Here is a 140235-nt window from a genome sequence, read left to right on the forward strand (position 1 = left end):
TTTTAGCTGAAGCCACTATACATCTGATACGTTCCACCTAGGATGTACGAAGTTATCTGAAGAGATACTATGGGTGGCTTGGGAATGAAGAGAGACATGGCGGGTTTCGTAAGACGATGCTGCTAGCAGGTTAAAGCATCGAAATAGCGCCCAACAAGATTGTTACAGTCCTTAAATGGGAAGTAGTGAGTGTGGGTTTTGTCTCGGGTTTGCCAAAGACTAAACAGACTCGTAACGTAATTTGGATAGTTGGAGTAGACCAACCAAGACAACTCACCTCATCCCAGGTAAGACCACTTATCGAGTAGATCAATGAGATAAGTTATATGTCAAAGAGGTAGTACACCTATACGGGTACCAGTCCCTATTGGGTCAGACCAAGACGCGAAGTGTTGGTATGAAAGAGCGACCACCTTAGTAAAAGTCCCGTGGGAGTAACCAGCTTAATGAAGAGGCAACCCGTGAATGTAAAGAAGACGTGAGAGGGGCCTGTCTCAAACTCTTCCAAGACACGCCAACTTTCGGGAACGAAAGTTTCTAAGGGGGGGAGAGTTTGTAATACCCGAAGAAAGAGAAATAGAAATAGAAAAAGAAAAAAAAAATAGGAAAAGTCGAGAGGGGCAAATAGGTAAATTTGCCCCTCCAACCACCTAAGGGGTCCAAACGAAACCCCATCCATAATCCTGCAAAAGAGAGATAGTGAGAGAAAGGGGCAGAGAGAACCTAGAGAGAGGAGAAAGGATGAACCGCCGGAAGACTCACCGAAAACTACCGTCGGAGTCTATTCCGGTGAAGATCATCATGCAAGGAGGTGAAGATCATCATGCAAGGAGGTGAAGATCATGCAGAGAGACTTTCTTGGANTTACTCCTTATCTTCCATTTTTTCCCTATGTTCTGTATTTTTTTATGGACAGATATTAGCCTCGGTCATGGTTAATTGTCTTGTATTAGGGTGCGTGCTTATGCAGAATGGTAAGGCGTTAGCTTACGCTTCAAGAAAGTAGAAAGAGCACGAACAAAATTACCCTACTCATGACCTTTAACTAGCAGCAGCCGTGCTTGCCATGGAGACATGGCAACATTACGAGCATGGAGAAAAGTGNAGATCTTGAACGTTTTCTCAGATCTACGATTTTCCTTTGTGAAAATCAAGATCTGAAATCTTGATATATTCATCTAGGAACAACTNGAAGGAATGCTAGAAACTGGGGTTGCAGTTAATGGTGATATCGCTAAGATAGCATAGATGACCATGCAACCCACTTTATGAAAACGTGTCGTTGATGCCTAGAGATCTGNATTAAGCGAAAATTACGAAAAAAATACGAGGACGTAACCCGTAACACGATCTAAAACTTTGCCGAATGAATCATGTCGATCCGATCTACGGATCGAAAGATATGAANTCTTTTAGCTGAAGCCACTATACATCTGATACGTTCCACCTAGGATGTACGAAGTTATCTGAAGAGNAAAAGCAGACGATGTGCCGCATTGGTTGGAGAGGAGAACAAATCACCCTTTATAAGGGTGTGGAAACCTTCCCCTAGNAGCATCGAAATAGCGCCCAACAAGATTGTTACAGTCCTTAAATGGGAAGTAGTGAGTGTGGGTTTTGTCTCGGGTTTGCCAAAGACTAAACAGACTCGTAACGTGATTTGGATACTTGGGGTAGACCAACCAAGACAACTCACCTCATCCCAGATGAGACCACTTATCGAGTAGATCGATGAGATAAGTTATATGTCAAAGAGATGNCGAGTAGATCAATGAGATAAGTTATATGTCAAAGAGGTAGTACACCTATACGGGTACCAGTCCCTATTGGGTCAGACCAAGACGCGAAGTGTTGGTATGAAAGAGCGACCACCTTAGTAAAAGTCCCGTGGGAGTAACCAGCTTAATGAAGAGGCAACCCGTGAACGTAAAGAAGACGTGAGAGGGGCCTGTCTCAAACTCTTCCAAGACACGCCAACTTTCGGGAACGAAAGTTTCTAAGGGGGGGAGAGTTTGTAATACCCGAAGAANTTTGTGGGGTGGATTGTGATGTCCCACATTGGTTGGGGAGGAGAACAAATCACCCTTTATAAGGGTGTGGAAACCTTCCCCTAGCAAACGCGTTTTAAAGCCTTGAGGGGAAGCCCGAAATGAAAAGCCCAAAGAGGACAATATCTGCTAGCGGTGGATCTGGGTCGTTACAACATAGCTTACTCGTCCATATTGCACAACTCATATTCTAGTCAAGCATATTCTCTCTAGCCTTGCATAAAACATAAAAGAGCATGCTTCTCGGAAATATCATTATAAGGATATAATGGTAATTTTTCATTTTCATAACATGCATACTGTACCTACTCTTCCAAAAATGTCTTTCTGAAGTCCTAAACATGCAATTTTTAACCATCTAAGGTTAAGAATGTCTGCATGCTAGCATGCCCTAGCAATCCCTATAAGCATGTCCGTAGCATGCCCTAGCAATCCCATAGTAGGTACTTAATTCAAGTCATATTATGGTCAACATTGAAATTGGAGCAAAAAAAAATTCAAGCGAAGAAGTCCAACACGCGTAGCCACGCGCGAGTATAGACTTGCCGGAGGGAAGGATACGCTCGCCCACATTGTGATACGTGTGGCAACCTCTGATTCACACATCCGGCTCTCAAGGACTAGGTTTGATCCTTAAGGCATGAAATTCCTTTGATTATTCTTGGAGTAACATGTGACACGCTCAGGAGAGAGACGGGTCACGGGTTGAGCCAGGTGGACGGATTAACTTAAATTAACTTGTTTTATTCTTTGGATTTTTGTAACTTTCTCTACATAACTTAAATTAACTTGTTTCATTCATGAAAGTTTTGGAGTTTTAATTCATCTTTACAAATGTATTTTTTTTCATAATTTATAACCAAACACACGAAGAAATAAGCAAGTCCAAATATAGTCCAAAATCGTAATTTTACCATTTTTGACACACGCCAAAACATCGACTTTTGATTCGAATCAACTCCGTTTTCCTTCATACTCATATCGGTTTTTCTCAATTCATTGAACATTTTTTCAGAAGAATCTCGTGCAAAATTATTTCAGTTTTCTCGCTCTACCCTCTACTTCAAAACCCTAATCTCATATATTCTTCTCATTTTCTTCCGTTTTTTTCTCCGTCCTCCATAATACTGAACATGGAACGAGGGGTCAAATGACCATTTTACCCCCTCGGTTGTCTTTGATCGACTTATTTTCAATTTTTCTCTATTTTATGTTATACTTTTCTTGAGCTCCTTAGATTTTTGTAAACATTTTCTTTTATCTCATCTTGAAACTCAACCTTGAAAACTCTAAAAAAAATCCTAGAAATTCAAACTTCAAAGGAAAGATCGTTTACTTACATCCGGGACTCGGATTTTACAAATTCACTCCACCTGAATATATTTTTTTCAAACAAGATTTGAAATAACAATCCACTAAATCAAATTAGATCGAAATTGATCTATAAAAGAAGAAAAGTTAACCGATATGAAAATATGGGATATTACAATTCATTCCTGATGTGTTCATAATCGAATATGAAAATCAAATAATTTATTGTTTGAAGATAAATAATTTCATCAAAATCAAATAAAGAAAAGAACAATGGAAAAACTTTTTCTTCGTCCAATTATAGAACCAAACACTTGAAATAGAAAACAAACAAAGACCAGTTCTTGTGGGAATGTAAAAATCCAATTTTCTAAATTTAACAAATAACATTCCTATAAAGAGGCTTTCTCTTTTTTTCCAACAATCATCACACAGATTAAGAAAACAAAAAGGAACAAAAAAAGGTGAAGAATTTTCTTTAAGGTAAAAAAATAATTTTAAAAATGGCGAAGAAGATGATGGCAGTGCTTCTAACGTGCGTTGTATTGGTATCCGCACTGCAATTCTCCACTGCTGATAGCCCAGCCGAAATGGAGGCCAGATTCAAGTCGTTCTTCGGTGACTTGAGCGGCGTGGAGGCAAAATTTAAGTCATGTGCTGCAACCTGCGAGAAGGAATGTGTGGCCAAAGGCGAGACGAGTGAATCATGCAAACCAAAGTGTGAGACAGATTGCGGCAAAAAGGAAGTTTCAGGTATATCTTTTTTTTGTCTCCTAAGAGAACGGTAAAATAATTTTTCTAAAAAATTTTACACTTTGTGTATTAATGTTAATTTTTGTTGTGCTTATTTTGCAGAGAAGTTTAACATCCATCTAACCTGATAAGATGGAAAGGGAAGGAACAGCTCTTTAGTGATCAATTTGGTTTAGAACATCGTTATAATTTCTTTAAATAATTCTTGTGAAAGGAATTTTTAAAATTCTCTTTCATTTTTGTAATGTATTTATTTTTTTATTATAAAACGTTGGGTTTCTTTCATTATTTTTATCGATCAACAAAAATTTATTGTTTTCATGGCACTCGTCTAGGGATGAGACCCATTTGAGGGCCTTTACTTCTCCTGTCGAGAGTCACAACCTACTCTGTGATGTCCCACATTGGTTGGGGAGGAGAACAAATCACCCTTTATAAGGGTGTAGAAACCTTCCCCTAGCAGACGCGTTTAAAAGCCTTGAGGGGAAGCCCGAAAGGGAAAGCCCAGAGGGGAAGCCCGAAAGGGAAAGCCCAAAGAGGACAATATCTGCTAGCGGTGGATCTGGGTCGTTACAAATGGTATCAGAGCCAGTCACCGGACGATGTGCCGGCCTTCTCGCTCTTCCCCGAAGGGGGGTAGACACGAGGCGGTGTGCCAGTAAAGACGCTGGGCCCCAAAGGGGGGTGGATTTGGGGGCAGTCCCACATCGATTGGATAAAGGAACGAGTGCCAGCGAGGACGCTGGGCCCCGAAGGGGGGTGGATTGTGATGTCCCACATTGGTTGGGGAGGAGAACAAATCACCCTTTATAAGGGTGTGGAAACCTTCCCCTAGCAGACGCGTTTTAAAGCCTTGAGGGGAAGCCCGAAAGGGAAAGCCCAAAGAGGACAATATCTGCTAGCGGTGGATCTGGGTCGTTACATACTCTCTCATAGTTATCATCTCGATTGACTTAGTTTGGGGCATAACCATGGTTAGGTGGTGACATTCTCTCCGTCATTCACCTAAATAACATTGAACTTGGTAAAATGAACTATAACTAACATTGAACTTGGTAAAAACATTGAACTTGGTAAAATGAACTATAACTAACATTGAACTTGGTAAAAGGAACAAATATTGTCAGAGGTCTATCCAATGCTAGATGCAGAGGTGCATAATAGATCGATATGAACATCATGAGTTCTAATAAAACCTGTTGTTGTTGATACTTCTCGGTTCCTTCTTCCATAACCCGAGCTCGAAGGAAGAGACAACGACCGAATTGATTATCTTCGTGTAAGGATAATAGATTACCTAGTATAAAAGATTTTAAAATTCAAACCTCCCTTTTTCTAGGCAAAGACCAAAAGCAAATAAAATAGAGTATTCATCACATCCCTATGGAAAGATAACATCAACGGTGCATATAAACACCCTGTGGGAGATTAACAAGAAAATCGATAAGATATTCCTTGAGATATTACTACAGATGAAAACAATATCGAGAGCACTGATTCAAAATTATCTTAATAAAATTATCGTAATTCATCCCGCTTCAGAAATTGCCAAAACATTTATTCATCACAAATCTTATATCATAGGGACATTTTAGTAGTTTCACATTAGGCAATCAGGTTGAAGTCTAGGGGCTACAGATTCAAGTCAGATTGAACCACAAGGTGTGTGCTCGTTACCACCAATTTCAACATGTGGCATCACCACAGTCGAACATGTTCCTCTATTGATCGTCCAATATGTGTCTTCCACTTTCAGTTCCTTTTTATTTTCTTGGAAGGATTTTCGTATCTTTCTCTATGTAGAATGAACTTGATTTCTTCACCGAACTTGTTTTAATCTATCTTCACTATTGTGAGTCTAATATCCAATTTTATAATAAATTTTACATTATAATTATGAATTTAATATAAAAATTAAATAATATTGTAAATAAAAACAATAAATCAATGGAATTTTATTGGTTCGTTGATCAAAGAAACCAACAATATTAAAGAAACGTTTTATAATAAAAAAAAATAAATACATTACAAAAATGAAAGAGAATTTTAAAAATTCCTTTCACAAGAATTATTTAAATAAATTATAACGATGTTCTAAACCAAATCGATCACTATGCTGAGCTCTTCCTTCCCTTTCCATCTCATCAGGTTAGATGGATGTTAAACTTCTCTGCAAAATAAGCACAACAAAAATTAACATTAATACACAAAGTGTAAAATTTTTGAGAAAAATTATTTTACCGTTCTCTTAAGAGNGAGAAAAATTATTTTACCGTTTTCTTAAGAGACAAAAAAAAGATATACCTGAAACTTCCTTTTTGCCGCAATCTGTCTCACACTTTGGTTTGCATGATTCACTGGTCTCGCCTTTGGCCACACATTCCTTCTCGCAGGTTGCAGCACACGACTTAAATTTTGCCTCCACGCCGCTCAAGTCACCGAAGAACGACTTGAATCTGGCCTCCATTTCAGCTGGGCTATCAGCAGTGGAGAATTGCAATGCGGATACCAACACAACGCACGTTAGAAGCACTGCCGTCATCTTCTTCGCCATTTTTTAAAATATTTTTTTACCTTAAAAGAAAAATTCCTCCCCTTTTTGTTCCTTTCTTGGTTTCTTAATGTGTGGATGATTGTTTGAATAAAGAGAAAGCCTCTTTATAGGAATGTTATTCGTTAAATTTAGAAAATTGGGGTATTATATTCCCACAAGAACTTGTCTTTGTTTGACTATGAACACATCACGATAATAGGATGAATTATAACACCCCATATTTTGATACAAGTTTTTTTTTTTTCTTCGATTTTATTTAGAGTTTTCAAGGTTGAATTTCAAGATGAAATAGAAGAAGAAAAAATGCTCACAAAAATCAATCTCGAGAGAGCGGAAGAAAAGTATAACATAAAATAGAGAAAATTTGAAAATAGGTCGATCAAAGACGATCGAGGGGTAAAATGGTCATTTGACCCATTTTTCGACCCATTTTTCCTAATTAGATGTCGGCTAGTTCCACAATCAGTATTATGTTCTGAATTGTTAGTATGTTGTTCTTGAAATTATTTCGCTCAAGTTTTATGAAGAAAACCAGAGTTGATTCGGATTGAAAATCAACTTTTCGTTATGTGTCAAGAATGGTAAAATTTACAATTTTGGATTATATTTAGACTTGCTTATTTCTTCGTGTGTGTGATGAATGAAATTCCCACAACTTTGATGAAGGAACCGAGTTGATTTGAGTTATGTAAAGAAAGTTACAAAAAAAAAAAAAAAAAAACCAAAGAAAATGGTCATTGTAGGAACGCTACCGGCTACTGTGATGCCACATGTTGAAAAGAGAATGGAGTAGCATGTCCCGCATCTAATGACCACAAGCATCTTGCAGTTCCACTCGACCTGAATCCGTTTCCGACTCGTCAACCCATACATGACCTTGTTTAAAGCTCACAACTCGATTTGTCTACCTGACTCGACCCGTGACCCACGTCTCGCTTGGCATGCCACGTGCTGCAACAAGAGTAATCAAAAGAATTTCATGCTTGTGATGGATCAATCACAATCCATTGGAGCGGAATGTGCGAATCAAAGGCTGGCATGTGTCACAATGTCGACACGCATATCCTTCCCTTAGGCACGTCTATACTCGTGTGTGGCTGCGCGTGTTGGACTTCTTCCTTGTGTTGATCCCTGCTTGCCTATTTTTTGCTCCGATTTCAATGCTAACCATTTTATGACTTGAATTAGTACCAACTATGAAATTTAAAAAACTTTGGAGCCTCCAACATGTGGAAAAGCTAGTTTGGGAAGACACATCATTTAAATAAGTAACCACGTGGACTTTAGGCAACCTAGATGGCTTAACATGGACGTTCGACTCCAAGGTACTCTACTCTAACTCCGTGAGTCTTTCTTAATCTGGAAGCACCTGTATCTAGACCTTTTGACCACTGCTCACGATCCTAAAGTTCTCAGTCTACTAGAGGCGTTCTCACCTAGGTCATCGTCTAGCCAACCCAACTCTGACGTCCTAGCTCTAGTTCAATGCATATAAACACATTCTACAAGGTGAACAGACAATCAATCATCCAGAGATAACACATACAACATACAAGCTCAACCGAGAGATAACACCCATCAATTGCACGATGCATAGATCACAATATATCATCCTCCATTCTAGCACAATAGAAAGCATATAAAACAACATGCGTCTCAAAATCTCGACCTCGAGACATTTTGGTAGTTATCCACATCATACATAACTTACTCGACTAAATTACCCTACTTGAGTTATCATGCATAATCCTTTCCTAGCTCGACAAAAAACATAAAATCCAGCATGCAACTCAAAATCTCATTTTAGGGGCATTTTAGTAATTTTTCTTAACATTCAGAACATACTTAAAGGAATGCTTGCATGTTAGCACGTCCCAGCCATCCCTACAAGTATCCCTACAAGTATTATTTGAAAAAAGTTCGAGTGGTTACTTACATAAATGACATGTGCCTTGTAACTTTTCCATGTGCTAGGAGCTCCAAAGTTTCTTAAAATTCTCAGGCAAGGAGTGAAAAACTAACAAATAGAGGTCCAACGAGTCAAAAAGTGACACTCACGTGTCTAGAGGGCTTCCCACTCGAGTATAGACGTGCCTATAGGAGAGATACTTGTGCTCTCTGTTTGACACATGACACATTCTCGTTGGCACGACCAGAACCAGGTCGGGTCGTCTAAAAGTGAGTTGCGATTCGAGAAGAGGCGAGTCATGGATTGTGGATCGCGGATTGGGTCACCCTTTACAGGAGCAATGTGTGTCCTTGCTAGGCACCGACGCTCGTCTACTCTCCTTGCACGATACATGTCTCGCTGTTTGCCTGACATGTGTCCTCCTTTTATTGCATGCACAAGCATTTCTTTAGATTTCGATTAGATTTTTAATTTCCTTTTATTTTATATGGATTTTCGTAACTTTTCCTAACCTAACTTGAATCAACATAAAATTTGTTCTCACCTTGGTAGAATTACTCAATAGTCAACTTCGAAGTTTAGTTAATGCCAAACTTCACTTTTTTTTATTCAAGTCGGTGAAATTATCCTCGTTGGCATACCGCCCAGTGTCAGGCTTTGGATACTATTTGTAATAGTCTAAGTCCACCGTTAACAAATATTGTCCGTTTTGGCTCATTACATATCGTTGTCAGCCTCACAGTTTTAAAACGCGTCTGTACGGGAAACGATTCCACACCCTTATAAGGAATGCTTTGTTCCTCTCTCTACCCGATGTGGGATCTCAGAATCTACCCCTTGGGAGCCTAGTATCTTCGTCGGCACACCGCCGAGTGTTTGGCTTTAATACCATTTGTAACAGCCCAAGCCCACCACTAGCAGATAGTGTCTGCTTTGCCCCGTTACGTATCGTCGTTAGTCTCACAGTTTTAAAACGCATCTACTCGGAAAAGGTTTCCACATACTTATAAGAAATGTTTCGTTCCCCTCTTCAACCAACATGGAATCTCACGTCCCATTTTGACTTTATTTGGATTAAGTTTTTTTTTAGATTATTGTAGNTGACTAAATTTATAATTTAATAAATCCACGTGTGCAGAAAGTATAGATCCATCCACAGGCAATTCCAACCCCTCTTCTGGCGGGTTTATTCATCTCTCACAGGATCTGCCATTTCCACAAACCTCTGTGCGCTTCACTCTCTCTCTCTCTCTGTCCATCGCCATGGCCGAACCCACTGACCAACCTCCCTCTCCTTCTTCTTCCTCCGCCACAATGCCACCAAATGATCCAATCTCTCTGATCCGTCCCCGCCGCGAGCCCTTCGAATATGGCCTCCTCCCCATTCCCAAGCTCGTCTTCTCCGACCCCGTCCAAACCCTAATCCCGCTCAAGGACAAGCTCCTCCTCCACTCATCCCCTTCCCACCGTATCAACTCCGCTGCCATTTCCGAATCGCTGCAGATCTCCCTTGACCATGCTCGCCTTGTCCTCGACACCATCGCTTCCGTTCTCCACTCCCCCTCCGACCCCCTCCTCAATGCTTCCCCTGATGAGATTGACTCTGTTGGCGTTGATGTTCATGATCTCATCCTCTTCTTGTATATTCATTCCTACAAGAGGCTGCTCCCGAGATCGCATAAGGATGCTGCTGCTGTTGCCGATGTCTGGCCTTCTACTTCTGCTTTTGATGGCTACTTGTCTGCCCTTTCGCCCTTGCAGGTCGATTTTTCTTTTTTCTTGGATTTTTTTTTCTTTCTACGTTTTTTCACATCTGCTNCAATTATGCTGCTCTCGGGTTTTGGTGTTTATGTGGATCTTGGGGTGAAGTGGCTTGTTTTGGTTTGCTCGTTGGTGTGTTTTTCTTGGGGTTGCTGATTGTTGAATGGGTGTTGATGAATTCGTTGGTGAGTTTCAATTGTTTATTCAATATGAGGATTTGTTCTTTCGTTTTTTGTAGTTTCTGCATTTGTATTGCCGAGTTTTGTGAATGAGGGTAACTANTGCTTTGCCCCGTTACGTATCGTCGTTAGTCTCACAGTTTTAAAACGCATCTACTCGGAAAAGGTTTCCACATACTTATAAGAAATGTTTCGTTCCCCTCTTCAACCAACATGGAATCTCACGTCCCATTTTGACTTTATTTGGATTAAGTTTTTTTTTAGATTATTGTAGAATTATTAAATAAATAGACAAAAAAAAAAAAAAAAAAAAAAANACTAATTCCATATAATGCGAAACTAAATTGTTATGTGGTGAGAATTAAGAGCTTCAGTTTAGTGGATGAACATTCTATTTTATAATCTCGGAGTACGTAGGACTGTCAATTATGAATTACCTGGTTTGTTTGATGCTCAGTAACAATGATTTGGGAAATAACAGATAAGAATTGTTTTCTTACTGGACCTCATTTTTTCAGTCGGCTTAGGTCTCATGTTTAACTAGTTGGCTGGACAAAGAATTCATCGCTTGCTTTCAACCATTGATGGTCCATCAAGTAGACCTTGTTTTGGCTTTCATGATCCATGGGCTTTAATTTTTCGACAATGACACTGATGTTTTCTTGTGATTAATGTTTCTCTGGACAGGGCTCTGTTAGTATCATTTGTTTGTCTTAGTTCTGCAGAGTTTTTCTTGTTGACATTAGTACTTCTGCATTGTAGAAATATTGCTTCCTCTCTCTTTCTATGCATACGAGCAGGTGTTTAGATATGGAAGTAACAGAGGAAGTTGATTGTTCACTTTTATATGCTTTACCATTCAGGTTCATCGTACCTGCACGTTGTTGTGAATTATCTCTTTATTTCTGTATGGCAGTAATGTTTACATCAATCACTTTATTATCAGCTTACTGCTGAAGTTAGCTCAAATTTCTTCTTCCATCACACTGCAGCTTGTGCGCAGCAATAGCCGTCGGCTCATGCCATCGCAGGCTGATGAAGAGGCTCACCAATTATCATATTTACAAAAGCACATTAGCAACATTCTCTCTCTATTGGCAGAGACTGTGGAGGGGGAAGGCGAGGAACTTTTGGTTAGTAATTTTTGCCTACTACTCTATTTAGCTTTTATCTACTTCTTCTTTCAATGTTTTTCCTTTGTTGTTCTTTAAAAGGAGAAATCAACTATGATGAAGCAGGAGAAATTAGAAAAATAAATACTGGTGTTTGATAATGAAAAATTCATTGTAACGCTTCGCATGCAATGTAGTTTACTGTATGTCTTGGTTTTCATCCAATTTCCTCTAATGAGCACAGAACTGTATTGTAATATGTAAGCTGTCTCTAAATTGAAGGAGTATGGTAATCTAATTGTTTCACAATGCAGTTTTTTTTTTTTTTACTGCTATGGCATTATGATAAAAAAATATAATCTTTTGTTCCCTCTGCAGACATGCATGTAATATGCCGCTCTTTCTTGAGTGGCCTCATCAATACAGTAACTTGGTCTTAGCTCACGCACTTGTGAGCCGGAAAGACTGCTGTAATTTTTAGTTGGGTTATCCTAGGATTTCTCAATTCTCAGCAAAATTCTGAAGTGTATACTTTGGGGGAAATACGGTGTTGAAACTATGCTGAAGCTTAACTATATCAAGTATTAATTGGATTTTTGGTTGTACTGTGACTATCAATATTTTTGTACTTGTCCTCCTGTGTATTATTTGCAGTTTGCTTCCTTATAGGTTCTAAGGTACTTTAGAGCTGATTCCAACTGATTTAGACGATGATATATACACTAGAATTCATACCAAATAAGCTTCACTATTTGCAGGCTTGTCCAGTTGTGATGCATTCTTGTTTACTAGTCGTTTTCTCACTACTAATCTTAGAAGATCTGTACCGTGGTGAAGATTTCTTTTTTTTTTTTTTTTTTTTTTTTTTTTTTNCTGTTCATTATGGTTGGTTTGACTTGAAAATAATCTACCATAATGAACTTCTGCTTTTATTTACAAGATTCAGAATATCTTGTTCTTTGCTAACTGCATGCAATGTCATAGGTTTTATCTGTGGACAGATTTGAGCACCTTGGATTTTTGGTTCAATTTGGTGATAAGGGTTCTGATGGAATTCAACTGAGCCAACATGCTCCATTTTTTGCTAACTCAGATCCTGATATGCCTGCCGCTCCTGTGCCAGCAGCTCAAGTGTTGGACTGGATTCTGCAGAACATTGCTTCTGCCTTGGAACAAATTTCTGAGAGAGCTTCTCTTAAAGAAAATGGACCATCTGACCCAGATATTGCTATGGCTGATGCATCCACGAGTTCAGTCAATAAGACTAGCTTCACCAGGGGTCCTAGTTATATTGAGGGAATTTCTAAGTCCTCGCTTGTGAAGCAAGCATCTGATCTCAAAGGTTCTTCTGTGAAGGTTTGTCATCATTTTGTTGCTACTGTATAGTAATAATCTGCTGTGATTCTAAATAGAAGCTTAGTTTCTGCATTGCAAGGTTATCATTTTATTTTTCTTAAGTATTGATCCTGAATCTGTTGTGTCTTTTGCTTTTGAGCGTATGGATTATGATTTGTTCAACAAGTGAATTCAGAATCTGGCCAAAATTTGCCCAATTTACATTTAATTGAAATCAAGGTATTTATGATGTTGGAAATGATTGAAGCAAAATTTATTTCTGACCCTAACCTCATGGAGGCAATGAAAGATAGAGTAGAAGGAAAAGATCTTGAAGTTGGTCATGTTAATATTTTGTTTTTACCTAGGAGTTGTCTCCGGATTTGATATCAGTTGTAAGTTTTAGCTATATGTTAAGTGCTTTTTCTTTCATCTATTTCTTTATGGTCATAAAAAATCCAACTACCATGGGGTTATCCCAATGGTCAATTAGAGTCATGAGAATAATAAATGGCTTAAAGGGTATGAGTTTAAACCAAAGTGGTCACTTATGATTTAATATGCTATGAGCTTTTTTTAGTAACGCAATATGGTGGGGTCGATGTTTTTCTTGTGAGAATAGTCAAATTGTGCGCAAGGGGGCCTGGACACCCTCAAATATATATATAAAACATCAAACACCCTTGGGGTTTCTTCACAAGTTCTTGTGACTAATTTGTAGCTTACCTGAATGAGCTAGTCTCTATCTTTGTTGTTTTGAAGTAATATGCCAATCATCTTTATTTGTTTTACACATGATTGAGAATGATTGTTTGACATCATTTGGTCCTGCCTATTTGAGTATGAAGTTCAGTTTGATCCAATAGAGTTGTGCATCTTCTTATCTGTCAAGTGCTTTGTGAAATTGGACATTATTTCTTAAGTTTGATTCAATAGAGTTATGCTTCTTCTTAATTGTTGAGTGCTTTGTGAAATTGGACATTATGTTTTAATATTTTATTTGTGGCTGCAGGTGCTTAACTGTCACGAATCTGTCATTTACATATTAGCACCTCTGAGATATGCCACAATATACGGGTGTTCTGATACTACCATTGTTCTTGGAGCGGTTGGAAAGGTAATAATTAATAATAATAATTGCATTTTGCTAATGGCTGCTGTTTGTTGATTGTGTATGCAATATTTTAGGTGGAGAGCTATACATTGTTTTCATTAATGGAACAGGAACCAAATATATTTTGTTGGTTTGAATTTGCTTATGTTCTTGGTGAGTAGTGTGCGTATGACATTTAGCTTCTATTTAGGGTGAATTTGACCTAACTTCTGTGCAAAGAAGGGAACTTACTTTTTCTCTACAATGGTATGATATTGTTCACTTTGTGCGTAAGCCCTCGTCATTTTGTTTTTGGTTTCACTCAAAAGGTCTAATTATATTCACTTATATTCCATGAATCTCTCATTTCTCTAGTTAATGTGAGGTTTTATTTGCGCTCTTTACAATCCTCCCTTTGATCAAAGTACCACTTGAGTGTCCTCTTGAGTAGTCAGTCATCTGTTTACTTTTATCTTGTAACAAGAGCTTTATCTTATCAAGGCCAATGCCACATCCAGATAGAGCACAACCATGGATTTCATTATGGGATATACTTTGGTGTTGATCACTATTGAACTCTTGATCTTGTTCGACTAACAAAGATATACCCCTCTATCAGTTAACCAAACTTGATAAGGCTACTTTTCATCTTTCTATCATCAAGGAAACCTTTAGTTGATATTAATCATAAAGGACATAATGATGCACACTTGGAAGAGTAATTAAAAGATTAAGGAATGTGGATGGGATATTTTATGAGAGGATCGGGATTTGAAGTGTTCAAAATAGTATTATCCATCATTCTTATGTTATCTTTTGGTTCACTTTTCCATGACGGGATCTTTCGGCACTATTTTTATTGTTCATCTCCATGAACCACGACAAAAAAATCCAACCTTGTGTTGTAGTTTACACTATTTATTTCATTTATTAATAAAATTGTTTCCCTTATATTAAAAAAACCCAGTCTCTTAAACATGTTATGTTTCTTTTTCAGGCTGTAAGAGTGGAACATTGTGAGCGAGTTCATTTAGTTACAGTTTCGAAAAGAGTCTGCATTGCAAACTGTCGAGAGTGTTTGTTCTTTTTGGGGGTAAATCAACGACCGCTGATAGTTGGTGATAATCATAAGTTGCAGGCGAGTTGTTATTTAATCTTGTTCATTAGAAATTAGGATTGCCTTATATTTTCATTAAATTGGAAATTTGAAATCCCATTGCAGGTGGCACCGTATAATACATTTTACCCTCAATTGGGAGACCACATGAGTGAAGTTGGCCTTGAAGCAGCTTTGAACAGATGGGATGAACCACTTGCCCTTGGAGTGGTAGATCCACATGATTCATTATCTCATCCTGCAGGTGTCTCTGATGTACAAACTGAGTCTGCTACGTGTCTGGATCCTGATCAGTTCACAAATTTTTTGGTAGGCTTTTCTGCAAGTATTTTTTTTTAATTTTTTATGCAATCGTTTATTGGAATTGTCTTATATATATATATATATATATATATATATATATATATATATAAAGAACCAAACTTACATTAAAAAAGAAATGGAAAGAAAATACATGAGCATCCATAAAAAACCAAATCCACAAAAAGGACCGTACTAAAGAAAGGGATTCCAATCATGTAAAATATGACCTACAAAATAATTGTAAAACAACTTCATCAACGGTATCTAAAGAGAAGAGACTAGACAACACTAGTGTTCCTCTCATCCTCTAAAAGTACTGTATATCAATGGATTGGATATAATTAAGTGATGGCTCTTTTATGGATATTTTGGTATGAAAGAAACATGGCATGCTTCATTGAAGTGGCTCGTCTTTAGGATTTTTAGGATCAATTTTTGGTGCTCTCTTCATCATGTTGACTTTTGTAATTTATTGTTTGATGCAAATATATACCAATTGGGAGTCCTTTTTGTTGTCCCCTTGGCTGACTGTGGATATCTCATCTCCTTTTTTGTATTTCCTCTTTCTTTTGATTAATTAAATCATGTGTTTCCTATCATTAAAAAACAGCCAGAATACAAAGATTTTGTTTTCACCTTATGACGCAGCCACTAGAGTTAGTAAGTTAAGATTCAAATTTGTATTGCCTAGTTTACGGGTTTTAATTTCATTTCTGGCACGTGGATTTCTGCACTCTTTTGTATGGATGGAAAAGATTGTTTACATTTTGTTTTGTGGTGCTCTATCATCTATTGCAGATTCCGAACTGGGTTTCTGGTGAATTTCTTGGATCTACTCACTGCAATCCATTCCCATTACCAGAAGCCTATTCTGCATCTCTCGAGAGGAATGTATGTCCCAACAAATCTTGTTGATTAGGTTTAAGCTTGCGTTGGCATGTGCATGTTTGTTGGTTTCATTTACCTCATGTAATGGACTGATTATATGTTTTTTTTTTACTCTCAGCAAAAGACTTTGGAAGAAGTAAATCAAATACTGAGAGAAACCCCACTTGAAGAGAACCGCAAACGAGAATTGTCATCTGCACTTCATGTATACTTCAAAGACTGGCTATATGGTAACGATCTTCTCTTTTCTTTGCACGTACTCTATCAATACATCAAAGACGTGATTGATAATGGTCCATTTGACTTCTTTTTTACAGCAAAGAATGACTACTGATCAATGCCTAAGTTGGCTTGAATGTTCATAGACATAAAATGATGAATAGCCTGTTTCAGGGAGTGTTTTTGTAGGACAGACACATCCAGACACATATTCGACACGTAGTCAGTTGTTTACTACTTTTTAAATTTTGGACATGTTGGACACGTGAAGGATACATGAAACTTTAAAAACATACAAAACTAAAAACCCTAACTATTTTTCAGCTTCTGCATTTCACGAAGAAGCAAGAACCACTACACCACCACCCTCGTTTTGTTCATGCTCACCCACTGCAATTTTTTTTTTTTTTTTTTTTTTATGNAGTTGGTGATAATCATAAGTTGCAGGCGAGTTGTTATTTAATCTTGTTCATTAGAAATTAGGATTGCCTTATATTTTCATTAAATTGGAAATTTGAAATCCCATTGCAGGTGGCACCGTATAATACATTTTACCCTCAATTGGGAGACCACATGAGTGAAGTTGGCCTTGAAGCAGCTTTGAACAGATGGGATGAACCACTTGCCCTTGGAGTGGTAGATCCACATGATTCATTATCTCATCCTGCAGGTGTCTCTGATGTACAAACTGAGTCTGCTACGTGTCTGGATCCTGATCAGTTCACAAATTTTTTGGTAGGCTTTTCTGCAAGTATTTTTTTTTAATTTTTTATGCAATCGTTTATTGGAATTGTCTTATATATATATATATATATATATATATATATATATATATATAAAGAACCAAACTTACATTAAAAAAGAAATGGAAAGAAAATACATGAGCATCCATAAAAAACCAAATCCACAAAAAGGACCGTACTAAAGAAAGGGATTCCAATCATGTAAAATATGACCTACAAAATAATTGTAAAACAACTTCATCAACGGTATCTAAAGAGAAGAGACTAGACAACACTAGTGTTCCTCTCATCCTCTAAAAGTACTGTATATCAATGGATTGGATATAATTAAGTGATGGCTCTTTTATGGATATTTTGGTATGAAAGAAACATGGCATGCTTCATTGAAGTGGCTCGTCTTTAGGATTTTTAGGATCAATTTTTGGTGCTCTCTTCATCATGTTGACTTTTGTAATTTATTGTTTGATGCAAATATATACCAATTGGGAGTCCTTTTTGTTGTCCCCTTGGCTGACTGTGGATATCTCATCTCCTTTTTTGTATTTCCTCTTTCTTTTGATTAATTAAATCATGTGTTTCCTATCATTAAAAAACAGCCAGAATACAAAGATTTTGTTTTCACCTTATGACGCAGCCACTAGAGTTAGTAAGTTAAGATTCAAATTTGTATTGCCTAGTTTACGGGTTTTAATTTCATTTCTGGCACGTGGATTTCTGCACTCTTTTGTATGGATGGAAAAGATTGTTTACATTTTGTTTTGTGGTGCTCTATCATCTATTGCAGATTCCGAACTGGGTTTCTGGTGAATTTCTTGGATCTACTCACTGCAATCCATTCCCATTACCAGAAGCCTATTCTGCATCTCTCGAGAGGAATGTATGTCCCAACAAATCTTGTTGATTAGGTTTAAGCTTGCGTTGGCATGTGCATGTTTGTTGGTTTCATTTACCTCATGTAATGGACTGATTATATGTTTTTTTTTTACTCTCAGCAAAAGACTTTGGAAGAAGTAAATCAAATACTGAGAGAAACCCCACTTGAAGAGAACCGCAAACGAGAATTGTCATCTGCACTTCATGTATACTTCAAAGACTGGCTATATGGTAACGATCTTCTCTTTTCTTTGCACGTACTCTATCAATACATCAAAGACGTGATTGATAATGGTCCATTTGACTTCTTTTTTACAGCAAAGAATGACTACTGATCAATGCCTAAGTTGGCTTGAATGTTCATAGACATAAAATGATGAATAGCCTGTTTCAGGGAGTGTTTTTGTAGGACAGACACATCCAGACACATATTCGACACGTAGTCAGTTGTTTACTACTTTTTAAATTTTGGACATGTTGGACACGTGAAGGATACATGAAACTTTAAAAACATACAAAACTAAAAACCCTAACTATTTTTCAGCTTCTGCATTTCACGAAGAAGCAAGAACCACTACACCACCACCCTCGTTTTGTTCATGCTCACCCACTGCAATTTTTTTTTTTTTTTTTTTTTTATGTTTTTTTAGTGGATTTACCTTTTTGTATTTTTTATTTTGAGTTCACATATTTCATAAAAGCAAAAATGTATCTCGAACGTGTGAAAGGTGTTGGGAATGTTACATAGCGCTGGCCTTTGAAGGATTTACCCACACACCCTCCTTCGAAACGATGTCTCAAATATTCAATTGACCTTTGCCCAATTAATGATAGTAATTGAAAACTAGTCTGGAATAGTCACAAATCATCCAATGATGAACCATTCCAAATCTCCAGTTTCCAACCTTGTCTTTCACCAACTAGGCTAGAAAAATACCGTTGTCTAGATTGAACAATTTAATTGACCAACATTTCTCTATATGGATCCTGAATCTCATTCTTCCAATCTAGGGGGGATACCCCTACGGTTGGGACATTCACATGCATTGATCCTTCTTTGGCATGTTACCCGTAATGACTTTGCTCCTTGTGGTCCTCTAGAATCAGTAATATCTTCATTTCTTTGATGGTCCGTGGTGCCATGTACAAAAGCGTAGTTTCCATTTCCCTTTTAGTTGGAACTCAGTATCAAACAGATCTTATCGAATCCAAGGTTTCTTGTATAGCTTAGCTTACTAGCACTACAGACGTTTATCGAATCCAAGGTTCTTTTGTATAGATTTAGATATGAATCAGGCTTCTCTCCTTAACCTGTAATGTGTTTTGCATGTTTTTTAGTTCAACATGATGTTTAAATGGCTTATTTTGGTTGCAGCTTCAGGAAACATCCGTCAGCTTTACTGCTTGCAAGGTNCCACAAAAAGGACCGTACTAAAGAAAGGGATTCCAATCATGTAAAATATGACCTACAAAATAATTGTAAAACAACTTCATCAACGGTATCTAAAGAGAAGAGACTAGACAACACTAGTGTTCCTCTCATCCTCTAAAAGTACTGTATATCAATGGATTGGATATAATTAAGTGATGGCTCTTTTATGGATATTTTGGTATGAAAGAAACATGGCATGCTTCATTGAAGTGGCTCGTCTTTAGGATTTTTAGGATCAATTTTTGGTGCTCTCTTCATCATGTTGACTTTTGTAATTTATTGTTTGATGCAAATATATACCAATTGGGAGTCCTTTTTGTTGTCCCCTTGGCTGACTGTGGATATCTCATCTCCTTTTTTGTATTTCCTCTTTCTTTTGATTAATTAAATCATGTGTTTCCTATCATTAAAAAACAGCCAGAATACAAAGATTTTGTTTTCACCTTATGACGCAGCCACTAGAGTTAGTAAGTTAAGATTCAAATTTGTATTGCCTAGTTTACGGGTTTTAATTTCATTTCTGGCACGTGGATTTCTGCACTCTTTTGTATGGATGGAAAAGATTGTTTACATTTTGTTTTGTGGTGCTCTATCATCTATTGCAGATTCCGAACTGGGTTTCTGGTGAATTTCTTGGATCTACTCACTGCAATCCATTCCCATTACCAGAAGCCTATTCTGCATCTCTCGAGAGGAATGTATGTCCCAACAAATCTTGTTGATTAGGTTTAAGCTTGCGTTGGCATGTGCATGTTTGTTGGTTTCATTTACCTCATGTAATGGACTGATTATATGTTTTTTTTTTACTCTCAGCAAAAGACTTTGGAAGAAGTAAATCAAATACTGAGAGAAACCCCACTTGAAGAGAACCGCAAACGAGAATTGTCATCTGCACTTCATGTATACTTCAAAGACTGGCTATATGGTAACGATCTTCTCTTTTCTTTGCACGTACTCTATCAATACATCAAAGACGTGATTGATAATGGTCCATTTGACTTCTTTTTTACAGCAAAGAATGACTACTGATCAATGCCTAAGTTGGCTTGAATGTTCATAGACATAAAATGATGAATAGCCTGTTTCAGGGAGTGTTTTTGTAGGACAGACACATCCAGACACATATTCGACACGTAGTCAGTTGTTTACTACTTTTTAAATTTTGGACATGTTGGACACGTGAAGGATACATGAAACTTTAAAAACATACAAAACTAAAAACCCTAACTATTTTTCAGCTTCTGCATTTCACGAAGAAGCAAGAACCACTACACCACCACCCTCGTTTTGTTCATGCTCACCCACTGCAATTTTTTTTTTTTTTTTTTTTTTATGTTTTTTTAGTGGATTTACCTTTTTGTATTTTTTATTTTGAGTTCACATATTTCATAAAAGCAAAAATGTATCTCGAACGTGTGAAAGGTGTTGGGAATGTTACATAGCGCTGGCCTTTGAAGGATTTACCCACACACCCTCCTTCGAAACGATGTCTCAAATATTCAATTGACCTTTGCCCAATTAATGATAGTAATTGAAAACTAGTCTGGAATAGTCACAAATCATCCAATGATGAACCATTCCAAATCTCCAGTTTCCAACCTTGTCTTTCACCAACTAGGCTAGAAAAATACCGTTGTCTAGATTGAACAATTTAATTGACCAACATTTCTCTATATGGATCCTGAATCTCATTCTTCCAATCTAGGGGGGATACCCCTACGGTTGGGACATTCACATGCATTGATCCTTCTTTGGCATGTTACCCGTAATGACTTTGCTCCTTGTGGTCCTCTAGAATCAGTAATATCTTCATTTCTTTGATGGTCCGTGGTGCCATGTACAAAAGCGTAGTTTCCATTTCCCTTTTAGTTGGAACTCAGTATCAAACAGATCTTATCGAATCCAAGGTTTCTTGTATAGCTTAGCTTACTAGCACTACAGACGTTTATCGAATCCAAGGTTCTTTTGTATAGATTTAGATATGAATCAGGCTTCTCTCCTTAACCTGTAATGTGTTTTGCATGTTTTTTAGTTCAACATGATGTTTAAATGGCTTATTTTGGTTGCAGCTTCAGGAAACATCCGTCAGCTTTACTGCTTGCAAGGTGAATGATTAATTAAGACCAAAAGAGGTGGTGGGTCTTACAGTCAAATATGACGGTAAAGCAGGAAAACCTTTTTTTTTTCTTGTTTCTTAATTCAATTGTCAACTAGTAGTTTTCGCCAATTCCTTTTTGGAACTCTACTTGCTACGAGTAGCTGAGAGGTAACCCTCTGCACGTTGCGGTAGAATCAGAAAAGAAAAACAAAAAAAAAAGAGTATTAGTAATCTCAATTGTAATTCTTGTGGCGGAAAAGAAACGAATAATGTCTCTGTATTATTTTTATTTATCCCATGCTTCCATGCTTCCTTCAGGGCCTTGTGAATTCCACCTTTCCCTTGATTTTTAAAGCTAACAGCTGAGTTTTGTTTTGTGGAATCATTGAGTCCTCCTTCCATGGTCAGTTTTTCCCCCTCTCAAAATCCAATGAAATTTTGAGCTGTAATGTAGGTTTTGATGAAACCAAAAGTTTAATGTAGAAAGCATTTAGCTAATCTCAAATGTAAGGTAGTGTTTGTTCTCTCTTTCTAATGCCTTAGTTTAATTCTTAATAAAATTAGATTTGTTACTAATATTTCTTGTCTGAGAATGCATCATTCCCTTAATCATGCATTAAATGATTCATTCAACCAAGTATTTAGGCATTCCAGCAGTAAGTTTACTTGTCTAGATGAACTCAAGTCATCAGTTTCGATTGCCTAAGTTCAACCTTAACAAAGTCTAATTTCACCTGTAGTAACCTTCAAAGTACTCGGAAATCAAAGTTTTTCTCTTTTCTCATTTATAATATTAAGGGTAAGTGTGCAAGATTTTAAGGGGATTGGGTGAACCAAGAGAAAAAGTACAATACTACTGAAGACACTAAGAAATTAAGATTTTGAATACTAAGCGACAAGATGCTTATGAAAGATTTATGCATATGAAGAAATATTTATGCATATGAAGAAAGGAGTGATTGTACTTATGAAAGATTTATGCATACGAAGAAATGATTGGCTCATGAAAGATTTATGCATGTGAAGAAATAATTGGCTCATGAAAGATTTATGCATGTGAAGAAATGATTGGCTCATAAAAGATTTATGCATGTGAAGAAATGATTGAAAGATTTATGCATGTAAAGAAATGATTGACTCATGAAAGATTTATGCATGTGAAGAAATGATTGACTCGTGAAAGATTTATGCATGTAAAGAAATGATTGACTCAGGGATCGCGACAAGATGCTTATGAAAGATTTATGCATGTGAAGAAATGATTGACTCAGGGATCAGAGCGCAAACCTTTTAAGAATTTTTCTTAGTTGTGCTTCACGACTTAACAAAGCAGTTTTAGAACAAGAATTCGAGATAACAGTTTTAGAACAAGAATTCGAGATAATGACCTCCCGATTAACTGTGAGTGCAATATGGTCTTAAGACAGGTGTCAATGGGTTTGGGTGACTAGAATTCAACATTCTATCATGAGAGTGTTAAGGCTACGACTCTCCATAAATAGTCTTTTATAGTCGGATATGGCACGAGAGGATATATATATTTTAAGAGAGTTATGAGGAAATGTTTTGAGTTTCGAATACAATCTAAATATTTAATGGCCAACATAAGCAAAACACTAACCTAATCAGATAATGCAAACATTCAATGGCCATTGAAAATGGGTAAGAATCATAAAAATTAATAACTTAATTATCTTCAGTTATCTTCTAATCAAGGAATAACAAGAGATGCTCATAAAGCTACAACATAAAGAACAAGAACCCTACCCGACTTCAATATCGCACTCGTGTCGATCACATGCTTTGAAACAAAAACTTTCTTTTAATTTAAAACTACACAAAATCAGGCACATGATCATACTCCAGACTTGCGTAACTCGGCCGCCCCGTGTGCAAAATGGCATCTCTCACCAAAAGTACAAGAACCTTTTGCAAAATTATCACACATCTTTGTTTTATAGTTGCTACCTGAAGGAGCGGGACCTCCTCCCATCGCGCCGGGGGCTTTGCCGGGTCCTGCCATTGATACCGTAATAATAAGCTCTCTCACCATTGCACTTGCTTCGTTAATTTGCTCAAAAGTACCCTCCAGTTCTATGTTTCTGAGATTTGTGTCTGATTCGTGGTCCCTGATGGAGAGTTTGGCACCCGTTTGGCGACAAATCTGTTTCGAGTTGATCCCACCCTTGCCGATGATTGCTCCTGCAAGGGAGGCATCTATACTGATTTTCGCTGTAGCTGAAGCACCAAAGCTTGCAGCAGGACCTGGTTGTGGCAGGTCCATTCGGCCACCCATTCGACCAACCATATGTCCTCCCATAGCACGGGGATTATCGTGAGATGGAGGCCTCCCAAGTTCCCACTCTCCATGAGCAAAGTTGCATTTATCGCCAAACTTGCAGCCTTCGGCAGTGTTGAATTTGTTGCACATGCGAGTTTTGACTTGGGACGGAGCAGAGGACCCGCCATTGGTGACCGAAGGCGGGGCAGCCATATTTCTGGACGGTTGAGAACCAACAGGTGGGAGATTCATCATTTGAGCCACAACATTATAACCACCAGGAACGTGATGCAAGAAATGGCAGCTTTCACCAAAAGGACACCCAGCAGTACTGAAATCCAGGAAGATAAACACACCTATAAGATCATCCAAACCAAGACACAAAACACGAGCAAAACACAAGCAAAACAAGAACAAATACAGTCCTTCCTCGGAAAATCATAAATCTAAACACAGACTATTCTGTAGACAGTACATACAGCATACAAAACAAAGAAGGAAACTATAAAAACAGCAGCCCCACAAGAACGAACTTGCAAATATATCAATCCCCTCCCCAATCAATCTCCCCCTCCAAGCCATGCACCAAGATATACTCATACGATGACTAATGATCATACAAACAGTAACAAAACATGAAAACAATAAAAGACAATTTCTATTTTCTCCCCTTTTCTATTCTGTTGAAAAGTTACCCTGCCAAACAAGTGAACTAACCCATCAAAGAATTCAAACCTTTAGGCACTTAAAATATCGTCATGAACAATTAGAAAATAATTTTACTGAGACAAGATAAAATTGTGGTTGATCACCTTTTTAGAAGTATAAAGATGCATGGTTACAATAATTTATAGAGGCGAAACGAAGGATTGAAGGAAATGAATTGCAACAAACAAATACCAAGACAAGAAATTGAGATCTACGTGATCCATAGAATGACTCAACATCAATAGGATACAACGTAGCCAAATTGAACTCAGATCATAAAATGGATCAAACTAACTAAGTTTTAACCAATGAGAATGAGATTGTTTTTCACGTGCAGTGCAAAATAACAGAGAGAGAGACTCTGAGTTCGGTAGCAATTGAGCAAAGTTTAAATTTCTAAACTTCTAAACTCATAAATATGTTCAGTTTTTAAATCAATTATTTACTTCGTTGAAGGCTTAGAGTAATGATTTATACCTGTATTCCCAGTTTTCAGAAGCGCAATTACTCGGCTTTATTTTGTAATTCACGATCAATTAAATTCTTACAGAAGGTTTAAATCATTAGGAGAGATAATATGCAGTTCAAATATTTATTTAGGTAGGTAAGATATGAACCTGAAAAACTTGGTGCATGGCTTCGATTTGCTCCCTACAGTTGATAAGGGCTCCAGTTCTGTTGCAAAACATTAATTATTCTTTCTCAGTTACAAATTGTTAAGATTTTTTACTCTAATACTTTAATATATCTTCACACTAGAATTATTTAGGCAACTAAAATATTACTAAATAGTTTGTAGCTTTCTGTTACTGTAGAGTAACTTCTTAATATATGAATTTGGTAACTTCAAGAGTTTCTCGTTGAATCGTGATGAAATCTCAAGACCCAAAAAAGTAATTTAAAAATAGAACCCTTACTAGAACCGAATCTCATCAATGGAAGGATAATATTTTAGCCTCCAAGCCTTCATTATAGCCTTGATTACTGACCTAAGGATACAATAAACCTATTGCCAGAACAATTTTAACTTTTCTTTTGATCTAATGTGTACCTTGCACATAGATATATTAATATAAATAAATAATTGTTTCCATCACTCACTGCTTAAAGAAAGAAAAACTCAAGATATTGAGGAGTTGTTATTTAAGTCATAATTCTTCAAACAGATATTCAGTTCATATTCCAAAGAAGTGTATACCACTCAAATATGCCGGAAGGCTGAGGAGCTAGTCACCAAATGACAAAGTAACTAACGATCGACCTTGATGAATGGCAACAGGTATTTCTAAGTTACAACAAGCCCAGAGCTTTAAAAACTACGTGTTATTTCATAATAAATGGCTTGAATGTTGAACTCAAGAATAAAGGATAAAATAACGTATCACTGAACTTAAAAGCCCAAAATAGAGAATATGAATTTCAGCAGAACATAAAATAAAACTACAGGAGTTAAATTGATTGGACATTTTTTATAACGCTTTCAAATTCACAATTAATGGAGAAATTGGATTCAAGGCTACATTAGCAATTCTAAATTCTAGTCCAAGGAGGAGAATAGTTGCATCAAGAGGTGTTTGGCAAGGGTTTCCCTTTCTAATTCTTTGTTTATCATCAACATTCTCAACAAACTACTGGATAATTCAGTGAAGGTCAATTATGAGGTATTAAAAGTGGAGAGAGATCAAACCGCTGATAGAAACTTACAATTACGTTAATGTCATTACCATTTCTTGCCCAAAAAGGGGAAATCTAAACAAAATAGTTGCCATTACTGAGAAAGATTAGTTAGTTTTGGACCTAAATGTTGTTAACGTGAGATCCCACATTGGTTGGAGAGGGAAATGAAACATTCTTTACAAGGATGTGGAAATCTCTCTCTAGCAGACGCGTTTTAAAGCCTTGAGGGGAAGCCTGGAAGGGAAAACCCAAAGAGGACAATATCTACTGGCAGTGGGTTTGGGCTGTTACAAATGGTATCATAGCCAGACACCTGGCGGTGTGCTAGCAAGGACGCTGGCCCCAAAAGGGGTGGATTGTGAGATCCCACATCGGTTGGAGAGGGGAACAAATCATTCTTTATAAGGGTGTGGAAACCTGTCCCTAGCAGACGCATTTTAAAACCTTGAGAGAAAAGTCCAAAGAGGACAATATCTGCTAGGGGTGGATTTATGCTATTACAATTAACCACATCAGCATAGCTTAAATTAGAAGTGATGGAGAACCACAGCATGGTCAAGCTACTCAACTTTAGGCTGTGCAGCTAAATCTCGACATAGTTACTTGTCCTTACCCCTTCACGAGTATCTAAAGCAAAGAATTCTAAAACAATGTTTTTGAGAGAGTTGAAGGTTATAAACTAAAAAGGCTGTGAATAGTCCAAAAGGGTTCAGTTAACTTCAGTATAATTAGTTCCCATCAAGATGTCAGCTAGATGGCCAAATTCCTTGAGTTGAACTCAGACTTGAAAACTTCCATGGGGGTACAATCAGAGGTACTAATCCTCCAAAGCACAAAACGAAAGATAAACTGACATTCTTCCGGAATTCAGGAACATTTAAAAAAGACAAAGAGAGAGTGATCTAATATTAAATGGCTTCATTGGTTGCTTGATTCCCATTGAAGAACATGCATTGTAGAACTACCTAATCGCCAGAAAAGATGAGCATAAAAAGATTAATTTTGGAACAATTGAGAATAGTTTCTTCCAGTTACCCAAATTAAAGTTTTCCCTTGGGGGCATGTCTCACATAGTTCCAGCAATACTTCATTAATTCCATTTGGTTTCTTTTTCGTGAACTTCTGTAGCTTTAGACTAAGGATATTGTTTTCGATTTTTTTTATAAAAGAAAAGGATTGTTCGTTTAATATGCACAAGATGAAACAGAAAAGAGGATGGCTGATGATCATCCCAAGCCCGTTCAGGAGATCAAGAAAAGGGCTCTACAGTTAGCCATAATAATACAATTCAATACTGAACCCTACGGACACTTTGCAAGGATGACAACGGAAACCAAGCCCCTCACATGGTCCCAACTCACACCACCAACAGCCACCGTTCTACAGGCCCTCCAATTACCCCTTTCCAATTTCACTTGAATTCAGATCTAACCATCTTCAAAGAGCAGATTGCAGTTATTAAAAGAGTATTCCAGCCATCAGATCAGGGGGCTCGAACACATGGTCACTAACTCTTCTGAATCAACTCAAAAATCCAAAGAAAAACAACAAAGACAGCAAAAGCGACATTTCTAGCTTCAGAAAAGAAACGAATTAAATCAGGAAAGTGAAATTCCTTCCACTCCCTCTACATTGAATAAAATAAACCACTGACTAAGCACATAATTTTCCCTTCAATTCCTCCCTCTCATAAGCAACCAGACGAAGATTCAAACTAGTTGTACAAAGGAAAGAGGCAGAGCATCGAACACCCACTTCAAAAAACAGAACAATAACCCGGAAAAAAGAGAGAAAAAAAAAAAAAAAAAAAAAAAAAAAAAAAAAAAAAAAAAAAAAAAAAAAAAANAAAAAAAAAAAAAAAAAAAAAAAAAAAACGAACCTTGCTTATGCTTCTTGAAGGTGCCATTAGAATTGAAGGCAGACTCAGGCCTCCGCTTACGCATGTCCATTGAAGAGAAACAGAGATCGAGATCCAGAAATTAAATCGAAAAATAAAGCAACGAAGTGGAACAGCAGTTGCAGTAATTAGAGAGAGAAGCGTGAAATGGAGAAAAGAAATTGAAAAGGGAAAAAGGTAAAGTAGAAGAAGAAGAAGAAGAAGAAGAAGAACTGAAAACCCTAACCCTAGAAGCCAAGGGTTACACTTCTGGTGGTGAAGGAATATTTGGTGTTTGTCCTAAAAAACAATAACCCTAATTTTTTTTTTTTTCTTTTCTTTTAATGCCGTTAAAATTATCAAAAGATGTTTCAGTTCATGCCACCTGATAAAAATCGAGCTCTCATTGTTATAAATTTTAGGTGGATCGTAATTTCAATAATGCATCTTAAAATTAGCTAGAGCAGCGAGTGTCGTAGCGAAACTGATGGCAAAAGAGGGGAAATCGGCCATATTAAAATTAACTACTAGGGAGGTCCGTTTGATACCCAAAAATTGCTCAGCAACAGTCGAACAAGTGGGGAATGCTGGAGTAAACTAGAAAAGTTTGGGTAGAGCCGGATCTAAATGTTGGCTAGGTAAGCGTCCTGTAGTAAGAGGAGTAGTTATGAACCCTGTAGGACCATCTCCATGGACGTGGTGAAGGGAGGTAAGCGTCCTGTAATGTCAAGAGTTTCGTTTTGAGACTATATAAAGTCATGTATGTTGTATTTGTAAAAGAGACTTGAAAAATACAGTAAAAAAAGCATTTATGGTTTCTTCTAGTTAATTGCTAAGTTTCTTTGCAATTCTATGTAGTTTGGATTGCATGTCTAGAATCATTCGAGCTTGACATGATCCATCTTGGTTGTGGAATCGAGAGGTCCTTCTGCCCTTTGTCCTGATCTGTTGTCGGGAAAAGGGACCTATCGTCATTCTCAAGTCACCTACCCCTCTATGATGAAAGGAGGATCGCTTCATATTCGCCTGGAGTTCGCTCCCGGAAATAAGGGGGACCCTCGATCCAGAATCTAGAAATAACCCTACTGGCAAATTTGAAAATAAATTACTGACCCTGATATTGATTCTGTTGCTGTGAAACCTGAGAGGAATAATAAGAACCCTAATTCAGTCGTTGTTGACATCAGAAGGAAAAGAAGACAAAAAATTATAGATTAAAGCAAGAATGTCGATGTGAGATCTCAAAGGAAGGGAACTTACACGGAAGAATAACAAATCTCGAGAACTCTCTAATCTCTTACTCTTTTTCGTATTCTATCAATTTTACATGATTGAGATGTGAGTTCCTTTGTTTAATTCAGTTCAGTCGTGATTGAAAGCTTGTTACCCTCAAAGTAGTAACGAAGAATGACGACAAAAATAAATAGGTCAAAGTCGTTAATATCGAGATAGAGTCTGTGTACTCCATCTTATATGGACCCGTAGATCCTCTCGATGCGGTCAAACTCATAGAGTAATATCGATCTTCAAAGTAAAATGAGTGACAAAGGGTTAAATTTAATAGGAGAAAGTCGACTCTACGAGCATTCCTTTTCACTTGCTTGTCATTCTACAGTCTATAAGTATTATCGAGATATGTCCAATGAGTACTTAGAATTATTTTTATTTATAATTCGAGGCTATTAGTGTAATTTTGAACAACGTGTGGTTGACATACGAGAGAATCATGTTTAAGAATATAACCAAAAGGGTCTATAGTGTATGAATACGATCGAGTGTGTTACACTGATACACTCTTTATAAACTCATTTGGTAATTGTTACAAATGATTTGATCCAATCGTTTATGTAGAGACATGTGAGTGAGGTTATCATATACCACGAGTTTGTTTAACGCTATATCACGAAAAAATTAATCTCTTTATAAATTCGTTAAATGAGCAGACTAATAACACCGATGATTATAAACGACTCGATATTAACCCTGAGTGAGTTAAAAACTGCTACTTACGAGGATTTGTCTTTTCATTTGTACGAGTGAAAATGACTTTTGTAGTAAATTCAATAAGTCTACGATTCTGAAAACTTGACGAATAGGGGGCTGGAAACGTAATTTCACGAGCTGGAATTCACTTTTTCTCGTATAGGGTTTAGGGTTGATTTTGGGACTTGAATAATTGAATCTCATCTTCTCATTGGCCCGAGAAGGAAATTAGATCATAAACAAACTATTAATTAGATAATTAGTGATAGTGTATAAATATAAGGGGTAAAATGGACTTTTGACCTAACTAAAATTACGAGCAACTCGTAAAGGGATAAAATAGAGTGAGGTTATCATATACCATGAGTTTGTTTAAGGCTATATCACGAAAAAGTTAAATCTCTGTATAAATTCGTTAAATGAGCAGATTAATAACACCGATGATTATAAACGACTCGATCTTAACCCGGAATGAGTTAAAAACTGCTACTTACAAAGATTTATCTTTTCATTTGTACGAGTGAAAATGACTTTTGTAGTCAATTCAATAAGTCTACTAATCTGAAAACTTGACCAAATAGAGGGCTGGAAACGTAATTTCACAAGCTGGAATTCATTTTTTCTCGTATAAGGTTTAGGGTTGATTTTGGGCCCGAGAAGGAAATTAGATCATAAACGAACTATTAATTAGATAATTAGTGAATGTACAAATATAAGGGGTAAAATGGACTTTTGACTTAACTAAAATTACAAACAACTCGTAAAGGGATAAAATAGACTTTTGACCCAAATGAAATTAGGAGCTAACCGATGAATATATATATATATATATATATCGGTCAATTGGCTTATTGTTCTCGCCACAAAATCGAAATGATTGGAAGTTCTAAATAGCAAATCCAGAAAAAGGATTCAAAGCCCTAAATTTGAAATGGTTGCACAGCCGCCCTTCTCAAATCATCTCGGACTCTCAATCGACTCCTTCACAACGGCTAATCATTATTAGCAAACAAAATTTCAGAGAAGATCTCTACTTCAAATTTCTCTGAAACCATCGGACTTTTCAATCCAACAGTTGGAAGAGGTACCTTTTGAAATTTCAGTTTTGATATATGTAATGAGATTGAACTGCGTACACTGTGTATTCTGTCATGTCCTACTTGCAAAAGTTCAAAACATTTTCGTTGGTTGCTTCTCCGATTATTGCTGATAACAAGTTTAACTTAGTTCGAGTATTGTATTGGCGAATTGGATTTTCCCCTGTTTTCTCGAACCCTAGATTTTATGGAACTAAAAAGGCTCCCCAATCGGGAGAATGTGGAAATTCGACTACGGGTAGTGGAAACGGGCATCGGATTTCTCGAGCCATTAGAAAGGAGGCTCAGGATGCTTTGTTGGAGTATTTGCATTCTACTAGAGGGATTCAGTTTATGGATGCTGAGAATATAAGTAAAAATTCGCCAATCTTTCTTGCAAAACTTCTGGGAAGAGTTGAAAATGAGGGCGAGATTGGGCGGTCGATTACTCGGTTTTTGCGGTACCATCCTATTAATGAATTCGAACCTTTCTTTGAGAGTGTGGGGTTGCAACCTGCAGAGTATAATGAATTTCTTCCGCGCGAGGTGATGTTCTTGAGTGATAATGATTTGTTGCTTGAGAACTATCATGTGTTGTGTAACTATGGTATTGAACGAAATAAGATAGGGAAGATTTATAAGGAGGCAACTCAGATATTTCGCTACGACTACGGTGTTTTGCTATCGAAGTTAAAAGCGTATGAAGAGCTCGGTCTTGACCAACCTACTGTTGTCCAATTTGTTGTTTGTAGCCCCTATCTATTGGTTGGGGGTGTTAAAAATGGGTTTGTCAAGGTATTAGACAAATTGAAGAACATTGGATTTGAACCAAGCTGGGTTGAAGAACAACTATTGGATGGTCATTCCTATAACTGGAAGCAAATTCTTGGGCTTCTTTTCTGGTTTAAACACATGGGTTGCAGTGATGAGAAGTTGGCTGATTTAATCAGATTACGTCCAGATTTTTTATTTGAGGATTCAGGAAGTAAATCACTTTCCTTAATTGGATTGTTACTAAAAATGGGATCCTCGATGATGCAGATATATTCCGTGTTCCTGCAATTCCCTCAAATGCGAGTTGGTAAGTTCGTTTCAAATATAAGGCAATGCCTTTTGTTCTTCAATGAAATCGACATGGGTGTGCAACAGATAGGATACCTTTTCCGCTCTCATCCCTTGTTATTAGGATCGTGTACTCTGAAAAAGACTAACAGCTTGCTCTCTATCTTGAATGTTGGAAAGAAACGGCTTCGTCAAATTATCTTTCAGAATCCAGCAAAATTGAAGAACTGGAGGCTTGGGACAAGAGTTCTGCCACTTCCAGACAATGGGGAAGTTGAAAGATCAAAGCAACAGAAAACTCAGTTCTTGTTGAAATTAGGACTAGAAGAAAACTCCAGTAAGATGAAAGAAGTGTTCAAGGTGTTTCGAGGGAAGGGAGAAGAGCTCCAAGAGCGGTTCGATTGTATTGTGGAAGCTGGCATCGACGAGAAGGATGTTCGCAGAATTATCAAAGTTTCTCCGCAAATCCTTAACCAATCAAAGGATATAATAGAACTAAAGATTGATCTCCTTGTGAATACTTTTGGGTATCCTGTTTCGGCTCTAGTAAATTTCTCTTCATATCTTTCGTATTCCGCTCAGAGGGTCACTCTTAGGTTGTCAATGTATAGTTGGCTTAAGGAACAAGGAGCAGCCGACCCAACGTTAGCATTGAGAACTGTTGTCGCGTGTTCGGAAAATAGATTCCTAAAACTGTATGTGCATCATCATCCCGAAGGCATGGATGTTTGGGAGAATTTGAAGAGAGAAATATATTCAGATTCTTTGGCTTCTCCTGCTCAGTAGAGTAATATTATTTGAACATATTCTTTGTACCAATTGATGACCAATTGCTTCATAGCTGTTTTGCTACAGTTCTTTCCACAATTCATGGAATTGAGGGCTAATGTTCTGTAAGGATGAGCAAAATTGGTACTTCTATCATGGAAAAGTTTGATATCATCCATTTTACTCGAGCTACTTGTCCTCGATCAGAGAAACGAGGTCGAACTTTGAAGAACTGTATCATTTTCACAAAGTAAGTTAACATATACTAAAGTATGTTAACATTTGCAGATTTTGGTGGTCTCTTGGGGCTTTGTAACACGACATTGTTTTGTCGTTACTCGGGATTCCAGCTTCGTTTAACACAGTACTTACCAATCAAGCAATTCGAGACATTCTTTACTCGTTCAGAAATCCTTTAAAGGTATACCTTGTACGCTTTTGTGGCAAAGCATTCGTATCTCTCATTCTATCGACAATCAATTCTATGATCAAATCATTAGTATTTATGGTCATTTTTCTGTTGTTACATATCGATCATAGTATCGGACCTATTGGTATCCAGTGCCTAGCTTGTGTTTGAGGTGAACCATTTCTAAATACATGTCTAAATTTTCGCAAACACCTCAGGTTGTGTTAGAGGATCTATCTTCTCTCTTCATGTGCAACTCTGTGACTGTTTTCTTTATTTAACATAAGAAGAATTTGGAGTTTTTAGCCAATTCTATGACCAAATCATTAGTATTTATGGTTGTTTTTTCTGTTGTTACATATTCAGCGTAGTATCAGACATATCGGTATCTAGTGACTAGCTTGTGTTTAAGATGAACCATTTCTAAATACATGTCTAAATTTCCGCAAACACGCTCTGTCGTGTTAGAGCGTCTCTCTTCTCTTCTCTCTAACATGACAGAGTAACTTTGTGACGTAACTTTGTGACGATTCTGTTTATCTAACCTAAGAAAAATTTGGAGTTTTCAGAATATACTATTATAGCTTGTGATCCTATAGCTAACTCAATATGAGACACAGAGTAGAATTTACGTCTCGAAATCTGCATATCTCTGATCACGGGTGGATATATATTCAAAATATCATGTAGTTTCTCTCGTATACCTAAGAGGTAAAATTGCTAGTTTTTCTGTTTAATACAAGGGTAAGGGTAACTTTCTCGTAAAATTTACTTTTATGTTGTTTCATCATGAATCTGGCTGTATATAAATTTTCAAAAACTTGTATTTTATTTAAACAATACACTCTTTACAATTTGTTTTAGATAAAAACGGTTAATACGCAGTTTCAAAGATAACTCTTGAACTTTACAAAAGTGTTTTAAAAACAATTCTAAATTTTTAAAAGTTTTCATATAATTATTGTTACTATATGGATGAAATCATTAGTACCATATTTAAAAGTGTCATCGATTTAAACGTGACCTGAGACTCGATTTTACATCAAGGTATTCTAACTTAGGTTTGACGGGATGAACGCAAAAGCAAGAAATTTTAAAACACGATAAAATTTTACGCAATTTAAAAACAAACAACTCCGTAATTAAGAGACGAAATCAAGTACAAACTTATTTACAAAACGAGAACTAGGAATCAAGATACTAATATAAACCATACAAAATGTCCAAAATTATAAGGACGAGTCACAGTGACCGCGTTGTTATCCCTCTCTTGCTTGCTTATATAACGTCTCTTTCTAAAATCTCTCTCTCCTCGTTTTCTAAAACCTTCTTTTAAAACGAGGCTAGAGGCTCGATCATACGTCGCTTGGCCGTAGGCGACGCAAGAACAAATTGGCTTAGCTCACTTATCGTTGGAAAGTGAGTGCCGCACAATCGCTAGTCTGCTGCCTTCAAAAGTGCAATTGTGTACTAAATGTTATTGGATGTATTACGAATATAATATTTTACATTCTTTTAATAGAAATTATATTAAAAAATGAAAATTATCCAATAACTTTTGAGCTATTGGCTAGTCCAATCAGGTTAGCTCGTTCAAATCTCCACAAAAATAAATGGATGGATAGTTGAAGTGGTCAATCCCGAGTAGGTGGTTCAAATCTCCACAAAAATAAATGGATGGATAATTGAATTCGTTGAATTTTTTAAGGAACAAAATGCACAAAAATAGAAAACAAATTTATATATAAACACAAGAAGTGGACTCAATGATCCATCCATTTGTTGCAAACTATTAAAGTTGTTTGGATCAATGGGTCCACGAGGTGGTGCTTTCCTTGCCATCATCTTCTTCCTTCTCATTGCCATCTCTTCTCCCTCCACCATCATCGCAACTTCAAGACACATTCTTGCTTTGGATACTAAGGAATCACCACCTCAACCCTCCATGGATAAGCCTCCAACCTCTAATGATTTCGACACTCTTTTATTTCCTAAGGGAACGAACGCAATGCCACCCATGCCCGAATCCGCCATTCGAAGTTGCAAGCCCAAAGGACCCGTTAGATGGTCTTCTCCGAGTCCGATCCGAAATAATTTGCCTATTTGTTAAGAAAATACTTCTTTGAGTGAAAAAAAACTCAAAACATTTTGTACTCATATCATTCAATTTTTCAATACATTTCTATCGTTTCATACTATTTGAGTTCTATTCTCGTGCTCCATATATTGTTAAACTAAATATATATATATATATATATATATATATTATAGAGAGGGGTAGTAGATAAATTACGAGAGGGGACGAGGTATGATTGTTTTATGAATTTTATGTTTGAACTACTTTGAAGTATGATAAAGTAGGGAACGTGAGCACTCCCTGTGTAGCTGTAGATCTTTCGGGTTGACACCCCTTTGTAGCTGTAGAGCTCCCGAGCACTCCCTTGCCTCAACTAGCAACATTAAAATTATACACAGGCTCTCATTGCATACTAGGTATCCACTGACTTTTCTCGGCTCGAGGCTCAACATAGTCTACTTAGCTTCATTAACTACTTGAATGATTGGGTATGTTTTAGCAATATATGTGCATATATGTATGGCATTATGCATATGTTATATGTAACACCATGAATATGATTATCTATAAGTAAAGTATTATAGTCGTGATGAACTATATAACTAACTGATAATTTAAAATGTGGTATCTCATGCATGTTCTATTTCTCTGATAGTCATCGACTACTTTTCTAGTTATATTCACGATATTATATATTTTACTTTTTTATTTTATTGGCTTCGAGAGCGTGAGCATGTGGTAGCTCGTAGTTAGGTCTAGAGAGTATAGGTCTAGAGAGGATATTGAAAAGCTCGCCTAGGGCACCCTTGCATGTTCGTGGATCATATGTAGAGAAATACTATACCTTGAAGTTTGATTGTGTTCTTGCTTGAGTTGGTTTAAAAACGTCAATGGCATGCATATAGAAATAATCTGGTCATACAGAAGGATGTGGCCATCACGTCCTTTTTGTCTCAAGCATATTTTGATGTTATACTCTAATTTTATAAGTAATGACTTTGTTGGTATAAGTATGAATTCTCGAGTCTTTTAAATCATATATTTAGGATCTCTCTCATCTGGATATGGTTTCATTTTATTTATATACCTCTCCTTCACTCAAGTATTACAAGGAGATTCAACAATTGAGTATCAATTGGAATGAGCGGCAACGAAATCACTTGCAGGCTAGAGCTATAAAGTCGGGAACGACAATGAAAGCAATGGACCACCTAGCAATATGTATAGAAGAGTTACTATGACCTAGATTTGGTATGTCTCCCTCTTTTGTAGTATCCAATGGATATCCATTTAAAAGCACGGTGGAGCTTCTAACTAGACCATCTTTTGGAGTTAAATGATATTCCTCTCTTGAAGCTGTTCTCTTTCGTCTATGCTTTAAACGAGAACCCTTTGTTCGAGAATTCCTTTTATGCAAACTCATGTTCATGGGGTTTTTAATGTCGATTATAAAGTGAGTTGTATTGCTCAAATTGATGAAAAGCAACGTCACACCGGGCTACAAGAAAATGACGAATTAGGACCGGTTAATGGTATCAGATAAAATTTTAGTTATTTAAATATAAAATGGACTTCTTACCCTTCCTCTCGAACAATGAGCATAGCTACGAAACGAATGATATAAAGTCGGTGAAATAGAAGTGCACTAATGATATAAAAAAACGAAACGAAGTGAGATTTGTATAAATATGGTAATTAAAATATATAAGAAGAAGAGATATGGTTACCCATAGTAATCTGGTGTAGGAAGTAAAGTTGAGGATTTGAGGACGGCATAGAACCCACCAATCAAAGTCTGCCTATTGTATTGTACGAAGAAGCCATCTCGAGCTGATCTAGATACCTAATGCATTCAATTCATTTTGTAAGTACTTGAGTATTGTTCTTTTCTTTATATTTAAATGGAGACAAATCAAATCACGACGGAAAAAAGTTGAAATAGATTTGATTACCAAAAACTATTGATAAATTTGTCAGAAATATGAGGACTGCCACCTTGATACGCTCCACCGGCTTCTCCAACCCAAGCAGCAGCCCAAGGAGCATTATTTTGAATTACATTCTGAGTTGTTTAAATGTGTTTGATACTTGAGAAAGATACATAGAATTAATGAATCTGTATATCAATTTGGGGTCGTCACCTACAAACTAAAGACACTTTCTCAATACTCACGCTACAATTTAGATATATATATAATGAGAATGGTAGCAAGAACAGTCGAACCTGCATCCATGTTTTTGTTGGGAGTTGTCGTACAAACGATCTATGATTTCTCGAACCTTAATAAGGTCTTCTGCGTATTGTGCTGTAGTAACACTTGCACCAATACTATTAACTCCAGCCAATTCATTGCCTTTGTAGTAGCAATGATGTATGCCTCAGTGAGCATGAATTATAGTCATTAAATCACCCAGAATAATCGACTCCCGAGTATTATTTAGCTTACCAAACTCCCATGAATTTATTTGATAATTCTTCTTTACGGTGTATTTAATAAGAGCCTCGGCATTGCTATAATTCCATTTTCCTTTTGTCTTGTACTTACCCAAGAGAGCGTTTAAGCCAAAAATCACAATCGCCCTATTGGGTTACAAGACGACAAGAAGTTTCGGTATTCGAAACGAAAAAAAAAAAAAAAAAAAAAAAAAAAAAAAAAAAAAAAAAAAAAAAAAAAAAANCAAACATCCCACTGAGAAGTCAAATAACGAATCTTCGACTGCTTGAAATGGGTGACATGTTCCCTTGAAACCGGCCCCAACGTTATAAATCAATTTGTCTTGCAAAGTACCTCCTACTCAAATCCTTACCGACTTGAAAGCTAATGATAGAGAGTAAATTAGGGTAGATTTTTACGAAGAAACAGTATGCTACAAAAAGATAAGCAGTTAAGGATCGGAAGAGTTAAATCCTGAAACAAAAAAAAAAAGAAGAATCGATTAATAAAATACTAGTTGTATTTTTTTCTTCATTTTCTTTTGATTTCATATGTTCTCACCAAATTGTGCATAGATGCATGACCGTCCCAAACGCAAAGCTTGGGCCAACGACATTCATCATGAGGCCAAATGTCCAGAGTTAAAAGCATATGAAATTCTCATCCGTTTCCGCTATTGTTGTGGTTCCATCGACCACAATTCTACCCGTTACAGCATCATGACCCAAAATGGTTAGGACGAAAGTAAGAACCGAAATTAAAAGGATTCGGTATCCCATTTTTTAATCGAACTCCTGTTCAACAATTGAAATGAGATCAAATGAGGAATTTTGTTGATAAATTGTAAATATATCAAAAGATCTTCATCAAATTTTTGATGGGTTGTCTCTCCCGATCGAGATAATTGAGTTCTACGATTAATTTAAGGGGAAGAAGATAGAAATATGGAAATTGTGTTACCTAGTTTCGAGACTCGAAACTTTCAGATATAACCGAACAAGAAAAGGATTTCCCGACCCTAAAACCGAACAAGAAAAGCTAAGAGTGATGAAAACAAATGGAAGGAACACTTTTATATACTTCAACTTGGTAACAGTTAAAATGCAACTCTACCAACATTAATAGCTTTCAATTAAGAATGGAAACTTGAAATATTGCATTAAAATAGAAGGAGTTTTGTTCTTAAATGTTAGTTTCAATGGGTTGATTTTCATAGCTTTGATAGTTAATTGTTTTTCTTGATTGGGTCATGAAACTTTTTTGGACAATTTCTTATTGAAAAACATTTCAAATTCAATAAACTTTAACCTTCCACACTAAAATTAAAAAAGGTTGATCGTAACTATGAGACCTCACGGAGAGAAAAACGAAATGTTTTTTTTATAAGGATGTGGAAACCTATCCCTAACAGATACGTTATACAAACGTGAGGCTAAGCGATAGGTAACAAACCAAAGCAGATAGTATCTACTTACCGTAGACTTAGTTGTTAGAGTAACTCAATTTAAGAAAAATGGTCAATGGTTTTTTTTTTTTTTTTTTTTTTTTTTTTTTTTTTTTTTTTTTTTTTTTTTTTTNTTTATAAAATCTACTTTCAAAATTGAAATTTATTTTCTTTTGAAGTGAAAATGGGAATGAAAATAAAAAGAAACCAATATAAATCGAAAAGAGAAAAGTGGGTTGATAAATTGGTATTAAAGCACTTAGGTTTTAGGCCCCATAGATTATTCTTAGGATAGAGAGTCATACACCTCTATGATTCAGCTTGACGATATGTCTAGTCGCGATCAAGTGTCATCTAACCCTGTTTAGTAGTATATGATATGTTGTAAGACCTCTATGAACTTGTATGTTCTGGGTTTCGTGATAGATATGATAACACCCTAAGACATTAAGAAGTTAACGTTAACCCTATGAGAGAATGTTTGATCTGAGTTATAGTGTCCAGAGACGATTAGGAGCCCGAGAGGGGTCATGTGATAGCAGACTGGGTCGAAGACAAAGAGCCGATGCCGCAAAGTGCGTGGCGTTCAACCCATGGATTTGGGTACAAGATACCTTAAGGCCCAATACACGATTAGGTACCTTTGACCCCGCCTCACGTAACCATAACTCTAGATGTCAAGTACCTTTGGCCCATACAAATCATGTGGTAGGCTTAGACAGTAGAGTTCACCCAGGTAATGGCGACTACTAGAGGAATTAAAAGATCTCTCAAGCAAACCATTACCCCAAGGGAGTTTTGAAAAAGTTGGCATTAACTTTACGAGAGAAGCTATGGAATTCACGGCGGCATGATTTTGGTTGGAGTCTTCAAAGATTAAGTTCAAATTTATGGATTTCCAAGAGTGCAAAGTGCACGTTATGCCATTCATAAGTTATGAGGTAAAGGATATTCCCTATGAAGGATTGCCAAAGAGATGACAATTTGCTTTGGATTTCAAAGGGGAGGTCCTAAGTCAAGTAGCAACACGTGGTATCAGAATTATGTGACCACGTCCTAAGTCATCCTTAGGAATGGACAAGCATGGCTAAGTCATCCTTAGGAATGGACAAGCATGGCTAAGTCATCCTTAGGAACGGACAAGCATGGCTACCAGAATAGGTTGTGGAACTGTCAAGGTAGACCAGTGAACCTTGAAATCGAGGGCAACAGAAAAAGGTTAAGCTATGGTCACACCTTCATTGGCTAGGAAGAGGAAAAACTAGATGTAGTGACAATAGGATATTTGTGAAACATACTCAGATAGACTAGAATACAAAGAATACAAACTAGATTGTAACGAGTGTATAACGCACTAGGAATGAATCTTGATTTTTAGTGCTGGAAAATATTCAACTCTTCATAATGGGTTGACGTCTTAGCTAAGAGGTGATAATTTATTGCTTTTTGTAATATTTTAGCTTTAATAATTGGACTTGTCGCATAATGATTATCTCAAGATCGAGTTGCATTATAGCATGGGTTACTTCAGTGTCGTAACACCTGGTACTCAAACATTGGCTAGGGGTACCTTGCATCTTTAAACCAATGACCATCTTTCGGCTAATCTAACCTCCTCCGTCCCTCGGGACCAACAAGGGGTAATACAGGAATATTCACCTGTTGTCCATCGACTATGCCTTTCAGCCTATTCTTAGGCCCTGACTCACCCTCCATGAACGAGCCTTGCAGGGGAGAATTATACAAATACCAAATAAATATTGGGTAGGTTTTAATTATACCTCTACATTTTAAAAAGAAGAACGAAGAAGACTTCGAACGCTTCGATATTCGGTGAGAGTTCGATATCAACTATATGTATATAGATAATTACTGTAACAACAAGCAACCATTTAGTTTCCTCAATCAGCTGTGTCAAATTTAACTAACGAAAATACAACTTCAAGGAACATTTCCATTCATTTTCAAATTCCTACAACAAAAAGTGTCCTTTTTTCCTTGTAAGAACATACATAAATCATCATTATAACCTCAACTACGTCTCTGCTCAAAATTTCAATGTTATTAAACAAAATTTTGGGACATTCAATCCTAAATAAACTGGAAATTTAGAACTCTTCAGGGATAAAAACTTGCCAGCAAGCAACTGTACCTGTTATGATTTTGTATACTGTTGAGAGTTGACTATCTCGTATCCATTAAGCGGGCTTTAAGCTCTTCGACAAAATCTCGTAAAAATGTTTTTGCTGTTACAAAAAGAGAAAAAAAAAAGACATTCAGAAACTGATACATCACAGTATTTTGTTTTGAAAATGATAAGGTAAGTAAATAAGACCTTTTCTGACACAGAAGGAGAAATCTTAGTTAGCCCACTCTCAAAATGGGTCATCTTGATGGTACATGATGCTGATTCCATATTATTCCTGACTGATGTCAATTTTTCTTCCAAGGCAGCCATTGCAGCTTCGTTCATCTGTCATGATAAAAATCACATGAACTTGACCATAGAAAAACGATTCAATTATAAATTAGGTCCCATGGTTTGAAGCTAAAATTTGTTTCCATAAGAATCTCGTCCTTATGGGTCTCATAAAACTCACAACTAGTTGCTACCATTAGAAGCCACTAATAAATAGATTGAGTACGTGATTAGTTAGCTATCCATGTGTGAGGTTGGTGTTTAGTATTAGCAAATTGTGTGGGTTAAATAGTTGATAAGATATAAACGAATTGTCAAAGTTCCAAAGAAGCTGTGAGATCCCATGTTGATTAGAGAGAGGAATGAAACATTCCTTATAAGAGTGTGAAAACCTCTCCTAGTAGATGCGTTTTAAAACCATGAGACTGACGGTGATACGTAACGTGCCAAAGCAGACAGTATCTACTAGCAGTGGGCTTGGGTTGTTACAAATGATATCAGAGCCAGACACCGGACGGTGTGCCAGCGAAGACTGATCCCACGTTGGTTGGTGAGGGGAACAAAGCATTCCTTATAAGGGTGTGGAAATCTGTCCCTAGTAGATGCGTTTTAAAACCGTGAGACTAACGGCGACACATAACGGGCCAAAACAGACAATATCTACTAGTGATGGGCTTGGACAGTTACAAATGGTATCGAGAAGAGACTATAATTAATCCCATTATATAAATATTGCAAACACAAGAAGATAGAAAACTAACCAATGCAGAAAGATCAGCACCACTGAAATTTTCACAAGCATCCATTTGTCCCACCGCCAGTAGATCTACACTGATATCAATAGGCTTCTTCCTTCCAAGAGCTTTTAAGACTAACCCTCGCTCAGTTGGACCAGGAAGAGGAACATAAAGAAGTTTGCCAAATCTACCTGGTCGTAGTACAGCAGGATCCATGACTTCAGGTCTATCAGAATAAACTTATTATGAGTATCAAGATTACAACAACGAACTCGAAAGCATATAAAAAAACAACATCTACCTATTTGTAGCACCAATAACAAAGACGCCTCGTCGTTGTTCCGCTCCATCCAACTCTATGAGTAACTGCAGAAACGAAAAGTCGATCCATTTAACCTCAGTGATCAATAAAAACGACAAGGAAAGAAAGGGTACAGCACAAGAAAATCATCTCATTTCATGGCACTTTATCGAACCTGGTTCAATAGTCGCTCCACGACCCATCCTCCTTCTTTACCACGTTTTGTTGTTAAAGCATCCACCTACAAACAATTCAAAACAAAATGTACATATAATATCAAATCAACCTTCTTCTATCAACCAGCCACTCATTCATCACCATTCAAGAGAAAGAGAATGATCCGGGAGATAATCCGTTTATGAGATTCTATGTTTCGGGGTTGTTTTTGTAAATTTCAGTGTCGAGTCGAGAAAAACTTATAATCCCCACGGTTTATGAGGTTTATTATTTGTTACCTATTTTGTACTTGATGCTTTACATTTGATAAGATCTTTCTGTTTTCCCTAAAGTAATTACTACCATAGATTATATAATCCTTGTACAAACTCTCATGTCATAAATACAAAAATGATCATCATTCATCCACAACAATAACTAGCAAATAGTAATGCATGAGTCACATACTTCATCAAAGAAAAGAATGCAGGGCGAGCACGTCCTTGCCCGACTAAATAGTGTCCGAACTGCAAGTTCACTTTCACCAACATATTTATTTAGTAACTCAGGCCCCTGTGCAACAAATAAATCCAGGGTAAGTTTAAAAAAGCAATGAAATTATCAAAAATTATGTTATAGTATAAGCTACTTTTTTAAGCATTAAGCCACTTAAATACCGAACCTTAATGTGAATGAAATTGGCTCAGATTCAGGCCATAGCACACGGTTTAATAAAACCGTACGATTTTTCCCGATCATATGTTATAGGATAAGCTACTTTTTAAGCTTTAGGTCACTTAAATACCGAACCTTAATGTGAATGAAATTGGCTCGGATTCGAGCCATAGCACACGGTTTCATAAAACCGTACGATTTTCCGATCATATGATATAGGATAAGCTACTTTTTAAGCTTTAAGTCACTTAAATACCGAACCTTAATGTGAGTGAAATTGACTCAGATCCGAGCCATAACACACGGTTTCATAAAACCGTACGATTTTCCTGACCATATGCTATAGGATAAGCTACTTTTAAGCTTTAAGTCACTTAAATACCGAACCTTAATGTGAATGAAATTGGCACCAGCCTCATTTGCAACAGCTTTAGCAATTAGTGTTTTACCACAGCCTGGAGGACCATATAACAAAAATCCAGTCTCTAGATCCACACCAAAGCCCTAGAATCAAGAACAATGATAAAATGATAAAATGATAAAATGATAAAATGATAAAATGCTGTAAGAACAAACCATGGAAATTCTCAACCATGAAGCTTACAAAACTATGAACATGAAGCTTGAAAAACCTAAACCAAAGTGATACCTCATAATCATCTGGATATTTTATACGCCTAACTACATAGCGATCGAACTCTGCTCTTAGTTGTTCTAAGCCTCCAACATCTTCCCACTTCACACTGGGAATTGCAGAAAACCCTTCTCTTCTCAGTGAAGGTTGTATCATTTGAATTGCTTCCTTTAGAATATCACAAGAAAGAAGAGTAAATAACAAAACTAGCCAATATCATTCATCTGAAAGAATCAATAAGAATACATGCTATTAATCACCTCAAAGTCGGTCATAGTTATAGCCAATTTTTCCATCTCTTCAGGCAACCAAGGTTGCTTCCACCAATCTTCTATATGTTCCTTATCAACAAAATCAGTAGACAACTCAAATTTTCTTTGATCAATTATTCTCTTCATGGCAAGATTACCAGCCTTATTGGCCAATGCTGTCAAATCAGCGCCAACGAAACCCGGAGTTGCCCTAGCTATTTTCAGAAGATCGAAAGAACCTTCGAGTCTCAAGGTGCTGGTTAGAACAGAGAGAATTTCAGCCCTCGCATTTTCATCTGGAACACCTAATACAATCTCACGATCAAAACGACCCGGCCTCCTTAATGCAGGATCAACTGCATCTGGCCTATTGGTTGCACCAATTACAAGAACATAACCTGGTCTATCATTGGAACTATCTTTCTTTGAACTTGCATCAGTAGAATCTACAAGCTTGTGGAACCCATCCATGCAAGTCATTAATTGTGTTACAATCCTTCTCTCCATCTCCCTTTGTAGATTTTCTCTCTTTGATGCAATTGCATCAATTTCATCAATAAAAACAATTGATGGTGCTGTTCTATAGGCTTTCGAAAATAGCTCTCTAATATTTTCTTCAGACGCACCTAAAAGTTCCACACGAAAGTTTCGAAATAATCGAATATAAGAATAGCTTCTTCCTAGGAGCATTGAAAAATAGGAAAAGACGTATAGATTTCAATTCTATCAATTCACCAACAACTATTATATTGATAATACCATACGAAAAGCTCAGCCAACTCTAACAGTAACCATAGCATGACATATTGCTATTGCAAACATACATATACAATCTCATAACCAAAATTCAAATCCTTATTTCTATATAGCCATATGGTATAAACACTCAACACACGGTTTCGAGTATTCTACAATATGAACATGTACCTGATACGCCCGAAACAATCTCGGGAGCCGAAATCTTATAGAAAGGCACACCAGTTTCATTAGCAATGGCATGAGCCAATTTAGTCTTCCCACAACCAGGGGGGCCATGAAGTAAAATTCCGGCCATCGGCCGAACGCCCAACCACATTGGTAGCTGCGGATGGTAGAGCGGAACAATCACCTCCATCTTCAATTCCTCTAGCACACCCTTCATCCCTCCCAAATCCTTAAACCTAGGCCCTTCCTCCTTCCCTTCCCCTGTTTCCATTTCTGCCCCACCATGAGAACCCTGCCCCTCCTTTCTCAATATCCCCTTGCTTGCATTCCCTTCATTCTCCACACCAATTTTTTCAGCAACCTTATTCTCTATGGCAGCTTCCAACTCTACACTCTTCTCCAAATGCTCATTCTTCGACTTATTCGACTCCGCATAAGATGTTTGGAGCATCGACTTCATCAAATCTAACGCCGGCTCTACTTTTTCCCCATATATAGCATCCTCCGACGTCGCCACTGCTCCATCGCCACTATTACCAGAATCAGAAGAAGTCGAAGACGAAGGCGATTCATTCTGCAACCTCTGTTCGCCGAGGTCAACTCTCTTGTACCGCTTCTTTTCGATGGTACTGCAATCGGCATCTTCGTCTTCAGAATCTTGAAATTGGCGTTTGATTTTGCTGGGCGTAGAAGTAGAAGGAGTGGATTTAGGATTCTTTTTGAGCTGCGAATCGAGGGTTTGTTGGACGATTGAAGTGAAAGGTGACTTCTTGAGTCCTCGGTAGTCCCTGTAAGTGGACTGGAGATGGTCGACGATGTCGTCGACGGTGGGACACTTGTGGCGGCAAGACTTAATTCGTTGAAGAAGGAAACCACGGTTCACAACGGACGGCGACCTGCCACCCGCCATCACCGCGGCTTCGCTTGGTTATGGAAGAGAGGTTTTAACTAAAACCGTAAGAATGAAGGATTGGGGAGGTGCCTGTAAACAACGAGCGGCGGCGACGTTGGTATAAGTACGTGATTCACCGTTCTTTTAATTTTTTCTTAGTCATCATATTATCGTGATTTCTCATTTAGACGTGGTCTCAATTCATTCATATACCTCTCCTTTACTCAAATGTCACATAAATAGTCGAGCATCATCCCACCAATTAGAATTATCGACTTTCTGGGTGAATTAGGATTGAACCCAATCTTTTTATAAGTTAAGTCTTGATTTAAATCGAGTTGGAAAACTGATGTGATTGTTAAGTGAATTTTTTAAGGTAAGAGACATTCCCGCTAGATATATAAATTCTTTCGTTTCTAAATTGTTGGATATGCATACACTTGTACGACTTTTTGATTTCGTTATGATGTCTCATTGAACAAAGATTATCCTGTTATTGAAAATTATTTTGTAGGCCGGTTATATATTGTGTACCTGAGAAGCCGATCATCGGGTAATAGTATGAATAGACTCTTTAAACTTTAAATAATTCGTTGAAGTATTCCAAGTATCAATCTGAGAATAAGAGAATATGAATGGTAATGTGACTAAAACAATAATGAAACCATTAAAATTCGACTTAGCCTAGAATCTAGTTCACCGCTTAATGAGCCTAGATTTCATAAAGGTTAGGTTGGAATAGATATCTTCTCGTTAGCTAAACGAAGCAGGCACAGGAATTACATTCTCAATCTCCAACCTCGAATTGCCTCACTTTTGTGTATAAGTATAAATATATCTATATATATCAAAACTAAAACACACAACTCACTTATGTTTCGTATAGAAGTCTGGTGTTATATTTATAACAATTCACTCACGTATAAAATGAAAATCAACCCCAATATGCTTCAAACATCCGTGGAAGACGAGCTTTTAGCATATCGGGGTTGATTTTCATTTTATACCCGAGTGAATTGTCACAGATGGGACTTAAAATTAGAGTTTTCTTTTAACTTCTAAAGGTGGGATGGGACTTCTAAATACTTTTTAGTAATTATCTATTCAACCGTGAACCAAACCGAACCGCTTTAAAAAAAAGATTAACCATGAAAAGAAACAGAATGGTCGAAAATAATCGAACAGAACGACCCAGAGTTAGAATCAGTTCTGCAGTTTTATCGAAAACTATCAAGTAAAAATTTAAAGAAAGATTTCAGCATCTAAGAACAGCACAATTGACAGTGATGCATTTCAAACTTGATCATTGAACAGACCTCTGACTCTCTCTCTTTCTCTCTAAACAAAGAGAATCAAAGAAGTTCTGAAAGGAAAGATGGATATGGAAAACTTTATTTGGATTCAATGCATCAGCCTTTTCCCAAGTATAAGAAGAAAAGAAAAAAGCATAGCAATCCATACATGAATACACAATATTTTTCATTTTCTTGTTTTAACCAGAAATAAGATGCCACAAGCAAGATTTCAGAATCAAAGTTCTGTAAAATTGGCATAGTAATAGTAGTACAATATCATACCTCCTCCCCTAAGTTGAAGGATCGCTGAAGTTGTAAGCATCGTGAACCGCTCCCGATGCAACAAATACGGAGCTCGAACCTTCATTTGCAACAACCATAAAAATATTCTTCTACAAATGTTTTACCCCATGAATTTCCTATGAACACGTTTCTCTGTGCAATACAAACAAGAAGCTTTAGTTTTACAACAAATATATAATTGATACGGCAAGAGTTTCAACAATCAACAATGATGAGATCATCCTCCATGCCCTCTCCTAAGTAAAGATTCCGAACGCAATTGACATAAAATTTGGTTGAGCTTGTCTGGCTGTGCTATAGTTGAACCAATAGAGCAACTATTGTACTCGAGTTTGAAAGAAATTTCGGTAGCAAACAGGAGTCATAATATAACAAGACATTTGCTAGCATCGCATCAAGTATATTCTGAAATATTAACTTGACATTTTCCTATTCATGTCCAAGGTAAAACTTTGATATGCGGCTGTGAGATCCCACAACGGTTGGGGAGGAAAACGAAACACCCTTTATAAGGGAGTGGAAATCTCTCTCTATCATACGTATTTTAAAAACCTTGAGGGGAAGCCCGAAAGGGAAAGCCCAAAGAGGACAATATCTGCTAGCGGTGGACTTGAGCAGTTACAAATGATATCAGAGCCAGACACCAAGCGATGTGCCAGCGAGAAGGCTGAGTCCCGAAGGGGGGTGGACACGAGGCAGTGTGCCAGCAAGGACACTGGTCCCCGAAGGGGAGTGGATTGGGGGATCCCACATCGATTGGAGAAGGGAACGAGTGCCGGTGAGAGGACGCTGGGCCTCAAAGGGGGTAGATTATGATATCCCACAATTGGAAATGAGAACGAAACACTATTTATAAGTGTATGGAAACCTCTCCCTAGCAGACACATTTTAAAAACCTTGAGGGGAAGCCTAAAATGTCAGTGTCTCATCGCAAGGCTCCAAAGAGGGCAATATTTGCTAGTGGTGGACTTGAGCCGTTACAGCACCAGCACTAAAACTGAACTAGAACATGTTTGTCCTCAAACTTCAATTTCCTTCATATTTGTCGAACTAACCCAGCAAGTGGTTTCAGCTTACTCAACTTATAAACTACCAGTTTAACAAGTGGCTGATACGAAAATCTGGAGAACAGAGAAGCAAGTTTTTGCCCCTATGAACTACATGCAGTTAAAATGTAAAAAAAAAAATGTTTATAACATCAGGCTATTAGTAGGGTAACTGGGTTGCAGATGGAAAGAATGAAACAAATTAAATGAAGCCATAACAATGCAAACCTTGGCAAGGAGAAACTAGTCGAAGTGTTTGGGAAGCCATTGAAGACATTCGAGTATGACTTGGTTAGATAGGAGAAGTTGTCAGTTGGTTGTAGAGGAGGTACTCTTTCACCTTTTTTCAGAAGCTCTTGTAAGTTCAATCTCTGTAAGGTTAGGACAGATTTGGACTCCTTCCAAATGAAGGCCAGTTGACCATTCTGAAATACATAGAGAGAACCGGGCTTCGAACCAGGGTATCTAAAGCCATACCCATTGGCAATTCCCTCTCCCGAAAATGTATGCTGAATATTCACAGGAAATAGATCCCCATCGGACTCCCAAGGAAACGGATCTACCGAAGGTTCATTAATATTCACTCTGAACATTGCAGAACCATTAGGATGTAAAACATAGTGAGTGCCTTCCAGTATTTTTGTTGCAATGAGAAATACTTGTCCCTGGGATTTCTCGTACGAAAGCAAAAGGAAAAAAAGGGCTTTTCCAGGTTTGTCTTCTGTAGGCTTCCCCGGGGGCCAGCCGAATGTCCCTCCCCATAAACCAGCATACTCTTGCTCAGCAGTTGGCACTCGCATCGGCAATTTATACAGTGCAAACCGATTCTCATGCATATTAGGCCATCCCCGGTAAGAAGATAGCTTCTTGGTTGATGCATGCAATGCCAACCCAATCGTATCGCTCGATTGAAGAAACTCTTCGAGTTTCACATATTTATTCATCACACTACATGAACAGTTATTTTTCAACATTCCCTTGCTATCATTGATAAAGCCAGACTTCTCCAGTATTTGATTTAGGCTTTGCCTCAAATACCTGCCAAGAGTTTTCTTCTTCCCACATTTTACCTGATGATCATCGTCCCTATTAATCGACTTTTGAAGACCACTTGAACCATCAACAGACTTTTTGAGCTTACTTAGTTCCAACTGAGTAGGATCTGGTAACAGTTCAGAACTACCTGTCTCAGACAATTGACTTCCACCAACTTTACAATACTGCATAAGTACTGATCTCCTTTCTGACAACACCGCCATATCTTCGTCGAAGTTCACTTCATCCCTTAACCTAGGAAATAGTGGCCCAGCAACTCGACTGGACACCTTGACACGAACTTGATTCATTACGGTTTCAAGCAACTGTCTTCTATCACAAAAAGCCAACTGGTCAAATGACACTTTCGCCTCAGGCTCTCCAAAAACCTTCCGGGATCTAGAAAGGTCACTGTTAGACCTACAAACGTTTCTAGCCTCCTGATCTGAATGGTTGACGAAGCTCTTACTATGCGACAAATTATTATACCCATTCCTATGCGATTTAGTCTCAACCTCGAGAAGAAGCACATTGCAACTCTTGTCAACAGCCTTCACCAAACCCGGATAAAAATAGTCAATTCCCTCCTTCTTTCCATGTAGAAAAAACGATGGGATGCCATCAGCATCACCCAGGATTTCAAAAACGGGTGCCCAAAGAATTGGCCCATCTTCAATGCCTAATGGACCAAGTTCTTGAGGGATAATTCGACAACCAACAACCGAAACAAAACCTGGCATCACATAGACTACATTACCAAGCTCTGGATTCTGATGAACCCATATTCCCATCAATGGCTCAACGCTGCTGAGAAAGCGGCAAAGCGCCTTATAGGACGCCATACCTGTTCGCCAATCCATAAGGTCTTTGGCAGCCAAAATTCCGACCATCTCACATTGCGTGAGCCAGATCTTTTCAGATGCTACTGAATCATGCAGATCCCGACAGCATAGGCTTAAATTACACAAGTCCCTTGGAGAAAGGGACCGCGACACAGTAGAAAGTACATCATCTGGCAGAGAAAGGAGCAAGCTCGATCCACAAACTTCAGTCGACATATGAACTCTATCAAAATTTAAACCACAAATGCGTAGTAGCAAAAATTGAGAAAATTCTGAAGCCGCCCTGCTTCTCTATCAAACGATGATCGTTACAACACAGGCACACAGTTCAAACTAAACAGAGAATTCTAAGTCCAGCAGAAAACACCACAAGTTGAGCAAATTGATAGTAGCCAACGAATGCTGAAGCCGGTTCGTTTCTCTATCAAGATGATGCTCTTTCTCAAATCAAAACCAACGAACAGATCAGCCCAATCTTCAAACTGTACAATATTAACTTACGACATCTCAATTTCCTGAATCCGTACAGAAATGAAACACAAAATCCAAAAATGTTCGAACAAACATCCAAAGAAAAAAAAGAAAAAAAACCCCAACTGATTTGCCCTAAATTCCCAAAACGAAAATGGGGTTTATCGCTGATTCGCAATTAATCACACCCAGTTCATTTGGTGAAGAAATAATCGGAAACAAAATGAAAAGAATCAGTACAAACCTAACCTGATTTGCATGTATAGTGGTCGAAGAGGGCATGCCGAAGGAGGAAAAACATGGAATTCAAGTCTCCAAGCTTGGGATCGGCGATTTCAATGGTCGTGCTTTGCGATTTCGTGAATTGCATCATCTAGCAACCAAAATTGAAGGAGAAGCGCTGGAAGAACGGCATAAAATCGAGAGAGAGAGAGAGAGAGAGAGTAGAGCTAAAGAGAGGAAGAAAAGTCCAAATCCATTTTGACTGCTGGTAGTCTAATGATTCTTCCCGTCTGCTACATGTATGATATGACCTTTGTTCGAACAAAAGTAGATCATTTTTAAAATGATTTTATCTATAGAAAAAATACGGTCATTATTTCATTCAAATATTTGATTCTAGATCTCGAGAAAAACGACACTTACAATGGTCAACAAACACGTTGTTGACCCAAAAAAAGTATATAATGGAGAGAAGAATCGATGATAGCTAAACATAATCGAATCCTACGACTTCACGACTAACGCTGCTAACAGTCTTGTCTGCTTTTATTCTTAAAAATTGTTGATTACTGTAAAATAGTGAGTGACCCTACTGTTATAGTTGAAAAATACAAACACAGATAATAATGTTATTTGTTGAGACTTTCAAGGGTCATTTTGTCATTTCCTTAGGGCTATATTGCCAAGTCTACAAAATTATAATCGTGACCATATCGCCACGAAAACATCAAAGGGTGCCTAAAAGACGCTCCAAATATAGAGCCAAAAAGGTTTGTCAGAGAGGTTTCCACACTCTTATAAAGAACGGTTCGTTCCCCTCTCTAGCCGATGTGGTATCTCACAGACTATCTTCCACGTCTACTGAGGAGAGATTTCTACACCCATATAGGGAATGTTTCGTTCTCCTCTCAACCGATGTGTCTCGCAATCCACCCCCTTTGGGGGGCTAGCGTCCTGACTGGCACATTGCCCGGTGTTCTGCTTTGATACCATTTGTAATAGCCCAAAACCACGCTAATAGATATTGTCATCTTTGGGCTTTCTCTCAAGCTTTTAAAACGTGTCTATTAGGGAGAGGTTTCCACACCGTTATAACGAATACTTCATTCCTCTCTCCAACTGATGTAGGATCTCACAATACATATTGTCACTCTCCCTCGTGGTCGTATAGCCAAGTTTTCAAAATTATAGTTGTGACCATATTCCATGGAAACACCGAGAAGCCATATCGCTACTCTCCCTCGTGACCATACATCCAGTTTTCTAAAAAATATTTCTCATGAACATAATGCATGAGGTTTTTATCTGATAACGATGTGCAGTATAACTCATGATGTAATCGTTTTAACCATTTCCTTCACAAAAAAATATTATCGTTACTCTTATTAGTAGCATACAATCAATATCGATTATTTGACTAGGATCTCGTCATCATATTATGACATGGTTTACATACATACATGCATCATAAACATCACAGTTCTAATATATAATCTCATGATCATAACGTGCATCATACTCACTTCCAGTTATTTTAGTAATCCATATACTATGACATGTAACAACAAATCTTTTGACCAAAACTAAGTTCTGTAGCAGGTCGACAAATGGGTCAAACCCGACCTATTGACTTTTTTTTGTTACATTTTCAATTTCATAAAATTGCATTTTAAAACATTGATAAACATCGCAATCACGGGATTATGTAAAAATATCTACAAAACTTTAAAAATAATATTAACATACTTTTTTTTAATTTTTTTTTTTTTACTGTCAACTGACTGACTGTCTTATCTCTCATAGATCCTTTCTAAACTTTTGAAAATTCATGGGTATATTTTAAAATCGGTAATAACTATTTCATCCATATAATCACGAGTTTATCAGAATTTTTTTAGAATTTTTTAGATAAATTTAATTATAATTCTCAAGATATTTTATTTATACTGGTGTTATTATAAAAGAAAAAAAAAAATATATATATATATATATATATATTACAATTTGCATTATCTTCAAATAATATAAATAAAATAAATAAAAAACTAAAACCAGAAAAAAGTCTTTATTTCTATTTTAATTTTTTTTTTTTTTAATACGCTTCTAGAAATATTGAGCGACACCTTGCGGCGGCTATATATCTTCCTCGCGACACCGCCTGCGGCAGCCAGCACCGCTCGACGGCGACACACTCACGACGACAACTTCTGGGTTGCGACTTCGCTGCATCGGCAAGATCTGTAACTGCAAGACCTTTATGCGGTGATTGAGACCTACAGTGACTACCTGGTGCGCTAGCTCCCCTTGTGTGATGAACCACCAAGATCCCAAGTTGGTGGCAATGTTTTTGGTAAGAATCTAAGCGATTCAGGTGGTATAGATTCGTGATTAAACTATTATCAATGAGTTTTAATCTTGGAATATCATGTTTGTGATATGTTTTTATATGATTTATTGACCCCTTCTACTAATTTGAATATAGACTTGATGCGTTAGCATGCTAAAGATTTGTGAGATTGAGTTAAAATCATGGTGCTTCGAATGTTTGTAAAAGTTCATGCCATGTACGCTCATGCTTCATTTGTGTTTATGAGAAAACTGTGATAGTGTTGTTAATTTATTAAAGGCTAAGGAAGTAAAACTTGTTAAGGTAGGTAGTAGGGCACCTGGTAAACAGGATTGGGAATTGACATGTTTGAATCTATAAGGGTGAGTATTAGGGTTTTGAGTATAAATGGTCAAGGGTCAGTGCGCTGTGAGGTAATGAGCTAAATGTCATGGTTTTTGGTAGAAGGGGGTAAGGGCTAATTTGGCGAGGTTTGAATTGTGAGATCCCATATCGGTTGCGGAGGAGAACGAAACATTCTTTATAAGGGTGTGGAAACCTCTCCTTAGCATACGTGTTTTAAAAACCTTGAGGGGAAGTCCGAAAGGGAAAGCTCAAAGAGGATAATATATGCTAGCGGTGGGCTTGGGCCGTTACACTTGGTATAAGTAATTAAGGGCCAATGTGTTGGGAGGTGAAGAGCTATGTATTGGAACATAACACATAAGAGATAACTGTTGGGGCCTTAGGTAGAAATGGTTGGCAAATGGGATAGAGAGAACGTGTGATTATGAAGCCAAATAAGGTGTTGATGTAATCGGATGTGTAATTATGTGAATTTTATTACTAGTGTTAGAACTAAAGGTAGATGGGGAAGGAAGGAAAGGTTAAGAAATCATTGGAAATGGTAGTCTTTTATAGAGAGACATGAAGTCTTGAAAAATTTGTACTCGTTCTTTTCGATGTTAGATGTTAAACATAATATTGTGGAGATACTATGTGAGATCTCACGTCGGTTGGAGAGGGGAACAAAACATTCTTTATAAGGGTGTGGAAACCTCTTCCTAACAGACGTTTTTTAAAACCATGAGGCCGATGACGATAGATAACGAGCCAAAGCAGAAAATATCTGCTAGCGGTGAGCTTGGGCTGTTACAAAATGGTATCAGAGCTAGACACCGGGCGGTGTGCTAGCGAGGACACTAGGCCCCGAAGGGGGGTGGATTGTGAGATCCCACATCGGTTGGAGAGGGGAATAAAATATTCTTTATAAGGGTGTGAAACCTCTCCCTAGCAGACACGTTTTAAAACTGTGAGGCTAACGGCGATACGTAACGGGCCAAAGCGGATAATATCTACTAGCGTGGGCTTGGGCTGTTACATACTATGATCATTGCCAAATAAAAGTAATTCAATTTTCGAGTTTTCTTTTAGAATATTACATTACATGTGAAAATGGAGATTCAAACTTACAACTTCATATATCGAAGCGAAGATGCCTTTAACTGTTGTTCTATAAAAGAAATCTAGTGTTGGGGAGAAAAGAATGTAGATAAGTGGATAAGTGAAGTAACATTGGGCCATTAATTATTGATGAACATAAAACTGGAATGAAAATTAATGCATAGTAGATGAGAAGTAAGAATTTGACCTTGACTATACTTCGTTATTTTCGATTTCCTGAATAGATACATAATACCTTAACCAAATGAGATAAGCTCAGGTTAACTTCTTTCTCGTAATATATAATATGAAATAACTGTGTTATCAGGGAGATAGTGAAAGCGAGCAACAAGGAAAAGGCGATAGCAACCTCATTAGCAAGAGTAATATGAGATGTCAACACTGTGCGGGTCCTCTCTCGAAGGATATGGTCTTGTGCCTTCATTCTAAATTTTCTTATATTTTCTTGAACTGCACCCGAGTCTCGCTTTAATCTGTATTTCCGTATGCATATTGCAGGAAACCAGTGCTTGGACAATTCCTCCTCTTATTAGGGATAGTTTCTCTATGGTATTATTCTTTTTTCAAACATCACCACGAGCTCATCGTTTTCTATCATCTAGAAAATTGTAACTTGTCGTAATCTTGTTCGCTTTCCTGTTGGAATGTTTTGTACATCTCTTAGATTGGCTCTGCTGTTGGTGGTACTGCCAGTGCTTTTTATGGATTTAATCATGGTAATATACCCCTCGCCTTTCGATAAATCCAACAAATACAATACGAGTTGTTATGTTCGTCGTTTTCTTGTATCAAGTAATATCTCATATTTTTTAATGTCATTGCAGTGATGCCGGTTGTCCAGAGATCAGTGAAAGGGCCTATGTGGTTGCATTTTCTTATTGGTGTAAGTACCTTATTGCTTTCCCTTGTTATAATTATGAACTGTTCCAAAATCTATTTCCAGGTATTTTTGATTCTCTGATTTCTAGTCTTTCTTTTGATGTGATAGAAGATTTAGTAGTTTGTACAATATTAGTTAATAGCAACATTGCTGAGGTGTCTTCCAAATTTCTGAAAGGTCTTAGGAACACATTCTGAAAATTAAGGTTGTCAATCATGCTATTCACCAAAAATCTTATACTTTTGTTGTCCATTAGCATAAACCTATTTGTGTGATCCCCACGTCGGTTGGAGAGGGGAACGAAACATTTCTTATAAGGGTGTGAAACCTTTCCCTAGTAGACGCGTTAAAAAACTTTGAGGGGAAGCCTGGAAGGGAAAGCCCAAAGAGGACAATATCTGCTAGCGGTGGGCTTGGGATGTTACAAATGGTATAAGAGCCAGGCACTGGGCGCTGTGCTAGCGAGGACGCTAGGCCCTCAAGGGGGTGGATTGTGAGATCTCATATTGGTTGGAGAGGGAACGAAACATTTCTTTACAAGGGTGTGAAACCTCTCCCTAGTAGACGCGTTAAAAAAACCTTGAGGGGAAGCCTAGAAGGGAAAGCCCAAATAGGACAATATCTGCTAGTAGTGGGCTTGGGCTGTTACAAATGGTATCAGAGCCAGGCATCGGGCGCTGTGTCAGCGAGGACGTTGGGCCCTCAATGGGGGGTGGCTTGTGAGATTTCATATTGGTTGGAGAGGGAACGAAACATTTCTTACAAGGGTGTGAAACCTCTCCCTAGTAGATGCATTTTAAAATTGTGAGGCTGACGGCGATACGTAACAGGCTAAAACGGACAATATCTGCTGTGGAAAATAAATACCTTAAAAACATCTAAAGGGAACGTGTAACTGCTTCTACAAACCATGGTGGTCACTAGAGACTACAACATTGTTAGGTTCTTGAGTGAAATCTTGGTCGAATATAATTGTTTGGGATGGTTTTGCAAAATTTTGATAGGCCACCGATCAAGTTTACACGCACTAAAGAAAGAAAGGACTGAAAGTGGCCCAAAACATGGAGGCCTAATTATAGTCAGAAAAGGGAGTTGCTTGACCATTCCTTTTGATGGGAGTTGCTTTGGCTTGGTTTTAGTGGGAGATTGATGGACATCATTGAAGGGCTTGGTCTATATATGAAGTTGGAAGATTGTAATAGTCGAAGCCCATTGCTAGCAAATATTATTCTCTTTGAGTTTTTCCTTCTAGACTTTCTCTCAAGGTTTTGAAACGCGTCCACTAGGGAGAGGCTTCTATACTCTTATGAGGAATGCTTCGTTCCCCTCTTCAACTGATGTGGGATTTCACAATCCACCCCCCTCTGGAGACCCAACGTCCTTGTTGGCACACCACTTGGTGTCTGACTCTGATATCATTTGTAATAGCCCAAGCCCACCACTAGCGGATATTGTCTTGTAATAGTCCAAGCTCATCGCTAGCCGATATTGTCCTCTTTGAGTTTTTCCTTCTGGGCTTCCCCTCACGGTTTTGAAACGCGTCCACTAGGGAGAGGTTTCTATACTCTTATGAGGAATGCTTTGTTCCCCTCTCCAACTGATGTGGGATTTCACAATCCACCCCCCTCTGGAGACCCAACGTCCTTGCTGGCACACCGCTTGATGTTTGACTCTTATACCATTTGTAACAGCTCAAGCCCACCGCTAGCAGATATTGTCCTCTTTGGGCTTTCCCTTCTGGGCTTTCCCTCACGGTTTTAAAATGCGTCCACTAGGGAGAAGTTTCTACACCCTTATAAGGAATGTTTCGTTCCCCTCTCCAACCGGTGTGGGATCTCACAAAAATGTTCTTCGTGAAAAGGAGGGTCTTTTGGTGGGGATCCATGGCCTTCCTGACCCTTCTCTTGTTAATTAGTTTCCTGATGTCCTAATGGCTCCTTAGCCAAGGTAGAAAAGCATCTAACAAACTCTATTAAGATTCATGAAGGAATGTGCGCATTTTTCCAGTAGCTGTTATGATGTGAAGCCTATTCTTGGAGGAGTGTTTTAAATAGAATGTTCATATTTCTCTATCATTGGGTTGCCTGTTAGGAAGCATATTTTCTATCCTGAACATGATTGTCACTTTTCATCTAGGAGGAAAATACATGATGTTCAAAGAAACCTTCGAACTCTCTTGCATTGTACCCATACGCGTATTTGCCAGCTATGTTTTTTCGCCTCACGAGTTCATGATCTTTGAAAACTCTCCAAAGCCATCTAGGAAAGAAAGCCAATTCGAAGAAGACTAACACTTCTAAATGGTATTGTGAGATCCCACAATGGTTGGAGAGGGGAACGAAGTATTCCTTCTAAGGGTGTGGAAACCTCTCCCTACCAGACGCGTTTTAAATTCGTGAGGTTGATGGTGATACGTAACAGGCCAAAACAGACAATATCTATTAGCGGTGGGCTTTGACTGTTACAATTCTAGAAAGAGTCAATCCATTGCAGCTTGATATAGAATAATGCTCTCACTAGATAGCTAATTACAAAACCAAATTTGCTCGCGAAAATTAAACAGTGATGAATGGGTCTTAAGACGAAAATTTAATGTTCTAGTTCTCTCTCGAGTGGAAACATTACACCTCATTAGAGTTAATGATTACTGCAAATTTTGTCTCACTTGCAGGCTCCTCCCGTGATTGTGTTTTCTTCAGCTTGTGCAGGAATGGCAGGTTAGTTCTTTTATCGTTGTTTAATAACTGGAGCTGTTCTGTTCTTCTTTCTGCAAAAATGCTTCATAGAAATGCAAACACAATTGCTTTACCTTGTTAGGATGAGTAGCAATGATCTGCAATGTCATTTTGTTAGCTTTGGAAACATGAACACATTTTGATTATCAACTACTGCACTGAAATTGGGTTAAAATACCATATTCATCTTTGTTCTTCGAGCATCGAACGCATCGATCGAACTTGTCTAAATTTAGTCGTAAAACGGGTCTGTGAAAGATGGTTTTAGGTACAAAAGTTGAGTTGATATTAAATGAATGCTTTACAGGTGGGGCTGTTCCAGCTTTGGCCCAACTTTTTTCATCATCTTATCATTCAGCCATGTCTCCTTCAAAAGATGACAAGACTCACGATTCAAGATCATCTTCTACCATGTAATTCAATATCAACTTTTTTCTTCATCTTATCATTCAGCCATGTCTTTTCAATCTTACCCTTCTAGAATATATCAATATCATATCAAGCAAGTATATTAGTGATATATCGTTCATATATTAACAATTAAAGTATATAGAAGACGAGCACTTATCTTATAAGAGATGAAACTTCAGGTATATCAACGATATTTGAAGTTCGGTATATCACTGTATTAATCTAAGGTAAAGCACAAGAGTATTGTGAGATCTCACCTCGGTTGGAGAGGGAAACGAAAGATTACTTATAAGTCTGTGGAAACCTTTCCTTAGCAGACACGCTCTAAAACATTGAGGGGAAGCCCATAAAGGAGAACTCGCAGAGGACAATATTTGTTAGCGGTGGGTTTGGGTCGTTACATGTATCATTTTAGCATTATATCATGTTAATCAATGTTCATTTTATGTAAAACGTGGAATATTTCAAGTATAGCTATCAGGGTTTGGGTCGATTTTTTTTTAGCACTAATCAACAGAGATGTTACTTAAAAACAATGAATAAAACCCATTCAATTTAATTAAAAACATCTCTTTGAGTTCAGCTATCAGGGAAATGATACAACTCCGACCTAAGGAGTTTAGTTATGAGTTGTCTCCCAACTTTTCGAGTACAAAATAGTAATTTATTAGTTCATACTAAAACTTAGGTATTCCTAACTCGAGATTATATTTTCTTCAAATATGCTTCTTCCTTTTTACCCAAATCCCATTACGAAGATCATGAGTTGTCTCCTCATTCTCCCGATACAAAATAGCCTCTTATTAGGTCATACCTAAAACTCAAGTATCCCCAGCTCGAGATTCTGTGTTCGTCAAATATGATTCTTCGATTTTACTCAAACCCCATTATGAAGATCATAAGTTATCTCCTAATTCTCCCAATACAAAATAGTCTTTTACTAGGTCATACCTAAAACTCAAGTATCCCTAGCTCGAGCTCCCGTCTTTTTCAAATATGCTTCTTCGATTTTACCCAAACCCCATTATGAAGATCATCATCAGTTGTCTCCCAACTCTCCGAGTACAGGATAGTCTTTTATTAGGACATACCAAAACTCAGGTATCCCTAGCTCGAGATTATATTTTCTTCAAATATGCTTCTTCGCTTTTACCCAAATCCCATTACGAAGATCATGAATTGTCTCCGCATTCTCCCGATACAAAATAGCCTCTTATTAGGTCATACCTAAAACTCAAGTATCTCTAGCTCGAGATTCTGCCTTCTTCAAACTCCTATAGCAAGTCCTCCAAATTATATATATAACATTTTCTATCATGCTTCCAAAATTAAATCTAAGTAAAATTTAGTTCAAACTCCAACCAAGAACAAAACAAGTTTATATATTTGAGAGATTAAAAAAGAAAATATATTAAATGCAAACTAAGTCTTTCTAAATTAGTCATATTTTAAAAAATAATAATAAATAAAATAAGAATAATAATTTAAATGGGTTGACAAAAAAAAATAAAAACAATATTTTTTAATTACAAATTTCCATGAAAGTGGTATGAAGCAACATGAAAATAGCTTCCGTATCGAAGCGACGATTCATTCCAATTTGTTCTTCAATTCTGTGTTCTAGCTCTCTTTCGTTTTTTGTTTGTGCGGATTTATCGATTCCTCCTTCTTCGTTCCCATCTCAAATTCCTCGAATAGTCTCTGTTCTCATTCGCTGTTATTCATCATATCTTACGCATCAAGTCTTCGCGAATAAGGAATTGTATGCCATGCGTTGATGTTGTTTATGCTCTTTATCTGTATCTCCTTTTTTTCCCCTCTTAATTCTCTGTTTGGAAGCCCGGATTGTTGAGCGGAAACGGAGATTTTGAGGTTGTTTCATCGGAAATATTGTAAATGAACGATTTCGGAATCGATTCGATGCAAGAAATTCAACAAAACCATGGAATGGTTGCTGATTGTTTTCAGAATTTCAGGGCACAGCAGCCATGGAGGATGGGAACTTGTGTTCCGTTACCAGCCATGGAGGAAGTTGAATCGTTAGAACAGCAAGATTTTGGTTCGTCTAAATCGAGTTCGACTATCATCAATCTGTTCGAATCTCCTGCTTCGGCGTTCTTCGCGACGGAGCAATGCATGGGGATACCTCCGATTGAGTTTCGGACTGGTTCGTCGTCTTTCGATCGGGCTTCCGATTCGATTTCAGCCATTTTTCAATCCTCCGGCGAGAATCTATCTCTCGACTTGACGGAGAAGAGTGGCGCAGATTCTGAATTCAGAAACACCTTGCAATCGGTTGTGAAATCTCAACTCTGTAAGAGGAGATTCGATGGCTTTCCGAAGAGTTTTTCCAGTGACCACAAGGTGTTTGATGATTGTTCTCACTCAATTGAGAAGCACTATTCAGTTCCTTTCAAAGATCAAGGAGTACGCAATTTCTACTCTCCATCTGATGATCATTTTCCATTCTCTTTGTCATATTTTATGAATCTATTTCTCTTGTTTGATAATTCAGGAATGTTATAATCCAAGTTTCTGTTCTTCACAAGAGAAGATCTCTCCAAGATTCTCCGGCTTGGGTGCTTCTGTGGGCTATGGAAGCTCTTCTTCTTCCTTCAATGGAAATGGATTCACCACCAAAACAAGAATCAGATGGACGCAAGATCTCCATGAGAAGTTTGTTGACTGCGTTAATCGTCTTGGTGGTGCTGAGAGTAAGTAACAACATTAAAGCTGATTTTCATGGAGCTTTCTTGAATTGTCATTTTCAGAGCTGATTTGTGGTTAGTGTTACAGAGGCAACGCCAAAAGCAATTTTGAAGCTGATGGATTCAGAGGGATTGACCATATTCCATGTGAAGAGCCATTTGCAGGTACCAAAATGAAGAAATCTGTAGAACAGTTTTGAATGATTTGAACTTGGTTTTTGCCCCATAAGTACTGATTTCTGTGCTCATATTTTTGCTTTGTAGAAATATCGGATAGCAAAATACATGCCAGAATCTGCAGAAAGTATAGATTTCCATAGTGAAAAACCATTAATTTCAATACCCTGTTCTGTTTGTTCTTGCTAGCTTTGAATCTGGACTCATCAACAATGAGTTCTTTCCTGGAAAAACTCCCATTTTGTGTTGTTGACATGTCCAGAAGAAGCCAATTTCTTTAGTTTTTCTTAAAAAAAAGGTAGCCAGTTCTTGAATGAAGATCACTTCAACAATAATGTTTTGAAATGCAGGGAAATCTGATAGAAGGAACAGCATGATTGAAGTTGCCCAACTGGATATGAAAACGTTAGCTTCTTGTAACCCATATGGAAATTATATTAAGATGTTGAAATGTATGTTGGAAAGTGCTAATGGAAGTGAATGATTTTGTGTAACAGTGCCTTGCAAATTAAAGATGCTCTCCAACTGCAGCTAGATGTTCAGAGGCGTCTTCATGATCAACTCGAGGTAATATACACTTTTTTTCCTCCTTCGAGTGCACGTTGAAAGATTCAAATAAAATGGCTAAATTTACAAGTTTAGTCTCTGAACTTTTAAATTCGTGTCCGATAAACTATGAACTATAGACATTGTCTTAGGTCTTTAAATTCTTTATTATTGTCGGATGATTCGAAACTCTCAATTTTGTGTTCCATGATCAACTTGAGGTAATATATATACATTTGCACCTCCAGCGAGTGCACGTGGAAAGAATCAAATAAAATGGATGAATTACAAGTTTAGTCTCTAAACTTTTAAACGATAAGCTTTGAGCTATAGACCTTGTCTTAGGTCTGTAAATCTTCGATTATTGTCTAATGATTCATAACTTTCAATTTAGATTAAGAATTTTTTAGTTAATCATTTGATCGAAATTTGAATTCGCTTTGAAATCGACAGGACACACGAAAACAAGAATTCCTGGCTGTAAATTTTCTGTGAGCCTTATTTTGTTGTTCTTACAGATTCAGAGGAAGCTACAGCTGCAAATTGAAGAACAAGGGAAGCAGCTCAAGATGATGTTTGACCAGCAACAGGAAACAAACAAATGCTTCTTCAGAACCAATGGCTTCAACAACTCCGACGACCCGCCGTTCCCGACACCCGAAAGCATCCGAAACGCTCAGTTCCCATCGAAGATAAGTTAGCTCCTAAGAGCCAGCCACCAACACTTCCAGTATATAACCACTCATTTTGGGTTCACCATCTTCTTTCTTTCGAACATCATACGATGAACACTGCAGATTGAGTCCTGTTGAAACCAGAACATAAAAGGGTAAAGAAATTACAGAGTAGTGTGGGATATAGAAAGCTTTTGAGAAGTTGAATTCAAGAAACCAGCAATGGTTTTTGTTTATGTTAATTGTCAGTTCCAAGTTGTGAAAAGTATTGTACCAACAGAAATGATGTGATTTCATGCTTGAAATTTCTTCTTCTTTTATTGTTTTGTCTAAGATTTTAAAAGTTGACTATGTGACGCGAAAACCAAGTCGATGACTCTCGACAATGAGTAGGTTGGAGTCGAGAACATATTTAAAAGAGAGTGATTCTGAAGATGTTAATTTAAGGAAAAAGACGAGATGGTCCTCCATATTTTAGTGGCATCATGGTCACAACTATGTATTTGAAAATTTGGTGATATGGTCATAAAGGACAATGATGACACCGCTCCCTATGTTTATCTGGTAATATGGTCCCATTTGGCGATAGGCCAACGAATGAGATCCCACGAAAATGTCAACAGAGGACGCTGGATGGTAAGATCTCACATCGGTGGGAGAAGAGAATGGAACATTCTATTATTTATAAGAGCGTGGAAACCTCTCCCCATAGAGAAAGTCCAAAGAGGACAATATCGGCTCGGCTAGCGGTGGGTTTGAGCTGTTACATTTCTCTTGAACCTAAATAAAAATTCAAAATAACTGAATCTTTAACGAGCAAGTTCATAGCATACCCATAGTAACAACCATCAACCTGAACACATACAAATCTTAAAAATCGATCGACGAAAATCGTTTAAATTATAGCACGGAGCCAAACGAATTGGCAAACACTTGGTCTTTTGAAGAATCGAAGAGCCAAGAACAACAAAACGGCAACATACAGCCAGCAAATATATGGATCAAAAGAAACAAAGAAAGTGATATAGAACCCAAAATTCCAAATAGAATATGCATTTTAAAAAGAGGTGTGTTATGCTATGTTCTTGGGAAGTTGATATTAAATCAATAAATAAATGTCAACTTTTATAACCAAATCTTTGCCATCTATCTCTTATCAACAATTTTAATTTAAATTTGTCCCAAAGGGATAAGAGTTGGAAGCCAACAAACACTTAAGATTCTTGACCTTTACCTCCTTGGCTTTTCTAATTTGGTATAGATTCCATTCCATCTTGATTTGAGGAATATTAACTAATTAAAGTATTAATGTACGATTAATTTGGAATGTTTCTTGGTTCGTTGGCTCTTCGCGTCTCCTCCGTCAAAGTTTCTCCTACATCTTTTGCTTCGTGATTCTTCTTCTTTGTGCGAGGTCGTGTCACCTCTTTGTGCTTGACGTCTTTTACTTCAGAAGAGTAGTATTTCATGTTATTGACGTGGACAACAAGGCTAGTCTGCACCCATAGGAGCGAGCAAATGGATCCTATACGACGCCTTTCTGATCTTGTGAATAACTTCAACTGGTCCATAGTATTTTCTCACCAGTCTTCGACTCTTGTTGTTTTGATCTCGAAGTTGATCTGACCTTGAGTTTTTTTTTTAAACCTATTTGAGGAGTATGACTTTCATCATCCAACACCTCCCTTCGAACAAAGTACGCCTCCCCTTAATCAAGGCTCGACTCCTTTTCTTTTGGAGTCCTTTGTTCGACATTTGAGGATTTACCAATCTATTGGCACAACTAAGTTTAGGGCATGACTCTGATACCACGTTAGATGAGCACTACTCTCATGGCTTTGCTTTGGGCTTCCCCAAAAGGCTTCACACCAATGTAGAAAGTATTTTTTGATTATAAGCCCATGATTATTCCCTAAATTAGCGGACTTTCATCGTCCAACACATCTTATTATATGTCAGCCACATACATTTCAAACCACACAAATAACATACCGTGAATAGTTAAACTTTAAATGAAAGAATCAAAATATTATTAAAGGATTAAACCATGAATTACAAGACCATGCCTTTCGTATTAACCTGTCTACACATCATTAATACACATCTTGAAGCCATTACTCATGATCGTTTAGAGCCCATTTTCCATCTATAGATATTACCAACGTGTCGACCACACGTCGGAGCATAGCGTTTAACAAAATTTGATAGCAAGCTAACAATTATATGGATAATTAAGGATAATAAGAACAAATATAGAACCAAAACTTGAATATTTAATTATAGTAGAGCTTTGGAACATTGAAGAACTAAATTGGAAAATTATAAACAAAATGAGACGAATTTGGTAAGGATCTAGGTTCTTCTCTAGATTGTTTATATCATTTTGGCCGCCTCGATTCATCTTTTTCTTGGATCATGTTCTTAAACAATGTATCATTTTATAAACTAGATTAAAAAAAAGTTTAGATAAGACCAACTTTCTTTGTATATATATATATTTCAAATTACTAAAAAAAGAAATCATTTTAATATTCGAGATACTAAAGATAGCTACAAAATTCCACGTTTTACCCACGGGACTAGGGTTTCGTGGGGATCTGTCTCGAACAGAGAGAGAGAATTCCTCATTTAGACGGGGAATGAAGAGTGAGTGAAGATATTTTTCCCCGTCAAGTAATTGGGGTTGGGGACGGAATTATATTCCCCGTCTCCGTCCCTGCCAAATTCTCCATCCCATTTCATATAAATATATTTTCAATACATATTAAAAATACATACGTGCTTTTTGGCTATATTAAAAAAATGAGTTAATTAATTTTGAGGCTCGGGTGATAATGTTTAAACTAAATATTACGTTGTAGATTTTTTTAATTGGTAGGCTATCTTATAATATTAAAATTTGAATTTTTAGAAATTAGGTTAAACGTTAATTTGTACAATTTTTTAATAAAAATTATATTGAAAAATAAAAACTTTAAAATAACTATTTTTTTTTTTTAAGATTGAACCGATAAAAATTACTTATGAAGAAGAATCTCCTCTATGATCCCGTAAAAATAAATGAAAAGTTTCACAGAAATGGAGAATAAATAGGTGGCAGGGACGAGGACAAAGAAGACTTCCCGTTCCTATCCCGGGCCGTGTATATCTGTAGCAAGGGGTAACGCAAACAGACAAGTGAAAAGACAAAGCTTAGGTATGTCGACAAAAGTGGAGGAAGACATGGAACATGGTTCTTATCCCAATTTCCAAGTGAGTTTACACAACAAAAGTCAATAGATTGGTAGCATTGTCCCTATCATCCAAACCACACCAATTACCAATTTAGGCTCACCAAACTTCTCAATTTTTTTCTTAATTTGGGGGTAATTTTGTCTTTGTATGTAAGGAGAAAACGATATGTTTATATGGGTCGATGATGATTTTTGGGTAGGAAGTTGCCTTATTCTTTCTCGAGCACGAGTCCACGACGGGTGAGAAAAAGGAAGTGGAGAAAATACATGTAGGAGACGTGTTGCTTACTTGTAACACTCTTCAACATTTAAGTCTGATTAGAGATTCGAGTATAGAGTTGAGCTAATAAATTTTTTGTACGTTGCAATAATGAAAAAATGGTGCATGTTGGATTTCTTGAATCTACTATTCACCTAAGATTACAGTTCAAATTGGGCAGGATATATCAGCAGCGAATTTTTCATACATCTCGAGCCGCGTATCAAAAAGATACTTTGAAGGCTTCAGGATCGAGGTATCATTAGCCGAAGAAAATCCTTGCCAACATTACGGAGACATTGTAAATTGGTCTGTGGGTATTGCAATCAGTCTTATGTCCTACTATCGATGCTACGACAACACTAGCCTTAGATATACATATTTAATTGAACCTTCAAGTGTGCTTTAATATAAAGGTCGACTATATATGTTATCGGGGAGATTTTGTCTTTCAATTTGAATTCTTATTACTAGTCTTCCGAGCTTCGACACTTCAAATTTTCTGTATTAATGTCGGTTGAGAGTGTGCTTTCACTAAACAAAACTTCATTTCAAAATGGGGTTTCTTGCATAGCATACACACATTTCAATGAATCATATCGAGTTTGGTGCTCAATGAGCCATCGATACTCATTCATTCTCATCGACGTGACTGCAACACACATCACTGGTGACATCCATTTGTTGTATTCGACGAGTAACAGTTTGACTGTTCAGGATTCTATACCAACCTGAGCAGATACATGTTAGTTCATTAGGAATCACGAACCTCCGCAATGAATATCTATACATAGACCCACACATGATGTCTCTATCCTGATGAATGCATCTCGACAATATACCAGGAACTCGGTTCTAAAGACGGGGGCAAGCCACGGGCCTTAGTGGCGGCGACGACATTTTTTCCCATAAGCAACACCCATGTTTTGATCGCAAAGTGGATTGTGAAGTTTCACATCAGTTAGAGGGAAACGAAGCATCCCTTATACGGATGTGGAAACCTCTCTCACTAGCATACACATTTTAAAACTTTAAGGGGACGCTCGAAAGGGAAAGCCCAACGCGGACAATATCTGTTAGCGGTGGACTAACACCACAACTCGAAAAACTCCTCATCTAGACAAAAGAGAAAGTTCAATAAAGTTATCAAAAGCTCATGGCGGCTCAGCATAACAATATAACTTTTATCATACTCGTGCTTCGAAAGATGTCAGCAGGTGTGCAGAACAAGAGCCCAGAGTTGAATTGGGATATACCTTTTGATTCAGATATAAACGAGATGAGTTGTAGGATGATCGTTGAGGTTGTGTGGGCTCTCAACGACATGAATAGTTCAATGTGCTTATCAACGCATATACGTCTCTATGCTCTATGGCTTAGTTTATTTAACCAAAAAGACTTGAAACTATTGAGAATTGTTGGGACGGAATCCCACATTGGCTAATTTAGGGAATGGTCATGGGTTTATAACTAAGGAACACAATCTCTGTTGGTACGATGTCTTTTGGGGAAGCCCAAAACAAAGTGATGAGAGTTCATGCTCAAAGTCGACAATATCATACCATTGTGGAGAGTCGTGATTCTTAACATGGTAACCGAGTCATGCCCTTAACTTAGTCATGTCAATGTTGAACAAAGAAGTTTGAGCCTCAAAAGTGTAGTAAAAAATGACTCAAGTGTCGAATAAAGGGTGTACCGATTAAGGAGAGGCTGACCGAGGGCTCCATAGGCGAAGGGAGTCCCACATTGGCACCAACTCAAACTAATTTCTACTACGGATTGCTCCCATTTGAATATTGCATTAGTTCATTCAGGTACCCTCCTTACTCGAGTATCATATAGTTTCAAGTCAAACATACTTAAACTTTTAGCTCTTATGATTGAGCGACAAACTATTTATCGTTTAAGTTCATATAACCTATCAAACGTGGTGTCGATTCATTCATGTATCTCTCTTATATTCAACCGAAGAATCCAAAGACTACTTTTTCCATGTTTAATGGAAAAGAAAATTCCCTACAAGAAAAGGCCAAATTTAAACCATAACCATTCTTTATTTTGTTCTTCTATGTTCCTTCATTAATAAAATGGGTTTATTTTGGATTGAAAAGAATAAAGAGACCTCCCCTATTCTAAGGTTAGAAAATAATCCAACAACAAATCTTTCTCAATAAGATTGGAATATGTCTTTATCTTTTACTCTCTTTTTTTTTTTTTTTCTTTTCTAATGATTTAAAGGGTAATAGTTGATGTTACGTTCGATACGAGCTACCTTCATTTTCATTGAAAAAAGTGTTTATAAAACTCGTTCGATACGAGCTACCTTCATTTTCATTGAAAAAAGTGTTTATAAGATAACTATTAGATTTTCAGTATTATGTTCATTTATGGTAATAATTGATTTTCCTCCTCTAACTTGTAAAAATAATGAAACCAGGTTGAATGGTAGAGTCAAAATAAATTGATACTCTCGCTCTAATTTGTAAAAACAGGGGAACCAAGTCGAATCGTAGAACCAAAGAATGAGCTTCTTTATTACACTATCTCGTCTTGTCCTTAATAAGGACATCGTCTCCCTTACTAAAGAAAGTGTCGAGACACCCTTAATAAGGTCATTGTCTACCTCGAGACGCCCTTGATGAGGACATCATGTCCCTTAGTAAGGAGTGTCGAGACACCCTTAATAAGGTCATTGTCTACCTCAAGACGCCCTTGATAAGGACAGCGTCTTTCTTAATATATTACCACGAGACGCCCTTTGTAAGGACATCGTCTTCCTTAGTAAGGAATGTCGGAATGCCCAAATAAGGATATTGTCTACCTGGTGACCCCCTTGGACATCGTCTACCTTAGTAAAGAATGTCGAAATGCCCTTAATAAAGATATTGTCTACCTGGTGACGCCCTTAATAAAGAAATCGTCACCCTATCGACAGACACTTAATAAAGACACTGTCTCTCTTAATGAGAAAAATGCCGAGACGACCTTAATAAAAATGTTCTCTTTTAGTGAGACGAGAGTCGAGACACCCTTGATAAGGACATCATTTCCCTTAATAAAGAGTGTCAAAAGTGTCAAGACGCCCTTAATAAAAACAATGTCGGTGTCACAAAACTCAACATTTCAAATATTGCGAATAGAGAAGGTGGGCACGTGTTTTGAGCGGGCAACGAGACACTATTCTTTCGGGCTTATTCGTGACTTTGTTGCTCAAATTGGATCAACCAAGCTCAAATGATTATAGGAAGAATGAACCAAGCATCCAAACCATACCTTAATTGCATACATATCAAGTTTATTCATCACTCTACAAATCACCTAAAGAGTGGACACCATAAAACCATACAAATTACAAACAAAACAAAACAAAACAAAACAATCCAAACCATAAACAACCATACATAACATAAAACCCTAAAACCAAACACGAACTCTTTGGACTTCAACCTTAAAACAACAAGAAGCCCACTTATTATTGTACTAAACCCAACAAACTTCCCATCTTAACTATACCCGCCGCCGGTGCTGTAGCGAGTTGCATCGCCGCCGCCGCCGACATTGGGGTTGTGGGCTGTCGTTGTCCTCCCAGTGCCAGTCTGGTGTCCGATCGGATGTGTCCCCACGACACCCTCCGTAACTTGGCCGGTCGGTTGCCCAGTTCCGTGTCCAGGCACGGCTGACATCTGCTGGGTCCCGGTGGTGTAGCCCTGAGCTCCGGTGGTTGAGTACGTCGCTGTACCATGAGTTGTCGGGTGCATCCCGTGAGTGGCCGTCGCGGTTGTAGCCTGTTTCATGGCGGCGTTGTGTTCACGCGCCTCCTGTTTGTGGAGCTCCGCCTCATGAATTTTCGCCTGTTTCTTCTCTTCTGCGATCTCTTTGGCTAAAGGGTCACGCGCCGTCACCTTCTCCATCTATATAATCATCAAAAAAAGCATTATTCAATCAGTTTTATGTATTAAAAAAAAAAAAAAAAAATTGGTTAGGAATAACGACTAATAATATTTCGAGTAAATTCTCATAGCTTTAATTTGGAGTTTCCCACGAGACCTCGTACCAATAATGATAGCATTTCTCACTTATAAATTTATGATCTTCCACAAATACAAGGGGAAGGAAGTACACATAGAGCCTCCCTTGAGGTCTACGTAGCCCTCAAACAGCCTCCCTTAATTGAGGGTCGACACGTTTTTTTAGAGCCTTCGAACAAAATACATCATTTGTTCGACACGAGTCACTTTTAGCTATATGTTTGAGACTAAGAATTTCTTTATTCGACACTTAGAATTCTATTGACATGACTAAATTAAGGGCATAACTCCAATAAACATGGATAAACATGAATAACGATTCTCCACCGTCAAAGATATTGTCCACTTTAAGTATAATCTCTAGTGGGTTTGCTTTGAATTTTACCTCATACCAATAAAGATAATATTCCAGACTTATAAATGAGCCTCCCTTAATTGAGGGTCGACACGTTTTTTTAGAGCCCTCGAACAAAATACACCATTTGTTCGACACGGACACTTGAAGGTTCTATTGACATGACTAAATTAAGGGCATAACTCCAATAAACATGGATAAACATGAATAACGACTCTCCACAGTCGAAGATATTGTCCACTTTGAGTATAATCTCTAGTGGGTTTGCTTTGAATTTTACCTGGTACCAATAGAGATAATATTCCGGACTTATAAACTCATTTAGATGGGAGTAGCTCAAAATATACCTTCTCTTGCACGGTGGCTTTGGTCTTATCCATGCCAGCCTTCGCCGAGGCTGCAACATTGGCGGCCGATTCCTTCATGGATTCCATTGCGTTCTTTCCTGATTGCATTTTTGAAGTTCTTTCTTTGAATGTTCAAAGCTGCTCAATCTCGTATCTTATAATGCATTTTTATGTGAAGTATGGGAGCGACACGTGGAAGTGAGATTACACGTGGCAGTGGATTGGAGGCTGTTGGGTTACTGTGTGACACGTGGTGCTACGTGTCAGGATGTGAGGGATGTGATGAGGCAGTTTTGGAAGGTTTAAGAAGCGTACCTGTCTTTGCCTACCATTGGATTCTTTTGTCTCAAACATTTATTAAAATATTGATGTCGGTGCAGATATGAGTCACCATTTTAGTAAATATGTGCACAAATTTGCTCCAAACTTGTCTTTCTTTCAGGTTTTGAAATTCGGCCTAATTATAAGCTTTAGAGAGGTAGAAATTTATCCTCGAGCAAGATCTCGAGGATGCTTGGAGCAACGTACTCATCAGATTTGAAAGTTAAAAACTCAAAGTTCGTTTTCTGCACGATATATTGGACCAAATTTGTCTCTATTTATGGCTTCAAGGGTCGTTCTTGAGTATTTGTCATGATGTTTGGACCATATCGAACCCTGCAGATTGTCCTTGAGTATTTGTCATAATGTTTGGACCATAACTCAAACTTTAGAGAGGTAGAAATCAAAAGTTCGTCCCTTGTTCATGACATTTGGACCAAAATTGGATCAACTAGTTTTCGTTCAAGGTTTAAAAAGTCCAAAGCATAAAGTTTTTCTCTTGAAGAGTTTGTTACAATGTTTTGACGAAACCCCGAATAATTTGTTCCTTGTTTGAGTTTCGGGGAGGTAGAACTCACAAACTCGTCCTTCAAAAGTCTTGAGTGTATAAGATTTGGAAGTAGACACTCAGACCTGAGATTTTAACCAAACTCGGACCAAACTCGTCTCAAATCAATGTTTGGAAAGGTCATAACACAATGTTTGTGGGTTCTATATTTCAATGATAATGACGTAACTTTGGCTCATGCATTGAAATGAAATAACATGCAAAATAGTTACTGTAACGGCCTAGATCCACCACCGCTAGCCGATATTGTCCTCTTTGAGTTTTCCCTTTTGGACTTGGACTTCTCCTCTAGACTTTAAAACGTGTCTGCTAAGGGAAGGTTTCCACACCCTTACAAATGACGATTTGTTCTCCACCCCAACCAATGTGGTACATCACAATCCACCCCCCTTTGGGGCCTAACGTCCTCGCTGGCACTCTTTCCTTCCTCCAATCGACGTGAGACCGCCCCCAAATCCACCCCTTTGGGGCCCAATGTCCTTACTGGCACACCGCCTCGTGTCTACCCCCTTCGGTGAAGGGCGAGAAAGCTGGCACATGTGCTTGGCTCTGATACCATTTGTAACGGCCCAGATCCACCGCTAGCAGATATTGTCCTCTTTGGGCTTTCGAGCTTCCCCTCAAGGCTTTAAAACGTCTACTAGGAGAAGGTTTCCACACCCTTATAAATGGTGGTTTCTTCTCCTCCCCAACCAATGTGGTACATCACAGTTACCCTCTCTACCTACTCAAATATCAACAAAAAGGTCGAGATCTAAATATCGTGAAAATATCGATGTTGAACCCCATTAACATATAAAAATGTCGATTGAAGCATAATTCACCTGCAGGATGAAACTTTTTTAAGTGCTTACAAAACAAACACTTCAACTTATCACCCTTAAACAAGATATCAATGAATAATCTAGCGGTATTCCTAGCAAGCCCACCAACAAGATCATAGCAAGAGCTGTATGCATTAAAATCTTCCCATGATCATGATTCATAACCACAAGTCAATCCAGATAATAATCGATAAAGTACGAAGTGTTTGCAATACCAAGTTCTTATATGTCTCGGCACATAAAAGTTGAGAAGTTCTAAGACATACTACAGATGCAGCTCATAGTAGACATTTAGAAAGTGGAGCCATTCCATCCGAAGTTAGACCCCTGCAGCAGCAAAAAGAAAGAGGCAAATATCAGGACAATTCCCGGGTTTTAGCATAAGACATTAGACGAAGCCACCGTGAAAATAGTGTCTATGAGTGATACGAATGCCTGCTAAAAAACCAATGGGAGTTGTGCTTTATTTGTTTCAAATAGTAAAAGATAATAGTTACATGATCTCTAGTTCTGGTGTAAAGCATGTAAACACTGTGCATATTCTTGACTCTGATGGGCCTAAACAAAAATAAGAAATGCAATGAGAAGTGACTACATGCATGCAAATAACCCATCCATTTTTTGGACAGCTTAAAAAGTTGGAATAGCTTGCCTTGGTGTCGTAAAATTTGAGGAAGAATCTCGACTTGGGCACGGATAACTTTGTCTCGAGAATTGCAGAAACTGCAGCACTCAGTTTTTTGTTGACATCAGGATTCAGACCCCCGATGGACACCAACTCGCCATATGCTGCTGGCTGCTCGCTACCACCAAATGACATGGGTACTGATCCCTTCAGCACAACCATCACATACTGCTTCCAGCAAGATGATCAAGTTAACACATAGGAAAGAACTTGACAAAATCCAATTTATTGGCAAATAAGCACACAAATTCCGTAAACATCGGCAACGAATCTCATAACTAGACTCACACGGAGAACTTAATAACAGGCTGAATTGGCTAAGAATACAATGTCTGGGATGAATAAAGAGAAGAAAGTACTCTAATGTACTAACTTAAGATTTACTGTCACAGAAAAAGCTGAGACCTTCACTGCAATCAAAGGGGAAAAAAACACTATTTCATTCCTCGATTCAGGGACTAAAAAGAAATGGTGTTTCTTAAGACAAGGAAATCAAAGGGGAAAAAACACTAGGTGTTTCTTCAGACAAGGAAATCAAACTCCAATGGATCTAAGAGAAGGTTGCTTGTTTCTGCAGCCCTGGATTCCCTCCTTTCTCCTCTCCTTGTTATACAAGGCAAACATTTAAAAGAAGGTCAAAGTCTTTACTTGGCAGGTGCTTCATAGGGTGTTAATACTCTGGATTGGGTTCGAAGACCTACATCCTTTGCGCCAAGACCACAGTGCCATATCCCCTGCAACTAGACATCTAAGGACCTAGGTCATCTGTTGTGGCAATGCTAATTTTCTAGTCTAATTTGAAATTGAGGATTTTAGGGATCAGCTTGGCTCATAACGGAGACTATTGTCATATGATGGAGGGAGGTGCTGGTCCATTCACCCTTTAGGAAGGAGGGGAGCACCCTTTGGAGGGCTGCTTTTACGGGGTATCCAGCTACAAAGGAAATAACAGGATCCGACAGAGAGATTCAGGTAGGGGATTTGATCCAAAACTAGGTTTAATATTGCAATTGTTCATTAGGTCTTATCTTAGTAGATTATTGCCCTTTCTCAGTTTAGTCTGCGTTCTTTGAAGGCTAAGTTTTTTTTTTTACTATGCTATTTGAATGTCTATCTATTTAAATGAAATGGAAATATTACGATATTTCATTACATAATTTTGATTTTCTCTTTTTATATAGTGATATTGAAATTTCTTATATTTATTTTTATATTATATATATATATATTATATAATGGGTTATGGNTCTTCCATTGTTATCTCAATGTGCTTGAATTAGTCAGACCAGGATTTGCGTCAGTAAGGTTTCATTATCAGCGTCATGCAGGAGTTATACAACTAAAAAGATAAATAACCGATTTGATAAGCTGCATGATTCAATAAGATCAACATTAAACTGCAAAGCTATAGATCACACTATAAGTAATAGCAACATTCTAAGATCCATCATACAAAATATTGCGGAACACTAAAAGTACCATCTTAAAACAAAAAAAAAAAAAAAAAATCAAAATGCCTCACTCCATTCCATGACCAATCTAAAATGCCAGTGAAATCAAGAAGTTGATCAAAACTTCATCGATCGGCATCAAACAGAAAAGTAAAGGCTAAACCGATAAGTAAATAAATCAATCAGCCTTACTCAGTACACATGCATTCAGCAGAGAGAAATGAAGAATCTGAAATCAGAGAAATTAAGCAAAAATAAAGAAATCAAGGAAAAGAACCGATCGCAAAGCTAACGACAACACGATAACAACAAATACATTATCTGAAGAGAGATGAGAGTTAGAACCCTACGGCCTCTGGTTTGCCGATGATCTTGGCAACGGTGGATGAAGCCTCAGAGAGAACAGAGGAGGTATCGATACCTTCCAGATTGACATTCGTAGAAAGGTTGAGGCAAGGCATCTTCTTCTTCTTCTTCTTCTTCTTCTTCTTCTTCTTCTTCTTCTTCTTCTTCTTCTTCTTCTTCTTCTTCTGATCCAAGATTCTTATCTGCAACATCATTTGCCCTCATTTTCCATCTTTTATCTCTGCTACTCGATGACTCTTTGGGCCTCCATTCATCATTGGGCCCAAACGTGAAGCTTTCTGTTATGGGCCATCATTTCGTACAATCAATTGGGCCACGTTCATTTCTATATGGGCCTAACCCGGAAAATTTCAAGATGCGATCCACATACTAAAAAATTTTAATTAAAAGATTTTTCTTCTATCAGCAAAATTTTAATTAAAAGATTTTTCTTCTATCAGCCAAATTTTTCGGGTGTTTATATGACTCGATAATGTGACTAACTCGGAGGACCTAACCTAATTATAAAAGTTAAATTGGGCTAAGTCAAATCGACCTTCCCAATTCTTTTTCCCCACCGCACACTTTTTATTCAAAAACCTCGTCCGAGCAATTGGTGGCTTCTCTTAAACTTGAGGGAGGAGAACAAATGGCTCAGGAATCGACGGGTTCTCAGTAGACATTTATGTCTCCTTCTCCCATGCTGAGTCACAGGTAGCTCCTCCAAAAGCACGGGACGAGCCTAGTAAATTATAATTTAAGAAATACTCAGTAAGTGACCCATTATTGAGGTCAGGAAATACAAACACATACAACTCATGATGCAGGGATCTATCATTTAAAAACCATTATAGGAGTGACCTCTATCTCGACAAATATTTGGATGTGTAGTACTTCCCTACACACGACCCACACGTGCGAGTGTGGATCCTAGGCGGTTCGCACCCCCTGGACCCATCATAGTTAAGCTAGTTGTCCGTAGCGAAGTCCGGAGGTCAACTAACCCCTAGGTGTCATGCGAGGCATGATCATCATCATCATCATAAGGTACGCGTCCATAGTCATCATCATAAATGGAGAAGTATCCCGATGTATAAAATAATCAAATATACGTCTTTAAATATAATTATCAAAATCTTAATTCTTAAATATTCGAATAGACAAATTTTTTGGACCTACTCGAAATTTTGGATTGGTTCAGATGGTAATCCGAACAATTCAAATATAAATTCCTAACTCAACCCTCTGTTTTCGGGTTGGAATGAGTTATCAATTTATTTTTCTAATTATTTTTTTAAAAAAATTATTTATTCACGATACATGTTATATTAATAACTAAAATCACATAATGTTGAAATTTAAAATATTCACAAGTCACAGCACACTGTAACATTAGTTACAATTATTAAATATTCTTATCCAAAGTAAGGTAGGATAGAGTTGCGTTGGATTGTAATCTTATTTATAATTCAATAAAAAATATAATTTTTTATTTTTTAAAATTTTTATGATTTAAATGGGAGTATTAAACTCTATATAAATTCCATATAAGGAAAGATAATAAATGGAATATTAAAGACTTGGTTACAAATAATATATTATAATACATCTTAATTATTTTTTTAATTTCAATAATTTGATAAATGTAAAAATTTCACGAGAATGTAAAGTAAAATAAGAGGCGGAGACGGGAACTGAAAAGACTTCTCATCTTTATCGCTTTATTACACGATAATATAACATAAAAATTATTAATTGATTTTTATTTTCAAATTTAAATAAAATAAAATTAAAAGCTGATTCGGCATGTGTCGTTATACATCAAACGAATCGTCTAATTTATTCGATAGTGAGACCACTTACTTGGTTGACTCGTGCCCTTCGTTTAGCGTTTCTACACAATTAGGGTGTCCAAGAATACTGATATTCTTCAATTAGGTAATGTTTCACCTTTTAAAAAATGGTTAGAATTGGAATTAGGATGAAAATGGAGGAAATAGAAGACGAACGGGCCAGAATCTGACTTACACGCGCCTCCACGTGCCGGGAAGGAGGCTAGTCGTAAGTCCCATGTGCAGGTCGTTTATCTGCAGTCGTGGGTCAAGCACTCTAGTTCGAGTCGGTTCGATTCTCGGTCAACTAGTTCAATTCACTTAGGTTAGATTGCGGGTTGGTTGAGTGGACGGGTCGTAGGTAGGTACGTGGGTTTGCGAGTTGGATCAAGCGTAGAGGCAGCATGTCGTAGATCGAGTGGAGTCGTAATGCTCCATGCGGTGTTCGACGCTTGGCTCCACTCAATGCCTATCGTGTGTCCACAGTACTACTCGTTGGAGCCATTTCTCTCTCCTCTTAAAGATGAATAACGATTTCCAATCAGATTTCTTTCCATTTTCTCTTTTTCATATCTTTAAATTTTAGCTCCGATCAAATCGTTCTCTTCAGCAAAGTTTTAGATCATAGTTCAAACTAAGCAACATTAAACCCTAAGCAATATTAATATTAAAGAGGAGACAAGGAAATTAATGGAATTTTTGGAGCCTGTGGGAGAGGGTAGTGGAGATTCCATTTATAAATGTGTAACATAATAATATTATCTATTTAATTTTCTAGAATTTCAAATTTATTAAAAATATATTTATTTCATTAAAAAAAAACCGAAAATATCCACACAAAAAAGGGTTTTTAAGGAGATTAATTTTAAATCTTTAAAATATTTAATAAAAAATTATAATTAATAAAAGAGCCAAATTAATAAAAATGAGCTAATGCTTTTAAATTTTCTAAAAAAAAAAAACATTAATAATTTATTTAAAAAATAGGGTAAAAAGAATTAATATTCTTTAATTTTTTTTAAAAAAAAACTTTTAATTTTTTAAAAAATTAAAAAATATTTATACCATTAACGTATGAACAAAATGTTAGTAACTCATTTAAATAATACGCAATAATTTTTTTAAAATAATATTAAAAAGTTCGGAGATAATCTATAAAATGTAAATAGATGATTTTCGTTCATATATCAAAACATTTTAATTTAGAAAAATATTAATGAAATTTTTACCAGGATATTTTTAAATTTTTTTTAAAAATATTTTTTTTAGATAAAATATAAAGACGGTGGATATTTTTATTAATTTAATTTCAATAAAATAGCAAAACCCACACATTTTCTATTTTAAAATAATTTTGAAAAAAAAAAAGTAAAATATAAAAATATTATTTTTTAAAAAAGTTGTCATGTTTTTCTTTCTTTTCCTCCTCGTTACATATCCAATTTTTCGGACATGTCTAGAGACAACTAATATTAGGCTAAATTACTTTATTTATTTTCTACAACATTATTATTACTTCACAAACCCGAGTAATCTAAATATAAATTCATAACTTAACCCTCTATTTTCAGGTTAGATTGAGTTGTCGGGTTGTTTTTTTAATTATCTTTAAAAAAATATTTATCTACGATACATGTTACCTTAATAACTAAAATCTTATAAAGTTCAAATTTTAAGTATTTAGAAGTCGATCTAAGTTACAAATATTAAATATTATTATTAATTTTTTATTTTTTAAAATTTTAATTCAACCCAAATCAGATATAAATTAGTTTAATTTTTATGATTTAAATTGGAAGATTGAGTTAATTTAATGTATTAAATTTTATATAAATTCCATATAAGGAAAGATAATAAATGGAATATTAAAGACTTCGTTGCCAATAATATATTATAATCCATCTTAATTACTTTTTTTAATTTTAATAATTTGATAAATAAAAAAGATTGGAAAACTATACTATAATATTAAATTTTATATTTTATATTTTATATTGACGTTATTTTTAATAAAATTTATATTACAAAAAGAAAATTATTGATTAAAAAAATAAATGGAGAATTTCACGAGAGTAAAATAAGATTATGAGTCTTCACCGGCCAAATTCGTCAAATTATTAATTGATTATTATATTTCTGTGAACAGACACAAAATCAGACCACTTAAGAAACAATGAAATTGGGAGCGGTAAAGAAGGCAGCCGCCATGGACTGGCCGCCGCCGAGCCGGAGAGTCATAGTTTTGATGAAACGGGGCGGCCGGCCGTCGTGTCGTGGACTATAAGAAAGAATCTCGCGGGCGGAACCGAAAGCTTTTCATTTAAAATGCTTCCAATGGAGTGGATTAGCTTCTTCTTCACTGCGGAGTTTATTCCTCCCATCGACACCACCTCCGCGAACGCCGCCGGTTCTCCGCTGCCTCCAAACGATATCGCCACCGACCCTTTTAGCAACACCATCACAAACTGCCCAAATAATAATAAATAAATAAATAAATATTCGAATTTCTTTTTCCTGATTTATCTAGAAAAATTAAAAGATTTACGTTTTCGGGTTTGCCAATGATGGTGGAGACGGCGGTGGTGGCGGCGGCGAAGATGGCGGCGGTGTCGACTCCGGCCAAGTTGACATTGGTAGTGATGTAAAGGCAAGGCATGGCGGAGAGTTTAAAGGGAGGAAGAAGGTTTAATTTGAAAATGAAAATCAATTGAGAAAGTGGGCTTTTTTTATAGGTGAAAATTACATTTTTTTAATTATTATTTTTTTGTTAAATTTTAAATACACGTTTTCGTTGCTACAATTTATTGAAAGGAAATAAAATGTGAAAAGTAAATTATGGTTCTGACCGTGCTCGTTCATTGAGTTGGGACATTTTGTATATTTTGTTTCAACATATTCGTTGGGAATTTACCTTTGTGCCCATCATCTCATCGGGACATTCCGAACATCCATCGATCCGGATTCTCTCAAGCATCGGACTCTCCCGTGTCCATACTAAACCATTTACGACGTATGTTTTAGATAGCAAGTACATAATCTAACCTCCGAGCTGAGGTACAATACCGGCACACCCGTGTTGTCTAATACTATCCTTCTGAGATACTCGCCACGCTGTGACGCATGTATATGCCACAAGTAAAATGTTAGTTCCTAAAAGTTTCTAAAACATTTATTTGTTTATTTTTAAATATTTAGTTAAAAAAATTTAACTTAATTTGAAAATATATATTAAAAAAAAAAGTTACAACTTACATAGTTAAAAACTATTTTTAAAAGTTGCTGTAAAATAAATAATAATTATTAAATTTAACCTAATAAAATAAATATATGTATATACTAACATAATTATAATAATAATAATAACAAAAAAATAAATATATGCATGTAGTAACATAATTATAATAATAATAATAACAAAATATATTTTTTTATTTATTTATTTTTTTTTTTTTAAAAAAAAGAGAGAAACGGGGTGGGGATGAAGAACGGGGATCACTGCTAACAGTGTTGGATTTACCAAGTTAGAGATTTTTCTACGATCTTTGTAAACTTTCTCAAATAAAGCTAACGTAACAAATAATTTTGAATCTATAATGATCACTCTTAGATCTTAGAACGGCTCTCTCCAAAATTAGCTTGATCGAGACTAATCTAATAAATCAATTAAACTTCAAATCTAAAGCAAAACTTGAAAAAGAAGAACAACCCGAGAGGGATTTCAAGAAATGCATGCTGTGATATTCAACAATTTACCAGTTCTACAGATTTTATAACTGCCAAAATGGACATTTAAGATATACGAAACAAAAAAGTTATTCAATGATCAACAGTTCAGAAACATAAATGTGGAACAAAAAGACGGTGTTATGCTCTAAATTATATTAAATATCAGAACTTGCTTGAATTGATGATAACGATTGACAAGCTTTAACATCTCAAACTCTTAAGAGGTGCGATCCCGACAGCTACGACTAGCCATTGAAGATGTAATATAAAAGCCCACTGATACCCGATATTATTTTCTTTGAGCTTTCTCTCAGCTTGGTGAAGAAACCTTACTTCCGTTCTTTAAGGTTTTAATGCTACAAACACTGAACTCTCTTTTCTCTCTTCAAACACTAGAAAAGCTCCACTTCAACGATTTTCCAGCTGAAGGGAATGAACTCTTCATCCATGTAGCGAAAGCATTGGGAACCGTTTTGAAATTTATTAAGAATTAAAACAAAGCAATAAATAGAAGAGTAAGAACTCTAACGTTGTAGAAACCCTAGCTTGCAAGACTCGTCGAAGTATTCCAACTATGCAGAAGATCTTCTTTACTATGACTCGAATATTTGTCAAACACTGAACTCTCAAAGAATATTTGTCAAATAATATATTTACATATTTAATATATTAGGATATTATACCTCATATAAATTATATTTAGATATTATAAAATATCCTAATATATATTTAATAGATTTGAATCTCATTCCAATTTCAAATATATTTTTATTTAATGTATTAAATACATTGTTTAATATTTAATGTATCAAATACAATAAATATATATATTTTTAATATATCTAATATATTAAATATTAATTTAAATCCTTTAAATTAATATATTTTTCTCCATTTATATTTAACATATCTAATATATTAAATATTAATTTGAACTTTCAAATTAAATATATTTTCTCTATTTATTTAATATATTAAATATTAAATTTACATTTCAAATTAAATTTATTTTTTTATATATATTTAATATATCTAATATATTCTTTCGAATAAATTGAACTTTTCACAGTTACTATGAGCTAGCAAGGAAACTTTATGACCTACCGGTTATAAATTCTAATTATATAAAATTAATTAATTAAACTCTTTAATTAATCAATTTTCGTTAATTTACTATAGGTCACTCCAGTGTAGACCTATAGTTGCACTCTTATACACTGTAGGACAGGTTATGTCCATTGATATAATCATTACAAGCAAGTCGATCCTTCACGAATTGTTCATAGTTACAGCTGGGTCAAAAGTCTGTTTTACCCCTGTAATTACATCTTTCACCTTAAGTACCATTAATTCTCTAATGAATAATTTGTTTATAATCCAATCATAAACAAGTCTTTCTCGGGCCAATGAGAGGGCGGCGCCCCATTGTTCAAGTTCCGAAATCAATACTTTGAGAACAACTCATCTAACTTTCCTTACATGGAAATGAGTGAATTCCATCTCATGATATTATGTTCTCAACTCCCTATTTGGTCAAGTCCCAAAAATGGTAGGCATATTGAATCAGCATTAAAGAACAAGCCGTTCATAACTCATTCAAGATTAAGATCGAGTCGCATGTGATCATCATGTGAAATATTAATCTTCTCAATTAACGGATTTACAAAAAGAGATTAAATATTTCTTGGTCCAGTCTTATACAAACTCATTGTATACGATACCCCCACTTATATGTCTCCACATGAACGATTTGGATCAAATCATTTGCAATGATTACAAAGTGGGCCGTATCAATAGTATTACTAGGATAAGGCACCCAACCTTATCCATATACTAACTCTTTAGGTTATTACTTGAACACTATCCTTTTGTATGTCAACCACATACTGTTCAAGATTATATTAATAACGTTGGATTTTCATAACAATTAAATTACAAATAAAATAATAAAAATTATTGTTAGAAACTAAATAATTAATGTCGAGGCTTTAAGGCATAAATTCCAACACCGGCAACTCAATCTCGATGTCTGAATGGCGGAGAACGGGATGTATATCATATATAATTCAGCAAAGCCCAAAACAAACTTTGAATGAGAAGGGTAAAAGAGGGAACAGTCCAAATTCATGAAGAAATAGAATGGTGATTAAGACAGAACGCCATTAAAGGCGGCTGCAAGCTCAGAAGTGTGGAGAAATGTGCAGTGGAGCCTTATGAACAAGACGACTCTGCTCATTGATGTTCCTCCAAAGGTTGGAGGAGATGAAGACGTACAACGGCACGGTCGGGAATAGAGAATATGATTTTTGTCTTCACTCGAGATGACTCTCGTTTTTTCCGTCCCCATATTTACCTCCTATTTTAATTATCATTTTCACCTCTACATATTTTTTACAACACAACACACACAACATAGAACACAATACACAANAGATTATGTTTACGAGGCGGGAATGTCTTCCCGTCCACATCTCTGCCTCCTATTTCAATTATCATTTTCTCAAAAATTTTCATTTATTTTTTTTTGAGGATAAGAGCGGGGCGGAAATGTCTTCCAGGTCTCTGCCTCCTATTTCAATTATCATTTTCACTAAAATTTTCATTTATTTTTGTAAGGATTGGAGCGGGAATTATGTCTACAGGGCAGGGACGTCTTCCCCGTCCCCATCCTTACCTCCTATTTCAATTATCATTTCTACAAAAATTCTCATTTATATCTACAGGGTCGGGACGCCTCCTCCGTCTCCATCCTTGCAAGGAATTCACGAGAATTGAGATTTTTTTCTCATTTTTAATATATTTTTAAGAAATATTCCTCTCGAATAAAATTTTAACGGATAATTTCTATTAAAAAAAATGTAAAACATCGTAATAAATTCAATAATATTTTATAACAAAAAATGCCAGATGCCTCAACAAAATTTCTAAAAACTCAAATTTCAATATTACAGTATAATCCTTGCTCGTACATATATAGATATATATACATATATGTACCGAACAATATTTAAGTGACTATTACATCAGATACATTAAATAATTCATCATCAGTTGGCCCGACACTATAAAAACTCCATCAACTTTTCTTTGAATACGACGTCGAATTCACGAAACTTTGACCAAAATTAATGAAAATGTAAGTATGTGCAGATGAAATTGGAAGCAAGTGAAGAAGGAAAAGACATCAATAAAAGCATGAGATGTCCTTTTAGACACACACATTAGATTAGACCGTAAGTAATGGTCAACAAATAATTGCTTCAACCTGAGGGATCTCATTCAAATTTGCCTTAATATCTAGGGCTGACCTCCAACATTTATTATCACTTCTTTACGGCCACGTGGCTCTCCATAGCGAGACAAGCGTCGGAGGAGTTAGCTGATAAGGAGCCGAGAACGAGTCGACCTCACCTTAGCACGACTAGACATCCAAAATGATACCCTCTATTTATGGCTTTGTTCCATGGCCTCCTCAACATGCTCGTCATCCCGTACATGAGACCGTTGCTTAATGAAAACTACTCAGTAAGTGACCCCATTGCTACGATCGAGAAATGCAAGCGCATGCAATAATAGTTTTGTGTTTTATGGGACCTAAAATCAATTCTTTAGGCTTAGGTTCATGTTTCATTCTCGAGTGGATTTGAATGCATAGTATTTTTTGTGATATTCGAGATCCCGAACGAAAAATTAAATAAATGTTAGGTCATGCATGTAGTAGCGATCTTAAAGTGAGCCTCTAGTTGGGTCAGTACACATTCGTACTAACGTATGAGAATAATTAATCGCATGAGATTTTGCATAAAAATCATAGTTGTGCCAACAATGAGTTCCCGTACAGTTTCAAACTCAATTTGGTGCTTCTAAACTCACCCTGGCTGATCTTTCCTACGTTCAGTTAAACCTAAATTCTATTTTACCTATGATATTCCACTCATTAAGAAAATCGAGCTTAGAGCCTCTTCATTGAGTCAGCTATTCTAAAACCAGTGTCCAACTATGCTAAATATTATTGATCGTTTAAAATAGTAGCTATACTAACATTTTCTAACATTCATTATGTCAGAAACAATATCAAGACGGTTCAACATAGTCTAAACGAGCAAACTGAATTAAAGAAAATCGACATGTGATGTCCCACATTAGTTGGGGAGGAGAACAAACGACCCTTTATAAGGGTGTGGAAACCTTCTTCAAGCAGAGGTGTTTTAACGCTTTGAGGGGAAGCCCGAAAGGAAAAGCCAAAAAAGGACAATATCTGTGAGCGATGGATCTGGGCTGTTACAAATGGTATCAGAACCAGACACCAGACGATGTGTCAGCCTTCTCGCTATTCCTCAAAGGGAGGTAGACACGAGGTGGTGTGCCAGTAAGGACGCTGGGCCGCGAAGGGGGTGGATTGTGATGTGTGCAAGTAAGGACGCTGGGCCGCGAAGGGGGTGGATTGTGATGTCCCACATTGATGGGGAGGAGAACAAACCACCCTCTATAAGGGTGTTGAAATCTTCTTCTAGCAAACGCGTTTTAAAGCCTTGAGGAGAATCCCGAAAAGGACAATATTTGCTAGCGGTGGATCTGAGCCGTTACACGACAAATAAGTTGAAGCTAGAACGACATATCGATATGTGTGTGAGTGGTCAAACCATTCTCTCTATGGAGGACATCAGCCTTCATTTCAGCTCGTCAAAAAGCAAGAAACAACGTTAGTTCAGTTGCTTTTGTTATCATCTTTGTTTGTTTGATACATTAAATGTCTTTTTTAAGGTTACCTATCGAGATTCACCCACTTTTATCTTTGTTCACCGGCTCGATTCCAAGCTATTTTGTGAGGATATCTCTTTCATTGTATGGTGGTCGATGTATACAGGACCCAAATACATATTCATCGCGACATGCTGATCAGCGATTACTAGCAATTCCAACTTCATGTTCTCCAGTTGTAGAGAACAATCCGGACTGAGATAGTCTTTCCGGATTCACTCCACCTTACAACCTTTCTTCCCATTGTACTTGTCATTATAGCACGTGTGTGACCCAATCCATAAGAGTCATCTATCATCCATATCGTCACTATCATCAATAAGAAAACCTCACTTCAGAGACTATCAAATTTTGTTCAAAGTACGTTTATACTAGGCATTGATCGAGTTATATGATCCTACAACCAGACCAACCTGAAGATAGGGTCACAACCCAACTCAACCCGAACCTACCCTACCATACCTTACTTTTACATATATTAAGAATATTTAACATTTGTAACCGATGTTAGTTATATGTTGTGACCGTAAATGTTTGATATTTGAACTTTATAAGATTTTAGTTATTATTATAATATATATTATGGATAAGTTGAATTTTTTTAATAATTAAAAAAAGAACAACCTAACACGAAAATAGAGGGTTGAGTTAGGCTGAGTCGTGAACTCTATTAGGGTTGCTCGAGCCACCAACTCTATATTTTTAAAAGTTTAGGAATATTTTATTAAAAAAAATACTATTTTTATTAATTTAGTGGTCTTAAACGACATAAACTTTTTTTTTTTAAAATAAAAATAAAATAAAATATATTTTATTTTTATTTAGACAAATATATTTAAATAAACTTTTATTTTTTCATAATATATCAAATAAACAAATTAAAATAAAACATTTTTTAAATGTGTGATGATTAAAGTGGAAAACTAATGAAGTAAAGTCAAAAGCAAAGATTTTTATTCAAACCAAAAAAAGCAAAAGAAATAATTTAATAAAAAAATAAATTACTTTTTGGAAATGAAAATTTTTACCATTTTAACCTTTTCCCGATTACCAATGTAACATGTTACACCAAACTTTATAGATTAAATTGTTACTTACGTTCAAGTTTGACTCGTAATGTATTATTGTCAGTCTCACAGTTTTAAAACATGTCTGTTAAGAAGATTTCTATATCCGTTCCCCTCTCCAATATAAATAGGTATAATACTCCGACTTGCCCACTTAATTATATATATATAACATAATGTTTTCAACTTTGGTCCAAAAAGTGGCCCGATCATTAATAAAAGCATGTTATGGTCGGTTAATTATCTTGAATTTAATTTGACTCATATCCGGTAACATAATCATATTACCTCTTTTTCTTCATGTGCTTTTAAGAGTGAAAACTATCCACAAACCAACACGGGTGTTTTTAATATGTTTTACTCTCACTCGTATGCTTCCTAGAAAATTTTTACGTAGACCTCAAGATCTCGTTTTCCGTTTTAATTCCTATTTGAAATATGCTACCATGATTTGTTTTTTTTTATTTGAACATATGTAGATACATATTTGTCGAACTTTCCTGATTGGTCGAGCCTAGGCAGCCTTTCACCCCCTGGTTCGGGCTCAGCCCGAATGTGATCTGTAGCTCTATCTATTAATCTAAACGAATAAGACTATTTGAATCTCAAATCTTTTAATCGACAGTATAAAGAAATAAAAAAAAAATAAAAAAAATAAAAAAAAAAAAAAAAAAAAAAAANGAAAAAGGAGAGAGAGATTGTTTGTTGGGAGATGGTGGGTCCCACAGAAAAAATTTCAAACCCGTGGGCCGTGGCCCAGTCCACTAGATTTTCTCCTCGCCGCTTCAATTATTATCGCCGATCGCCCCTCTCCTACCTCTACGCTCTAAATCAAATCAATTTAGAAATTAAAAATATATAAATAAATCGATTAATGAATTTCATTATTTACTAGATTAAAATATAGAAAAATATTCAAATTTGAAATTGTTTTTAATTATTGCATTAAAATAATAGGAAAATCGAGTACCGATCTCCACAATGGTATGATATTGTCCCCTTCGAGCATAAGCTCTCATGCTTTGCTTTGGGCTTCCCAAAAGGCTCAGTACGAACAGAGAGAGTATTCTTTGATTATACCCATTAACATTCCTTAAATCAGTCGACGTGGGACTTCCATTTTGTGAAAACGTCTCTAACAGACATATTTTAAAATCCCGATACATGTAAAGCCCAAAGCATATAATTTCTATTAACAAACGGTTTAAAGTGAAATTTTTAAAATTTAAAATTCTTTTAAAATTGATAGAATATTAAACATAAATTAATTAAAAAATATATATAAACATATCCCTTCCGTACAAGGTCGAGGCTCGCAGGTCGGCTTGGAGTCAGCGGCTAAGAAGCTAGCCCTAAACGTTCATTCATTTTCAAAAGGAATCTTACAGTCACAGGATATATGTCACAGGCGCGTGATTTTATTCTTTCTCCCGCCTCCTCCTCCATTTTTAACCTCCTCCATTTTCAAACTTCAAACCATAATCTTCTTCTTCTTCTTCTCAATTCTCAACACTGAACCAAACCCAGCAGCCCCACCATCTCTGGCTCTCCTTCAACCACCGCCGCCATGGAATCCACACAACCTCCGCCGCCACCACCACCAGCAGTGGCAGCAGCAGTAGCAGCCTCCCCCATTTCCACTCCCAAACCCCCATTTCCATCAAAGAAAAGCTTCGTCTCTTCTCTAATGGAGGTCGCCACTCTCCGCTCTCCCTCCTTCAAAGAAGACACATATTTCATTTCCCATCTCAAATCCTCCGAACGAAAAGCCCTCCAAGACCTAAAAAACAACCTCTCCGCCGCCACAACCACCGATTCTCCCTCCATGTGGGGCATTCCCCTCTTATCCGACGACGAACGCGCCGACGTTATCCTCCTCAAGTTCCTCCGTGCCAGAGACTTCAAAGTCCCCGATTCACTTACCATGCTTCAAAAATCCCTCCAATGGCGATTGGAATTTGGCGCCGACGGTATTCTCGATGAAGATCTAGGGTTTAAGGAGCTTGAAGGAGTCGTCGCGTATATGCAGGGCTACGATAGAGAAGGACACCCCGTTTGTTACAACGCTTATGGGGTTTTCAAGGACAAGGAAATATACGAAAAGATCTTCGGCGATGATGAAAAGCTTAAGAAATTTCTCAAATGGAGAGTTCAAGTTTTGGAACGAGGGATTAATCTCCTCGATTTCAAGCCTGGTGGGATTAATTCGTTGATTCAAGTCACTGATCTTAAGAACATGCCCAAACGAGAGCTGCGAGTAGCGTCCAATTCAATTCTCTCGCTGTTTCAAGACAATTACCCTGAATTGGTTGCTCGTAAGGTACTTTTAGCTCTTGATTTCTCTGACCCATTTGGATTTTTGAGTTATGATTAGAAATCTGAACCGATTTTTCTCCATTTTGTTGATCTGGGCGTTTAGATTTTCATCAATGTGCCTTGGTACTTCAGTATTTTGTACTCAATGTTTAGCCCCTTTTTAACACAACGAACCAAGAGCAAATTCGTCATCGCTAAAGAAGGCAACGTTGCCGAAACCCTTTACAAGTTAGTCCGTTCATCAAAATCTCTCCCGTTCTTCCAAATCTCTCTGTTTCTTGCAATAAAAAATGGGTTTCGTTTCAATTTTCGAAACAGGTTCATTCGACCGGAGGACGTTCCGGTGCAATACGGCGGCCTGAATCGCCCAAGCGACTTGCAAAATGGACCCCCAAAACCGGCGTCGGAGTTCGCCGTGAAAGGAGGAGAGAAAGTGAACATTCAAATAGAAGGGATTGAGGTTTGTTTCCCATCATAATCACTCAAAACCCCCTTTCCATTTCACCCCCTAAAACTCAAATTCAACAGGGAGGCGCCACAATCACGTGGGACATCGTCGTTGGAGGCTGGGAATTAGAATACAGCGCCGAGTTCATCCCAATCGCCGACGGCAGCTACACCATCGCCGTAGAGAAGCCAAGGAGAATTTCAGCCAATGAAGAAGCAATCCACAACTCATTCACCACAAAAGAACCCGGAAAGATGGTGATCTCCGTCGACAACACCGCCTCCCGGAGGAAAAAGGTCGCCGCCTACCGTTACGTAGTCCGGAAATCAACAGCCATCTAAACAGCGAAAGGGTAATTTGATTCTGTAATGGTTTATCTCTGAATTGGGTTTTTGTTTTAGGTGAGATTGAAAATGAATGAGTTAATTACAATTATTAGTTGGGTTTTGTGCTGATTTTGAGAACTGGGAACTGAGGTGATGTTTAGCTGTTTGTTAATATATGAGTAAAAGGGAAAGGTTGTTCTTCATATGTGGAGTTGTTGTTGTTTTTGTACAGAAATGGTTGGGTTTCGTTTGTTCTTGAAAGAAGCAAATGATGATGAAAAGAAAAAGGGTATATGGCAGTGGGGACGATAGCGGTGGGGTGCGTGGGGAAGTGCTTTTGTAAGTGTCAGAATGGAAAGCGTCTAGAAATGGGCCTTCTATTTGAAGGGGAGAGAGAGAGAGAGAGAGAGAGTGAGTGACAGAGACAGACAAACAGAGAGAGAAACAGAGAGCAGGAGAGAGAGGGAGAGAGAGAGAGAGAGACAGAGAGCAGGAGAAAGAGGGAGAGAGAGAGAGAAACAGAGGGAGAGAGGCAGAGAGCGGGAGAGAGAGAGAGAGAGAGAGGCAGAGAGAAACAGAGAGCGGGAGAGAGAGAGAGAGAGAGAGAGAGACAGAGAGAAACAGAGAGCGGGAGAGAGAGAGAGAGAGAGGCAGAGAGAAACAGAGAGCGGGAGAGAGAGAGAGAGAGGCAGAGAGAAACAGAGAGCGGGAGAGAGAAACAGAGAGCTGGAGAGAGAGAGAGAGGCAGAGAGAAACAGAGAGCGGGAGAGAGTTTAGTTTCTCTACACCTGACGAACTGATTTCGGGTTCCAATATTTTATGCCAAGGATGGTTCCGGTTTAGTTGGCTAAGACACGTGTTAACTTTTGTCAAGAGGTCAGAAGTTTGAATTTCTGTAAGTTCGATCGAAGAACTAGAGTTTGAATTTCTTATGCTAATGATGGTTTTAGTGTAAGACACGTGTCAATATGAGTCTAACTTAATTAGGTATATTCTACATTTTTCTAATGAGGTTACACTCTCGACCATAGGACTAACGATTCGAATATTTGACACTATACCACGTAAGATGAACTCAAAAAAAAATTGGGACATTACGACTACTTGCATTGATTGTTAGCTGCATTAGTGTCATTGAAGAATGATGTTGATTTTTGTCTTTCAACGACCAAATAACAATTGATAAAACAAAAGGTATAACATGAACATGAATATGTATGATACGAACATTAAAAATGTGTCGACTTAAAATAACTCAATAAGTAAAAACATTGCATTTTTAATCAAAAGGTAAAATTTATACTTCGGTTGAGTTAAATAATGTCCCGTCATATTTCAAAGTTTGAGCTGAATTTACAAGGATATAGATATATTGATAACGTAGTGGTTTTCTCGAGTCGAGAAGAAATATTGGTTTTTGATGTTGGCTTGTATGTTCAAGTTTAAGTCGATCCAAAAAAATTATACAAATTCAAAACTTTTAATAGAAAAAAAAAAAAAAAAAAAAAAAAACAAACAAACAAGAATAAACGCGGTTTTATGGTANTAAATTTTATTATAATATTTGAAAAAAACTAAAAATAAGACAAAAATATAATCCAAAAAGTTTGAATTTTTAATTCACTCGTCTATTTATTTGGAGGCTTAAAGTAATGTCACACTGAATGAGAATAATTTTATATTTCTTTAATATTAAACACAATTTAAATAGTTAATTATTTGAAAATGCATTAATAAATTAAGACTTTAATTCATATGATAGAAGACTAAATATTGTTAAGAGTAGGTTATCAAAAACTATATAAAAGGCTCTCATACCAATAGAGTTAATATTCCTCACTTATAAATCCATGATCATTCCCTAAATTAGCCGATGTGGGACTTCCATCATCCAACACCTCCCCTCGAACAAAGTGCGCCTCCCCTTAATCGAGGCTCGACTCCTTTGGAGTCTTAGTCATTTTTTACTGCCTTTGAGGAGGCTCGACTCCTTTTCTTTTGGAGTTCTTTGTTCAATATTTGAGGATTTACCAATCTATTGGCACGACTAAGTTTAGGGCATGATTTTGATACCGTGTTAGACGAAGACGACTCTCCACAATGGTATGATATTGTCCACTTTGAGCATAAGCTCTCATGGGTTTGCTTTGGGCTTCTCCAAGGCCTCATACACTAATGGACTTTGAGCATAAGCTCTCATGGGTTTGCTTTGGGCTTCTCCAAGGCCTCATACACTAATGGACTTTGAGCATAAGCTCTCATGGGTTTGCTTTGGGCTTCTCCAAGGCCTCATACACTAATGAAGTTAGTATTCCTCACTTATAAACCCATGATCATTGATCATTCCCTAAACGACTTAATTCATCTAACATTTAGAATTAAAAAATAGAGTTTCTATTTTAACTTTGTGGAGAGGTAAGCTTTTAATCTGCAAATTCTTGTGGTTGTAATTTGTATGATGTCAGAGTCATTCAAGTGATTCAAGTGGCATTGATAAAAAACTTGGTGATTCAAATCACTGGTTTAGAAATGTATCTTGATCATCAAAGTAATCTGTTCTAAAAAACTCTTAAAGAGAGATCGTCATTATATGATATTTAAAATAAATAAAAAGAATGATATTAAAGGTTATATTAATTTACCAACATTTTTCTATAAAAAAAATTGAAACGAACAAACCAACAAAAGAAAATAAGATCCTTAGTTCTTCTTCTTCTTGCCCTTCGCCATTGCAGTGCCGCTTTCGCGAGCTTCAATTTCATAGAAAAACTTGGGCGCTTTCTGATTGTGGCTCAAACTCCTAGTGGTTCGTGAAATCCCCATCATTGAATTCACTCTGTTTAATACTTTTACACCCTTCCGATCTTCCTTTGATTCTCTATTCACTGATTCACCTTCTTCTTCTCCTATTTTTCTGTCGATCCCCATGGATCTACAGCTTCTTGAAAATGCCAGTTCCGGATGGCTTCTCATGCTCCGCCGCCCTACGTTCGTCATTGATTTGCTCAGCAATGGTGGATTCTTGAAGAACAAGCAAATCACTGTACAGTCGTCGATCGTCAACCCTATAAATTTGCGTTTCCATTCTCGTGCTGCTAGTTTCACTACTAATTTCGCCGCCATGGATCGGTTCTTTGCTGAAGCAACTATGTTGATTACTTGCTTGTTCGTCAGTACATCCCAGATCTGCGAGTTCGTGGTAAGAGTTGAAAAATTAGCGTTATCTTTAACAATGCCGAATAGGTTTCTTTTGATTTTGTCTTTAAATTTTGACTCACTCCATCTGTTGCTAGAACGATGAACTCGTCTTTTCTTGTGAGTTTTCTGTAGGCGACTTCAGGGGTTGGGATGAGGCCGTAATCCTTGAGGCAAAAATCTCCAAAGGATCTTGACATGGCGAGGCCAGGATAATCTGCATCTGGTACCCATACTCTGAAAATATCTGGTTCTTCTTTATCTGTTGTGATTCTCCCCTGGCATTTCTTTATTCTTTCTGCTTCGCCTGTTTCACATTCAAAACATAATACTCAAGATTAATGGATAGATACCAAAAGGTCATAGGTTCAAGTTTTCACACCTTATTAGAACCAAAAAGAAATTGTCCCAATGGATCGAGTATAATTCAATTGGTTATCACGTTATATCTTCAACTAAAAGTTTGTAGATGTTGAGGATTGTTGAGAGAAAGTCCCGCTTGGCGCACAACCATGAGAGCTTATGCTCAAAGTAGACAATATCATACCATTGTGGAGGTCCATAGTTTCTAACATGGTATTAGAGTCATGCCCTTAACTTAGCAATGTCAATAGAATCCTAAGTGTCGAACAAAGAAGTTGTGAGTCTTGAATGTGTAGTCAAAAGTGATTGAAGTGTCAAACAAAATGTATAATTTGTTCGAGGGCTCCAGAGAGGAGTCGAGCCTCGATTAAGAGGAGGCTATTCGAGGGCTCCATAGACCTCAGGGGAGATTCTATGATGTACTTCCTTCAAGGGAAGGATCGTTGAAAATGGTTGGGAGCTAGTTAAGGAAATGATCCTAGGTTTATAAGTAAGGAATATATCTTGGTATGAAGTTTCTTGGTAAAACCAAAAGCAAAGCCATGAGAGCTCAAAGTAGACAAATATTATACCACTGTGGAGGTCCGTGGTTCCTAACAAGAGATTCAAATAGGTTGGATAACAACATAAAAATCTGCTAAATTGTTCATTCCTTTGTGATCTTCTGAATGAATTATTTGCCATCATTTGTCTTATCTCAAAAATTTGTCTCAAATTTGATAAGATAGAGTTCTTATTGCATAAACAATACCCACTTGGAACATTTGGTTTCTGGTCAGCTGTTAATTGGATCGGAATATGTTGATGGTTGTCTCCTCTGGTGCATAGAACCGCCCGGGAGTCACCCACATTTGCAACCACCAAATGCTCTCCCTGATGATCAAAAGGGTCAAGATAATGAAGAATGGCTTTTCATTTTCCTAGAAAATTTGAGACAGAGGATGTTATTTTCCGGGAAAGTTTTGAAGTAATCACCTGTTTGATAATGGACATGGCTGTTGTTCCACTGCAGAAACAATCAATAGATGAATCAAAGCCGAGGTCTCGATCAAAATCCGTATAAGCTTCTTCAAAAGCAGCTTCCCATCTTGAAACCAATGGATTTCGTTGATTTCCTTCCTTGTTGTTTGGTTGAACAGAAGCTTTAGAAACCCCATTTTGGAGATGTGATGGCTGCTGCTGCTTTTTGATAGCCTTGGAGAGCTTGGAGGGCAGCATGTCTCGTGCATGGCGAGCAACCCTATGACCAAACGGACCATGGCCATCAAAAACTCCAGAAAACACCAAACCTTTCTCCCCTGAGAAATCCTGTAAGTTTCTGATTCAACTCTCTTTGAATACATTCAACACAAAAATCATATCCCAAACAAGATCATTCCAAAATTTTGCTTTTACCTCCCAAACCGTCATTGCATCTTGATTGATTCCTTTTCTTCCTCGTTGAGTATACATTGATATGAACGCAGAGGATCCATGGAGTCGAACGATGGCTCCGTCGTCGCCACGACGAATCTCTGCTCCATCATCTCCCCGGTTGGAATCCCTCTCATCCTTATCATGGGTCATGTACTCTCCTCCTCCTCCTCCATTGATTGAATCTTTTGTGCAGCAGGCTCCCATTTTTGAGACACCCTCCACCAGGGGAATCTCAAAAAGGAATTTGAGCCACCAGAAGAGATCAAATACCCACAAATTTTCTGGGGAAGAATCTGTATTATTAAAGCATGGAAAGATCGGAGGGTTCTCTGAATCTGAACCCAAAGGGAGCAGAAACAGAGAGGAGAGGAGAGGAGAGGAGAGGAGAGGAGAGAGAGAGAGAATGAAGTGGAAAATGTTGTTAAGATGAGAATGTGGAATGAAATTGAACAAACAGAATTATATTTAGAAAATCATGGATGATGGTGTGTTGTTGACATTTGTGTTTAGTGGGTTAGCTCTTCTTCCAATTCTTGACCTTATTAAGTTGATTTATCTATATGTTTAATTGTTCAAGTTTAAGGTTAATGGTTGCTTAAATAATATTATCGGTTCCTTCGTTATAATGGGATTATTTTAAATTATGGTGTTTCTCATTATCATCCCACCACTACCACAGGAATTCAAAGGAAGATAGTTTAGCGGTAATTAATAGGTATTATTAGTGTAACAGGCGTCCTTATGATTTTTAAGTCCGTTCAGATTTGTAATTAGTTTCACATCTTGATCATAGATAGACTACTTAACTTCGAGTTTATAAACCGTGACAAATTTTTCATGAATAGACACTTAGGTTCAAGTCTATAAGTCGTGACACTTAGGTTCAAGTCTATAAGTCGTGACAATTTTCCCATAAAAACTCTACGATCCTATATCGGTTGGGAGGAAAACGAAGTATTCTTTATAAGGGTGTAGAAACCTCAGAAACCTCTCTTAGGAAAACGAAGTATTCTTTATAAGGGTGTAGAAACCTCAGAAACCTCTCTTGTATGGGCGTAGAAACTTTAGAAAGAAACCTCCGGATGTAGAAACCTCCCTTATAAGGGCGTAGAAACTTCAAAAAAAAAAAAACCTCCTTTGTAGGGGTAGAAACCTCAACAACCAACCTCCATTATAAGGGCGTAGAAACTTCAGAAACCTCCCTTAACAGAGGCATTTTAAAAGTCACCCGTAAGAGAAAATCCAAAGAGAATAATATAATATGTTACAATTAGACTTCCCTTATAAACTTTTTTTTTCTTTTTTTTTTTTAGTAAAAAAGAAAACCTATAAGCTTATGAATTTTTTTCTAAAAAAGTCCAAATATCTAATAGACTTCTAAATTATTAATTTTATATCTAATGAATTTATGAAAGTTTCTAAACTTTCATTTTTGCATAAAGTTCAAGGACGTGATTAGGTCCATGATCGATTGAGTAGTTTGCTCCTGATTTTTCTCCTTATTTTGTTTGACCTCTTGTCTAAGTACCCAATTTCATATTCCTGAAATATGGGGTATGCTACTCACAAGAGAATCGGGTCAATCGAGTGCTGATTTTGTGTCTGCTACTTAGTCTTAAGTTTAGTTAGTATCTGGTAACTTCGCCTAACTAGAACTTCTTTCTTTCCCTTCGAACATCACTATCTGCTTATTTGAAATCCGAACCCCTGCCATTAGAAATTGGTCCTCTGGCATTTAACAATAACTTAATACTTACCTGTTGTAATGTTAGTTTTATCAGTTGACAAGTCAAAAAAAATAAATATCCAAACAACCAATTTTCCATTCGAAATATAAATAGATAATGGGCAACAGATGCAGGCCAAGCACTTGAGATATCATCATTCCTGGCTCGAATTGGACTAATCCAAGCATTCATACTCAGCCAGACTTTCCAACTCAAAAATAAAACAATTCTATAATCTATGAAACGTATCCTGTTTCGAACAAGCTCCATTTCAATGGCTACAGCTGAAGAAGAAGAAGAAGACATGATTTTCAGTTTCATAGAAGACACAGAATGTTTATACACCAACAAGGAGATGTGTAAAATCAGCCAACTTTTGGATTTGCAGAGCTTAAACAATGTGATTCTAGGAAATAATCATGTTAATGAGATATGGTTTCAAAAGAATGTTATTCAAAAAGAAAGAATGTATTGTGTTTGTTGTTACCACCATTGATGAACCAGAACTCCACTTTGTCTGAGAGAAGAAACCAACTCTATGCATTGAGAATATGTTTTCTCATACTTTGTACTCCTTTGTCCTGGGCAACACCTCTGCCATCTATTGTAATGGCATTCAAGAAACATCTCATCTATCAAACAGATCGCTCCCGTCTCGAAGAGTTTCGGAATCAATTCGAACTCAGTTCCTTCCACGTCCATCTTCAACACCACGAAATCCTTCTCTGATACTGTGTTCTTCAACCAGTTGGCGAAATCAAACCCTTGAATCTGATTAACCTCTCCATCGAAACGACCCAAAGATCGGACAGGTTGAATCCTGCCCATTCCTCTGGTCCCTTTCTCCTCCTTTTCCTTACCTGGGTCTTTGTTGATCTCAAAGGATAATGTCTCATTCCTTACCCAAGCAGCATAAGGCAACAATGTCACCCCTTTCTTTGAACTATACTGTTCATGAAATGTTTGATCAGCTTCAATGGCATAAACTTCAAAGGTTTTGTTCTGCTTTGGATATTGCTTCTTGAACCAACTCCCAATACTGGAGCCATAGCTTCTAGCTCCAACATCCACATAGACATACCTATGTTTGAAGCTTATTTCAGCCATGGAAGGCAAATACTTAATGTTCTGTATATTTCTCTTTAAGGTTAACCATGGCTTCAATGGCTCCTCTAGAATCAGGGGCTCAGCATTTCGAACCAGAGATAGCTTAAACCCAGGAACAGAGCAATTCTTCTTGTAAGAATCTCCATCCACTAATCCCTTTTCAAGAATCTTGTTCTCTTTTTTCAATACATATTCACGAATTAAAGGCATTGATGGAAGAAGAACATCTATATCTTTTGATCTAACTATCTTGCAGCAATTGAATAAATCAACGAATGAATTGAAACTATACGTATCTTTAGAACTCACATGGACCACCGCAAACCCTTCGGGTTTCAGTATCCGAGCAATCTCCGAAGCAAAATCATACGCCCGACGCGAAATATCCAATCGGCCACCGCCGGAGAACACGAAGTCGAAGGTCTTATCCTCGAACGGAATCCGATGAGCCTCGTCTTTAATCACGAGAGGCTTCAACGCCTTCTTGAAAATCCCGACCGAGTCCGAAACCCCGATCTCCTTTAACGCCGACACGTCCGCTCCTGTTGGGGTATCAATGCACAAGGATTTCGAATTTGCCGATACGTAGCCCTCGGTAATCAGATCTTGGAAAACGGAGGAGTAAAACTGGACGGTTTTGATCCAATCTTCACTCGTATACAGATCCGCACGAGAAGATCCAATGACGAGAGGATCTGCGTTTTCCGTTAACAAAGCGGAACTTCCGGCTCGACCGCCGCCGCCGCCAGCGATCATGAAATTGAAATTTTCCGGTAAAGAGAAGAAACAGAAGTCACCGATGCTACAGGATTCTCCTGCAATGGTCACAACATAGGCGAATCGACCAAGAATCACAAGAATAGAGAACAGAAGCACTCGAACCAGAAGGAACCTAAGAGAGGCGAAGTTCCCGGACATTGATCCCATAAATCTCCTTTAATCTCTTCCTGTACAGAATAAACAGAACATGAAAACAAAAGGATTGGAGAAGATAAGGAAGTCAGAATGAAATCGAAGGTTTAGCGTGAGCAGAATCGGGAGGAGGTGTGGTTAGCTCCAATAAGGGCTCTGGCTGAAGCTCCGGCGGCGGCGGCGATTGAAAAATGGAGGAAGAAGAAATGGGCGAAAGGGGAAATCATGGCCGGCGGGAAGAAATTTGAAGGAATTACAGCAAGAAAGAGGCTGTGCTGATGATATACTGATTCTTCTCTTCGCTGTGGGAAAGTGGAGATGAAAATGGAATCAGAGAGTCGACGGTGGAGATAAAAGGGAAGCGAGCAACCGGTTCAGCCGGTCACCATACGGATAGGAAGCTGATGGAATGAGAATGGAACATGAAAGTGAAGCTGCCTTTGTCTTTTAATAATGCAAAATTCCAAACTTCCAAACTTCCAATTATAAAAATGTTACATTATAATTTTAAAAGATTTAACCCTAAAATCATTACAAATTAGGGTTCAAGGGCGACGTATTAGTCCCTGAATTTCTCGAGCCCGACCTGCAACGCCTACCTACACGGTTGGTAGCAAGCACAATTGGGTCTCGGCATCGTAGATGCCTCGTTCTTTCATACGTCCCTACAAAACCAAGCCTTAAGGAACTCGACTTATGTTGTTCTCGAAATTTTTAGGGTTTTAGATTCTTCTTTTCTAGTTACTGCTCCATACCCACGATCCGAATTCAGGTCCAGAATCTAAATTCAACACTTGATGGCCTCCCAACATTACCCTACAATAGGATGGCGTTACTACTTCTTGCTTCTAAGAGTGAAGACTATCCCTATGAAAGTGCTCCAAGCAGGACACACTTAACTTTGAAGTTCTTGTGATTGAGCTACTGAAAAGAAAGGTGTACCTTGTTTGTGAGATCTATATCGGTTGAAGAGGAGAACGAAACATTCCTTATAAAGGTGTGAAATCCTCTGCCGCCTAGTTGATACGTTTTAAAATCATGAAGCTGACGACGGTACGTAATGGGCTAATGTATCTGCTAACGAGGATGTTGAGCTCCCAAGGGGGTGGACTGTGAGATCTCACATTGGTTAGAGAGGGGAACGAATCATTCCTATAAGAGTGTGAAAACCTCTCCCTAGCAGACCCTCTAGGGATATGGAAACCTCTCCACAGTAGACACATTTAAAAACTGTGAAGCTAACGACAGTACGTAACAGCTAAAGCATTCAATATTTACTAGCGGTGGGCTTGGGCTGTTACATTGTTCATATAGGTAATAACTTTCACGTGGTTTTTGTTCATTCATATACCTCTCATTTATTTGGGTATTAGAAACATTTATTTTTAAAAAGTAGAATAAATGTAAAGGCTAAAATGGGCGTTTTATTGCAAATAATGGAAGGACTTAAAACAAAAAAATTAAAAAAGTTGATGACCTAAAATGAAATAAATATTAGAGTAGTTAGGATTTAAATCATAAAAAATAAAAAATAAAAAAAGATGAAATTAATAACTCCAAATAAAGTTTAGGTATTGATTAGTTAGCCATTTATTTGTCCCATTAATTAAAATTGAATTCCCTTTTAGTCCCTATCTTAAATAACTAGCTTACCCCCCAAGCAATAAAATAGTATTATAATTTCTTTGCTGATGTCATCCATGAATGAAATTACATATTTGCCCTTACTTTTCTTTAGAACAATTAAAATTTCCCTATTATTATTCCCTCATTTTGTCACATCCTTACAAAATTCTTGGTATAACCTCCAATAATTGTATTTATTTATTTATTTATTTATTATTATTATTATTATTATTATTATTATTATTATTATTATTATTATTATTATTATTGTTGTTATTGAAGTACACCAAATAAGAAAAATATAAATAAAGTATTAACCATTTTTATTAAAACTTTTAAATGTTTAAATGTATTTTAAGACGAATACTAAGTTTATAAATATTTTTATTAAGACTAAATTAAAATTATCCATAAAATTTTAAAATTTTTAATAATATTTTTAAATTTTTAAAAATATCCTTATTATCAGTTTTACCATCCGTTTTAGATGCAAAGGATAGTTTTTATTTCAAAAATACTCTTCGACTCTAAATAGTGTTCCAAAAATATCCTTTTAATTTTTATTTTAATTTAAAATACGGTTGAACTTCAACAGTGTTCCAAAAATACCCTTCTAATTTTTATAAAAAAATTTAAGATACTCTCGAACTTTCAATAGTGTTCCAAAAATACCCTTTTATTTTTTTAAAAAAAATTTAAAATACTCTCGAATTCCAAAAATACCCTTCTAACTTTTGTAAAAAAAGTGTTCCAAAAATACCCTTCTAATTTTTATTTTTAAAAAAATTAAAATACTCTCGAACTATAATAGTGTTCCGAAAATACCCTTTTAATTTTCTTTAAAAAGGTTTAAAATTTTTCATTAACATCATTATTTTAAAACTCTTCCCAAAAAAAAAAAAAAAAACATTTGAAGCCTTTAGAAGAAGGCACAGCTAAATCCCCTATAAATGTTGAAATGATTTGATAAGAGAATTTACGAAACTAAAGACAAAGACTCCTACTTCGTTCTCACTCTTAAGTACTTTTGTCTCGAACCATAACAAAAAAAAAAGGGCCCTCCATCCTAAACATAGGACATAGCTTCGTTACCTGATTTCTTCGCTTCTAACCTGCTCTCAACCCCTCATGATACTCATGTCCTCTCCCAAATGGACCAAACCCTATCACCCCATCATTTCCGGCTCACTCTCGAATATATAAATGAACTAGAACTACATTTGAATGAGGGCGATTTTGAAAACAAAATGATGTGAGAACCCACATCGGTTAGAGACGAAAACGAAACATTTCTTATAATGGTATGGAACCCTCTCCCTAGCAATGCATTTTAAAACCGTGAGGTTAACGACAATACATAACGGGTCAAAGAAACAACTACACGTTTTAAAACTGTGAAGCTATAAATTTTGAAGTCTCGACTTTAAAAGACTAGGTATTTGATTTTGGTGGTATGGCAACTCCTAAGTAATCTTCTTTCTTCTTCTTCAACGAGACCAAAGGCAGCCATGTGCAAAACCAGACATGGCCATAGTTGGTGACCCATTTGTATGATAACACTCATTATTCATATCATGTTCTTCAAAATATTGTCCTCTAATTGCCTTAGTTTGGTTCACATCTTTGTAGGGTACCCTACCCCTTATGCCTCTCTTTTTAAATATGATTTGATTCTTAAGGGTTTAAAATGACATGCCGAGATTGATCGTATAAATTTATTTTTAAACTGTGTTTATGTTTCCTACCATATATCTAATCTAAAAGAGGAGGAGTCGTGTGTCGTGTGTCAGCCATGCAAAGGAGAAGAAAAGTTGAACATGTCAGTCATAAAGAGGAGGAGTCGTGTGTCAGCCATGCAAAGGAGAATATAAGTTGAGCTGAGCGATCATAAAGAGGAGGAGTCGTGTGTGAGTCATGCAAAGGAGGAGGAAGGTTGAACATGGTGGTCATAGAGGTCATAAGTAAGACCCACTCTCTACTATGCCCCGTTCTTCTACCTCATTTGTCGGACTTCTTTTGTCTTTCGGTTTGTAATGAATGGACGTTATTTTATTATCATTCTTATTATTAGGTCAAAATATACAAAGACCTTCCCGATTTTTTTTAAGAGATTTCAATTATCCTCTAAACTTCAAAAAAAAACAATTCATTTAAACCTTAAACTTTGAAACGGCTAAAAAAAATAGTTCTTGAATTTTTTTTTAAAGAATTAAAACGATGAATTTCAAGGGCTAGAGATATAACTGAAATTTACCCAAAGTTTAGGGATATTTTGTGTAATTTAACCTACGAATTTGCTATGATTTTGATTATAAGTCAAGTATGGGATGAACGATACTAAGTCGGACCAACATACCCGAGTTTCAGTCATACAAAGATTTGAGAAAATTAGATGTTCTTGAGTTCTATTGACTGTGGTGAACCGAGAGAAAAAGAATAGAAGAAGCATCTGACTCCTTCATACAAGTTCCACTTGCCTCGGGGCTTAGTGTCTCCTACTACTTTACAAGGTCTTATCTGTCCCCGACTTTCTTTGACTTTGTTTATGTCAACAAACAATTCGAAATGGCCAAAAAGCTTACCTCTGAGGCCGGAGTCAACATAGAATAAAAAGGACAACTATGTTGTGTTGACAAAGACAACTTTTTGGACTACGAATAAAGACAATCGAAAATACAGTATCATTGTGGTAAATTCGACCAAAGAGAAATCAATTAAAAAAAATACTAAATATATACCACTATTTTTTAAATTAATTGATTTTCTTAAAAAAAATAATAATAATTAAATACACACAATGATCAAATTCTAGAGATTAAATCAATAATATTTTAGAATTTTAATTTTTCTGAAATGGGCCTTTGAATTGACCTTGGGCTGGGCCTTTACATGGCTAGCTCGACAAAACTTTGGGCCCAACAATTTGTTGACCAAGTGATTTGGATGCCACGAATTTGAGTTGACCAAATTAAGGTTTAGCTGTCAAACAGTTGTTGCTCTTCTCATCGTGATTCCCTCTCCCGTTGACTTCTTATTCCTCGTTGACTTTCTTTGTCTCTTGATTACTTAGTACCCCTAGACATTATATATGTTTGTAAGTTTAGTGCCTTTAAGTATATCGTAGTGTTCGGGCATTTTCCGTTCTCTTGTAAACAATGTCGAACCCTAATGAAAAATCGTTCACCGAAATCCTTGAAACGATCTCCTCAGCTCCTCCTCCTCCTCCCGACGTTGAAAATAAGAGTACGTCTCCAAACGTCGAAAAGAAGAGTACATCTCCAGACGTCGAAAAGAAGAGTACACCAACAATCGGTGTTGTCGAAACCGCTGCAATTATAAAGAGGAAAAAGAGAGAAGACACGTTAAAGAAAAGCTCTTTGGTTTTGAGATGGCTATGTTTTATATTTTCGTTTCTCGCTTTTGTTCTCATGGCCTCCAACAGACATGGAAGGGGTCTTAATTTTGAAGACTACGAAGAATACAGGTACCGTATAGATACTTTTATTTCTATCGAGTTTTTGGATTGAACAATAATTTAAAATGATATTATGACACCATATCTAGTAATGAACCACACCCCTTGAATTAATAGGGTATTAAAAGAGCGAGAGAGAAAATTACGAGAAATGAAGAATGGTTGAGTCATAAATTGAAGCTAATAAGATAGAATATATCAAATAAAGATGATCTATGGAGCGTTGATAAACAATTTATATCGGTATAAGAACTTGTAAAACATATTTCTAATAATTTAAGAGTATTAATGCTACTTTTAAAAGTTATAAGTATTTTTAAAATGTGGTACTAACGATTCCGTTCATATATTAACGATAAGAGTTTTTTAAAACTTTTTAAAAAAGTTTAAGAGTATTTTTGAACGGGTTTAAAAAAGTTTAGGGTATTAACGTGAAATTGAAATATGAAGGATATTTAAAAAAAAAAAAAATATATAGTATGCTGACTAGTTGAAATATACTCAGTTTCTCGATTCTCACTAAATGGCAGTTACTTACTGGTAATTGCGATAATCTCGAGCGTATATTCAGTCTACCAAGGAATTCGAGAAGTCATCCAACTTGTTAATAGAAAACCTACGTTTTCTCGACCCGTATTTGCCACCATTGACTTTATCGGCGATCAGGTATTTGATCTCGATTTCAAATCGTTAGGTACCTCATTTTTAAGACAGACATGAATCAACCAAATGGGTTCATATTGTTATTGTTTTTATGTTGTTGGTGGTGACAGATTTTGGCATATTTGTTGATATCGGCGGCATCAGCGGCAGTTCCAAGGACGAACTATGCTAGACAAAATTCTGATAACTCCATGTTGATGAAGTTTGTAGACATGGCCTCAGCTTCCATTAGCATGGCTTTCTTGGCCTTCTTCACATTAGCTCTATCTGTTCTTATTTCTGGATATCAACTCTTTGCTCACTTTTTCATTTGATTTTCGTATCGTTATACCCTAATTTTTCTTGTTCCATTGAGTGAGTATTTGCTCGTTTTCGTTAGATATTCGTTTGTATTTTAAACATTGTTTGAAGATGTTTTCGGTTGTAGATTTTTGTTTTCAAAAGTTGTGGTTGCTTTTCTCGTAATTTCTTTGTGTATCTTTTAGAATTAGAAGGAAGTTTTTTTTTTATTTTTTATGAACTTATAATTTTATGATTCGATTAGTTTATGAATGTAATAATAGTAGAAAAATTGGATTATTTGATGCATGAATTGGATTAAATTGATGTGTTATTGGATTGAATCATTGTTTATGATTTGTATAATATGTGTTCCTCTATGTTTGATCGGTTATAATTTTATATGATTATGTATACGTTATACGAGGTACTATCGATATGAACATGTGTATGCTATACGAGGCACCATCAATACAATTATGTATAGTTATTCAAGACACCATGAACTATAAATATTTATACCATATGACGGAAATACCATGATTATGAATGTACATCTTGTGAAAGAATAGAGTCATGAAATGTAGGACAACACCAACATGCATCATATCACTAAGCTTATGGTTTAAATTACGAAACCTCATACATGTTGTATGCTCACGTAATCATAAATTACTTGTCTAGTTATGTATTGTACGAGCACGTACACCCATAATATTATTGGTGTTCCTTCCTTTCCTCCACGTTCGACAGCGTAAGTGTGCGCTAGCTTATAGTCAGGTCTAGAGTGAACGTTAATGAGCCCACCTAATTAATCTACGTGCAAGTACATGAAATTGTAAAGAGAAGTACTACACATTCAACTCTAATCGAAAATGAAAATAGAATCTAAAGACAGTCATGAATTTAAGTCAACATTTTTCCGACCCTAGTTGAGAGATCACTTACTGAGTAATTTTAAACACTCATTCTTTTCCTAACATTTTTCAAATAAAAGCAAGGAACCACTAATCGGATGATGACTTCTATTGTGGAAGCCATGAGACAACGTTTACTTCTAGGTAGTTTCTTTTCACGATGAATAAAGTTTTGTGTTAGCTTAGATTTACATGACAGTTTATCTAGTTCGAGAGAGTAACTTGAGTCACCGTGCTAAAAAAAAAAAAAAAAAAATGTCTGTATAGCATTAATATATATATACTGTTATAAATGTCCCAGAACCAAAGAATTTCACTGTACCAAGAAAGGAGGGCCATTATAATATATGGGGCCACAACACAAGTATAAGGTGAGACAGAAAAGAAATATGCATGAGACGCTCTACTACAAAAAGTATGTAACATAACCAAAATCTAAGCCATTCCAACACCATTTACATTTGCCAAGATTTTACTAAATACCATGAAAAACTGCTTGGTCCAGCTCTTGTTGATCCTACCTTGTATCGTATCTCATTCTCATCATTGTATACCGTTCGTGTGGCGGGTTGTGTAATGCTTTGTCGATGAACATGTGAGGACATGTGACGGCTGCTTTACATACATGAAGCTTAGAGAAGATGAACACTAAACTACTGAAATTACCATTGATGAGAGAAATCTCAACCCAGTTCATGGTAGAGCAGCGATGGAGTATTTATGGATTGAAGCTTAAGTTTATTCAGAATCACTCCAACTATCACTATCATCTTCATCACTTCCAGCCAATGCCTGTTTAATAGTTCCAAATAAGTTCCATTTCAAAGAGAGAGACGGTTGGGGGTCGGGGGTAAAGAGATACCTGGCGAATTGCGTTTGCTTTCTCCAAGATAGCAGACATCCTCAAATTGGTTTTCGGACCCTGCACGCTCGGTCTTGTTACGGCTGCGGGCTTCAAGCTGAAGGACTGAAAAGTACAATCAGAATATTTTGTTAGCTAAGTCGTAACAGCCCAAGTCCACCACTAACAAATATTGTCCTCTTTGGACTTTTCCTTTCGGGCTTCCCCTCAAGATTTTTAAAACGTGTCCGCTAGGGAGAGGTTTCCACACCCTTATAAAGGATGTTTCGTTCTCTTCTCCAAGCGATGTGGGATCTCACATAAGTACTTGTATTTAGTAATACAAGCCAAAGATAACAAGAGAAAAGTTCAGCTTCAACCTTCGTTCGAATCTGTGCTAGCAGTGAATCTCTTTCATCAACCTTGGGTCCAATTTCAGGAAGTATCCGATCAGAAACTTTTCTCAACTGCAAATTGGTTAAGAAAGTTAATTCAAGCTCATCATCACCAAAAAAGTTCACAAAATACGTAATGAAATATTATCGAACCTTGCTTTTATCGTGGGCAGCAACAGCATCAATAAGAGGGCTTCGTGGACGAAGTAGCTTACTAGAAATACGTCGATTTCCATTCGGCATATTGACCCCAGAGGTTGACGGCATAAGAGGTGTGTTAGAAGACGAAGCTAGTTCTTCCTCTGTAGTTGGCAAATCGTGCTGAGATTGATCGTTCTTCACGAATGACATCGGCGCCATCATAGCATGGGAGTTTCTTTGTTCCCCTTCAAAATCCTGTGATAAATGATGAGATATATCAGGCCTTAATACGCTTTCTGATGCTGAGTAACTAAACGGTCGGAATGACTGCCCATTTGAAGATCCACTATCGCTTTTACAATTTAAATCGTCATTTGTTCGTCCTACTGAAGGCAGTTTCAATTCAGACTGTACTTTTTCTCCTTCAGACTTGAGAGAATCATGCTCCGTAATTTCCGAGGACATTGGCGGTAATGATGAAAACGGACTGTTACACTGTTTCACCATGGTGGCAGAATTATATTCAAGGTTTTCTTGGCTACTCATGGGCAATGAGAATGGAGAAGGTTGTGTTGCGGTATGTACCACATGACCAGATTCATGTGTGAGCTTATTATCATGAAAAGGGCTCTCGGGTTGTAAAGTCGCTGCACTTGACGATCCTAAACATGTACCTGTCTCTTCAGCTTTTGATGGTAATATCAAGTGAAATGGATCCTCAGTTCTAGGTGGGGCAGAAAAAACTTGTTGAACCTTCCCTAACCTCCACTGCATTGGAGGTAGAGGGGGCAGTGGTGGCATCTCATTCACATCGACTTGAGGTACCTCAGGCAGCAGGACGTAGCTAGGTAAGACGGGCTGTAATGTATCCATTGTAGAATCAGTCGTATCGCGATCGCTAATAGGATGTTGTATATATAACTCTGATAAAGCATGTGCAGCTTGATTTGTTGCTTCATTAGCTTTGCATTTAGGCTGTACCAGTTGGACAGGATTTGAAGACTTTACCAGTTCAACTTTTTCTTCATCTAATTGACCTGAAGATCGCTGTTCAAGGTGTGAAGAATTGGAAACATCAACATCTGCCTGTACAAGTTCCGTTTCCTTGTGTCTAGCTTGCAAATCTGGTGATGTAAATTCATTGCCCTCTTTAAGATCATCCTGATGGGAAGAATTGGATTCTGATTCCAAATTTTGTAGTTCCAAAGATTTTCGGCCAGAAGAACGATCATTAATAACTGAAGTACATCGGGTTTGCATAGGCACGGGTAAATTATGAATGCCATCATTCATCCCTGAACCTGGATAGCCAGAAACCAATTCATCTTCTAAGGGATTTACTTTCTTTCCAGTTAATGATCCCAAAGAACAATCTGAAGCATCTTTAAATTCATTTTGATTTGCAGAAGGATTCTCTAAGCCAGGATGATTTTCTGGTAAAGCATTCTTCATATACTCCGATACGGATAAATGACCATTCGAGGACGTGCTAACAACTTCATTCACATCATTAACAGTCGCAAATTCATCTGCTTGAAATGTTCCGGATGGAAGTTTATCTATGCTTGCATTTTCTTCATGGTTGAAATGATTTAAATTCTTGGGTGTGACTTCAGATATAGTAGCAGTCTTAGCTACAGTTGAAGTAGACAAAACCACACCATCCCCTTGAACACATACAGTCGCAACATCGCTACAGTTTACAGAATCAACCACCTCATCTGCTCGAATCTTTTCAGTCGTAACATCACTACAGCTAATAAAATCGACCACCTCCTTTGCTCGATCCTTTCCAGAAGCAACATCACTACAATTTACAGAGTCAATCACCTCATCTTCTCGTACCTTTTCAGCCACAACGTCGCCAAAGTTCACAGTATTAACCACCGCATCTGCTAGAACCTTTTCAGTCACAACGTCACTAGAGTTCACCGAATCGACCAACTCCTCTGATTGAACCTTTCCAGTTGCAAAATTACTGTACTTAATGGAATCCTCATGATCCAGATCACCTGGCGAAGAAAGTTCATCATGGGAGGAAACAGAAGTGGTAGGCAAAGTTACACCTTCTGAATGAACCGTTTCAGTCACAAAATCTCGTGTGTCCAAATGCATCTCATGGACTGTATCATTTGGATAACGGAGTTGCGGTTCATCCGAGGTATCATCAGCTGCTGTTGTCATATCTACGCTATTTGCGTCTCTCACAGAATATGTTACATCAGTTTCTGTCAAACCTTGTTCAACTTGAAGAACATCATCTGCTACATTTTCCACTTGACCCTTCAAATCCCGTGTTTGTAAGTCTTCATGTTTTGCTTCAGCTACTTCAATGTTGTCATCCTGCGATAAATCTACTGGTAAGTTATCATATTTTCCTTCAGCTACCACTACGGTATCATCGCCTTTCAGGACAACATCATTATATTTGTCATCTGAAGAATCATTTGTAGAAGAAACATATAAAGTCTCAGAGGGCAATAAAGACATAGGAGACGATCCAATTTCTGGCAAGGCTTGCTTGTCAATAGCTCTATCATCCTGGTATTCTTTTTGCAGCATTGTATCCTTGACCTTTCCTTCCGGTTCAATCTCAACAGCTTCCCCCAAGACATTTGAAAGATGCAATGAATTTTCAGATGTGGCCTCTACTTCTACGCCCTCCCTGTCTCGAATATGATAATCTCCAGATAGCATTGTGTCGTTAGCACGACTAACAGTCTCAGAGGAAACATCAAGGTGATTATCTTTATGACAACCTAGGTCGGTCTCCGTACTTGATGTCTGTGAATCAACATCAAAAAGGTTGGTAGATGATTTTTTATACAACTTTGGTTCCACCAATAAGGATGGAGATGGGCATGATTCTGAGTCTATCAGCGGTTGAGGAGGAATTGGATCCCAACATGAATCATCAAGTACTTCTTCAGATTTTGAGATTCTCTCATCAACACTGGTGTTATCAAGCACTCCAAGTTCATCAGCATTGCTTTCATAAGGATGAGAGGTATAATCCCGATTAGATGGCATGTTTTTAACATCCACCATACATGCTTTAGAAATCGAAGGTAATGCTTTAGCTGTTCCTTCAGAATCATACTGAGTGTTGTCGGCCAAACTACTTACTGTATCAGAGCATGAAAAACTGGATTGCTCTCTCTTGAATGAACTGTTACCATCATCTGATCTTGATGAGTTTATCAAGGATCGTGAATCAGATACTTGAGCTCGGGTTTCTAGGTGGTCGGCATTTGCATCAGATTCACTTCTCCGTTTTTCAAGGTTAACATTTTTAGATCTAGGTTCATTATCTGTCTCCATTTCTGACTCCATAGTAGCAAGAGCATCTACATAATTGTCTACTTCACTGATTATCTCATCAGAACGATACCCATCTATACTGCTCCCTATTTTTCCTTCTCCATATTCTAAATGGTTTTCGACCACCACCATTTGTAGATTGGGAGTTGTCTCAATCTCAACATCTGCAGTTGATTCAGGCACCTTCAAAATCTCCTCACCAGAAACATCACCGTTGATTGGTCTTTTCAATTCTTCTTCTTGGGCTATACATGATGAGCATGTATTTACCCTTCCAGGAGACTTGCTTGCAGGACTCACCGTAGTGATATCAAGTATTCTAAGCCCCAGTTCATTGGTATTATCTGAAATTGAATACAAGGTTGGTGCAGCAACAGATGCTTCATAAATCATCTTATGCTCTGGAGAAGGAGTCTCCAAAAATTTTTCCATGTAGCTTTTGCCATTTTTGGAGTCAATACATCCATTAAATTGCCTTTTCTTCAATTTTACAAGTCGTGAAGGATCATTAAAACAGCTTTCAATGCGCTCCTCCAAAAACAACTGATGTAGTCTATAGAAAAATTTGACGTTAGCAATTAAGTATATATAAGTGAGCATATGTCGTTGAACAAGTCGATAAAATTTCCTGAAGAAAAAAGGAATTAGAAACCCTACTTGGCATGGGATGTTGGTCCAATTTCTGGCGTTCCTCCATTCCTCCAGCGTGGTCCTTTCTTCTGCTAGGAGGCAAAGCAGCCATATTTTAAAACTAAAAAGATTACTGTCATGCATGGTTGTTTCACTAAGCAGGAAGGGTGTGTATACCATCTATAAATGACAGTCCAAGAATTGATAGGTAAGATGAGCCCAAATGAACATATTTTCTCTAAGAATTTAAGAACCCTACGGGTAAATAAACTTTATGTTGGAAATTGCCCACGATCGAAATATGTCGAAACAGATAACTGAAGTGGAAGAACAACTTGAGGGGAGAGAGCTTTTGAATAGAGGAACCTTAAGCATGTATGCTTTATTAATTCTCTTTTTTGTTTTTGTGTAAATAACATACCTCTCATGAGTATTTATAGTGGAGATTGCATAATCAATCTCCTAAACTTTCAAATCAATAATTACTAAATCTTCCTAATGGATCTCCTAAACTTTTAAAATCAATAACTACTAAATCTTTGTAATCGATCAACTAAACTTTCAAATCAATAACTACTAAATCTTTCTAATTGGTCTCCTAAACTTTCAAATTAATAACTATTAAATCTTTATCCTAAAATCGCACTAGGTTAATAACTTCTTTTGCTAAGTCAAGCTTATTAACTCACACTTCACGACTTCTCTTCTCTAAGAGATCCAACACAAGCAACTTGCACATGCAGAGGCTCAAACATAAGCCACCCAGATGCAAATTTAGTTTTCAATAAAAATATTCTGTAGGTGACTAATAATTATTCAATTAAAGTAATCTTTAGAGAAGACATACAAAATAATGACTCGTGGATGATTTGACAAAATTACAACGTATCGTGTTGACTATATTGATCTGTTAAATAAACAATCAGTCACCAAATAGATAAACAAATAAATTAGCCTAAAAAAAAGGTGCCCAACCAGTCAAATTAGTAAGAGCAAGAGAAAGAGAGAGACAATGGATGAGCTGCATTAAATTAACTACAATATTGAATATACCTTCACTTTACGAATTTTCTTCTCCCTTTGAGGCACCATATTTGATCTCTCAGAAGCCGTGGATTCCACTTTAAATACTGACGGGTCAGTGTATCGCTTCAAACATGCCCCAGCCCCTGCAACATCAAACCTATTCCAAAGGCAGACAGTCAAAGAATTTCTTTTTAAATCCTAGAGGCATATTTCTTTTACATTTATACAAAAGTTTAACATACTTGTCTAAAAGAAATAAACGTGGGGGGCCCCTGCATTCTTCATATGAATCCATGACAAACCGAGGCAAGTCTCCACGAGCAACAAGATTTTGTGCAGACTGGAAATTAGGATGCCAGTCAAGTCCTGCAATATAATTCATGATTGTGATTTAAGAGTTTATCCTTAAGATGTTTGAACCCTCAAAATACAAACTTCATTTCATTTTAGATGAACTGAAGTCATTTCAAACAAACAAGATAAGCATAAAATAGATTTTGTTGGATGGTTTCATCTAATGATACTAGCCCTTATCTAAAAAAAAACAATAGAATTTGAGTCATTCCAATGTGAGATCAAAATGGTTAAATATGAAAAAGATTCGATAGGATAAATAATCACATTCAACATGCCTAGATGCATGCAACCTTCTATGCATAAAAAGCCAACATTAAGTACAAAGGTTAATTAGATCTTGCAATATTCGCTCCAACCTTCCTACCAAACTGTGATAAATCAATATCTCATTTTCAGAAAATCTTCGCATTATTCGTCGGAACTTGAAAAATACATATAATTACTTAATCATGATGAAGGTGCATGCGGCCCTCAAGAAACAAATAACAATATGTTGCAAGTTTTTAACACCATAAATCAGTATTCAGATCATATATGCACTAAAGTATATAAATCAACAACCAGATAGCAAGACTATTTTTACAAAATCTTAAAATGAACATGAAAGTTCAGTGCTGCCTTTGCATGAAGTGATGCAGTGACTGTGAGCATGAGTTTGTTTGTTTATAGAAGTAGTTTGAAATCAAGAGGAATAATTTCTAAGTCCCTACATCACATTCTTTAAAATAATAGAAAATATAGAACGAAAATTACAACATTGACATGATTGTTAGTAAAAGTATAACATTACATACGATAGACTAACCTGCACTAGTGAAGAAAGATGTATGATTTGTTTGGGATAGAAATGCTTTCTCAATTGAAGGAACTTCTGCCTCAAGTTGCTGCACACGAATCATAAGACCATGGCCTCGTGCAGCCGTTGAAATGACCTCTTCATGTAAGTCGTGGAATACCTCAGCAGCAAACCTTTTATCAAATAAACAGAAACAAAGATGAAGCCATATCTCAAGGGGGAAATCTCTTTAAATACTATAGAGGTGAAAAAGAGTCCTAGAGCGCTAGTAAAATATTTGAAACAAATCCTTTCAATTTTTCACAATCTTTCGAAACAAACAATGAAGCGGAAGAACAACTTGAGGGGAATACAGGAACCTTAAGCAGTTATGCTTTTTTATTATTATTATTATTATTATTATTATTTTAAATAACATACATCTCATGAGTAGAGAGTATATAGGGGAGATTGCATAATCAATCTCCTAAACTTTCAAATCAATAACTACTAAATCTTCCTAATCGAACTCCTAAACTTTCAAATCTTTCTTAATCGATCTCCTAAACTTTCAAATCAATAACTACTAAATCTTCCTAATTGATCTCCTAAACTTTCAAATTAACAGCTACTAGATCTTTATCCTAAAATCGCTCTAGGTTAATAATTTCTTTTGCTAAGTCAAGCTTATTAACTCACATTCTACTCCATAAGCTTGACTTTGTTCGAAATTTTTACTCCCAGCAATTCCTGCATCACTACATACTTAACCCTTGCTAGGGCCTCGGTTAGAATATCTGCACGTTGTTGTCTAGTGCATATGGACTCCACAAGGATTTGTCTCTTCTCAATACACTCACACATGAAGTGGAAGCAAGTGTCAATGTGTTTGTTGCGTCCGTGAAATATTGGATTCTTCATCAGTGCAATCGCGGATTTGTTATCGATGTAGAGAGTTATTGGCTTTAGTTCACTTCTAGTCCCTTCGCTCAACAAATTTCTCAGCCATAATGCTTGGCATGACGCAGCAGTTGCTGCCATGAACTCGGTCTCACAGAATGATAATGTCACAGTTCGTTGCTTCTTAGATTGCCAAGAGATCAAATTTCCGTTGAGATAAAACGTCATTCGTGCGGTGCTTCTTCTATCGTCAATGTCTCCAACTAAATCACTATCAGTAAAACCGACTAGTTCTTCAGGACCTCGTCCTCTTTGATACTTCAACACATAGCTTGTGGTTTCCTTCACATAGTGGAGAATGTGCTTAACCGCTTGATGCATCATAGTGGGCTTTTCCATGTACCTACTCATTATTCAAACAGCGTATGAAAGGTCCGGACAAGTATGAGTCAAGTACCTTAGACTTCCGATGACATGCCTAAACTCAGTGGAATTCAGCAAGCTTCCTTCAACATCTTTCCTGAGTTGTAACTTTGCTTCCATGGGATACTTGGTCGGGTTGCATTCTGTCATCTTAAATTGCGGCAACAACTTCTTAGCATAGGCCGATTACTTTAGGGTGATGCAATCTTTCCTTTGGTCCACTTCAATACCGAGGTAGTATGTGAGTAACTCGAGATCAGTCATCTCAAATTCTTTCATCATTTGCTACTTGAACTCTTTGACGCCTTCCACACTTCAGCCAGTGACGATCAGGTCATCAACGTACACGCCAACGATGAGTGTTTCAACCCCACCGTTTCTTATGTTCTTGTGAGCACTTCATGAAGTTTAGACTCTTTAACCTCTTGTTCAGACATATGTACCATGCTCGACGGCATCCCATATGCCCTAGCTTGTAAGTTAACACGCATCTTTATCGATCATGCTGCGTAATTACTCTTCGTGAGTAATGGGTACTAGAGCGTTACACTCCCCTCCCTTCCGCTCCTTATTATTTCACATCTCCTCCAGCAACTTCGTGTGGTGACAACATTTGTTTCGACATCCGAGCTCTTATACCAAATGTTGGAAATTGCCCACGATCGAAATATGTCGAAACAAATAACTGAATCTAAAGAACAACTTGAGGGAAAAGAGCTTTTGAATAGAGGAACCTTAAGCACTTGTGCTTTATTAATTATTATTATTATTATTTTTTTTTTTTTTAAATAACCTACCTCTTCTGAGTATTTAGAGTTATAGGAGATTTCATAATCAATCTCCTAAACTTTCAAATTAATAACTACTAAATCTTCTTAATTTATCTCCTAAACTTTCAAATCAATAACTACTCAGTTTTTCTAATCATAAATCCTTGATCTCCTAAACTTTCAAATTAATAACTACTAAATCTTTATCCTAAGATCAGTTTATGTTAATAAGTTCTTTTTGCTAAGTCAAGTCTTTATTCTAAAATCGCTCTAGGTTAATAAGTTCTTTTGGTTAAGTCAAGCTTATTAACTCATGCCAATTATTTTTCAGAGTCCTCAACAGAAATATTAAGAAGCTCAGCTGCTGAAGTTAATCAACATTACCAAAATTACAATTAAAACTACAGAAAATTTGAGAAGGTAAAGATTAGAATCTATGCAAATATTTTACCCATATGTAAACGGCAAACCAAAGATTAGTATAAAGTTTTAGGAATTATGGAGTAGTTAATCAGCTATTAATCAAGTCGTATACGAGTCGCTAGTCGTTATCAAATAGTCTTAAGAACATAACTTGGAAACTAAATTATCAGAAAGAGCAAAATGGATTGAAAGAAGGAGAATTCAAGCCGATAATTCTAGAAACAAACCAAAAATCTCTCGCGTTCAGCATTTCACTCATCACATTAATTTAAATCCAAAACCTAATTAAGGCAAGGTCAACTGATTCTACAATTTACTCCTAAAACTCTGATTCAACACAAACCTCTCAATTCAACGCTCATTCCAATCATTCAACTCACAAACCATCCCCAATTCCAAGAAGAAACACTCATTCATTATCAAACATCCACAATTGAGAAGAATCAGAACAATCCACTAAAAAAGAAAAGAAAAACAGTAGTAGTAAAAGAAAACGAAAAAGAAAAGAAAGAAAGAAAGAAAATCTCACTCCGCAAGGTCACCGAGTTGGCGCAAGACTCCAACGAGGCCAGCCATGGCAACTCCTTCAAGAAGAGCTTCGGGATCATCTTTATCGGCGGCCTTGTACAGCTCAGGATCCGCCAAGCCGTACTCGTTCCTAATTTGGTACCTACTCAGCGGCATTTCTTCTTCCTCCTCGTACTCGTCCCCAAGCTCGACACTGCAATCCAACTGATTCTGAAATTCACCGCCGGGCTCCGATGGTGCTCGCCACTACATTTCTCACCGGAAAAGCACCGAAGAGAGAGAGAGAGAAAGGTGAGTTAATTGGGAATCGATTAAAGATGTGAAGGGATGAATTAATATACGGTTGTCTCGGCCACTGTTTGGAAAGAGTATATTTAATGTTCCCTCACCTCTCTTCTCAATTATATGCATCATTTTTTACACTTAAAATATATTTATTAATTATTATAAATATATTTTTTAGAATTTTACACTTTGGTCCTTCAACTTTGCTTCATTTGCATTTCAGGCTCTTCTTTCTCCTAAGCTTTCTTTTTTAATCTCTCCGTCAAATTTCCATTAATTACTTCACGGAAAGTTAATATGATACTTATTTTTTCTTTTTAGTTATCAAAATTGCAGTAGACGCGTTTTAAAATCATGAGGTTGATGGCGACATGTAACGAGCCACAACGGATAATATATGTTAGCGGTGAGTTTGGCTTGTTACAAATAGTATCAGAGCGAGACACTGAGCGATGTGCTAGTAAGGACGTTGGACTTTCAAGGGGGTAGATTGTGAGATCGTACATTGGTCGAAGAGACAATCAAATCATCCTTATAAAGGGTGTGAAACATTTTGCTAGTAAACGTATTTTAAAGTAATGGGCTTGGGCTAAGGTGGACAATATCTACTAGCGGTGGGTTTGAACTATTACACACAATAAGAAGTTGATGCTTGGAGTGAACCGTACAAGACAATGTCGGATGTTCAAAACCGAAAAAATGAATTTTTTTTATAGGTTAGGGGTCGATTTATTTCTATTAAAAATAAGCTTCTCGACTTTAATTTTTTTTTTAATTTCTAAAGTATTGCATTATTTTAAAAATAAGTACTAGAATGTAGTGGGTACTTTGTGATTTCTAAAGATGACACTTTTATTATTCTTTTATTTCACAAAAATTGGTACTTTTGAAAATGACAACGTTTGTATGCACATGAATATGTCGAATTGTTGTCCATATATTATTTTGTCATGTTATAAACAAATTAATATGGAAAGGTTTCTTTTTTTTGTTTTTCTTCTATTATTATAACTATGCAACTGGAAGTATTATCATTAAGTTTCGGAAAGTCGAGACTAGAGCCGACGACTTATGAAGAGATAAACGGGTAGGAGTTGCAAAAAAAAAAAAAAAAAAAAAAAAAAAAAAAAAAANCCTCTCGTAAGAAAAAATATCAAATGATCGATTCACCGTTGAGACAGGATATTCGCTCTACTTGTCAGTGACCTCACAGAATCACAATCGACACGGTTGTCGTTGTTAGAAAGGATAAAGTAGCTCTCGAGTTTTCAGTAGTTTCATCTTCTTGATTGGTTTTAATAAAAGTGTGAGTATTTCTTACAAAACATTCGAATATACTCTCAAACAGTATGGAATCCTCATCCTACTCTACAATACCCTAAATTTTGTATAATGGGTCACGATCCTTGTTATTTTTCGTAGTATACCCGACAAAACGAGAGATGAGTGACTCGTTTAAGTTTCGAGTTTCTCGACTTCAACGGAAAAATAAAACAGAGCACCTGACAATTTATCTATATAGACCAAAAGCTACAAGATCGCCCCTTTCATCCTGGATCGATGGATGGATCGTATAATTCAAGTTTTTCCGGGAGGTCTCTCGTTAAAACTCAATTAAAAAAAAAAATAGATTTTTAACAATAAAAAAATCCAATTTATAGGAGGAGGAATAAATAAAATAAAATAAAAAAATAAAAACGACGTAGCTTAGAAAACACATCGTCCCGCTTATTTGGTGCTGGCTGTATCGGATCGTGTTTTTTTTTTTTTTTTTTTTTTTTTTTTTTTTTTTTTTTTTTTTTTTTTTTNTTGCCGTTAGTTATCGGGTACTCCGATCCCATTGTATGTTCATGTTCTCAGTTCATCACGACCGTCCATTGTATTGACTTTGAATCAGAAACAAAAAAACAAAGATAATCATTAGAAGAAAACTTCAATTGGAGCATGAAACAAAGTTTGAATCAATAATTATTCATGCCAATCTTGATATCAAGCATGATATTATAGTTAGAAAGGAAGTCAATTACCTACAAGTATAGGGGCTTATTTGCAAATCACTCATCGAATTTAGGTTAATTAAATTATCGAGGGTCGGGATAGTTCTATAGTGGTAAGAATTTCAGCTTCATATCTATAGTTTTAAAATTCTCGAGGTTACACCTTAAATATCACTAATTATCTAATGAACAATTTGTATAGAATCTAACTATATAAGTCAAATCTCTGTCAAGCCCCCGAGAGAGTGGACCCTATTCTTCAAGTTCTTACTCAACTTACACTAAAATTAGTGAATTTCATCTCGTGATATTATGTTTTTTTGTTTTCTATTTGGTTAAGTCTCTCACCGGCCCGAGTTTAGATTAAAATCTATTTTTTTCATGAGCCCATTGATGAAGATTGATTGAATTCATCATGGGCTAAGAGGAATTGGACCTGAAGAAGGTCCTTCTAGGAAAACACCCAAATACAAGAACATGGCCACGTGTGGTTTGCATAGGCTCGGTATAGCTTCAATTAGCTTGATTGGCTCGTTTTGACCATTTTAAACGGTCTCAAAACCGTTTCTAATGTACGCAAGATCATGAAAGGTTAACTACTGTTATGAACAATTAATAATATTTAACATTGTTTCGGACTGATTTTAGAACACTTAAATTAGATTGACTCCATGAACCGAGTTTAAGAAAGCATCTTATATAGGTCTAAAATTTTACGTGGTCGCATTGCAATGTAACTTTATAGGTGTAATGCCTCGTGTTTCAGGAGTCAACCCTAGATTTGGAATCTAGTTTGGTATCTGATGGACCCAATATTCTCCTACAACATAATTACATTATCTACTCGTCTAAAAGTACTTCTTAGAGTGAATATCATCTCCATAGACTAACACGGGTCCTTTCAGTATGTTTTATCTTTACTCGCATGCTTCCTAAGAAAAATTTTCGAACGTTACCTAACATAAGATTGCTCTAAGCTAACATGCTTAAATTTGAGATTTATGATTGAGTCATAAAAAATACATATATATCTTGTTGGTATATATATATATATAGGCACTATAACCTATATGGGTCACAACCTCATTATACTCATCTATAAATACGGTCGTAATCCATATAGGTCAAAGTGTCATTCAACTAAACATGGTATCAGAGCCATACCCTAAAGTTAGACATGTCAATAGAATTCTCAAATATCAAACAGAATTGTGAGTCTCGAAGGTGTAGTCAAAAGTGACTAACGTGTCGAACAAAGGGTGTTACTTTGTTCGAGGGCTCCGGAGAAAGGAGTCGAGTCTTGATTAAGGGGAGGCTATTCGAGAGCTCCATAAGCCTCAGGGAAGGCTTATAGTGTACTTTGTTCGAGGGAGGATTGTTGAGGATTATTGAGAGTGAGTCCCACATTGGTTAATTTAGTGGAAGATCGTGGGTTTATAAGTGAGGAATACTATCTCTCTTGATATGAGGCATTTCGGGGAAGCCCAGAGCAAAGTCATAAGAGTTTATGCTTAAAGTGAATAATATCATACCGTTGTAGAGAGTCGTGATCGAAAATTTGTAATCGAGACATTTATAGTGATGGAGAATAAGCTTAGATTTGACTTTTTTATTCATTATTGTATGATATTATTTATAGAAAGAAACAATAATGAAGATTGGGAGATTTGAGACAGCAACATTTCATAAGATAAAGACATAAACAATTGCATGTTCTGTGGTCAGAAGCAGCTCAAAAAACATAGGCAAATGTATAGCGCTATCTTTTTCATAACATATAGGTTCGAGAATTTAAACTTCTAATCGGTTAAAACTATTCATAGGTTGAATTATATTATTTAGCATAAAGAGAAACTTGTTCATGATTCGAGCATAGTTGTTAACATGAGTATATGTAACAGCTTAAGTCACCGCTAACAGATATTATCCTCTTTGGGCTTTCCCTCAATATTTTTAATCCATTTTAAAAACCTTAAAGGGGAAGCCTGAAACAAAAAGGACAAAGAGAACAATATCTGCTAGTGGTGGGCTGGGTTGTTATAATATAGCTCACCAATTATCAATGTATATTCTTTCATTTGAGATTAGAGGTTCAAATCTTTCATATCTCATATTTGTTTTACTAAAAAAAACTCTACTCAACTCATTTGATAACATACAATAATCGACGTATATTCTTTCGTTTTAGCTATTCTTTCGTGTATTATATACATACATATATATACCTATTCACTTTAAACTATAATTTTGTTCTAAGTTAAATAAAAATTTACTCCAAAAATTAAGAACGAAGACTACCTTTACGTGAGATCTCATATCAGTTGGAGAGGGAAACTAAGTATTCTTTATAAACGCGTTTTAAAAACCTTGAAGGGAAAGCTCAAAGAGGACAATGTGAGTGGACTTGAGTTGTTATAAGGCTCGTTAAAAACAGCAAAGACTAAATTTAAGTGATTTTAACCCAAAAATATCCTAAAAAAAATGTATAGGTTATAGAAAATAAGAGAAGAAGATAAGGGAGTGGTCCTATAAGTTCCAAGTTGTGGAAAGGGCAGGTGGGTAAGGTTTGAGGTCCCAGTCCCAAGTAAGGCCTTTAATTAATTTGTAGCAGCAGAACTAAAGACACCCACTTCTGCTATGAATCTGAGAAGGTGTGTGAAGAGCAAGATGGAGAAGCAGGGCACGTGCTGTACTGACTCAACCCAAAATGCTCATGTAAATCACAAAATAAGATGCCTTTTTGAGTTGGTTCTTCATGTGCCCCTCTTCCCCATCTTGACCTCTGCACCTTAATCACTTAGGCTTCTGCTTCTGCTTCAGCTTCAGGTCAGATACTTCACTTTCTTTTACTTTATGCCATTGGGTTCTAGGGTTTCGGTTCTGGGGTTTCTTCGAGCTCTGTTTCTGGCTTTTAACTATGTAACAGTCTCAACTAACAGATGTTGTCTTCTTTGGACTTTTCTTTTGGTAGAGAGAAGTTTCCACACCCTTATCAAGAATGTTTCGTTCCCTTCTCCAACCGATGTGAAATCTCACATCCTATGACTTAGGTTAGGTGAGTTTGAGATGAGTTCTGTCGTTTGTGTGAGTTTAAAATGATTTTCTCCCGTTAGAGGGTTTGTTTCAATTGTGTTGAAATTCTTTTTAGATTGTTCACTTCATAAACAAGTGCAGGATTGGGGAAATATTATTGGAGATCACTATAATGAAATATAAAAAAGCTCCCTATTCGAAACTATCATGGTTTATTTGTAAAAATTGTGTTCATATTGGTATGAAGGTAAGCGATTATAGAAACAATAGACAAGCATTTGACGTAACTTACAAGACACGAGCCTTAATTGTCATGCAAGACTTTGATGAGAATGAAAGCTCATCAGAGTAATCGAGAAGAATAAAGCAATGAGTTGTAAGCTCAAAGCTCTCACCCGTCATTAATTTATGACACAATCGTGGTTGATATGTATATTTTAACGTCAACTTGGTAACGAGAAATTCATTGAAGGTTAGACAATCGAACATACTCACATTTCATGAACTTTAAATTTATTTTATTTTTTTCCCTTAAAAATTCATTGTTTTCCAAGTCTGCAGAAATCAATCTAAAAAGAGAGAATAAAAAAGTGAAAATAAAAGGCAAACGGGAAATATTTAAATAAATTATTTACTTGATAAAAAAAAAGTTTAAAATGTACCAAAATTGAGGGAAAATCAGAGTTAAATAAAAATAATAATAACTAAAGGATCACTGATGAAAATAAATAAGAAACAAGAACCATAAACCAAAACCAAAACGTTATAAAACGAGACGTAACCGACTGGAATCCTACGCGCAAAAGATTTTTCGAGATCGTTGAAATAAGACCCTAAGCTCGTTCACGAGTACAAGTACCTCGTTGATCACTAAGCTTTGCAATGGCTAATGAATCCAATCTGTAGTAGAAACTCAAAAGGGAAAAAGCATTATATATTCACAAAATCAACAAGAGAAAAGCAGATCAAACTATGCAACATAATTACAAGTTACATAATGGTTAATGAAGGGGCAAAGTGAAACCAATAATTCAACACCGATCGAATATGGTCGCAACGAACTCCAGAATTTCAGGAGATACGTCCATATGCAATGCTACGACAACGAAAACGATAAAAAGAGTCGACAGCCTTTTACAAATTGAACGACAAACACACCAGAAGAGAGGATGAACAATGGAAATATTTACACCCACCTAAACTATACAACAGATTTATTTGCCAAAGCCCCAATAAATATGATGGATTTTTGTTCCTCATCAGCTGTGAACCTGTACATCAGAAGCCAATAAATTTATAGCTTACACTGTCAATGATGGAGGTTTCCACGAGCTAAAAGCAAAGAATGGGGCAGCTCAACATATCGTCGAATCGCACTCGACAATGACAAGGACAATATGGAACTGCATAAACAACCCATAATAAAATCGATGCGCACATACCACTTCAGTGTCCAACCTGACACTCGGAAATCGATCTCATCATCTTTGAGAGGTGTCATCTGCATAAATAGATACACAAGCATCTGATGCTCCAGCAGCGAGCAGCTCCTCGTACGGGTGAAAGGTAAGACAGCTTACAGAACCAATCTTCTGGGGCATGAAGGTAGGATGGTATTTAATGGTGCCTAGTTGATCGCCATCTAGACTGAAAACCTTAATCAGCTGTTTCGCCGAGCCACTAGCTAAGATAGGAGCATGTCTATGAACGGCTAATGCTGTAAGTGAACCTCGGTGAGCATCGATGGTTAGATATTTGTCCCTCTGATTTCTGATATCCAGAAACTGAATATCACCGGCCTGAGAGGCACTGACAATCTGGAAGGCACATTGAAAGAAGCATTAAAATTTACACTTCAAATGATAATGAAGCAACAGCCAAGAAATTTGTTCACCTTTGACGAATCGAGTCCAGGCTGAAAGCCAATCCCGACGACCTTCTCTACTTTTTGAATATGTGGGCGCATTGTGCAGACAAGCCTACGAATTAAGATAAGAGGGTTAGTAAGTGATATCCACTGAGTTATGTTCGGATTGGCAAAATATTAACAAACATTGGGTTCAATGTAACAATTTCACAACATTTTTACAAGTCTTATTGTGACAATTTTTCTTATTACGACGTTTTCAGAAATATTTAATTTAACATAAACAAAAATGATAAGAAAAATTAGGACTACAACATATTGAACAATGAACCATTTAATTCATTTTATACATCTACGTCTTTCTTATATTATCAATTCTCGTCTCCCAGTGAATGGTAGAAAACTATAAGTCCACTGAGTTCCTTATTTGACCCCTTAAACACAACACTGATTAATTTCATGACAAACATTAAAAAATGCTTACATTTCAGGGGTGCGAGCAAGTCATGAAAAACTTAACCAATTGATGACTATTCATACAAATGCATCGAGAAGAGAAAATATGCTTACATTTCAGGAGTGCGAGCATCATAAAGCTTAACAGAACCATCTAAGAAACCAGCTGCAAACCGACCCCCATGAACTTGAGAAGCACACTGCAAAAGCATGAAAATAAGAGTTCTTTAAATATATGTGCATATATAACAAGCTTCATAAAACTAAGCATTTAAAACAGAACTAACAATGTCGAAAGCTAAAGCAAAATATAACAAGCTTAGCAAGTATAAATATTAAAGGCAAAGAGGAGAAGAAAAAAAATCACCAAACAAAGACTAACCGTTCGACTATCAACTCTCAAAACAATTCCCAATTATTCACAAAGCAATGCATAAGAAGTATGATAATAAGCCATGTTTATAAGCAGTTCAAGATGACTCAAAATAGGAGGAGTAACCTGCTATATCCAAAAAGTAGTGTGAACAGTGAAACTCACCAATGCTGAGATGCTGCAATCTGATGATGAAGGAATAGGCTTAACAAGCAGCTCCTTGTCAAGGTCCCAAAGCATAATAGACGCCGATATCTCCCCAGCAGCATACTGCAAACCAGATAACAAAACACAAAGACCTTCGGTAATATACCAACAAGAAACAATAAATAAATAAATAAATATATATATATATATATATATATATATATATATATATATATATATATATATATATATATATTCTCTGCGTTTTTTAGGAACAGCGGGTGATAGAATCTAAATTAAATACATACCAGATATCCAGATTGTTGTTGCCAATCCACAACAGCATTTACACTACGAACACCAGGTTTGTGCCCCTGGATTGCGGAGAATGCAGTTACAAGCTTCTGTTTTCCCTTCAGAGTGTAATCTTTCCAAATACGAATACTTCCATCGCCTGAGGAATATCAGAAAAGTTGAAGGCACACTAATGAAACTCAAAAATTATATGACTGACCCTGAAAATTAATAAAAAAAATTGCAGGAAAAAGAAAGCATTACATGAAGCAGCCAATAGCAAACTATCATCAAGCTCATTCACAAGACAGAGTTTCGAAATCCCTTTGTCAAGAAAATTATGGTTGTCAAAACTGTTGAGAAGGGCAGGTTCTTCGTAATTCCAGACCCTGGAGACATGCCAAAAAGTTAGAGGGTAACAACCTGTAAAATGGTTAGGGAAAAGCCTTGAACAATTGATGAACCACACTTATTTTGATATGTGTGACCTAAAACTGACTTCCAATTTTGTAGTAGTCTCCAAAACGTAATCAGGACAATAGACAAATGGTAGAGCTAGAAACTAAATGTTTTGCCATAAGTGACTTGGAAATTGAGCAAATGTAAAGGTTATCTATTTCTATCTTGAGTCAGCAACACAATCTACTAGAAATCTTCTGCAGCAAGAAGTAAATAAATGAAAGCAACCCATACCTAATTCGTTCTTTCTCATCGGCAGCAACAACGATGGGTGAGAATGGTTGCAGCAATAATTTTTTTGTGCCCATTTCGAACTTTGTATCCCAGCTAGCAATTGGATTGTTGCTCAGCTTACTAACAGCTGATGAATATTTTATTTTAAAAAAAGAAAGAAGAGAAGACAAAAGACAGATCCTCTATTAAATTCAGTGACGAGAAAACTGAATATAGTGAATAAAATTAAAATTGAACAAGTGGCCTACGAGAATGTTGGCATTTTGCTATACGTTCCAGTGCAGATTTCTCCCTCTCCTCTCTTCTAGTAAATATTTCTTCACCATCATCAGCAGCAGGGAGAAGAGGCTTTGAGAAATGGCCACAACTCCAGTTATAGATGGTTGATTGTGGAAGAAAACTGCGCTCAGATGTTCCTGAAGTTCCACCTGAGCCCCATAGTGGATCAGCTAACCCCGAGTCAGGAGAATTCATTAGCTGAGGACGGAACTCTAATGAGCAAACTCTTCGCATGCCCGTCAAGTAACTTGGTCTGGGAGGGCTGACTGGAGGAGTACGGAAAGTTAAAGGCAAATGACCTGAACATAGAACCACATTTTCAAAATCAGGAAGAAAATGGAGACGAAGTCACAATTATAAGCACTAATAATGACTCAACTTTTTTAAAATTGATCTGCAATGGTATATAATGCAGAGTCAACCAAAGTAACCATACCTCCATTCATATCAAACCATGAAGATGAACGAGCTAATCCAGCAAAACTAGGAGGCTGAGATGCTGCTGTCCCATCAGTAGGCTTAAGACCGCTGCTATTGGATTTTACAGGTTTTGTTACAACTTGTTCAATACCAATAATTGACAAAACCCGCCTACCAAGGCTTGCAATACGAGGAGATGGGTCATTGGCTAAAGTACACATAGTCGAAACACATTGTGAATACAATGCATTATTTAGAGGTTTGGGCCTTGAATGATTAACGGCACCATTGCTCACTGTATCTTCATGCAAAACTCCAGAATCCGAATGCTGATATGAATCATCTGAAAGTGGAGATCCATGCATCACTCCAGTATTAGCAAGAGGACTACTGGTGGAGACCCTTCCATCTCTAACTAAAGGTGAGTTTTCATTTCCAAATCTCAACAATGGGCCAATTTGAGAGGAAACAATGCTTGCATGAGGCACATGTTGATTCGAATTAGTATAAGCAGCCCCCGTACTTCTTAGGTGAGCCAAGGAGGGTAGAGAACTTAATAAAGAATTACAGTGGGGCTTGCAATATGTCGCAGCAATTGACTTGAGGTGCTTGTTGTGGACAAAGGCAAAGCGAGCAAGGGCTGTAAAAGCACAAACATTTTGAAATCATTACGAGCCAAAACACAGCACATATCCAGCGCACCCAACTAAAAACCCAAACTGATTTTCAGGAGACAGAAAACCTATTAGTGAAAGAATAAAACTAACGATACACAGCCTTGATTTTGGAGGTTGCAGTGTGTGCTCTCTAAAACAGTATACATCGTCAATAAAAGTTCAGACCAGAAACCCATAGGTTACAGCATACAAGATCTCAACAATAAGCCCACTGAATGCATACTGGAAAGTCGTAGACATCAAAGTCAGATTGTATTACAATCTATGATAGGATAATAAACTCCTAATCGTATCCGACTAACATCAATCCTTCAACAACTGCGAACCTCAAAAAGCACAAAAACTATGACGTACAGTGGCTGATTCTTACTACTTCCAGACGTCACCACACAGTTCAACCCAATCAACTTTATGTCAAATAAGAAAAAATTATTCAAGATCTATTCACAAAAAAGAAGGGAAGAAAGCTGGCCAAATGCCAAGAAAATTACAAAGGGCCTTCAAATTTTTCAGCCAAATTTTCATTTGAACAGATCTAGCAACAGAATTCGACTTAACCACCCAGAGGCAGCAAAAATATAAGCAGAAAATGAGGGAATGAACTCATACCAACAGCAACCTCAGCCCTAACAAGTGGACTTCCATCTGAAACAACACTTAATAGACTTCCAACAATACTGGTTTCAGCCCTAATCTTTTCATCATCATCACAATCATCATCACCAACGCCATCTCTAGATGAATCGCTCCCTACATCAAGTAGGGTACCAAGTGCAAAAATAGCTGAAGCCCTAACCTGAAATTGAAATCTACATTTGAGATATACACTTTAGGCCTAAGGGTATATATACTAAAATATCCAAAAAGTATAGAGGACAGAATAAATTATGAACCTCTGGTTGGGGCTCGGCCAACAAAGAAGTGAAGACAGCAGGGGCATCAGCCTGCAATCCTATTATTTGCGCATCTATATAATCTTCCCACAGTTTCCCCAGACAAAGACATAGCCACTGAAGAAATAGGGGCTCAGTTTGTCCATCAATCGGTGTTTTATTCCGAAGATACTTCAAACAAACATGGATTAAATTAGCTTCAATGCATGCTTCCTGGCCTCGCCTGTGTCCATCAACAATTACAGCTAAAACAAATGCAGCCATTGCACGCTGTTCTGGGTAAGCTTCCAAAGTATCAAGAAAGCGGATGAAGTATGTATGGCCACCATCTTTTACTAAATCAACCTGGCAAGACTGCCATTCCAGAAGAGTCATAGTTACCATACAGAATAATTTGCCCACAACAAAGGTAGAATAAAATGAATGGCATAGAGAGAGAAAGAGAGAGAGAGAGATTCAAAAGGAAAAAACAGCATGAAAGAATTTTCGAAAAGCTAAAAGTCGCCCAATAGACCAACTTCTCAATATGAACCAAGAAGAAGGATTCCATATTCTTTAGAGAAAATCTAGGGTAAGAGTATTATGAAACTGAAAATTGACAACTCAAACACAAATACTTTTATTAAAAATTATCATATTTGTCCTCTAAAAAGAGTTTATTTTCAAACAAGCCATGTGGTATGCCGTTGTTCAAATATACCCTCGTCATTTGTTGATTTCAGAAACCAAAATGGCTATTCCATAAATAACTTTGGACATGAATGTTTTGAAATTCCTACCACTACTCCTTTAATTCATATTTCTAACTGTTCGGCTGTTTGTCTACAACTATGATTATGTTGGGAAAGACGGAAATTCTGGGAAGTATTTGACTTTACACATTTTATATGAGTAGCTTTGAAATTTTTTTCTAAGAATGCAGTTGATGGTTTGTCTAGAAAGAAAACCCTACTCAAACGGGTATACCAAATAAAATGTTGATCATGAATCTTCAAAGACAATTTTCAAAAAGCCACTCTATACATCTACACAAACCATGACACATTAGGGCTGTATAATTACGGAAAGAACCAAGAAAGAAATAAATAGATTGAAGATTTAGATATTAGTTATTTTATTCCAAAACATAATACTACGATTTTTTTAATGAGAAACATAAACATTAGATATGAGAATCAATAAAATGAAAATAAAGTAAGAGACCATAGACATGAAACTAAAATTTCCACACATAAAGGAAAGGGCGAAAAACACAGATACGTACAAGGCAAGCACTATGACACACATACATAAGGGATAGGACAAATAACATGTATCCTTACATTTGCAAAACTATTTAAGTGAGAACAAAATCCATATCACTAAAGAAAGATTATTTAAAGATCACGGAGATGATAAAATTGAGGTACCCTCCCAAGAACAAACGAACAAAATTGCAAAAACACTTGCTGGTTGGCACCACAAAAAGTGGGTAATTACAGATTTCCTTAACTAAGCACCTCCAAGACGAAGCAGTATCAAAAAAATTACTTATTAAAAAAAAGGGATCTTAGTTGTCCCATAAAATTCAAGTCACAATTGCAAAAGAACAACCTAAATATGTTTATACCTTATCTAGGGCAAGAATCTTTGTCCATATAAAAACCAGTATTTGTCGCAGCTCCGGTGTTGTTGTCTGCAGAAGCTTCAGAACATATGGGAATATTCCAACAGACAATGCCTAACAAGGAATTTATTAGCAACTAGCAATAGTTGTCCCCGAGAGGGAAGTATAAAAAGGAGAAGAAACAAACAACACAGTAATAATTGGCAAAATCTTGAGTGAGACTACCAGATCTACAGCCCAAGGTCCCATATCAAGGAATTTACCAAGAAGAACCAGCGCCCTGAGTCGATGTCCTTGGCTGAGTAAAACCTATGACAAAGGTCACTCTGCTGTGATTATACAGAAAAAATTCAAAAGAAAGAAAAATTGTTCACTCTATGGAAAACGAGGTTACTCTATGGAGACGGATGAAATCAATAGCTGTAGCATACATTGAGAACAAATCAAATCAAGGAAATCAAGTGCACAATGACAAAGAAAACGGTCTTTTCTACAAGCATCTCGCCACATAATATTGATGGCAGCTTCACCATCCGAGTGCAAAATGACCATAATGATGCATATTATTAATACACAAACAGAGCTAGCATAGGAAGGAACATAACAGATTTTGATATGGGTAAGTCTAGACCTAAGGATTATTCCTTCCAGCAAAAGATAAATTGTCTTGTTCTTTATTATTGGAGTCCCTTTTTTTTTTTCTTTTGCATGCTCTTGTTTTCTTCCATTTTTTTAGTAGAAGTTTGGTTTGGCAGTCCTTCCAGCAAAAATTAAGGATCAATAACTTAAAGAGAGTTTGGCAATAGTCTTGTGCTAAAATCAAGCATCCAACAAAAAAAGTAGAAAGTCCCAGAGCCCAGTAAAAAAATAAGCATGGAAAAGTATGGTAAAACAACATTTTTCATACACATTGCTAACAAGATTAAATATGAGGAGTGGGAATGTTAAAGACACTTTTCAAATATAAGCTCCAAGACAGTATCCGTTCACATTGACAGGTTGCATAGCTGTTCATCAAACCAGTTCCAAGTCCAACAAAGGAGTTGAGCAGGAAAGATTTAGTCACAATGATGGAATAGAGAACCTGATTTTTTTTTTTATGAATAACTGAACTTCATTAGAGAATAGGATATCGTACAACAGCTCTCTAGACACAATGCTAACATTTTGAAGTAATGGCAGCTAAAAGTAACTAAAAGAAGGCATATGCACACAATTCAAAAAAATAACAAAATTCAACAACAATAATCCAGAAAAGACAAATACCAAAAAAGAAATAAATAAATAAAGAAGATGATGGCTTTTGGTACCTGAAGGACAATAGGCAACTGTTCTGGGGGTTTCTTACTTTCGGATCCATGATCAAGCCATACCTCAAAAGCTTTCAACTGTTCCGTGAAAAATGGACTTGGCTGGAACATTACAAAGAAGAAATTTTAATTACTGATTTAAAGGATGACTTTTTAGTCATAGAATTTGGTAATGGTGAAACAGATATGTGTGAGGATAATTTTAAACAACAACCTTTAGATGCGGGAAACGAGGGACCTATTTTGGGTCCATTTCACTACCACTTGAAAAAATTAACACAGTTAATCGGATTTTTTCTGAACTTGATTTAGAAGTAGTGGAGGGTAGGTTTGGTCTACAAGGCTGTAGCTTTTAAATTGATGGGCTCAAAATTAACATAGTTAATCGGTCCATTTCACTACCACTTGAAAAAGTTAACATAGTGGAGGGTAGGTTTGGTCTACATAGTTAATCGGAAGAAGCTTAGCAGAAGAACTTATCAAATAAACTTGAAACCAAAAGTGACCTAGAAAGGATTAAGTTTTCATTCAGACAGCTTGTCTTTGTCACCTAAATACAACAAAAAAAAAATGGATGCCTCGAGTACGCCTTGAATCCTAATTTTCCTTTTTTATACAACAGCTTGTCTTTCTTCCTTTGTTCATTCAGGAACAATTTTCTTTTTTTATAAGAGACAGTTTTCCTAATGATTGAAATTTACAAAAGGAATGTAATATCTATGATGATTATAAAATACCTTCCCAATTTACAATGAGGAAAGTAAGTAAAAATATTAGAAAGCTTACACCAAGATATAGCTTGATAAACAATCGTCAAAGAGTTTTGTATAAGTTTGTGTCTTTTAAACGAATATTCTTTGATTTCTTTCTTTCCACAAATTCCAAAAGAAAGTAATGATGAGGTTTTTCCGTATTAGGGTTTTTGCATTCTTGAATGGGTGGTACGTTAAGTCCATGTTCAATAGACCTTTTACCTCTATAGGAAATGTGAGATGTCATCCGAATATATTGAGAATCATTGTCAAGAAGTTCTGAGAGTATATGCATGCATAAATAAGTGACTTTGTGATTTGTTTCCTTTCTTGCATAATGGACACCAATTTGGAGAAAGAATAATGTAAGGCAATCTTCTTTTGAAGATTTTTGCTTGTGCTAATGGCTTTTGAAGAACTTCACCTTTTCAGAGTGATGTCCTTTTTAGGAACAAAATTTGAAGCACACTTCCGCAAGCCACAAATTTTTTAACTTTTGTGGGTTACTTTTGGGATGGAAATTTACTTCAATTGTTATGTAGCAACCCTTTTAAGATAATATCAAAGGAGCATGAATGAATGCTATCAAATCAGTACTTAAGATCATTTGATAAGAAAGAAATAACAAACTATGCTCCCCATAAACAGAAAAAAAATGAAAAGAAGTATAGGAATCATCAAATTTTCATGTTCCCTTTTAAATTTGCACAGCTAACAAATATTGACAGCTAATTTAGCATCTACACGCACTCCCTTCATAATTAACTAAAATTGGGGTCTATTTTTGTAAGTTCCATTGGAGAGTTTGACCTTATACGTAATACAAGGAATTTTTTACCTTCCTTTGTAACCTATGTTGAAGGATATTTGTATAATCCCATTAAATAAGAAAAATAGTTGAACTCTCTAATTTATATGGCTGGAGTTAGATTTATTTAGATTATTGTTACCTAGCATTTAGGGATTTATTTAGATTATTGCTACACAATATCTAGCGTATTTAGGATTGTAACATGATATCAAGAGTCTTTCATTTCTAGAAAATCACTAGAACCAAAAACTCTAACTCAATTGGTGAAGCGTTCATTGTTGATGATCATCTATAGTTTCACCAAAGGACTTTCCAGATTTTCTGCAGACTTTCCGCAGATTCACTCTTATTGAAGATTTCCGATAAACAACTCTTCCGCAATCTTTCTATCAGCCCACTGTTTCTACCGCAAACCCACTGTTTCATAGCCATTGTCTCCAGATTTCTGCAAACCCACATCCACATCAAACTTTTTCTATAACAGCCTAAGCACACCACTAGCAAATATTTTCTCTATGGGCTTTCCGTTCTGGGCTTCACTCAAGGTTTTAAAATGCGTCTACCAAGGAGAGGTTTCCATAGCCTTAAAAGGAAGGCTTCGTTCTCCTCTCCAACCAATGTGGGATCTCACACCACTCCCTTGGGGGCCCAACGTCCTCCCTGACGTTCGGTGTCTGACTCTGATACCATTTGTAATAACCCAGCTCCACCGCTAGCGAATACTCTGCCCTCTTTGGCTATCTCTTCTGGGCTTCCCCTCAAGGTTTTAAAACGCATCTACCAGGGAGAGGTTTCCACACCCTTATAAGGAATGTTTCGTTCTCCTCTCCTACCAATGTGGGATCTCACACTTTCCCCAAACATTCCACATTTCATTTCATTGTTACTGTTTCCAAATTTGTTTAGCCCATACAAAGCCTACGTTTCCATATTTCTACTCTTCCGTTTCAAACTTTCCACAAGCCCATATTAAACTTAAACGGGTATTTCATGACTTCAACAAGCCTATGGTCACATCACGCACCATAACCATCACTATTCCACAAACCCACCACTTCAGGATTCTTCTTGTCGTGACTTTGTTTCATACTAATTTCTCTCTAGATTAAGATCCACTAGTTCATCATGTAAGAAGTACTGAAAATCTCAAAGGAAGTTCTTACCGGCCAAAAGAAGGGTGACCTTCAACCCATCCGATTATCATATCGACTAACAGAAAAAGCTTCCTCAAATGGTCTGAAATCGTGTAGACATGCCTTAAGGAAAAGGGAAAACTCCAACACCTCAGACCAAGACAAGCAAAGACAGATCCCAGATTTACTGCATGGGACGAGGAAGACTCCATGATAATGTCATGGCTCGTGTGATTCTATCGAATCATCCATTAGTGATACATGTATGTTTTTACAAAATGCACAAGTCATATTGGATTCCATTCATCGCACTTACTCCAAAGCTAGAGATGTTGCTCAGGTGTATGAAAGTAAGGACAAGACTTGAGCCATGAAGCAAGAAGAAAAAAATTGTCCCTCTATATGTCAATGCCTTGCAAACATTTTGGCAGGAACTCGATTATTATCGTGTATTCAAGATGAATTACACTGCAGATGCCCTAATCCTGAAGAAATTTATTGAAGCAGATCATGTTTATGACTTTTCGGTAAGTCTGCCCAATGAGTTTGACCAAGACCGTGTACAAATCATCAGAAAAGAGGAATCACCATCCCTAGAAGAAACAATTTCTCTTATTCAAGCAAAAGATAGCAAACGGAGCCTTATGCTTGATAAACAATTCAATTTAAATGTATAAGTTTTTGCTATATAGAAAGATGGAAACAATGGAAGAGATAACCACAACGGAGGAGACAACCAATGAAGAGTAAGAAAGACAATTCATGGTGTACCTACTAAAAGAAACCACAACACACGAAAGAGAGTTGTTGGAAGTTGAATGGAAAACCTCCCAACCATGAATGGGATAATCGAGGAGGCTCACAAAAGCATGGTTTGGGGAACAAGGAAGACAACACAAAAGAACCCAAATTAGAACAAAAGTCACCAATTTTGGAGACTAGTAGACTCAATAACGAAGAGATTGAGAGATTGAGGATATAATTGAACTCTCTCAACAAACCATCGAGTTCCAGTGTCTTGACAACCTCAAAAGAACCAGATCTTGAGACAGACGATTGGACTTGCTAAGGAATTATGATCTATACTACTTGTAATTACTAGCAATTGAATGATCTATACAACATGTAGTTACTTGAGAAAACAATCGACCCACACCTAGGTCATTTATTCATAGCCTTCATAGCTACTATTGACAAATTTATTCGGAGCCTCCATAGCTACCATTGAAGTCATGCAAGCATATAAACCTATCCAGTCCAAGCTTAGAATGAATCATATCAATTACTCAGCTTGAGGGGGGCGTCAATGATATTTGCGTAATTCCATTAAACGAGGGAAATAGTTGACCTCTCTAATTTATCTTGTTAGATTTATTTAGATTATTGTTTGGGGTATTTGGATTATTTAAATTATCTAGGGATTAAGATTTAGTTAGTCTTTCTCCCTAATAAATGGGATACGTTATTATGTGAATATTAATAAGAAAAACAGCCAGCTAATTTAGAATTGCAACTTTCACTAACCAATAAAAGTTGATTCAACAGGCCAAATAAGAAAAACATCTGTTACGGACTGACCTGAAACTCCAAATTAGGATCTTCTACCAATGCTGGAAGTTGAGAAAGACAAATCTCAGCAGCCATGTCCCATGCATCCCTGAAAGAAGCAGAATGTCCACAAATGGATCAGTGAACCAATAAACATTAACAGACCGAACTATCAAGGATTTCTGAAACTCTACCACATATGATGCTGATGGGTTGAAGGCAACATTGGATGTGAAATAGGCGAACAATTTGCAGATCGCATAATCCGCTCAGCAAGCAAAAAATTTCTGAACAGACTGGCAACTAACAAATCTTGTCTGAACAACCTTTGAAATAGATCTGCACCAAAATAATACATTAGCTTCGACAAGAAAGAAAAAAAAAAGGATACCATTGGTTGAGTGAATCTGAAAAATACCATGAGGCAGAACATTCCACGCAATTGTATCAGTGACAGCAGTGAAAATCCAATTCAATTCCCCAAGAAGTGTCTTCCGATCTGTTTGCCGACCAGGTATTTTATCAATCAGTAAATCATCAAGGGACTCACGGAGCAGTGAACGTTTGCAGAACCTGAGAAAATATTCCATAATAAGTAAACATCCAGAAAACGATTAAAAGCCCAATACGTTATAAACAAAAAGGGTCTCCAACACAAAAGAGTGAAACCTAATTACAAAAATCCTTAGTCACTAAAGCCCAAACAGAGGCACCAAAACCTAATAAATTCCTACTCAGACCAACCACCCTCACCAAAAATTATATGATTCCTCTCAAGCCAAATCTCCCATACAATAGCAAAGAAAATAAGCCTGCCAAAGAATTTTTTTGCCTTCACCCTGAAGAGAGGATTCAGCAAAATCTCCTCAAATTCCCCACCTCCCAATTAACCAGATGCAAACCTCCTGCCAATCGGCCTCCTCCTACATGAAATCCCTCGTATTCTTCTGATTCTTCAAAATCCTTCAGTTATTATATCTGAATTGACATCAACCAGTTTGAATTTCTTTATGAAATGTATATTTTATATTTGGCTATTTTCCATGTTTCATAAACAAAGTAATGATACCAGCTACAAAAGATCTCTTTTTCTATGACTTCCACTTATTGAACCCACCTCAGAAAAGTGACCAACCAGGACCCTATTGATGAATGAAAGAAAGGGTTTATGAGCCCTAGTCTTGTAAGCCAACACCTGTAAGAGGAATTATTCCATTTTAATACCATCCCTCATATCCTCCGACAATCCACCACCATCAGAATAAAGGTCCTGCGGCGCTATGCCACGAACAGTTAGAATCATATCATCATGGGTTTTTTTACTCAACCTGGAATCTTGCCCGACCCAGAGCAAGGGCCTAATTCACATACGTAAAAGGATGGGTTGGGTAGGTCTTTCACTCTTGTTTTTTACGACGTCTATAATTCAAAGCCATACGGTTAAGAAGAATTGGTAGGCATAACTAATGCAGATAAACTTGGACACTAAAATTATGAACATTATGTAGAGGCGTATTAATCACAGATAAATAGTAGAGAATAAGTTCACCATCTCAAAGCCATCTTAATTGGTGTTGTAAGGCAAGAGGTAAAAACATCTGCTGGAAATTCAGCTCTTTGTGGGAGAGTTTCGTGTGACTCACAAGCTGCAAGCAGAATGCAATCCCTTGATCCAGAGGGATCGTGAAGCTATAAAAAAAATACATATTAAATAAATTAAGAGTGGAACATGAACATCATGAATCTTGTCAAAAAAGGGGGGGAAAAGTAGTGCTCCTGATGATGATAAATTAGAACAGATCAATAAATAAGACTGAAAACATAGTTGATAGTAAGTACCTCAGTGAAGGCATTGACTATCATCCCAGCCGCAGAACAGTCGAACACATAAATTGAAGGTGTCTTCAACCATGAGTCCAGGTCACTAATAGGTAAGGGTATATACTGGGTATAACTCTGCACCACGAAAAACTATGAGAATAAGACAATAACAGGGATTAACATAAAAACTAGAATATATGAAGATATAGACCTTGTTGAAAAGCCAAATTTCACCACTAGCAGTTGGCTTTGGAACACCATGCCCATTATAGTGAAAGAGAACCCTTTCAGTCTTTGCATACTTGCGACATGTACTACAAAGTTTTTTTACCTCTTCCACGGTGGGATCCAGCTGAACTTTATAGCGAGCCTGCATACGTATCATCAAGTTAGAAAATAGAATAGCAATACAAGAAATCATACAAAGTGCTGGGCTTAATCGTCTCCACCCTGGGTTGCCACCTCTCATACTGCACACTCAATGTTTTTCCAATAGTTTCAAGTGCTTTAGGGGGTGCCATAGAAAATGGATCTGCAACAAGAAAAAAAAAATTAACAGACATAAGATAATTTTAAACTGGAACAAGACAGAAATATGAATCCGGACTCCTATCACAATCTTATCTCTACTTTCTAAGAAATCAAATGCATTGATATGGAAATAACACATAAACAACATCTACAGAAAGTGCAAGGCAGACCTAAGACCAGTAGTAAACATGAAAAATAACAGAGCTGAGCTGAAATTGGGGTGAACAATTTCACATGGAAACATGATGCCTAACCTAATGTACAATATGCACAATGTTCATTCACCAGGGTCCACCCACAGAAGGTCCAATTCAGAAACAACGTTAGTTTTAAACTCCGAAGTACTAATTTCTGTCTCCATCAAGCTGTAGAAATGGATTGTGCAGATTTCAAAACAGTAAGACAGCCATCATCATCTACTATTTGAGTGAAAATAAATTTAAGAGAATTCCAACCAAATAAAAAGTATGAAATATCCAAAAGAAAATGTATTTACAGTACTAACAGTGTAGACAGGAATTATGCAGAATTACATGATGAATAAAGCTGTGTACACGATAAATATATGAATATGCATATATGTTTGTATATGTCTTATACATATATATCAAATAGTCAAGAATACAAATTTACATTTGATGCCAAATACTAGCCTCAATAAATGATATTTCTCCATTGCTTCATCATCTTTTACACTTCATGTACACTAGATAAACCTCATAAACATTCCAGACAAATGAACTAGCAGTGAAAGAAATTCATAAACATCTTTTTACATCCTTGAAAGCCTAGAAAAAAAATTAACCAGAATGGACTTTTTGACAATATTTCTGATCACAACAATTGAAGTGATTTATAGTAACAGATTTATTAAACAAAAAATTATTATTAAGAAATAAAAGACCAGAATCACAGGAAATTCAAATAGAAGCATTTATTAAAGAAGAAGAGCAGTAATGATGTAAATATGCACCTATCCAGCACTCCATTCTGGCACAAGGAGAAATCTTAATTACATCGGGTGGATCAACGCTGATGTTTAAACATAATACTAGAGCTACACATCCTGTCTTCATCTGCATTAAATAATGTATCAATTAAACATATGCTGCAAAGACTCGAGCAATACTTCCAATTTCCTACTGAGATAAAAGCTCCAACCTGCCACTTATTAATAATCGTTTCATACTTAAATGCTGGAACGGAAAGACCCGATAAAGAGTAGACTATAAATCTAAATTAAATTTTCCAGTATTGGAGTGAAGAATAAAAGCCACCTCAAAGACATTGCCGCATAAATAAAGATGCAGATGCAAGGAAAAAAAATATATTATTTTTTTATAAGAAATGGAGATAGGTATTCCACAAAAGATGAGAACAGACAACTTAGAGGCACAGGGTAATGGAATATTACAAAAGAGCCTAACAGTTATAATCACATACATAAAAAAAGAGACACAGGTTTCTACTTGTGGATCATAAATTCAGATAAAAACTATACCGCCTAGGCATTACATCCAAAAAGATCCCTGTACATATCTATACCATACAAATAAACATTTAGTACATATCTTTTCTACCTCAAAAGAAAAAAAGTAAAACAGAGTATCCATCTCGTTTTCTTTGTATACTTCATTCATTGTAGAATCAGCAAAACAAAGATAAATACTGCCTCTTCGACAGTTAAGTAATTTGCTGTCTTCCAAATTAATTTGATTAAGTTTTTACATTTAGAACTTCCAAATTTTGGTTTCATCCTATTAATAGACAATTAAATCTTGAACATCGCAGACAATGTTGTTAATCTTCAAGTTTTTTTTTACCAAGGTTAAAAATAAAAGGCCACTGAAGAAGAAGTAAAGACGTGTCATGTGCATAAGCTCGAATTAAGTTTTAAACAAAACTTCACTGTCCAAATGGTCCAAAAAAGTGTGGCTAAGTGGATGAGTGTGGCGTGTGGTGGTGGTGGTGGCGGCGGTGGACTGTTCACTGTGACCTCCAAGAGTCTGACTCAAAGCTGGAATAATAAGGTATAGACGACTCATTCGACATTCAAGCGCCTACAAACATCATGATTGCTCTGGAATCTCTATACAATCAAAACTAAATTGGAATTTTCGAACAACAACACAACATCGACAAATTAATACATGATCAAATGAATAAGCACCCTAGAAGATCACCACATTCAAAAAACAAGTTATACTTCAGTGAGGATAGGTGACGTATTAGCAATGGCATTCTTCATTTCATGTCAGTTATACGAGACATATCCATATGCATTTACAGAACAACGAATAATTAAGATACTTATTAACAGGACCCCATTGCTAAACTTCCTATCTACTATGCACAAATCGATCATTTCATATAATTTCCCGTGTGTTATCAGCTAATATTCCGAATAAACTAAGATAAATCCCTTTTTTTCCCGACAAGAAATTTAGATAACTCTACATACTGCAACAATGGTGTCTACGAAAGGTAGCATTACTGAACAATGGAGCACAAACTCTAGAGAATGATAAGCTAGTGAAATCCCCATGAATAAAATTGAAA

General features: G+C 36.7%; 16 protein-coding genes, 2 long non-coding RNA genes and 1 pseudogene across 24 annotated transcripts in view; 8 read left to right on the top strand and 11 right to left on the bottom strand.

The window, feature by feature from the left end:
* Window positions 1-9765: 9765 nt before the first annotated feature.
* On the top strand, window positions 9766-22226 carry LOC111781147 (TBCC domain-containing protein 1-like). 2 transcript variants are annotated; one of them, XM_023661594.1, is made up of 9 exons: window positions 9766-10336; window positions 11508-11648; window positions 12612-12983; window positions 13975-14079; window positions 15053-15193; window positions 15278-15481; window positions 16274-16366; window positions 16482-16593; window positions 21700-22226. In XM_023661594.1, exons 1-9 carry the CDS (start codon window positions 9839-9841, stop codon window positions 21741-21743), a joined length of 1710 nt encoding a protein of 569 aa, XP_023517362.1. In that variant the 5' UTR covers window positions 9766-9838; the 3' UTR covers window positions 21744-22226. The 2 variants fall into 2 exon arrangements, with proteins under 2 accessions (XP_023517362.1, XP_023517364.1); XM_023661596.1 differs by lacking the exon at window positions 21700-22226 and adding an exon at window positions 16681-16936.
* A 1148-nt stretch (window positions 22227-23374) lies between these two features.
* Window positions 23375-28562, bottom strand: LOC111781148 (zinc finger CCCH domain-containing protein 31-like). Its single transcript, XM_023661597.1, has 3 exons — window positions 28274-28562; window positions 25335-25392; window positions 23375-24340 (listed from the first exon to the last, which is right to left on the bottom strand). The coding sequence occupies exons 1-3, from the start codon at window positions 28341-28343 to the stop codon at window positions 23584-23586; spliced, it is 885 nt and encodes a 294-aa protein (XP_023517365.1). The 5' UTR covers window positions 28344-28562; the 3' UTR covers window positions 23375-23583.
* Window positions 28563-31122: 2560 nt separating this feature from the next.
* On the top strand, window positions 31123-33878 carry LOC111781149 (transcription termination factor MTEF18, mitochondrial-like). Its single transcript, XM_023661598.1, has 2 exons — window positions 31123-33375; window positions 33448-33878. Exon 1 carries the CDS (start codon window positions 31405-31407, stop codon window positions 33175-33177), a length of 1773 nt encoding a protein of 590 aa, XP_023517366.1. The 5' UTR covers window positions 31123-31404; the 3' UTR covers window positions 33178-33375; window positions 33448-33878.
* Window positions 33879-36801: 2923 nt separating this feature from the next.
* On the bottom strand, window positions 36802-38859 carry LOC111781596 (annotated as a pseudogene).
* A 2584-nt stretch (window positions 38860-41443) lies between these two features.
* On the bottom strand, window positions 41444-46623 carry LOC111781912 (cell division control protein 48 homolog C-like). Its single transcript, XM_023662645.1, has 10 exons — window positions 45625-46623; window positions 44707-45323; window positions 44462-44614; window positions 44200-44316; window positions 43606-43710; window positions 43157-43222; window positions 42982-43046; window positions 42705-42906; window positions 41860-41997; window positions 41444-41770 (listed from the first exon to the last, which is right to left on the bottom strand). Exons 1-10 carry the CDS (start codon window positions 46529-46531, stop codon window positions 41723-41725), a joined length of 2418 nt encoding a protein of 805 aa, XP_023518413.1. The 5' UTR covers window positions 46532-46623; the 3' UTR covers window positions 41444-41722.
* Window positions 46624-47877: 1254 nt separating this feature from the next.
* On the bottom strand, window positions 47878-52019 carry LOC111781492 (F-box protein At5g39450). 3 transcript variants are annotated; one of them, XM_023662116.1, is made up of 3 exons: window positions 51755-52019; window positions 49386-51516; window positions 47878-48243 (listed from the first exon to the last, which is right to left on the bottom strand). In XM_023662116.1, exons 2-3 carry the CDS (start codon window positions 51248-51250, stop codon window positions 48228-48230), a joined length of 1881 nt encoding a protein of 626 aa, XP_023517884.1. In that variant the 5' UTR covers window positions 51251-51516; window positions 51755-52019; the 3' UTR covers window positions 47878-48227. The 3 variants fall into 3 exon arrangements, with proteins under 3 accessions (XP_023517884.1, XP_023517886.1, XP_023517885.1); XM_023662118.1 differs by having other exon boundaries at window positions 49386-51549; XM_023662117.1 differs by having other exon boundaries at window positions 51750-52019.
* Window positions 52020-53800: 1781 nt separating this feature from the next.
* LOC111781045 lies at window positions 53801-59725 on the top strand. The gene is made up of 7 exons (XM_023661442.1): window positions 53801-54077; window positions 55825-55926; window positions 56016-56066; window positions 56182-56233; window positions 56342-56400; window positions 59069-59114; window positions 59440-59725. Exons 1-7 carry the CDS (start codon window positions 54039-54041, stop codon window positions 59547-59549), a joined length of 459 nt encoding a protein of 152 aa, XP_023517210.1. The 5' UTR covers window positions 53801-54038; the 3' UTR covers window positions 59550-59725.
* Window positions 59726-61089: 1364 nt separating this feature from the next.
* On the top strand, window positions 61090-63972 carry LOC111781130 (myb family transcription factor PHL4-like). Its single transcript, XM_023661575.1, has 7 exons — window positions 61090-61970; window positions 62059-62257; window positions 62340-62416; window positions 62516-62555; window positions 62779-62833; window positions 62926-62995; window positions 63493-63972. Exons 1-7 carry the CDS (start codon window positions 61440-61442, stop codon window positions 63673-63675), a joined length of 1155 nt encoding a protein of 384 aa, XP_023517343.1. The 5' UTR covers window positions 61090-61439; the 3' UTR covers window positions 63676-63972.
* Window positions 63973-70381: 6409 nt separating this feature from the next.
* LOC111781785 (late embryogenesis abundant protein 46) lies at window positions 70382-71998 on the bottom strand. Its single transcript, XM_023662482.1, has 2 exons — window positions 71871-71998; window positions 70382-71051 (listed from the first exon to the last, which is right to left on the bottom strand). Exons 1-2 carry the CDS (start codon window positions 71976-71978, stop codon window positions 70644-70646), a joined length of 516 nt encoding a protein of 171 aa, XP_023518250.1. The 5' UTR covers window positions 71979-71998; the 3' UTR covers window positions 70382-70643.
* Window positions 71999-73696: 1698 nt separating this feature from the next.
* Window positions 73697-76267, bottom strand: LOC111780898 (macrophage migration inhibitory factor homolog). The gene is made up of 3 exons (XM_023661246.1): window positions 76070-76267; window positions 74236-74436; window positions 73697-73910 (listed from the first exon to the last, which is right to left on the bottom strand). The coding sequence occupies exons 1-3, from the start codon at window positions 76178-76180 to the stop codon at window positions 73875-73877; spliced, it is 348 nt and encodes a 115-aa protein (XP_023517014.1). The 5' UTR covers window positions 76181-76267; the 3' UTR covers window positions 73697-73874.
* Window positions 76268-80083: 3816 nt separating this feature from the next.
* LOC111782212 (macrophage migration inhibitory factor homolog) lies at window positions 80084-80561 on the bottom strand. Its single transcript, XM_023663037.1, has 2 exons — window positions 80442-80561; window positions 80084-80361 (listed from the first exon to the last, which is right to left on the bottom strand). The coding sequence occupies exons 1-2, from the start codon at window positions 80550-80552 to the stop codon at window positions 80131-80133; spliced, it is 342 nt and encodes a 113-aa protein (XP_023518805.1). The 5' UTR covers window positions 80553-80561; the 3' UTR covers window positions 80084-80130.
* Window positions 80562-88883: 8322 nt separating this feature from the next.
* Window positions 88884-90743, top strand: LOC111781140 (patellin-6-like). Its single transcript, XM_023661588.1, has 4 exons — window positions 88884-89770; window positions 89870-89994; window positions 90085-90226; window positions 90295-90743. The coding sequence occupies exons 1-4, from the start codon at window positions 89018-89020 to the stop codon at window positions 90553-90555; spliced, it is 1281 nt and encodes a 426-aa protein (XP_023517356.1). The 5' UTR covers window positions 88884-89017; the 3' UTR covers window positions 90556-90743.
* A 2393-nt stretch (window positions 90744-93136) lies between these two features.
* Window positions 93137-95744, bottom strand: LOC111780962 (probable protein phosphatase 2C 65). Its single transcript, XM_023661338.1, has 5 exons — window positions 95494-95744; window positions 95074-95406; window positions 94854-94971; window positions 93819-94042; window positions 93137-93726 (listed from the first exon to the last, which is right to left on the bottom strand). Exons 1-5 carry the CDS (start codon window positions 95716-95718, stop codon window positions 93241-93243), a joined length of 1386 nt encoding a protein of 461 aa, XP_023517106.1. The 5' UTR covers window positions 95719-95744; the 3' UTR covers window positions 93137-93240.
* LOC111780964 lies at window positions 93266-96044 on the top strand. Its single transcript, XR_002812933.1, has 7 exons — window positions 93266-93346; window positions 93479-93739; window positions 93871-93961; window positions 94927-95139; window positions 95238-95408; window positions 95565-95631; window positions 95711-96044. It is a non-coding gene; the product is annotated as an uncharacterized LOC111780964 (long non-coding RNA).
* A 1275-nt stretch (window positions 96045-97319) lies between these two features.
* Window positions 97320-99673, bottom strand: LOC111782122. The gene has a single exon (XM_023662920.1). The coding sequence runs from the start codon at window positions 99273-99275 to the stop codon at window positions 97725-97727; it is 1551 nt and encodes a 516-aa protein (XP_023518688.1). The 5' UTR covers window positions 99276-99673; the 3' UTR covers window positions 97320-97724.
* Window positions 99674-104041: 4368 nt separating this feature from the next.
* Window positions 104042-105338, top strand: LOC111781597 (CASP-like protein 4B1). Its single transcript, XM_023662282.1, has 3 exons — window positions 104042-104370; window positions 104892-105027; window positions 105135-105338. The coding sequence occupies exons 1-3, from the start codon at window positions 104042-104044 to the stop codon at window positions 105336-105338; spliced, it is 669 nt and encodes a 222-aa protein (XP_023518050.1).
* Window positions 105339-106466: 1128 nt separating this feature from the next.
* On the bottom strand, window positions 106467-117097 carry LOC111781291 (protein SCAR2-like). The gene is made up of 9 exons (XM_023661802.1): window positions 116752-117097; window positions 113737-113900; window positions 112817-112940; window positions 112602-112731; window positions 111576-111637; window positions 107610-111471; window positions 107442-107528; window positions 107083-107187; window positions 106467-107012 (listed from the first exon to the last, which is right to left on the bottom strand). Exons 1-9 carry the CDS (start codon window positions 116904-116906, stop codon window positions 106959-106961), a joined length of 4743 nt encoding a protein of 1580 aa, XP_023517570.1. The 5' UTR covers window positions 116907-117097; the 3' UTR covers window positions 106467-106958.
* Window positions 117098-121666: 4569 nt separating this feature from the next.
* LOC111782191 lies at window positions 121667-122271 on the top strand. Its single transcript, XR_002813066.1, has 2 exons — window positions 121667-121858; window positions 122004-122271. It is a non-coding gene; the product is annotated as an uncharacterized LOC111782191 (long non-coding RNA).
* A 711-nt stretch (window positions 122272-122982) lies between these two features.
* The window catches only part of LOC111781257 (regulatory-associated protein of TOR 1-like), an 18096-nt gene continuing 843 nt past the window's right edge, over window positions 122983-140235 (bottom strand). Inside the window, exons 2-24 of one of the 4 annotated variants that reach the window (XM_023661751.1) lie at window positions 138650-138752; window positions 137595-137677; window positions 137357-137515; window positions 137164-137280; window positions 136874-137013; window positions 135743-135897; window positions 135519-135663; window positions 135355-135433; window positions 131081-131182; window positions 129996-130079; window positions 129774-129884; window positions 128165-128518; window positions 127881-128067; window positions 126611-127234; window positions 126144-126473; window positions 125896-126022; window positions 125467-125591; window positions 125217-125362; window positions 124927-125031; window positions 124503-124588; window positions 123960-124044; window positions 123508-123882; window positions 122983-123336 (exon numbers count right to left, since the gene is read on the bottom strand). In XM_023661751.1, coding sequence (XP_023517519.1) covers window positions 123547-123882; window positions 123960-124044; window positions 124503-124588; window positions 124927-125031; window positions 125217-125362; window positions 125467-125591; window positions 125896-126022; window positions 126144-126473; window positions 126611-127234; window positions 127881-128067; window positions 128165-128518; window positions 129774-129884; window positions 129996-130079; window positions 131081-131182; window positions 135355-135433; window positions 135519-135663; window positions 135743-135897; window positions 136874-137013; window positions 137164-137280; window positions 137357-137515; window positions 137595-137677; window positions 138650-138752 — 3783 coding nt within the window. In that variant the 3' untranslated portion in view covers window positions 122983-123336; window positions 123508-123546. Of the gene's footprint in view, window positions 123883-123959; window positions 124045-124502; window positions 124589-124926; window positions 125032-125216; window positions 125363-125466; window positions 125592-125895; window positions 126023-126143; window positions 126474-126610; window positions 127235-127880; window positions 128068-128164; window positions 128519-129773; window positions 129885-129995; window positions 130100-131080; window positions 131183-135354; window positions 135434-135518; window positions 135664-135742; window positions 135898-136873; window positions 137014-137163; window positions 137281-137356; window positions 137516-137594; window positions 137680-138649; window positions 138753-140235 lie in introns of those variants that run through there. The other 3 variants (XM_023661752.1, XM_023661750.1, XM_023661753.1) reach the window with 3 other exon arrangements.

The sequence above is a fragment of the Cucurbita pepo genome, chromosome LG19 (genome assembly GCF_002806865.2).
Source record: "Cucurbita pepo subsp. pepo cultivar mu-cu-16 chromosome LG19, ASM280686v2, whole genome shotgun sequence".
Taxonomy (NCBI): Eukaryota; Viridiplantae; Streptophyta; class Magnoliopsida; order Cucurbitales; family Cucurbitaceae; genus Cucurbita; species Cucurbita pepo.

What these genes read in the sequence shown, in the direction of transcription:
- LOC111780962 (XM_023661338.1), bottom strand. Translation starts at nt 95,718, where the DNA reads ATGGGAGCCTGCTGCACAAAAGATTCAATCAATGGAGGAGGAGGAGGA. An exon ending in ATGCAATGACGGTTTGGGAG is followed by an intron (nt 95,407 to 95,493) that starts GTAAAAGCAAAA and finishes AGAAACTTACAG; the next exon opens with GATTTCTCAGGGGAGAAAGG. An exon ending in TCGTTCTAGCAACAGATGGA is followed by an intron (nt 93,727 to 93,818) that starts GTGAGTCAAAAT and finishes ACGAACTCGCAG; the next exon opens with ATCTGGGATGTACTGACGAA.
- LOC111781045 (XM_023661442.1), top strand. Translation starts at nt 54,039, where the DNA reads ATGAACCACCAAGATCCCAAGTTGGTGGCAATGTTTTTG. An exon ending in TTAGGGATAGTTTCTCTATG is followed by an intron (nt 56,067 to 56,181) that starts GTATTATTCTTT and finishes TACATCTCTTAG; the next exon opens with ATTGGCTCTGCTGTTGGTGG. An exon ending in TTTTTATGGATTTAATCATG is followed by an intron (nt 56,234 to 56,341) that starts GTAATATACCCC and finishes ATGTCATTGCAG; the next exon opens with TGATGCCGGTTGTCCAGAGA.
- LOC111781912 (XM_023662645.1), bottom strand. Translation starts at nt 46,531, where the DNA reads ATGGCGGGTGGCAGGTCGCCGTCCGTTGTGAACCGTGGTTTCCTTCTT. An exon ending in GATTGTTTCGGGCGTATCAG is followed by an intron (nt 45,324 to 45,624) that starts GTACATGTTCAT and finishes TGGAACTTTTAG; the next exon opens with GTGCGTCTGAAGAAAATATT. An exon ending in CCAATTTCATTCACATTAAG is followed by an intron (nt 43,711 to 44,199) that starts GTTCGGTATTTA and finishes TTTGTTGCACAG; the next exon opens with GGGCCTGAGTTACTAAATAA.
- LOC111782122 (XM_023662920.1), bottom strand. Translation starts at nt 99,275, where the DNA reads ATGGGATCAATGTCCGGGAACTTCGCCTCTCTTAGGTTCCTTCTGGTT.
- LOC111780898 (XM_023661246.1), bottom strand. Translation starts at nt 76,180, where the DNA reads ATGCCTTGCCTCAACCTTTCTACGAATGTCAATCTGGAAGGTATCGAT. An exon ending in TCATCGGCAAACCAGAGGCC is followed by an intron (nt 74,437 to 76,069) that starts GTAGGGTTCTAA and finishes TGCTGGAAGCAG; the next exon opens with TATGTGATGGTTGTGCTGAA. An exon ending in TCAAATTTTACGACACCAAG is followed by an intron (nt 73,911 to 74,235) that starts GCAAGCTATTCC and finishes TTGCTGCTGCAG; the next exon opens with GGGTCTAACTTCGGATGGAA.
- LOC111781149 (XM_023661598.1), top strand. Translation starts at nt 31,405, where the DNA reads ATGTCCTACTTGCAAAAGTTCAAAACATTTTCGTTGGTTGCTTCTCCG.
- LOC111781148 (XM_023661597.1), bottom strand. Translation starts at nt 28,343, where the DNA reads ATGGACATGCGTAAGCGGAGGCCTGAGTCTGCCTTCAATTCTAATGGC. An exon ending in CTTCAAGAAGCATAAGCAAG is followed by an intron (nt 25,393 to 28,273) that starts GTTCGTTTTTTT and finishes GTTTTGCAACAG; the next exon opens with AACTGGAGCCCTTATCAACT. An exon ending in CCATGCACCAAGTTTTTCAG is followed by an intron (nt 24,341 to 25,334) that starts GTTCATATCTTA and finishes CCTGGATTTCAG; the next exon opens with TACTGCTGGGTGTCCTTTTG.
- LOC111781785 (XM_023662482.1), bottom strand. Translation starts at nt 71,978, where the DNA reads ATGCAATCAGGAAAGAACGCAATGGAATCCATGAAGGAATCGGCCGCC. An exon ending in AAGCCACCGTGCAAGAGAAG is followed by an intron (nt 71,052 to 71,870) that starts GTATATTTTGAG and finishes ATGATTATATAG; the next exon opens with ATGGAGAAGGTGACGGCGCG.
- LOC111781130 (XM_023661575.1), top strand. Translation starts at nt 61,440, where the DNA reads ATGAACGATTTCGGAATCGATTCGATGCAAGAAATTCAACAAAACCAT. An exon ending in TTCCTTTCAAAGATCAAGGA is followed by an intron (nt 61,971 to 62,058) that starts GTACGCAATTTC and finishes TTGATAATTCAG; the next exon opens with GAATGTTATAATCCAAGTTT. An exon ending in CATGCCAGAATCTGCAGAAA is followed by an intron (nt 62,556 to 62,778) that starts GTATAGATTTCC and finishes TTTGAAATGCAG; the next exon opens with GGAAATCTGATAGAAGGAAC.
- LOC111781597 (XM_023662282.1), top strand. Translation starts at nt 104,042, where the DNA reads ATGTCGAACCCTAATGAAAAATCGTTCACCGAAATCCTTGAAACGATC. An exon ending in GAAGACTACGAAGAATACAG is followed by an intron (nt 104,371 to 104,891) that starts GTACCGTATAGA and finishes ACTAAATGGCAG; the next exon opens with TTACTTACTGGTAATTGCGA. An exon ending in TTGACTTTATCGGCGATCAG is followed by an intron (nt 105,028 to 105,134) that starts GTATTTGATCTC and finishes TGGTGGTGACAG; the next exon opens with ATTTTGGCATATTTGTTGAT.
- LOC111781291 (XM_023661802.1), bottom strand. Translation starts at nt 116,906, where the DNA reads ATGCCGCTGAGTAGGTACCAAATTAGGAACGAGTACGGCTTGGCGGAT. An exon ending in CAACTCGGTGACCTTGCGGA is followed by an intron (nt 113,901 to 116,751) that starts GTGAGATTTTCT and finishes ATTTGATAAAAG; the next exon opens with GTTTGCTGCTGAGGTATTCC. An exon ending in CTGCCCACGATAAAAGCAAG is followed by an intron (nt 107,529 to 107,609) that starts GTTCGATAATAT and finishes ACCAATTTGCAG; the next exon opens with TTGAGAAAAGTTTCTGATCG.
- LOC111782212 (XM_023663037.1), bottom strand. Translation starts at nt 80,552, where the DNA reads ATGCCTTGCCTTTACATCACTACCAATGTCAACTTGGCCGGAGTCGAC. An exon ending in TCATTGGCAAACCCGAAAAC is followed by an intron (nt 80,362 to 80,441) that starts GTAAATCTTTTA and finishes TTATTTGGGCAG; the next exon opens with TTTGTGATGGTGTTGCTAAA.
- LOC111781147 (XM_023661594.1), top strand. Translation starts at nt 9,839, where the DNA reads ATGGCCGAACCCACTGACCAACCTCCCTCTCCTTCTTCTTCCTCCGCC. An exon ending in GTGATAATCATAAGTTGCAG is followed by an intron (nt 15,194 to 15,277) that starts GCGAGTTGTTAT and finishes ATCCCATTGCAG; the next exon opens with GTGGCACCGTATAATACATT. An exon ending in CTGCATCTCTCGAGAGGAAT is followed by an intron (nt 16,367 to 16,481) that starts GTATGTCCCAAC and finishes TTTTACTCTCAG; the next exon opens with CAAAAGACTTTGGAAGAAGT.
- LOC111781140 (XM_023661588.1), top strand. Translation starts at nt 89,018, where the DNA reads ATGGAATCCACACAACCTCCGCCGCCACCACCACCAGCAGTGGCAGCA. An exon ending in CTGAATTGGTTGCTCGTAAG is followed by an intron (nt 89,771 to 89,869) that starts GTACTTTTAGCT and finishes CTGGGCGTTTAG; the next exon opens with ATTTTCATCAATGTGCCTTG. An exon ending in GTTGCCGAAACCCTTTACAA is followed by an intron (nt 89,995 to 90,084) that starts GTTAGTCCGTTC and finishes TTTTCGAAACAG; the next exon opens with GTTCATTCGACCGGAGGACG.
- LOC111781492 (XM_023662116.1), bottom strand. Translation starts at nt 51,250, where the DNA reads ATGTCGACTGAAGTTTGTGGATCGAGCTTGCTCCTTTCTCTGCCAGAT.